This window comes from Electrophorus electricus, chromosome 5 (genome assembly GCF_041902795.1).
Source record: "Electrophorus electricus isolate QZ-2024a chromosome 5, ASM4190279v1, whole genome shotgun sequence".
NCBI lineage: Eukaryota > Metazoa > Chordata > Actinopteri > Gymnotiformes > Gymnotidae > Electrophorus > Electrophorus electricus.
Window position 1 is genome coordinate 27046899 of NC_137501.1, and position 141382 is coordinate 27188280.

Genomic DNA, 141382 nt, shown 5'->3' on the forward strand with positions numbered 1-141382 from the left:
CACCTTCATAATGTTGTTTGCATGTGCCATCTACTAATTGGATGTCGCAATCAATGATGCGATGACAAAGCTAAAGACCTCGGCCAGGTCAAAAGGATTCAGAAACCTGGGCAACGGGGCATGGCTCGGGTTCTTAATGGAGGAAGACAGGAGGGGTAAGATTACTGGTGCAAGACAATGGGAGTTACAAAAGCAGGATCATATAACTATGTATAACTATTTGGGGGTTGAACCATGAGATGAGCGGCTTGTGAATACAGAACCAGGGCAGTCTTAATAAGATTGGCTGTTCTCTGAGTGTGTATCAGTAGTCAGTAAGTGAATAAAGAGTGTCTGGTGAATGATAGTGCCTTCCCCCACAGGGCTCCCATCCAGAAGTTTTAGTCTCTGGTGCAGTAGGAATGAGAAGGCAGGCCAGGAGCTCGTCGCCAGACCTACCGCAATATAGGCAGAGGCGGATCCACACACACCTCCTTTTCTCACCAGGTGACAGGTGAGCATCTCCTAGCTGCATGGATTTGACCTGGGATTGATGGTTCACACACTGTTGGAGAGGTCGTACATACAGGGATCTTTCAATGGAGTTTCTCTTCCAGGAGTTTTGATAGAGGATGGAACGGTCTGTCCACCACCTGTCTTCTCTACAGGCTAGCTCTTCCTGGTGGTCCCACAAAGACCCTCCACAAACATGTCCACTAATGCATCTGCATTCCACCAAGTAGGAACAGTGGAATTCCAAAGCATATCCCACCGCTGTGCGGGAGCCCTTCCTGAGTTGCAGCAAGGCTCTATTGCAGGGTCTACTCTACTTTGGGGGGTAGAAGACTGCCCAGAGCAGCCACATGAAGTCGAGGTAGCTATGCCTCAGTGGTAAGTCGGTGGTCACTAGCTCATTGCCCCAGGTAGTCAAAATACAGTTTACGCGGTACTAGGAATCCTTTGCCGCTAACAAAATAGTCAAGCCAGGGAGCGTAAGACATAGACATATTTTATGCTGGTCAGTTGCATCAAAGTCCCTTGCTGCTAACTATGCCAACTGTCTAACACTTTTAGTGACTGTTAAACTTATGGGTGTTGATTATGGGAGTTCACAAAGGAATATTGGACAGTGAAAACTAAACTTGACTATTCTCACAACAGCAAATTGTTATGAGCCTTATTTTGTAGGTTAATAATTTCACTATCAACAAGCAAAATTTCATTTTAGGCATCACCACATATCTAAGTAAAATGCTAACATATACCCCGCTCTGGCCAAATGCCACTGCTATACCAAGAAGAATTTGTAGAATACTTGGGTAACATTAGATGATAAGTCTAAATGAAAAAATCTATATCTAATGACATGTCACCTTAAATTGCTAACTAGAATAAATCAATTATTTTTCTGGGGGAGAGCAGCACTGTAGCCCTCTTCTGTTGCATATAATTTATCTAGGCTTATCTAGGTTCTCTCGTAGAACACCCTGCTGAGTCACCTTTTTCAAAGGGGTGTGTGTACGTGTGTGTGTGTGTGTGTGCGTACATACGTGTGTGATACTGTGTGTATCAAGTGTGGCATTTGTACTGTAATGTGAACTTGGGTTTGAGAAAGACACTATATAAGTGTAATTATAATTATTATTAGTCTAGAGGTCATGTCACTTTATAAATTCTTTTGAATTTCAGTCACCTTTGAGATTTTATCACACCCATTTTTGTGGTATCTGTCTGGTCGTACTTCACTCTGGACCAGATCTTGGCTTCCCGCTGACAGAAGACTTTGGCAACTAGAACATTTCAAGTAGTGAGAGGGTTTTTATTGGGCTACTAAAAATGCATTTAACACAGTCGATCACAATACCTTTGACAGACTGGAAAACTGAATAGGGCTATCTGGAACGTTCCTTAGCTGGTTCAGATCACACTTTGACGGTAGTGGCTTCTTTATTGCAATTGGCAATCATGAGTCTAAACAAACATCCTTGTCCTGTTGTGTCCCACACTGATACATTTTTAGGCCCCTAACGTTCAATCCTGATACTCATCCTCTAGCCCAAATCCTTAAAAAAGGAAAAAGATAATCACAGCTATGCAGCCTTATCTAGCTTTATCCACAAATTATTACAGTTGTCTTGACTCTGTATCAGTACATAGAGCTAATAAACAACTGGAAAAGAGAAAACTTTCTACAGTTAAACAAAGAAACAGTTCCTTATGTTTGGCAAAGGCTATAGGTCAGAATTCAACTTCATACCAGAGCCTTAATGACTGAAGACCAAGTCAGAAATTTTGGCATAATTACGGATTCAAACAGGACCTTTAGCAGTCATATCAAAACATACTCCACATTCAGCCTTTTACCATACCAGGAATATATAAAAGTTGAAAAATTTGATGTATAAGCAGGATCTAGTAATGTTAACTCATGTCTTTATCTCTATCGGCCTCAACCACTGCAGTGATCTTTATACTGGCCTTCCCGATGCCTCAGTTAAATAGTTCCATGTGGCTGCTAAAATGGATACCAGAAGAAAGGGAACCTTACTCCAATTCTCAAATCCTTACACTCATCACATAACTTACTCCTAATAGTGTATAAATGTCTGAATGACCTAGGATGAATTGCTTCTCTGATCTGCTTGAAGAGTACAAATTTGATCAACTCTAATCACCAGTCAACTAGTAGCGAACAGAATCAGAACGAAAGAAGGTGAAGCAACTTTTAGTCATTACACTACCAAAAGGTGGAACGACCTTGCTTATGTGAGATATGCCCCAAATGTAGCTATTTTTAAGTCAAAATTGAAAACATTCCTGTTTGCTTGTGCTTTTATCTAGCACTACACTGCATTTTTTTTTCAATTCTTATTTGTAATTTTTATTTTACTTTTGGGGGTAAAAACAACTATTTTTTATTTTTCGTACAGACCTTCTGAGGTGGTAAATGCCAGTGTGTAATAGGCTTTATGATTTATTACTTTCTTACTTCCTTGTTTCTATATGGTTATGAAAATCACGCTAAATTGCTATTTTGTGTGAAAGGGGAGACTCAGTATGGTAAAACGGGTGCTCTGGCTGCTACTCCTGAGAGGTGGCTCTTTATTCTCTTTATTCTGAGCCTTAAGAGCCTAGACTTAATTTTACACTTAAAGGAGCAAAGACTTCACAAGTATGTTTGGAGAAGTTGAATGTGAATGAGATGTGACTGTTTCAGAGTGAACCACACCAAAGGCAAGTTTGTGGAAGAGCAGAGTGGCTTTCTGTGTGGGAGGGAGGACATGGCATTACTCTGCCCCTTGTCATTCACTGTGACACTAGCTAGTCATGGACATTTGAGTGTTTGTGCTTAATAACAAGGGCAGTTTTCTTCTGAGTTTGTCGGGTTGCCGTCTGTTGCAACACTGACAGCGGTTTAAAAAGATGTGGTCCATGGTGCCCCATGCCTTGGAAGAAGCATGTGATTTTCCAGACACCTGTATGGCTGATAGTTGTATGACAAGGAGAGATTCGCTAGTTGGTGGATGGGAAATGCCATAATGGCTAAATTCAGAGAATTAGACAATTGAGAAAACTATATATAAAAAACTGTCAAGTAGCAGAAAGTGTTTGTAGATGTATCATTCTAGACCAGTTACAGGTGTCAATCAGCTCATAACATAACTCATCACAACAGCTTTTTAAATATCATCAAACATTTTATTAAAGTACATTTGTAGTAAAAGAAATATGGGGGTGGGTGGTAAGGTGAAGATAGAACTGATTGTTGAAACAACGATAGGGTTGGTGCTGTTGAAAAAAATAACTTAATGTTAGTTTGGATTGTACTGAAGCCAGCCACTAGAGGGCACCAGAGACCTTATAACTTTAGTTTTCGGTTGTGACGCCATCAACTCTAGTCAGCTCTACAAAGAAAAAACATATCCCATCAAAATCAAACAAAAATATTCAAAAAAGAGAGAAACTTTAGTATTTACATATATTTACAAGCTCAAGAAAAGATCCAGCAATCATAAATTCTCCATTATCAATCAACTTCAAAACACCACTCTCTGGAATTTTCCATTTCCATTTGGAATGATATAAGGAAAAACAGGAAATTAGGTGATGTCACTTCTTGTCTTTTCAAGACAGGCTACAGTTTAATTTCCCCCCAAAACAACATGGAAGCCTCTCTACAATAATAATCACAGGTAAGTTAATTTTTCTCTTAGCCTATATTTGTTTTACCTAGTTAGTTCCCCACAGTAATGGCATTTGGCTGCTTCCTTACTGACTGTATTTAATGGTTTAGGTACAGTGGGTTAGGAATATCTAGACCAAAAGCTAGTTCTGCTATTGGCATCACCAAAACCCCCCATCACCCCCTACAATCTTATATGTGGAGTTCTGTCCATGGCTGAAGTAGCAGGAACCTTGACACTCCTGGCAGAGATGAAGAATTCAGACATCTGCGCTGCCTCCTCTGCTGTCTTGGGGTAACGGTCTTTAATCCACACCTCCAGTTCTGAGTTCACTTTACATATCTCCTTCCCTGACTTTTGCACATGTCTCACCCACTTGTAGAATAATTCCTTCAGACAGACATATAGCTCACGTGGGGTTTGAGTGATGCATCCGACGCGTGTGCTGCTCCACTGGGACTGGAATCCTTTCCTAAAGCTGTCTGCCATTCCCATGCTTCTCAGGATCATATCCCACCTTTTCCAATGCAGAGTCCATATGGACACACTGTGGTGGAGGGTAGCTCCATCACACCTCTTCTCCAGGTGCGATGAGCTTTCCTAAACGGTATAATTGCACTGAAGGTGGCTGCCTTTACTGTCTCTAGGTGTCATATACCCTCACTCTTCCCAATTGGTGGATACCATGGAAAATATTCACAGTGGGTGGGAACTGATGACAACTAACATTTGGGACAAAGTTTTGAGATGACACTTCAAAAGGCCTTAATCAGCAGTGCAAGCAAAGTGATTTTTTTTTATATATATACATTTTAAGTAGTGGCTCTAGACAATCTTTGTTTGTTTTTCGCTATGTGGCTTGGTGGTTAACAAGTCCTGCATAAATCTATCTATCCACTCCTGTATAGTTTACCTAATAGATTTGTTAACCTTTTAAAAATAGTTTAATTATTTCTTTAAATCAATAACTAAAATTCTTTAGTTACATTTTTGTGGTTTATCAATGTTCGTAATTTAGGAATTCGATATTTTTGAAAGGGGAAAGGGTTTTAGTTGACTGGATTCGGACATGGAGCTTAACCTGTTTGTCCACTTTATTTCACAAGAGGAATTTTACCATAAAAGTATAAATATTTAAATATAAATATTACCTCTTAGATCTTAATGTCTCTAGGATGAAAGAAATCTTCGCTATAGTTTTTGGCACCAAATATTTTATTGTTACTTTTACATTTCCAACTATTAAGGTATCTTTTATTTCAGCACATTTACCTACAAGCATTGTAACAAACATACAAAAAGTATATACAAATTGTCTGTGAACAAAAATTAAAACTAATAAATCTATTCCTTACTTTTGACAGTGACCTCAGATTCAAGAACAGCATCAGTAACATTTGCAAAACAGTATGCTGTCTCCTTGGCAGTATCTCAAAGGAATGTGCCATTTGCTATATTTTGGACAGTCAGAAACATTCTCTTCTGGCCTATCCAAGAGCTCTACTAGTAGTTTACAACATATTCAGAATGCCAGTTCCAGAAGGGGGCGATGATCCCCCTTTGTCCAAGTGCAGCACTACCTAATGGCATCTCCCCACCAGAAATGCCCATTCATCCCAAAGTCTTAACAACAGTACTTAGCATTGTTAAAAGATTATACTACTGAAGTTTGGGCTCAACCTTTTTACACATCACTTCAGTCTGCAAAGACTGCAAAATTTTAAAAATAATATAATTTAAAGATACTTATTTACAATATCTTTAGAGTACCGTTGCCACCGCCATTGGTGATTCATCTGAAACCTGAGCTGTTAACTACTGTAAATGTAATAATAATAAAAAGTCATCAAATAGCAATTTGCTGGTTCCCAATAAAACAAGATTCATTATAAGTTAATTGTTTAATTAATAAGTTAATTATCTGTATTTTCATGTTTATCTTTTCTATCTTTTTGTCTTTTTATATTTACATGTTCATTCATTTATTTTGTTTATTCATGTTTCTTCATTTTATTTCTTACTGTTTTATTTAATTTGATCTTAATATAGTGTATTTGTCTCCTTTGATTCGACAGCAATACCAGGTGCTCCTGGTTTGTAGCATCACTGCCACCATCAACCATGTTCTGATTGTCCGGTGTCTCCCATGTGATTATAGTAAGGCACGTTTTATGCTGATTAATACCAATAGCCTCAGTTTGGAACAGAGAAGAATAGATCACAATTCTCCATAAGCCTCATTAAACCTATTTATTTGCAGAGACTGACAACTGCAATAAAGGATATTGTGTACATTTGTAAGAAAAAATGAAATGCATGTAGGAGTGGGAAATGACCATCTTGCAGCATATCTTGCTGTAATGCTCCAGTTCTTTAACTTCAATCTCATTGAGTATACTATACGGCAAGAGTACTTGTGCCCCTTCTGGTGTACATGCTTTCTATACCTGCAGGGTATTCTGAGTACTCTGTGCTCTAACTCAATTCCAGCAGCATGCTGGTTGTATTTTCCTCCCAAATCAAAGTTATGATCATCACGGCACGGCACAGCCCGGCCCCCTCCTGCTAGACTTCACATGTTTGTGTGTCTTTGTCTCCATTGCCAGTCCCTTCTCATGTATCACACCTTTTCCTTGTTTTCCACTGTTAATGTGTGTATTTAAGGTCCTATTTAGTCATTAGTCTTTGTCTGACCCTAGTGATATGTGCTGTAGCTGTAATTATCATTGAGATGTTTGGTGTTTCTCAAGTTCAGTGTTTTAGTTTTGTGTATAATAAAGTTTCATCTCATCATGCTGCCATTGGACAAGAGTCAGCCTTAGCGCTTTTTTTACATGACACTTTTATCCAAAGCAACTTGAGGATCAAGGGCTTTGCTCAGGGACCTAACAGTGGCAACTTGGCAGTGGTGGGGCTTGAACCAGAAACATTCTGATTATTAGTCAAATACATTAACCACTAAACTACCACTGCCTTATGGCCTCATCATCCTTAGCTTTGCTCCGGTTGTCAGTCGCATTGCCCTTGGCAATCCATGTCCAGTCATAAGGGCACTGGGTTAAACGATGGTGGGGTTGGCTCCACACGGTTTATGAAAGGTGCAATTTGAGGCTCATTTGAGAAAAGCGACATTCACACCCAACACTGATATGGAGACTGTGTACCTTTTAAGGTAATTCTTCATGCAAAGAAGAATTATCTTTAAGGCAATTCATAAGAGTTCCCACTTTCACTAATATTGACTACATATTTGCACCTCTTGCCCAAACTAACAAGAAGGATCTGGGCACAGATCTCAGCTCTGAGGCCTAACTCTATCATGGAATGGCTATTACCTTTACTGCCAGTTAATATTCTTCGGTAGTAGGATGAGTGGGAGTGGTAATTTGTACTGTGATTTTATGTGTGTTGCATTAAGAGAAGTATATATGGTATGGCACCTTTATTAGAATAACTTTGAAAACCCTATGTGAGATAAGAATTTTAGTTGACGGCAAGTTTCAAAGATAAATTGGAATTTATTTCATATTATAATGCACTGTAGTTCTCAAATATTTTGACTTTGAGTGTTATTAGACTGATATGCAAATTGTGATATAGAAATATAGGAGGTTTACAAAGCTTTATGTTTCCAGCTATAACGTTAACATTAAATCTGAAAGCTGTAAGGGTTCCCCCTTGTCAGCATTACCCTTCATGCATTGAAGATTACGATGTGGCTCTGTGCTGTTTTAGTCTCTCCTGTCTTGCTGTGCTCCATGTGCTCTTTAACACATGTAGTAGTTGTAATATAACCCACAGTACAGAAACAGATTTGTTATTGTACTATGCTTGAATTATCAGATGGTATGAAATCTACAATTTAAGCATAAAACTATTTATTTCATTTCAAATCATTATGATTGCTAAATAGCCTCACAACAATGAGTGCAATCTAAAAACCTCCCAGACAATTGATAACTATACACAGTGTATCTGTTACCAATACCAGTGTATCATAAGACAGGTCTCGGGTGGACTGAGAGATGACATTTACAGCAAGTTGAAACTAACACATCATCCAGTGCACTGCACTCAAAAGGGGTGCATAAGTCTTCTTTGAAGTCATGTTGCCATTAATGTTTGTAGCCTTGTATGTGAAGGCTTATGTGTATTGAAAAGACATTAAGGAGGATGTGGAGTCTGACAGATGGGTAGCTAGATAGCATATTGGAATTGACATTCAATTTACTCATATTCCATTTTAGGGGGGAAAAAAGTATAAGGTGCCAGACTTTTTTTTAACCATACAGATTTCTAGGTCCACCTTAGGTTTAGTCTGAAAATTTACCGGATAGATATTGCAAATGTCATAACCCAAAGGTGGGTTACCAAAAGGCTTTATATTAATATGATCAGATTAACTGTAGGGTGAACCCAAACTGATATTATCTCCACTGCCAAATGAGACTCACACTAATCTGAAAATCAGGACAACTGCCACCAAACTAGTGACCAAATTGCTGCTTTTGGGAAGACTTTATGTAGAAAGCTAAACATGAAGAATTGTAGCCTAAGCAAACTAATTAGGACATGAAAGACTCATAGACTCATATGAAAGACTTTGTTTGGAAAGCAGCAAAACCCTGGAATTTTTTCCAGATGAAATAACATGCCAAAGTGTATATTAATAAATAGGCTGAAGTGTATAATAACTAGAATATAGCAAATGAAAGAATACAAATCTAAGTGAAGGTTAAGGTTTAAATGCCTTTAAGGTAATTCTTATGAAGTTTATTGACCGTACGCAAGCAAACATATAAATAGAGATGTTTAATGGAAAATATTACCTGAACATTATTAGATAGAGAGGTAGCCAAGAGACAGGGAGTGATAGAGGGACAATATACATAGAGATAAACATAGAGATTTCTCCACATCTGAGTCTCAGCAAGGCTTAGCATTCCTTCAGTCGTATCTCAACCATCACTGATTAAACAGTGTTTACTTGCCACAGACCACATAGGTAACAACAAGGTAGAAGCATTCCCCTTACATGAAACAAAGACATCCTCAGGTATCATAACTGCAGGAACTCATATCTGATAGAATAAGCCAAAAATATACAGACAGAGGGAATAACTATCCTTAACCTTGCATTTGCTTTTTGTCCCTGAGGGTAAGGTCTTATGGAACAGTGTTCAGCCTGAATAAGAGTTGCGCTTAGGAATTATTTATTCCTCAGGATATGTGTAAAGATTTATACAAGTTAAAAGAGGATATAAATATGACTCTTTGAGGACAAAAATTACTTGGAGCAAGTTCATGGTTTGAGCTACATATTAAACTTAACACCTTTAGTCAGCTACATTTCAGTCTTCTAGGTTTTAATGATACAATTACAATTACTATTAGTAACAGTTAAAGTTAGGACATTAGTTTCAATGTGTTCTTAAAAATTCTTTAACATATACTTTGATGCCTACATGAGGAGATATTTTACTTAAAGCCAATGTGAGAAGAAAGAGGGATTGCCTTTTAGCTGCTGATCATGTAACACCATACTGTAATTGTCCTTAGCATCCTGATTTTTTGTAGAGCCACTGCATGCTTCATATTTTTTTTACAGAAATCTACATCCTAATTTATGATTTATGGCATTATAATATTAACAGGCTGGTACCAGACTGTCAGGCTGAAGAAGGTACATGCTTCTTCAGTTGGCTCAATTTAATTTGTAAGGGATGCTGACTTTGCATTAGTATATTTAGTTTTATGCTTTAATAAAATAAACAATTTAAATGCACCATTGGCTTTGTAATCCTTTTTTAGAAGATATTTGTGTAACGTCCGAAATTGTGTAGATTATGTTAATATAATATATGATAATAGAGTTGTCAGAATGATGAACAATGCTGAACAGGTTTTTGGAGAACTACTGGAATTCTGGCCAACTGTTTCTAGGGGAAGAAAAAAAAGGAAAAAATTGATAATCCAGTACATAACTGGTCTTGAAATTCTATAATGATAGAAAAAAGCATGAACTTACCAACATAAATGGTACCATTTATAAGAGGCAATGTAGTTAAATGATTCATCCAGGCCTTAAGCATGGCATCTGTTATGTCGGTATTGGTAGGCAGTGTAGCGTTGGAAAAGATAAGTGTTGAATTCACGACAATGGATCCTGGCCTGTTGGTAAAATATAGAGTTGGAGCATTTGTTGGTTAAAAAAAACACAGTTTTTGTGTAGGTATATGTATTATACTCACAAAAGGCTGGTGACTATGCTTCTGTGGTATGTCAGTGGAAATTGATTTCCCATAATAATATTAATCTGATTGAAAAAATAAAAATTCATGCATGTTTATTTCAAAGAAAAATATACAATTCAAAATTTTTACACACCTCCACCCAAACCAAGGATAAATAAATACAAATTACCTGAATTTCAATCTGAATGGCCAAGGTTTTGAAAGCAACTGACAAGACATTCAAAAGTTCAGGATAGAAAGTCATATTAAGACTGAATATGAGAATCACTGGCTGTTCATATGGGTTTGGAGGGTCAGTAGGCACAGCTGTACTCATTGTTTCAGTAGTAGTAGTAGTAGCAGTCGTAGTAGTAGTAGTTGCTTTTGTGGTTTTTGGTGGTGTTGGTATTATTAATGGTGGTGGTGGTGGTTTAATAATTGTTGTTGTTGTTGAAGTAGTAGTAGTAGTAGTAGTAGTAGTAGTAGCAGTCATAGTAGTAGTAGTTGCTTTTGTGGTTTTTGGTGGTGTTGGTATTATTAATGGTGGTGGTTTAATAATTGTTGTTGTTGTTGTTGTTGTAGAAGCAGTGGTAGTAGTAGTTCCTATTAAATAAAGCAATTTGAGAAGAAAGGGGTTAAAACTTTAATCTTCTCAGACATTCCATCATTCCATTGCTTTTTCTACACTAGCTATCTTATCAATCGCCTTCTGCATGTCTCCATTGTGGTCTGCGCCATTGTGGTCTGGGTTTAGGTGAAATATTGGCTAACTGTATTATTTTTTTTGGGGGGGGGGGTTGCTGAACTTCTTTTAATATATGTTTTAATATATTACCTCAAGTTATAATCAGAAAGCAAATATGGATTGAGAATTGTTATGTCATATCACAACCTCTTACATAAAGCTTAGTCCAATACAGCTCTTACAGTAATGGCATGATTACAAGCTAGTTATTATTAGCAAAATCTCTTGGATAAATGATAAAGGAAGCTCCCTACTGATCTATTTAATTAAAATAAGAAGTTATTTCTCAACTATCAATCTGCAGCTCAAATGTCAAAATAAATGAAATGCAGTGATTTAAACATTATAAAATGCTTAAAGAAATAATATAACTTCATATAAAATAATAAATAATAAAACTTAAACAATACAAAATGTTGCAGGTACTTAAGATGTCACATATACTTCCATATATACTTAATATACCTATTACTCTGTTAGGTTCAGCACAATGAATGGAGTTAGTGTGATACACCTCTGTATGTAACAGAAAATCTGTGTTCATTCTCAGTTTTCAAAATGATTTATGCTCAAATAATTAGAGTTAATAATCTTAAATGGTTCAAGGTAATGTTTTCTCAAACCATCTGAATTGGGTTTGCCATGTACTTATGTGCCTGAATTTTAGCCACATCAATCCACAAATGACAAAAATGATTTAACATAGGACTGTTATGGAAAATGTATGTATGTAGTAGTGTGTCTATGTAGTAGTGTGTCTCTGTGCACATTCAAGGTTCGCTGCTGGGATTTCCCCATTCGAGACTCCCCTCTACTCCCCGCCAGTTTTTCATGCCAGCTGGTCTGCCTATTTAATGGTCCCGCCCAAGAGAGTGTCACAATTGGCCCTCCCTAGCATCCTGTCTACCTGGTTACCCTGTCTCATGTGTTTGGTTTGCTTTGGTTCCGTTCATTCTCCAGTCCATGTTTTGGTTTTCGCTGTTCTGTTCGTTATCACCTGTCAATTGTTAATCCATGCCTTGTTTGTGTTTGCTCTTTGTAGTGGTTTGATCTAGCCTCTGTGTTTTCACATTGCCTGTAATTTTGTACCTAGCCTGTTTTCTATTGTGTTACCTTTTCTCTCTTCTGTTATTGTGTGCTTTTTGTTTCTTGTTTGCCATGTATCCCAGAACTCTTCCTATTGGTAATTTGACCCTGGACCATGTGACTGCGACTCTGATTATGGATTTGCCCCTAATAAATCTTGCTCTTCACAGCAAATGCTTTGCTAAAGACAACAATGATGTGCTAAAAGCTGTCAGTGAACTGAATCAACTTGGAACAGTAACTAATCCTCTGCACATAAGCACCATCAAGCTAAAATGTGAAAATTGGATTTTTTTGTAGGTAAGAAAATATCTACAAAATAAAAGGAAGATATAAAACATACCTAGTATAGTAAAGGTAAAAACTCATGACTGTTTTTTTCTGTTTCATGAGATAATGGTGCATAAGAATGCATATTAACTTTAGCACAGTTAAAACAAAGTAGTGAGAAAAGATCAATTACTCTAGTTGTAGTTGTGGTTGAACTATGCTTCTAATGTAACACCTGTGGTCTGGTTCATTAAGGTTCAGAATAGTTTAATAGTAATATGGCAAACCTGATGTAGTTGTTGTACCAGGTGTTGATGCTTTTGTGGTTTTGGTGCTGTTAATTTTGTGTTCTGTGGGCAGAACTACTGTATTAATTCCAGATGTAGACCCAGAGACAGTACTTCCAGTTCCTAAATGGGGGAAGAACAAATAGTTGCTCAATACATTAGTATTACCTTGTCCTGATACAACCTGTAAATTCATTAAGCCTTGTCAAATATGGAAACTTTTTCTTTTGATATATGTTTTTCTATTTTCTAATATATAAAACACAAAACGGGGAGAAAATCAATATTATTCAGGGTAGCTGGAAAAAAACTGAACTATGCTTCTAATGCAATACCTGTATGTTCTGCTTGATTAAGGTTCAGAATAGTTTAACAATAGTAATATGGCAAACCTGATGTAGTTGTTGTACCAGTTGTTGATGCTTTTGTGTTTTTGGTGCTGTTAATTGTGTGTTCTGTGGGCAGAACTACTGTATTAATTCCAGATGTAGACCCAGAGACAGTACTTCCAGTTCCTAAATGGGGGAAGAATAAATAGTTGCTCAATACATTAGTATTTCCTTGTCCTGATACAACCTGTAAATTCATTAAGCCTTGTCAAATATGGAAACTTTTTCTTTTGATATATGTTTTTCTATTTTCTAATATATAAAACACAAAACGGGGAGAAAATCAATATTATTCAGGGTAGCTGGAAAAAAACTGAACTATGCTTCTAATGCAATACCTGTATGTTCTGCTTGATTAAGGTTCAGAACAGTTTAACAATAGTAATATGGCAAACCTGATGTAGTTGTTGTACCAGTTGTTGATGCTTTTGTGTTTTTGGTGCTGTTAATTGTGTGTTCTGTAGGCAGAACTACTGTATTAATTCCAGATGTAGACCCAGAGACAGTACTTCCAGTTCCTAAATGGGGGAAGAATAAATAGTTGCTCAATACATTAGTATTTCCTTGTCCTGATACAATCTGTAAATTCATTAGGCCTTGTCAAATATGGAAACTTTTTCTTTTGATATATGTTTTTCTATTTTCTAATATATAAAACACAAAATGGGGAGAAAATCAATATTATTCAGGGTAGCTGGAAAAAAACTGAACTATGCTTCTAATGCAATACCTGTATGTTCTATTTGATTAAGGTTCAGAATAGTTTAACAATAGTAATATGGCAAACCTGATGTAGTTGTTGTACCAGTTGTTGATGCTTTTGTGTTTTTGGTGCTGTTAATTGTGTGTTCTGTGGGCAGAACTACTGTATTAATTCCAGATGTAGACCCAGAGACAGTACTTCCAGTTCCTAAATGGGGGAAGAATAAATAGTTGCTCAATACATTAGTATTTCCTTGTCCTGATACAACCTGTAAATTCATTAAGCCTTGTCAAATATGGAAACTTATTCTTTTGATATATGTTTTTCTATTTTCTAATATATAAAACACAAAACGGGGAGAAAATCAATATTATTCAGGGTAGCTGGAAAAAAACTGAACTATGCTTCTAATGCAATACCTGTATGTTCTACTTGATTAAGGTTCAGAATAGTTTAACAATAGTAATATGGCAAACCTGATGTAGTTGTTGTACCAGTTGTTGATGCTTTTGTGTTTTTGGTGCTGTTAATTGTGTGTTCTGTGGGCAGAACTACTGTATTAATTCCAGATGTAGACCCAGAGACAGTACTTCCAGTTCCTAAATGGGGGAAGAATAAATAGTTGCTCAATACATTAGTATTTCCTTGTCCTGATACAACCTGTAAATTCATTAGGCCTTGTCAAATATGGAAACTTTTTCTTTTGATATATGTTTTGCTATTTTCTAATATATAAAACACAAAATGGGGAGAAAATCAATATTATTCAGGGTAGCTGGAAAAAAAACTGAACTATGCTTCTAATGCAATAATGTTCTGCCTGATTAAGGTTCAGAATAGTTTAACAATAGTAATATGGCAAACCTGATGTAGTTGCTGTACCAGTAGATGTAGACCCAGAGACAGTACTTCCAGTTCCTAAATGGGGGAAGAAAAAAATAAAATATTTGCTATTTTCTAATATATAAAACACAAAATGGGGAGAAAATCAATATTATTCAGGGTAGCTGGAAAAAAAACTGAACTATGCTTCTAATGCAATAATGTTCTGCCTGATTAAGGTTCAGAATAGTTTAACAATAGTAATATGGCAAACCTGATGTAGTTGCTGTACCAGTAGATGTAGACCCAGAGACAGTACTTCCAGTTCCTAAATGGGGGAAGAAAAAAATAAAATATTTGCTATTTTCTAATATATAAAACACAAAATGGGGAGAAAATCAATATTATTCAGTGTAGTTGGTAAAAACTGAACTATGCTTCTAATGCAATACCTTTATTTTCTGGTTAATTAAGGTTTAGAAGTGTTTGACATTAGTAATTTGGGAAACCTGTTGATGAGGACATTGTTCCTCTCATTACTCATGTAGTTCCTGAGGTTGCTTGAGTCAAATTTGTAGCTTTAGGTGGTGTTGCTGTTTTTGTTAGAGTAGCACGTGTAGTAATGTTTGCAAGTAGTGTTCTTGTACAAAGCAGTTGATGTTGTTCTTGATTTTGTGGTAATGGTAGTGTGTTCTCTGGGAGGAAGTACTGTGTTTTTGGCTGTAGTAATTCCAGATACAATATGAAATACATGATAATAATAATAATAATTTAACCCATCCATGTTATGGTTAATTAAGGTTCAGGGTCCCATTTCAGTGTTGCAGTGTTAAGATTAAATGAAAGAGATTGTTCAGTGAAATACTCCCGCTACCATTTAAAGTTGATCTCTGTTTTATGATTATTTTGGGAAAGAAGGTTAGTTTGATAAATTTGATTTGGCAAACCTGTTGATGAGATTGTTCCTGTCACTGCTGATGTACGTCTTGTTTCTTGTGTCAGATTTGTAACTTTAGTTGATGATATTGTGTTTGAGGTATATACTGGTGTTTTGGGTGTAGTAATTACAGGGGTAATGTTGTCAGGAATATTGACTCCTAAATGAAGTAGAGGGAGATTAGTTGCTCAGTACATTAGCATAGTGCATACATACAGACTGTATATAATTTTTTAATGCAAAATCCATTTGAAATATGAACTGTTCATTCGAATGTAAATTCAAAAAAATTTTTATAAGTTGTACAGTAGTTTTAATTTAGCTACCAATTTAAAGGTAAATACAGCATACACAAATACAGCAAAATGGCTTACTTAAAACAATATATGGATACCAGTATCTCCGCACAACTACTTCTGATCCATTCCTAATATAAAAGAAACAAAAAATCATATATGTGCTTGTCACCTAACAATAATTAATCTATCAGGCTGCACTTTACCGAATATATTTCAGCGGTATGTTGACAATAAAGACTTCTTAATTAACAACAATAAAATGCTTAATCTTACCTAAAACCTATGACATTTGTTATATTGGTTGCAGGCCACAACTCTAACGTAGAGTTCTAGAGAAACATGGAGATATTCAGATACTGGATACATTTCTATGTCTCTACACATTCATACGTTAAACTGGTAACAGCATGCACAGTATATATTGAAGGTTTGATATCTTGTGAAATGTTTAAAGTCCACAACATATATGTTGTAACTATTTGGTACAATCTCAGTGCAACCAAATTATTTTAAACTTTGTCATTTTGTTAAACCATTTTTAAGGCATTTTGATGTCATCTTAAATGACATCATTTATGATGATTAAAATGCCAGTACGTTTGTTTTGATGGCTATGCTGGTATCTCGTGAGGATGAGTTCTGAGAGGAACCTGTGGGTGGGGAAGGTAAAAAAAAAAATAATAAAAAAACCACATTAAATCAAAACCTACAATATTTACATTGATATATTGTATATATTGTTGATAATCGGATTTTTGAGCAATATTTTTGCTGGTGAACTGTATGATTCTGTTGGTCCGGTGCAATTTTATAACACTTGGCTAAGATCTTTTTCAGCACCACTTCCTAAGAGCTTTTTCATTACCAGTACCTATGGTCTCTATGCTTGTTGCATTTCCATTTCCACGGAAGATCACTTGATTACTATCAGATGCCGTCCCTAGTAGTCCTGGAAAACATGGAAATAAATCGTTTTCTTCAGTATTTTTAGTATGGTTTTTAGTGACTAAAATAGATTTTATAATTAATTTGACTGAGTAGCATTTCGTTTTCAGCAGTGGTTAACTAACTGAATAAATGAAGGCTATGTACCTATTAGAACTGATAGGACTATCAGGATGGCCATCTTCATTGTGTACACACTCAGTAAACTCTGGGGGGGGGGAAAAAAGGAATTCTTTTACATTGTGTTACATGAATTTTTTTTACTCCTACTTCAAATAGCAACTATAACGCCCTTGCACAGCCTTCTGTATTCTTTCAGCTGCCTGGTGAGCCAGCAGTGTCATCAAATTCATTGTTTCATACTTTTTTAAAACTACTGGCCCCCTCTGGCAGGGAATTCCTGATAAAAAATAAATAAATATGAATTGCTAATACTTTGCTGAAGTGCCATGGATGTAGCTTTAGAACAACTTTAATCCAAATTTAATGGTAACAGGTGGTCCCAGCTATCCCACTTCAATTTCTCTTTGTTTTTCTTTAAACTGATTAAACAATTTGAATTTAAAAGTTATTCACTGTTAGCCAAGTTCAGTAGGGACACTTGTGAAACAATCATGATTTTTGAATGGTCACTGGGGGGGTTATTGGTGAAAGCATGCAAGAAAACTGTACCCCTTGAAGGACACGTTTTAAAACAACTGTCATGGGAACCCCATCCCCCACCTCACGAGTCACGTGGCAGGGGGTTCACATGTGTATGTAGCCACGCCATCCATAATGGCACACACCTGCATGGGGTTCGATGTTCTGTCTATTTAAACCCCCGTCTATGTGTGCCTCTTCGTTGGTCATTGTTAATGTTGTTTGCATTAGGTGGTTTTCACTCTCCAATAAGACTTTCTAGCATTGAAAATTGTCAAATAAAATGGCTAAATTATGTATATCCTTCTGTGCCTTTGATTGCATTATTGTATGCCTTTGTCTTTGCATTTGGCAGCTAGTATCACCTGACGAGTAGTTTGTCAGGAAAATGTATGTGAGCAGCATGTAGCATTTTAACATTCTAGTACCCCCCCTCCACCCCCCCCAAAAAAATTATTAATTTAAGTTATTATAATCTAATATTTGGCAAAAGTTGTGTGTATGCTTTTTCCCTAGCTAGTATAATAGGCCATGAAGTGAAAATCATACATATCATTGTTCAGATTTTCTGTTAATATTCTAACAGACTTACATTACAGAACCCTTCAAAATATCACAAAAGGGACACATAGGCTCATAGACAGCAGTGCAGACATACTAATGAGCAGTTTTAGGTCTACTCTCGGATAGTGATGTGCTAGATGGTGCTCTGGGCAATACAAGAAGCCCTTGCTCCTTACCCACTCTCAGCCCCGAATGAACACATTTGCTTGGCAAAATGATCTTGTACTTTAATATTAATAAATATGAAAATATATGAAAAGGACCAGACATAACCTAAGCGCACACAAAAATAGCACATGAAAGTACAAAGACAATTATGCATGAACGCATGTGCAAATATGCGTGCACACATACATACACACACCCAAAATGAATGCATATGCGAAGCCATACTTTTTGCTTGGTATTTGGCTTTACATGTTTGTCGTGATTTGGCTTTACATGTTTGTCGTGTTGGGTTTTCAGTGCTGCCACTTTTTTTTTTTTTCGTAGAGTAGACGCTCCTGGCTCTGTCTGTTACCCAGGCCACCAATCCATGAAAGCCATGAAAGCCAAAAATATGTGAAAATTCAGTAGATTAGTGCCATGTTCTGAATCCTCTGAATGTCTTTGTCCTTCTTGTTTCCATATTTTCTATATTTCCAATTTTACTGTAAAAAGATTTCTGACGCTTTTACTGCTTCTCATACCTTTTGAGTTATAGCACAGTACCAAAACCTATTGAAACAATCTGGACCTATCAGTCACCTTCAAAGCTTTGGTCATCATTAGCCACATGGCACAAGTAACTCCAACACAGCTGATCAATGTGCTTTGCAATAGTAAAATAAGCTTCAATGATTTGGTATCAATGTTCCACCACTACTTTGTGGCAAGGTTGTTTGTACCAGACAGGCTTGTTTGTTGCTTGTGCATTACATGTTTTGCTTTGTTTTTCTGCATGGTCTGAAATAGTCATGGTGACACTGCTAGAGAAATGCATTTTGGCACCAATCAAAAATATAAACCAAACCAAAGATTCAAGGAGCTATTTCCAGTTTGCTCTTCTCCCATCCTTCTCTAAATATGATGAACACAAATGCAATGCACATCGGTGTATTTCCCTGAAAGCCTATGCATTGTTTTTCCTAAAAACATCATGGTCCTATAATAAGACGCGATACTTCTTCCTTGACATGTAATACACCTGGTTGCTGTGTTGATCTTCCATAATGTGAGTCCTTTTAAGATGGTGTAAGTGTGCTACAAACAGGAGAATTCACACGCGATTTCTACTAATAACACTAATAATAAAAACATTTGGAATATTACTACACACACAGACACACATTTAGTAGTATAGCATAACAATAATATAAAAGCTGTTGTAGGCATGGCACACGTAATAAAGGTAATAAGAGAACAAAATAAATCAAAAAGAGCCTGATGGATCTTAAAAGTGAACTGAGCCATGGCAGGAGCCATCCCAAAAAAAAAGGGGAAAACCAAGGAAATTTGTACTTTTAAAAGGAAAGCTGGCATAGTGCATGTTAGAGCTGAATAGATAGCGTCATAACTGCTAGGCTACAGGAAGAGCTTCCTAATAACTGAAAGATCACATCTATTAAGCTTAGGATAATCTGCTCATTTTGTAGCTGTAAAATGATGCAAAGTAACCTTTGGTGTGTTTGGTTTCACTTCTGTGCGTGAGTCGCTATGATCCTAGTCTGCAGTCAGACTCAGTTGGAGAGGCCTATGTGTGTGCCTGTTCTCCTTTTGTTTTTTATTTCTGTATTACAGCCTTACCTAATACTTTTTTTTAAATAAAAAAAACTCTGGCACTGCAGCAGAGTCCTTGGCCTGGGGCTTAGGGACTCTGCAGCATTGCCAGAGTTTTTTAATAAAATCTGTTTCTTTTATTGGGAAAAAAAAAGTATTAGTTGATGCAGTGATTTTGTAGTTTCTTTTTTGTTTTAATTAACTAGCTTAATGTAGGTGTCATTGCTTCACACTGGGAAAAGAATATGGATACATTTTTTAAACTTTACACAGTCCTGTTACAGCACCCTCTGGCAGTGTAGAAATCAGAGAGCAGTCTGTACAGTGACAAGTATATTAAACATAGATTTGCTTTTACTGGAGCTATCTCATCACCTGCTCCCTGGTCTGTGGGGAGAAACGGTCCAATCATGTCATGGTTCCTTAAATGTCATCTTAAGACTAAACCTTCCTCACTTAGCATGGGCTCTGTTTGTGCATCCCAAAGAGCAAACTGAAAAACACCCAAATTTTATTTGCACCTTTTCTTTATAGGCACAAGAGCAGCTATTTTGCATGACACGTTCATCGTGACTGGAACATGAAATTCAGTGAACTTTCTTTGGACCATTTTTGGCAGACTACTAAGACGGTCTAGCCATCACACACACTGCACTCTCAGTGTTGCTGCTGACCTTCTTCTTGCATGACTTACATTAAAGCGCAAAAAAAGAGAAAGTCTAAGCTGACCAAGAGCTCACTGTGTGTCTGTCAACAATCCCAGTCAGGAAAACAACTCTACGTTTATCTGAACAAGTCCAAGTTTCACAATGCAAGCATGCTTGCTATTTTTACTAAGCCATACACACTGTTGAACATTTATGATATGAGTTTTTGGTGGGTAGGGGTAGTCGTGTTCTGTGGGACTTTTTCTTTAATTAAAATGTGAAGTGACAGAAAAAAGTTTGGAAAATATTGTATTAAGTCAGTATCCTAACGGGATATCGCTATCATGTCTAATCAAAATGTCAAGTTCCAGGACTGAGAGTGGATGGTTTATTAAATTTTGGTCCATAGGTTTTTAAGAGAACCAAAACATTGCCACAAACACTGATGGAAAAATAGAAATGTCTATGTGTACATGTCTAAATGTTTCAAATGCAAACTATCGCTTTTTAGGTATTGGGGTTTTTTGGTTTTGGGTTTTTTTTGCATTTTTAATTTTTATTTTTCTTACTCTGCTTCTTAAACCCTTACACTCAAAGCATGTCGCTCCTCACTCTTGTAACTCCATACCATTTCATATTAGGTTCATTTAGTTTCAGATACTGAATAGTGTGCTTTAAAATGTAAGAAAGTTTACTATTGTATTTGTAGGTTTCAGTACTGTACTGTTTGCCATGTGAGAGCGATGTGTATGAGGACTGCATATTGGGGGAGCTACACTAACAAACTGACAAAAACTGTAGATGAGCAGTGCATAGCTTTGCCTGAAAGACTGGACGCAGCTAAGAACAATTATTATGTAAGCAAAACTTTCATCATATATATTCAAATGAACAAATACTGTTGGCAAAGAAAATAGTGCAATGGCTACTAATACTAATATTACTACTACTATTATTACTACTACTACTACTACATACATAAGCACATCAGCCAGTTACTGATATTAGTCCTAAACCTACATGAAAGACTGCAACTGCTGAAACAACACAAATATTACAAGAACATCTTAATACATGTCCAGTGATCCTGCCCATACACTTCCATCTTAATTGATTTGTTTTGTTTCATTTTGTTGTTTTTAATTCAAGAGAGATGGCCAATGAATACACCAATACTGAAATCAGATGAATGACCAACAAAAAAAAACAAAAAAAAACAGATGCCCCTGAAATCATATAAACAATCAAAAACCAACTCAAATCAGATAAACAAAAAGTGAAAGAAGCTGACAATGTGAAATCAGACACCAAATAGCACCAGGATATCTCAAAAGGTACAGAGAAAATGATGAAGCGAAGAAAGAAAATGTAAAAAAAATCATTGGGTTACTTCATGTGTTAAAATGCTCTGTCCATCTTTTTAAACAGTTATTCTGCCTGTTGATTTGCTGTGAAAGTGATTAAAAGAATGCACCTTTCTCAAGTTCAAAACCAGCAGTCCTGAAGAAACAAACTTATCAAAAGAAACTCTTATTTCTGAAAGCAGATACCAAACAGCACCGGGATTTCATGCAAGCTGCATTCTCCAGCCACTAGAAAAACTACGTTAATGCTGAAGTCTATAGTTGATCTTTTGCTATGCGCACCATTTGCTGTCCTCTAGTGGAACGTAATCATGATACCAATCATTATCAGCTAATTATATTTTTGTTTTGTTTTTTAATTGAAGAGAAATGACCAAGAATAAACAGCCACTCCTAAAATAAAAAAAGAACAGCTAACTAAAAATCTGAAAAAAATCTGAATATCTGAAATCAGATACCAAATAGGGGTTAGAAACTGACCAGTGATGAACGGAGTATAGGGTGGCTGACAAATGGTGAACAACAACAGATGAGTTACAGTTTGCAATTGTTCAGTTATAAACACAATACTACAAGACACGTCTACATAAATAAAGTTGTCAGTGAGAGTAGGTGAGTAGTGGGTATTTCTAATATGAGAGATAATGACGCAGATAGTAATTTATTGCTGCTTGGCAGAAGCTGTCAGTAACGCTTAACCACAAAAGGTTGGAGCGTGCACATTTGCCTTTGTTGGTTTCATAGCCTACCAGATATATAGTGTTTTAAAACACTGTACATTCTGACTATATACTAAAAAGAGATTTGTTCTTTATTCTATATTCTGTATTACCCCTGGGTGTAATGCAGGGAGCACTGGTCTGTGTACTGTGTAATCTTTTTATTCATTTATTATTCTTATTATTAATTCCCTTTACATAAGGCACAATTTCACAAAGACTAATTTATGGCCAGTAATGTACTTCCAGTTCTGTGTCTCATTTGTATAATTTCATATACGTTCTGTAAAATATGCAGTAGCTATTAAAACATTCAACATATAACATATTCGGTCTCTAGCGTTAAATATTTTTCTTCCTTTTCCATGCTTAACACTGATACAAGATGAATCACGGGATTCTATCTACATTTAAATAAATCTAGAAGGACAAAATAAATCAGATGATTAATAATATCGTTTGCATAAATTATCCAAAGCAGATTCTTACCTTTTGGTAATCTCCTTTATTCGTTCAAAAGTCCTAGCATTTATGCTAACCCCCAAGCAAGATACTGAATTATGGTAAGCCAGAAGCTGCTTCCTTCTGTGTACAGACTGAATGAATCATCAGCAATAGTCAGTGACCGCGATATGAAGAGAATTGTAGGAGGGTTGATGAACAGGAGATACTTGTTTCTGAAGTCCCTGTGACAGGCCAACTAAAGTCAGTTTAGATACAGGGATGAAGAAATACAATAGAGAAGCATTCCTGAAATGTCATACATTTTAACAGTACATCTTCACTTGGAAAATTACCACACCTCATCAAAACATGTATTTTTCATAATCTGTCTTAGGTTTAATTGTCACCATACATGTCCAAAACAGTACTAAACTAGTAATAAACAGTAATAATCAGTTGGAAACCAATATAACATTGCATAGATGCATGCCATTTTGTATTTATTTACTGGGAATCCATAAGTGATTTTGAAAAGGAAAATGTAGGTTGGTTGTAAATAGTCTTTGAGTTTGAATTTAGATCTACTTTAGATTTACAAAATCAGACAGAAATTTTGTGCTTAAGATGCTGATTTCAAAAGAGTTGCATGTCAAAAACAGTATTTCAAAAACATATTTCATATAGATCACATAGCTAAATTATATTTCTAATTAGATGCTTTTCATTAACACATTTATTGAAACAAACTATGTTTTCATTTGAGGGTTAAACTATTAGGCTTTTTTCCCCTGGCAGATAATTTGCAATGGGCCATTTCCTGCTATGACTACACTATGAAATCACCCTCTTTAAAAGGAAGAAACACTTGGGGTTGGGTTGGTAGAGAAAGATTTTGTGATCTAAAAGAGAGAAATTGTAAGCCTATGCATTCAGTAAAATCTGGGAGAGAGTCCAACCGAAAGAGCCAACTGTGACAAATGTTTTTTAGCATTAGCAAAAAACAAGAGAGCTAGCTCTGACTTTTGCACAGTACTGTAGATCAGTGGAAATTTGGTTGGGACCCCCATCGCCCCTTCCTTGGAAAAGCAGTGAATTGTCCCCCTTAATACACTATTGTAAACATACCTATATAATTTTATGTAATAAACTAATGTGCATTGAAAGAAATTATATGTGCAAAACAATTTGTTTATGTTTTAAAGATTCCCCCCTTCATATGCCTCACAGGTGTTTGGTCCATCACCCAAACTCCTTCACACATTAGCCCTCGGTACCAGTGTCTGAAGAGCAAGAAAGTGTCTCAGTGGTTGACCTCCGGTAAGTAGCTACTTTGCTAAGGTTAACTTAAAGCAAAGGCTATGTCAAACATGATTCTTTACTTTCACCACTCAACAAAATAAAATACCTTTCAATTGCAACAAGTGCATTTTGTTTGCTCCATTACCTCATGGTTAAATCTTTTCAACAGTACTTCTGGTGGCACCATTGGTGTCACCTTCAGGAATTGCTTGAGAACCTTTTCAGTTTATTGTCCCCACCTGACAGTGAAATTAAATATCATTAAGTTGGTTAAGTGTGTTTTTATATAACAGAAGTGATGTAACTACTCAGCCTTAAGAGTGACACGTGATACGTGTCTAGATATAGCTCATGATGATAAATGAACTTAAATGAACTTAAATTTCATATTTCACTGGATTTTAATGAGGTTCATTACTCACATTATGGGACAGCTATTGATTGGCATAAGAACCACTGAGGAAGAGGCTCATATCATATCATGCACTAAGTCCTCCCTGTCTCCTATAAGGACATACCACATTATACTTCACCCAACCAGTTTCCTACTCAGCTTATCTCCTATTGTCATGCAATGCTCACTCTAAAGTGTCAAGTCATATTCTCTAATACTTTATTTGATACAACAAATGTCCTCTTGAATTTACTCAAAATGTGGGTCCCAAATGCACAGTCCAAAATAACTGCATCTGTAGTTTTCTGAATTAACATTAGGAACTTGAATTAATTACTATAATTTAATTTTTAATTTAATATCGCATGGAAATAAAAATTTTTAGTCACCCTTAAATCAAATCAAAATCAAAATGTATTTAGCGCTTTTTACAACAGAAGTCACAAAGAAATTTTACAAATGTCCAAGTCCAAGCCCCCAGTAAGCAAGCCAAAGGCGACAGTGGCAAGGAAAAACTCCCTAGAGCATGAGGAAGAAACCTTGAGAGGAACCAAGACTGAAAGGAGGGGGGGCATCCTCCTCTGGCTGACAATGGTCCTCCACAATAAAAACTATTTAAAGAGAAAAATTAATTGAAAAATGAAAAAATAACAAGTTGTAATTGGCTAGGGTGGCGGTGTGGTGGGCTAGACCCTTGTCACCCTAATTAGTAAGACCATCAGTAACACCAGTAGCTTTTTTGCCAGGTATGCATTTTTTCAATTTCACAACAGGAATGTTCATAATAAAAGAAACCATCTAGACTAGTTGATCAAGATTGAAACTAACATTATGTTCTCAAGCAACCACGTGTAAGATTATTTTTAGCACAATGTCTGACAGGTTTGTGGAAATCAAAGGTTGTTATAGTCGTCACAGTGATGCTCATACATAACAAATGTATGGGGGGGGGGGTAGTATTTACATTTTCCTTTCATTGTCTTGTTTTTTTTTTAAACCTACCATCTGGCTATTTATTAAAATGAGAGAGATATTAAAGGTCATGTTTACATAATGGATTTAAACACAGCAGGACAATATCAATCCAATTTTTTTACCAAAGAAAAACAAATGAAGCAACACTCAAGTAAAGCCAAGAGACTAAAACAGGAAAATAAATGGAAATAGGCTAATATAATATACATCACTTTTAGTGTTTGAGGATGAGAATCAACTGCCTATAAAGTAAAAGGAAGCAGTTTTATTAATTGCTGGAATGTTTATATTGTTCCTTCTACAAACAAAGCATTTGGTTTGGTAGCAAAAGACATGGTATTAGTTGATATTTTTTAAAAATGAATCCAGTGGCCTGGTTATGCTCTCTGTTACTGCGAGTGTCGTGCTTCTAATTTCTGCAGGCATTCCTGCAGTGATAGTTACAGGAAGTGTTGCACTGAGAGCTACAGTTCCTGCAACACTGGATTCTGCAGATGATTCTGAAGTTTCAGAATTACAGTAGGGGTTGGAGTATATGTTGCAGTATATGCTTCCCTGACAATATTGGCAGAATTAGTAGTTTCAATAATAGATGCAGTAGGGCCTGTAGGGGTATATCTGTTGCAGTCTAACCAAAATGCTGTGGTAGTTGTATGTATTCAGTTTGTCATTAAAAGTAGGAATGTTTTATCATGTGTCTGCATTACAGTTTATTGGTAAATGCTGTATTATAGTGCATATGAATGTACATTGCACTTTCTAGCACATCAGAAACAGCAGTTGTGAAACTTGCTCTTTAAAACCAAAATCTTCAAAAACTTACATTTCCTAAAAACTACATAATGTGCTGATTGGTTGCTGTGTTACCTCATTAAACCTCTATCTGTTTTCTTGCAAGAAAGGTCTTCCTCAATGTAGTGCAGGCTCGAGGCTATCTGGTGGAGTAGATTTACTAGGGTTTGTTTGTTTTGATTTCTTTCTCTACTGTATTGAGCTGTTCTCTTATATATTTTCTCTCTTTTTTATCTCTATCTCACTTTGATATTTCATTGTCATTGTTTTCGCTTGTCCTGTAATTTCATGTTATGATTCTTGCCGTAAATAAGTTGGCCATCTTTAGGAATATCTGACACATATTTATGAAAGAGCTGAGATTACATTTATGGTAGTAGCTGCTACTAAGTTATGATTCTTTGGTCTTGGTTTAAAAAAACAAAGAAAAGTGTGGGGTAGGCTTTTTTTAAGGCTTAAATTCTCACTACCATAGTAGCATTTTAGTCACTCTGAAATGTATAGAATGTATTACAAAATTGAAAAGTAGAGTTTTATCACTAGCTATGAAAGTGATTTCTCATGTAGATACATTGAAATGACACTGGTTTGTATGTTTGTTTATTCATTATTACTACAAAATCATTTGCAAAGACATATAGTTTGACACATAGTGTGATTTTCAACATGTGTAGCCAAAGCTATTCAAGCTAACACTGTTGAGGTAAAAGCAACTTTGATCTAACTGTGCAGATCAATATGAAATTGCAACACTACAAGGACCAAATAAAACTACTGGTGGATTTCATGTAAATTCGTCTCCACTGATATGAATTACAAAATATGTTGATGGGTATTAAAAAGACTTTCATATATTTTGTTGGCAAAAAGAAACCTGTAGAATTCTTATTACAGGCCAAAATTCAGCATAACATGTGAAATATAGTTATGCACAAATTAGTAAACATGTTGCTGAAATGCAACATTTCAAATATAAATGTAATAGATATAATTATGTATAACTCATTAAATATGTTGCAAAACAGCTCTGACAAATTCACATGATGCTTACATTAATAAGACTAACAAATTGTAATATGTCAAGTTTATATTATGGCAATATATCAATTAACCTTAGCATGATGACTTCAAATCCAGCTAATAAATGCAGTGCAGTACCAGTCACTGTTTCAGAATCCTAGTGTTATGCATCAATCTACTTTTCTGTAAACTATTCATATTTGATAATTAAAACAATGTAGAAAAGAGACTTAGGTTTGAAAACAGAGAATCAAGCATTAAACAAGAACGTGAAAATTTAATAGCCTCAAAACGATTTTAATCGCAAAAACTAATATTTCAAAGATGAACGTTCACTCTATATGAATTCAAGGTGCATCTTCTATTTCATGAAAAAGCAGGATCCCGTGTATGAGATCCCAGGTAAGCGCCGAAAGTCTACCTATCTTGACCAATGCTGCAGGGGGAAGCAGCCTGCAGTGCAAAGCATGAGTAGGTGCAGTGAATGCACAGACCATCCATGGCTAGGTATTCCCTGTGCACTAACGTGCAACCGCGAGCTCCTTATCGCTCGCTTGAGCCTCGGGAGCCGCCGAGAGGGTTCTGTGTCTGTCCCAGTGGTTGCTCCTCGAAGCCCTCCTGCTGCCTCCGCCCCTGGATTCCTACCCATCCCACTCCAACCTGTGTCTTCTGCTGCCTCTTCCCCTGGGTCCCCGTCCGTATTACCTCGGCCTGTGTCTCCTGTTTCCCGTATGCCTCCTGTTCCTCCGTTGTTGCCTGCTCTACCTGTTGTTTTTCCCTTCTCCGTTGCCTGGTTTGGTTTTGGTTCCTGTTGTGTTCTCGGTCCCTGTGCCTGTTTCTGTGCCCATTCCGGTTCCTGTGTCTCCCTTTGTTTCTGTCCCCGTGCCCATCCGGGTGTCCGTTCCGGTGGCCGTGTCTGTTTTTGTTCCTGTTCCTTTGTCCCTGGCCTGATCTATTTTGCGTTTTTGTTTTCTTCCTTCTTTCGTACCTCATCATTTCTCCTCGGCCTCCCTCCCGGCACCTTTTTCGTCCTGTGGTGGAAAAATGAGAGCACATCAAACACAGACAGCCTTATGCACTGAGTAGTAAGAAGTTTGTTGAGTTCTGTCCCCTGTATAACAGAGAAAGAGACCTGCCTCGCAGTACAAGTCCCCCTCCCCTTATACACAGAGAAGAAAAGAAAGAAAAAGAAAAAACAGCTCCTACAAGTTATCTGAACTTTGTTTTGGTTAGCCTGAGCGCAGGTGGCGTCTCCTATCTCTACGGTTAGAGCAGTAAAGGGAAAGTAAAGTAAAGTAGAAAGTAAAGGGAAGCAAAGTAAATTTCCACAAGATTTCCCCCTTTGATTCTATATCACACACTATCACACATTTCCTCAGAGAAGAGCACTACAATGTCCTTCGAGCGGGCCACCAACACCACCCGTCTCGGGGGGGCGGAACGTCCTCGCAGACGTGGGGTCGGTCAGCGGCAAGGTCGCTGAGAGCCGGCATGGTGAACACACTAGAGACACGTCTAACACACAATCGCTTATCGCTTGTTGCTCTAGCTTTAAGGCACCTATAGCTGCTGAGGTGTCATTAACTACTTGCAGTAGCTGATAGGCTAAGTCATTGATCTTTTGCAGGGCTACTACTGTGACACCGCCCAGGAAAAGGGACCAACCAATGGTTTCACCCGGAGTGGTCCATGGGTCCCTCAGAATTCTACCACGATAGTCTGTGCTGGTTATGTCTCTCCTCACCCTGTGCTGCTTGGCATGGGGAAGTGTAAACACCTGCATCCTTGGGCACACTACAGCTGGATAACAACAACCAGTCCAAATATGTGGTAATTCACAGTAGGCTACCGAACCGCAGACCCACATCACGTCTTCTTCTATCTCTATGGGTAGAACAGCATGTGAGCCGCTGATGTCCTTGCCTCTCACGCCTATCTACGGACTGTTATGCTGTGACTATAGAAACACAAAGCAAAGTAAAGCGAAGCAAAGTAAATTTCCACAACAGTCCTCAGTCAGTTTCTGTTGTGGGATCTGTTTCTGCTCCCGCTTCCGCGTCCGCTCCTGCCGCTACTTCTGTTTCGTCTCCTGTTCGTTCGGTTCCCGCGTTTGCTCCTGGTTCTTGTCCTGTTCGGTCTTCTCCTGCTGTCCCAGTTCCTGTGTCTACTGCTGCTTTTGCTCCTGGTTCTTGTCCTGTTCGGTCTTCTCCTGTTGCCCCGGTTCCTGTGTCTGATCCTCTGTCTCGTCTGGGTACTGTCATGATCAGTCCGTCCCAGGTTCCGTGTCCCGTGTTTTCCCTGTCTTTTGTGTTCTTTACTTCCGTTCCTTAATTTCATTTTCTCCACCCCTCATTTGATTGCTTGCACCTGCCCCTCGTTTCCACCTTTGGTTCTTGTATTTAAACCCTGTTTTGATCTTCCTTAAAGATCTTCCTTAAGAGTTTCAGTACCGCAAATCAAGGAAATTATATTTGCTGAAATATATATTATTATTATTATTATTATTATTATATTATTATTATTAAATAATATTTAATATAATATTATTATATATATATATATATATATATATATATATATATATATATATATATATATATATATATATATAATATTTGTGTTGAAATATAGCCCAAACCCAAAGATTGATGATAAATGCTTATCCTAAACCTGCACTATAACAAAGGAATATATGTCAAGAATTCAAAACAACCATGCCCAGTTGGTTAAGTGCGGTTATTTTGAAAGTCATCGGTATTCATTACAGAGGCATTCTCAGCATATCATGAGCATGAAATATGAACTACAGAACCATGTAACACACCATTTGTATCCAGAAATGCATAATATATATAGCCCTGCCTCCAGAAGCCCGTTTCAAACTGTCCTCGCTGTGCAATTCACCACAGCTACTGCATGCCATTCTTTTTGTAGGTCACTTGACGTCATCTTACGGTTGTTAAGTGACATTCGAATGAGGTGGTGATCATCACGGTCAGTAGAGAGTCGTTTACGACCTCTGCCAGTCTGTAGCTGTTGTTGTCCCATGTGTTTACTACTTGACTTTGTTCTTATGAACCGTAATTTTTGAAATTTCCAAGATAGAAGCAACCTGACGGTCACTGTATCCCTCTGCCAGTAAAGCTACAATTGAACTCTTCTTTTCCTCATTAAGAACCTTTATTTTCAACTCTTTCGGCGTGGTCTGTAGTTGTATTTTGACTACACTTATTTTTTGGGTAGTCCTAGCACTGCTTTTCCCACCCAGCTGGTTCTATAACAACAGAATGGCAATGACAGCAGCAGTGGTTTTTATACTGTTGCTTGTTAGAATAGGATTTTGTTATTCAGTATCTCATTAAGTAGAATGAGCTGTGAAGGCATTCAACAAACACATGAATGAAATGGCTGCTGTACATGAGGAGATGCTGATTTAAGAAAAAATTGGAGTGGTCTCTTATTTTTTTCCGGAGCTGTATATATGTATGTATATATGTGTATGTGTATATGTGTATGTGTGTGTGTATATATAATATATATACACACACACACACACACACAAACACACACACACATATTTTTTTACCCCTAAGAAGACCTTAGAAGACCTAATTAAATGTGGTAATATTTCATAAAATATTTTATTTTATCACTGCAAGTAATCTGTCCTGCACTATTGTAGCTTTTTCATACTCTGATTGTCTTTATTTTTATTTGGGAAGATTTTTGGTAGGACATTAAAAAACCGGTTCCGCTATTGAACTTCCTCCATACTCTTCTATTTTCTTCTTTATTATAATCGACACAGATGATTCTAGGACAATATAATGTGTATTTTTTTCTAATAAACGTTATAAGCCTAGTTTTAGACAAAAAAATAGATATATTTTCCGAATAGCATTTTTAACAGGTTATTTTAGAACAGCTTATCACCACCAAAACATGTCAGGCATTGTCACACCTACCGCAACATCACCATCTACCAAGGACTATGCTACCCATAAACCCCCTGTTCATTTCCAGTCTCTGGAATATTAATATCACCTGTGTCTTGTTACTCCGATGTGTCTTTGTATATATATATTTCCTCTGTGTTCATTCAATCTTTACAAAGTCTTGTTTGCCTGTGTCACGGGATGCCCCCCCCCCCCCCCCCCCCCACGTGTCACGTGGTATGGCCTGCCGCGTGCAGGGGGGTTCACTTGTGTATGTAGCCACGCCCTCCGTGATGGCACACACCTGCACGAGATTTAGTCTATTTAAACCCCCATCTGTGTGTGCCTCTTCATTGGTCATTGTTGATGTCGTTTGCTTATGTCGTTGTTAGTGTAGGTGTTAGTGTCGATGTAAACTGTTTGTGTGTTCATGTTGATGTTCCATTTAAGCATTTTCGTGTTTAACGTTGTTCCTAAGTGGGAGTGCCACCATTGTCTTTCATGTTATTGGTTAATAAATGTTTCACCACATCAAGGGAGTCTGTGCGTACTGTTCCATGCCCTGCAGCACTCCGCTGTTACAGAAAGGCCAACCATCACAGTATGCCAGCTCCCTCGGCAAAGGATAGACTTCCTAGTAGGAAGTGCATAGGCACCTCCGGCACTGCTGCCTGGATCCCAGGTTATTGGGGAGAGGACCGCGATTGGCGTCTGCGTTCACTCCGGAGGTGGAGGGGAACACCCCCAGGAATTTCTAGGGGGGGCCTGATGCTACCGGGCCTGGGCCATGGAGTACCGATGTGCCCCACAAGGACCGTAAAGAGGGCGGTTTGGTGGAGCCAGCAGGATCTCTGGCGGGCAGGGCTGAAGTCTGAGTTCCTACCCTTCTGTGGACTCGCCAGCAAGACTGGAGGGGTCCTCTTAAAGCCATGGAAGCAAACCACCTCTGGGGTGCTCCTAGAGCAGCTGGAAGAAGGAGGACTGTTCGGGGGAGGAGCCAGCCAGAACCAGGGCAGATGTGCACCCCGCGTGTCTGTTGGGGCCAGGGACGCATTTACAGTGCCTGTGTGTTTACAGGCACAACTGTGTGTTTACAGTGTGTTTACAGGCACAACATCACATTACGAAGTGCATACCGGACTGCCCTGAAGGAGGCAGAGACCTGCCTTTCTCCCTCCTGTTGAGAGGTCTTCCGAGCTTGGCGGTTCCTAGCCCGTCCTGTGTTGGGTGGGCACTGGGCATTGCTGTGCAGTGTTTGTGTTTGTACACGGCGGCCTGGGGCTCACAGTCCTGGGAAGGACGCGTTGGGAGCCGCGCCCATTGGGAGGGGGTTCTGTCATGGGTGGTACTGTTTGAAATATATACCTGATTTATGAATTACAAGTTTATCAACATGTTCGGCACCCAAGAAATGCAATGCCACCTTGTGTGCGACAGGTTAGTTTCCTTTAAATCTTGAAGAAACTACATAGTGTCACGGTACAGCGCCTCCCCCCTCAAATGTATTTGTGCTTGTGTGTGTGTGTCTGTATTGCCACACCCTCTTGTGTCGTTCACCTGATCCTTGTTGTGTGTATCTGTCATGCGTGTATATAAGCCTCGTGTCGTATGGTTGAAATTGTCAGTGTTTGACCAAAGTAGTGTGTTTGTGTGGAGTCGTGAATGTTAAATATACATCAAAACGTATGTTTTTGTTTAATGTGCCTCATCCCCGCATCCTGTTTAACCCTTCAGCGTTACACATAGCAGTTTTTAGTTTGTTTTTTATGCATGTCAATAGTGATTCTCCAAATAAATTGTCTAATAACAGGAATGTATGTCTTTTCGTGGCCAAGCACATCATTGTATTTATTTTTTTTCACTATTGGAATTATTCTGATTTGAAAAGCATAGTGAACAATAACACTTACACAAAAATATTCGTATATTTCAGTCCCTAATTGACTGTTGATAGGACCAAATTTCTAAAATTATACATTCCAAATCTATAAATTACTATACAAACTTATAGACTGCTAATCCCATCCATAGTTTACAGTGATGGCCAAAGGTTTTGAGACACAAATTTTGGTTTGCACCAAATTTACTGCCTCAGTATTTTTAGATCCTTTTGTCAGTTGTTTGTATATTATAGTGAAGTACAATGATCAGCATTTCATAAGGTTTTTTTTTTTACGTTTTATTGACAAATGCATCCAGTTTCAGCAAAGACTTAATATTTACAGTGTTGACACTTATTTAAAACTTCAGCAACTCGCCTTGGCATGCTGGATATCAGCTTCTGGGAAAATCTTGAATGATGGCAATCCATTCTTGCCTAATCAGTGCTTGGGGTTGATCACAGTTTCTGTGTTTGTTTGTCTACCTTTTTTGAGGATTGACTGCAGGTTCTCAATGGCATCAAGATCTGGGGAGTTTCTTGGCCATGGACCCAAAATTTCAATGTTTTGCTCACCGAGCCACTTGGTTATCACTTTTGCCTTGTGACATGGTGCTCTGTCATGCTGGAAAAGGCATTGTTCTCCCAATGATCCAGGAGCAATTTGGTGATGAAGTTGTTCTTAGAGGATGTTTTGATACCATTCCTTATTCATGGCAGTGTTCTTTTCAACGTTTTGAGCAAACCCAGCTCTTTGGATGAGAAGCAACCCCAAACATGGTCTCAGGATGCTTCACTGTTGGCATGAGACAAGACTCATGGTAGCACTCAACTTTTCTTCTCTGGACAATCATTTGTTCAGATGTCCCAAACAGTCTGAAAGGGGCTTCATCAGAGAAAATAACTTTACCCCAGTCCTCTGCAGTCCAATCCCTATACTTCCTGTAGTACGTCAGTCTGTCCTTGATGTTTTTCTTGGAGAGAAATGGCTTCTTTGCTGTCTTTCTTGACACCAAGCCATCCTCCAAAAGCTTTTATTTCACTGTGCATGCAGATGCACTCACACCTGCCCTCTGTCATTCCTCAGCAAGCTCTGCACTGGTGATGACCCTATCCCATAGCTCCATCTTTAGTAGATTGTCCTGGTGCTTGCTTGACTCTCTTGGGCACCCTGATGCCTTCTGCACTGCAATTGAACCACTCTCCTTGAAGTTCTTGATGATTCGATAAATGGTTGATTTATGTGCTTACAACCAGCAATGTTCTATCCTGTAAAGCCCTTATGATGCAATGCAATGATGACTGCATGTGTTTCCTTGGAGGTAACCATGGTTAACAGAAGAAAACTTGAAGCACCACCACCTTTTTAAAGCAACCAGTCTGCTCTTCTAATCAGCATGACAGAGTGATATCAGCTGCCTTGTCCTCATTAACACTTTCTCCTGAGCTAACGAGAAGATCACTGAAATTATGTTAGCAAGCCATTTTGTGGCAGGGCTGAAACATAGTGGCTGGAATGCAGTCATTTTTGTGATTAAGTGAATTTTCATGGCAAGGAACGACTTTGCAATTCATTGCAATTCATCAGATCACTCTTCACAATCTATAGTTAATGCAAATTTCCACCATAAAAACTGCAAACTTTGTGAAAACCCAAATTTGTGCTACTTTCAAAACCTTTGGCCATGACTGTACACTGTGTGCACAATTATTGGGCAAGAGAGTATTTTGATACCATATCATCATTTTATGCATATTTCCCAACTCCAAGCTTATTGGATTTAAACATATCAGGTGATGTGTATTTGTGTAATGAGGGAGGGTGTGGCCTAAGGAGATCAAGGTGTGCATAATTATTAGGCAGCTTCTTTTTCTCTGAAAAGTCAAAAATTGTCATTCAGAGGGATGCAGCACTAAGATATTGGGGTGACATCATAGAGCCAACAAAAGTTTTGCTGCAAATAGTCAACAGGGTTGCAAGAAATGTGTTATGAGAATAATCAAACATGAAGCGACCAGGAACCCATTATCCTCCAGTCCTGATATATTCCAGCAACTTGCCTGGAGTGCCCAGAGGTACAAGGTGTTCAGTACTTACAGACATGGCCAAGGTAAGGAAGGCTAAAACCCAACCACCACTGAACAAGATGCATGAGCTAAAACGTCAAGACTGGGCCACAAAATATCTGAAGACAGATTTTTCAGAGGTTTTATGGACTGATGCGACAACAGTGGACCAGATTAATGGGCCTGTGGCTGGATCAGTACTTGACTTGTAATTGGAAGGTTGTGGGTTCAAGCCCCACCACTGCCAAGTTGCCACTGTTGGGCCCCTGAGCAAGGCTCTCAACCCTCAAGTTGTACTCAGTCATCATTGTAAGTCGCTTTGGATAAAAGCGTCAGCTAAATGTAAAATGTAACGGGTACAGAGCTCCACTTTGACTCAGACACCGTGAAGGTGGGGTACTCCTATGTGCTGGTATTATTAAAGGTGAACTAAATGGACCTTTTGGGGTTGAAGATGGAGTCAAAATCAACTCCTAAAAACTGGCAGTACATTTGGAAGACACTTTCGTCAAGCAGTGGTACAGGAAAAAGTCTGCATCTTCCAGGAAGACCATGATTTTTATGCAGGACAATGCTCAGTCGCATGCATCAAAGTACTCCACTGTGTGGCTAGCCAGTAAAGGCCTTAAAGATGAAAGAATAATGACATGGGCCCCCTTCCTCACGTAACCTAAACCCTATTGAGAACATTTCTTAAATGGGAGATTTACGGTGAAAGAAAACAGTACAGCTCTTTGAACAGTGTCTGGGAGCCTGTGGTTGCTGCTGCACAAAAAATTGATTGTCAACAGATTAAGATACTGACAGACTCCATGAATGGAAGACTTAGAACTGTTATTGAAAAGAAAAAAAGGGTGGCTATATTGGTCACTGATTTATTTATTTATTTATTAATGTTAGAAATGTTCATTTGTAATTTGAGTTTTTTGTTTATTGTTCTCACTTTAACAGATGAAAATAAACAGATGAAAATAAATAGTGAGATGACAATTTCCATTTTTATTTGGTTGCATAATAATTCTGCGCACTAATAGTTGCCCAAGAATTATACACACAGATATTTTCCTAAGAAACCCAAAACCTCACTTTTACTTTAAATATTCAGGTTTGAGGCTTATTAATATTTTGAATTGACTGAGAGCACTGTAGTTGTTCAATAATAAAATTAATTATACAAAATTAATTATAAAAAATACAAAATTATTAAAATTAATTATAAAAATACAACTTGCCTTATAATTGTGCACATGGTGAATAGAGTATTTAAATAATACATGAAGGGATGCAAAAGATGGACAGATTAACAGAATCTGCTTTTTATTTTATCTTAAATACCTCAGTCAAGAAACAACAAAATTTGTAACAGCAACTTGACACGGAAGTACATTTAGTGCTCTTTCTTGTGGAATGTGTCTCAGCTTTGACCTCCACTGAGCACACCAATGCGGAGCCTGTGATATTTCGCTGACACTTTTATCCAAAGTGACTGACAATTATAACTGAGTACAATTTGAGCAACTGAGGGTTAAGGGCCTTGCTCAGGGGCAACATGGCAGTGGTGGGGCTTGAACCCACAACCTTCCAATTACAAGACAAGTATTGATCCACTGAGCTACCACTGCCACGTTGGCAAAGCCTGTGTAAGCACTGGGAGACCAGTGTATGTGCTGGTATGTCTTTTTTTGACAGCTCGGGTTTCTTTCCATTTATTTACCGCACAAAGCCTGGATGTAGTCCAACTACAACTGCACATCAGCCCCACCCCATTTCTCCATATGCATTCCAGCTCGAGCCGGTTTGACTGAAGTAAAGTGTTCCTTCAAAAGAGGCACTGCAGTACACATCCTTGTTACTTGAGAAATGCTGTCTGTTTAATAAAACTGATCAAACTTAGAATTCTAGTCCTTTACTTATAATTTACACATTACATTTTGCATTTGGTTAAGTTGCATCTACAAACATCCATAATTTGCAAAGGATCATACCATATTTATTAATGACTAAATGGCCTTGACCCCTAAATGACAAAAAAATTAAGCCTGTAAAACAGGCTTACAACTGGTCCAGAATGTACTAACTTCAAGTACAGTTCAGCTGGCTTCAAATCTCATGGAAGACAAACATCAAGACTATTCTCTGTCCTGGCTCCCAGGTGGTGTATATTGTTTGCTATTGCACTTATCTTTATCTCTGATGCAGAGCTTATACTTGTCTCACACTTCTAGGTATCAATATTACAGCCTAAAGCATTTCTTCAAGCCGTATTTATGAAAACAGTTGGTTTTCCTTGCCTAACACTCTGAACATTCCATTGCAACAATTACAGTAACCATCAGGCATACTGTGAAAAATGTTTAAATGTCAGGTCCTCAGTGTTGAACACTGATGAACAAGCTATAAATATCCACATATTCGTATACATAAGTATACATATTCAGTACTGTTTATATGTGAAGTATGTTAGCTACACTTCTACAACAGGGACCTCACCAAAATTCTGATCCTGGTATGGCCTTGCATCAACCACTTTTCTTATAGCCTTTGTATTTGAAACAAACTGTGTCTGCGTAATGCTAAATATTTAAATGAATTTATTGTCCTGGTTATAGTGGTATTAATACATCACCTCAGCAAATACCTGAGATTGTACTGCTAAATTTAATCTTGGGAAAGTAAGCAAATCTTTATTTATATATGTAATGTTGGAGAGGTGTGACGCGAACTGACTTGCGAAGTGTCGGCGCCTTGGACATGAGACGGATCCGAACTAAATAGGGAAAGCCATAACAGAATGGAAGGATGGAATAGAATAACTAAATAATACGTTTAATAACAGACACAGACTAACAATATAAAATAGAACAAAGAACAAAACAGACTAATATAAGATTAACAGGCTAACAAGGTGAGGGTGAGAACTAGGGAACAAGGGAATTAAACATTAAGGAAAGACTAACGGAGAACAATGAAGAAGTATAAAACTAGGACATGCAGAGAGAACACCAAACCGGACTACGTACGATAGACAAACAACAACAAAGACCAAAACACAAGTAATCATATCTCAAAAGAAAAACCAGATAACACTTGCGTATATAAAAAGGGGGAAACAAACAGAAGCGAAGCGACAAGAGAAAACCTGACGAGCGGTATCGACCCCTATACTCAAATCCTACAGTAAAAGCGCTTCAATGTCATATTGTGAATATGTTGGAAAGTGTTCTCCAAACATATGGAGGAGTGAACTTTTGTGCAATTTTAAAATATATTCTAGTGAACTGATTAGCCATTTACACAATATTTCTGCAACATTTTCAATCTTCTCACAGTAAAAACATAAGGAAATCTTATCAGGAGTAGCTAAGAAATTGATCTTCATAAACATAGCGGATTTAAATGAAAAGATATAGATTTTAACTTGGAAGGTTTGAATTTCCAATAAAAGACTTTTCTCTTCCCACGTATGTTTTACCACATTTTCTTTCGAAGCGTTAGACCTCAGTAAATATGTTTAATTAAGTTGAAGAAAACATTTATTTGAGATTTTCAATGTCTCCGTTTTCCCCTACGTCGTTTAACAAACTAGCTACCCTAATATAACATGTAGGCGCTATCGTGTGACCGCGGTGTTTCAAAGTTGTACAGAATGTAGCCTTAAATAATCCTAATAAAAATCCAGTTTAACACGACTAAGATTGTTTAATATCTAGTTGGCTATCTAGCTTCATTCAGAGTGTTACTAATTTTCAGCACGTTTAATTCAAGTTTGATAGTTTATAGTAATACACTATGAATGTAGCTAGCTAGTTCTTCACTGGCAGTGTCAGTTTGTTTAAACTTGCGTTAAATGGGATTTTGATTGGGATTAAATTGGGATTTTTGCGTTAAATGGGATTTTCGGCTTTCTTTAAGGCGGTTCTTTACAACCTAACAGTAGCAACACACCCAAGAATGGGAAGCAGAAATAAGACAGCTGTTCATTCTGTACCATATACCAGTGACAAAAGTGGTACTCGCAAATATAATTTTCTTTTCACTGTTCGGTTGTCCATACCCTTTCCGCGTCCCCCGGAAACAGCATTTCTGTTGTGTTGTGACTAAATATGCAGCGTTTCTGAAGTTGTGTTTTCTTAATCTGCACCGCGTTTCCGAAATGTAGCGCTTGTGTTATCATCCTGAATAGTGTTTTCTGAAATTGTATTGCATTTGCACCGCGTTTCTGACATCTTGCGCATGTGTCAGCATTTTGACGTATTGTTTTGTGTAGTTGCGATTGTTGCATTTTCATATTCCCACTTGTGGATTTAAAATGTCATTGTAGCATACACCCTCTAGTAGAATGTTTAATCATTGTCAAAGCATTCAAACAAGTAAACAAAATCTATAGTTCAGGCTTTTGCCTAAACAATAAGAGATTTACAATTTACATTACAATAAGAGATTTACATTACAATAAGAGATTTCTCATGGAATGTGCTGGCAATGCTGAACGGTATGTCAAAATGAATATATGATCCACAGAAGACTATGCATTACATAACCTATTAGTAATGGCAAAATAGCTAATGGAAAATAGTTTTAAAAAAATCTCCCCATTAGTTTGCATTAGTGTTTGTTGGTAGCCTTTTTTTTATTAGTGACTTAGCTGAAAAGTGTTCAAATATGATATTGTGATTACTGAGTTGATAAAAGTCCTGTGTACAAATCAAATATAATGCAGTTATTTGTTAAATAACTTTATAATGGAGGATTTGTGAAGGATTTTGGTCCAATACTTAACAGTATCTTACATGTATATCTTCGGATCTGCTCTGTTTTCTTATCAGTGCAGTAGTGCTTTCTGGCTTTAATGAAAACCCCAGAACAAATCTAAAAAAAATATTTGCTTTAAAGGCAAATACTCTTTTGCTCCTCAGTTCTTAGAAAAGACCCTAAGTAAAAGGTTTTCATCCCACCTAAAGACTAAAGAGTATACCTTCTCTGGGCTTGAATTATGATTTCAGAAGATGAGGGGGTATATACCTGAAACTTCACTTTATGTGACTTTTGCAGGAACAGTAGAAACCCTGGTCCCAGGCAGCTTTGCATCTCATGTTTTTAAACATGCAACAGTTCTGAGTTCTGATCTGAACATGCAACAGCCCTCTGGTCCTCAGCTGGAGGCTTCAGTACTGCTGCTCTTACTACTGAGTTGCTACAGTGCATTCTAACTCCATTCCCAGTGATCTGTTGTAATGCATTATATTGAAGTCCATATCTTTTTTTTATGTCCAACATCAAGACTAGCTGGCTGAAGCGTGGATCGAACGCAGTGCTGAGCTTTAAGCTGAAAAGCCATGTTGTGCAAATTGCTAGAAATAGTGTGAGAAGCAGTTAGCAGTGAGAGTAGATTCTGAAGCGCTGTGGTCATTTCCTTATTCCAGTCTGGGTTTGGTCAAATATGCATCAAAGGGAGGCCTCTGGTTAGATCTTCTTTCGGTCACTGGCTTCCGAGGCAATATTTTTCTCTGTCCCCAAGCAATGCACTCCCTCCAGCAACATGGGTGTCCCATGATGGCGGTCTGGGAAATACAGGTGAAGACAGTCACAGCATGGTGAAGCTGACACACTTGTGTTTTCTGCACACAGCGCTGTATGTAACTCATGAACAATCTTCACTGCCTCACTTCTACCTTAAAACATAGGCCACCAGTTATGAAATGTATTCAGTGTATTCAAACTATCTCTGCGGTGACCTTATTTTTTGGCTAAGGAATTCCTAAATTTCAGCTTTATCTTTAAGAGCTTTGATTCATGCAGACAGTGCATCTAGTCAGAGATACCCTAATATTTTAGTAATAGATACTACTACTACTAGATGTCATAGCAAGGACGGAAGATATTCCACAATTGGACCAGTTCCTGCATGAACCACTAGGAGGAGGTATTGTCTCATTCATTCAGTCACTCCAGGTACAGTGTACCGCCAGTTGTGGCTGAAGCCCAAATGTGAATCAGGATTGTTAACAGCTTTGTCAGATGAATAACCAGCCATTGAATCCCAGCTAGCACACACATGTGTGTGCGGTGTGTGTGTCTTACCCATCACTCGGGCCTGCAGTCTAACTCTAACACTACTGTCCCGTCTGCTACGGTTGACCAGTGTGAGCTCCTCCTGTACCACTCCTTCCTGTTGTGCACTGTACTCACACACAACCTTCATGCCCCCTAAAGAGTGAACAAGGGGACAGGCAAAAGGGTACAGAACCTGATTAATGAATGGCATTTAACTTCTTAAAGGCTAAGCATCAACTAATATGAAAGTGTCAAACACATAAATACTAACTTGCGATTATCGATAGTTAGAAAACCTTTTTTAAAACAAACTTAAGGAATACGGCTTTAAAATTTGTTTTGCCTCGCCCGCTGTCTTCGGAATATGTCATAAACATCCGTGTGACATAAATGATGTTCAGCAACTCAAGAAGTTGAATTACAGAAAGGTGTGTTATCTTGTGTTATCTCGCTGCAATATTTCAATGTACAGTTGGACACATGTGCACAAATGGCCAAAAGATCCCAAAATATCCAGAAATTGAAAAAATTTGTCAACTTTAAAAGGGCACATTGGGAAGGACCATGCGCTTGCTCCGTCATCTGTACGGGATGGGCTCACATGACTGGACCTTCAGACTTGCTTTTCCAACAATATGGGCATATAAAGAAACTAACATTAGCTAGCCTTGCTAAAGTAGCTAGCTATGTTAGCAGCTAGCTGACTTGCTAGGTTTGGTGCCATACTAGGATAAAACCACGTGCTTGTATTACGGAGACTTATAACTAACCTAGAGTATCTTGTGAATGCTAATTTGATATAGATCGCTTTTACAACAATGACGATGACTGAACATCTGCGTTTGGCTAGCTAGCTATAGTCATTAATAGCTCAGCAAGGTTTCTAATGTTCGTTATGTAAGCTACGTTTCCCATGATTCAGCTTATTTCCAAACACTTGAATGGTTAACTTTGTCAGTTTAAGTTTTTTCAATGTACGATGTCAGCACTAGAAATTCACTGTAGTCAGCCACGCAGCAATGAAAGTAATTTTAATAGATACATTTTAAGGCTACACACATATGATTAACCTACCAAAAAGACGTATTATCTATCTTAGCTAACCTAAGACATTGGTTATTAGCAAGAGGGAGCACTGCTAACTAACCTAGTTAATCTAGTTCACCTAGCGATATACGTAACAAGCTAGTAAAATGCTATAATTGTTAATAGATAAGATTAGTAAAACTTTTTTGCTTTTAGGATCACTTTTCAGTAATGGATAACTTAAAAGCTTTTTACCAGTCAGAATTCCCATTTCTGACTACTGGGTCAGGTTGTTCTCTGGAGCATCTTCTCTTTCTGGCTCAAATCTAAATGCTTGAATTTCACTTATAATATACAGTCACCCCCCACTGTCACAGTAGATTCTCAATCTTCATCAAATTCAAAATTTCTTCAGAGTCTGAAGAGTCTGGCGCTGTTCACTGTTGCCCATCAATGGCATCACTTGGCAACTTTCTGGAGCTACATCGAATTTTTCCATCAATTTACAGGAATTCGTCATTTTCAAAGAAATTAACATGTTATTTTCATTTTAATTCACATATACATTTTTGCAGTAGCTAAGATAATTTGACATTTTCAGGGAGGTCCATTAGTGCTTAGGTTTTAAACTCTAAGGTTGTTATTTCGCTCTTTTTTTAAGCCACTTTAGTGGCTAATGGCTATTTAGGAACTGCATTAAGAAAATCTATGTATGTATTAGGGTAAATGAGATCTAGAACCCACTGGCAGCTCCTTGAAATGTTAGGGGTTAAATAAAATTAATCTCTTTTTAAAAATTACTGCCAGGTGGAAAATTAACAGTAGAACACCAGGACACAGGAGCAATAACTGTCATACATTGACAGTTTTGCTGAAGGAAGACTCGATGAAAGAGTGAAAGAAGAGTGGGACTACTGGTCGTTCCCTATCATCTACCACTCAGCTGGTTGTCTGGACTATTCCAAGAAGAGACAAGAAGAGTATTTAAGTTAATGTGACACTGGTGTCAAAATAAGTGCCCATGTATTGACACCTAGACATGCATAAACAAAAGATTAATCAAAGAATTTTAAGATTGAATTAATGAGTAGTGGCCATTTGAAAAGAAAAGGAATGAAGAAATTAAAAACTGAAAAAACCACCTTGTGTCAAAACAAAATTCACTGACACCTAAAAACATTTTTAAATAAATATAAGGGCATTGATGTTTAGAGAAATATTTAGGTGTTGAAAACTGGGTAAAAAAAAATTATTATTATTATTATTATTATTATTTACATTTATATAGCACCTTTCTCAGAATCATGGACGCTTTACAGACATATCTTTTACAAACACACTGATGAAATCACTACAGGTTAAATCACTACATATTTTGAATCAGATTGTGCTAATTTCTCATTTTATCTTTGCTGTGCTTATGGCTTTAAACTGCTTTCTGTCATTGTGTCAGTTCTGAGACTGATTTTTTTCAAATCTACGATTAGTGGTACAATTTGTCTAGTATGGCTTTAACAGTTCTACACTTTGAATTAGGAAAGAAGGAATGTTTGGTAACTGACAATCGTAGCCTATAAAACGGGACATCCTTGTTTTAGTTGAGAGTTGGCAGAAGTTTGGTATTGTAGTTAGTGTTGGACGGCATTTGTTTGTTTGTTTGTTTTGTTTATGTGCCGTTCCTTCAGTAACAGCTCATTTCAGAACCTGGGCCAGCATGGTAAGGTGTACCTTCAGGGCGTGGTATGATGCGGGTGGCTCGTAGGCGGGGCTTGGGTGTGGTCCGCAATGCTGGCGAGAGGGAGGTGTCTTTGCCCAGAGTGGGGATTTGTGGGAGGGAGAAGATAATCTTGTATTTATGATGGCTTCTGAGGAATCCTGCCTACACACATGGAATTTGAGTCACTGCCACGCACCATCATCAAAGTCATGGAATTCACCTATAACTAATATTACACTCAAATAGTATTTCACTAAAATCTCACTTAAACAGATTCTTGTACGAAGTGTTTGGTGTTAAACTCTCCATGTTTTTGTGCCGACATAAAGACATGTAGTTGATGTAAAAAGGAAGACTGGTTAGAGGTTTGTGGAAATGCTAGAATGTGTTTGCCTCCTCCCTCACTTTGACCATGTAAGCTCCATCTGGTTCTGCTACAGCAACGATGACCTTGTCCTGCTGTGTGTCTTCACAGGTCTCACTGAGAGCATCCGCCTCTGTATCATCAGGGAAATGCACACCTCCTCCCTTTGATGTCGAGCCTTTTGGATTGAGGGAGGGTGGGAGGGAGAGCAGAAAGAGAGAGAGAGGAAGGAACAATCACAGAGAGAGAGAGAGAGAGAGAGAGAGAGGTTAATAATAATGAAGGGTTAACAAACTCTAGTACTTATTGTTTCCTGCATGTGTGATTGTATAAGATGGACCTTATGTATTTTGTACTTGTAGGCATCAGCATTGATCCCTGTGTTTCTACAGTATTCTAGTTCATTGGTATATTGGACTCTAACCTACTTTACTGGCTAGGATGTATTCTATGAGGAAATGAAAAAGCACTTTTGTAAGTTGCTCTGGATGAGAGTGTGTGCTAAATGCCATAAATGTGTGTGTGTGTGTGTGTGTGTGTGTGTGTGTGTGTGTGTGTGTGTGTGTGTGTGCACGCACATATGTATAGTTTACTATTGTGACAACAGGTTTAAGCCCGATACAGCATCTAGACTACACATGCAGTTTAGAAGTAAAAGAAGCAGTCTGTACTGTATTAGTCTAAAAAAAAATATATTCACTCAGCTAGAAACTAACACACTGGCACAAACACATAGTGAAAAATGATAGTGACTTCCCTTTCCCTAGGTTTACACATACAGGTGAGGTGCCACTCATTTATGCATGCACACATTCAATCACTGCCACACTGACTTTTCCTTCTGGTTGCCATGTCAACAGGGCAGGGTGCAACCTCAGTGGGAGAGCATCTCTGGCCTGCTGCTTACTGTGCCTCCCCTGCCAGGAGAGAAAGAGAGAGTTATTTTCCACCCCCAAGACCAACCCACTGGAAAGTGCAGCACAAAGCAGGCATGCTAGTCAGGACAGAACACAGCTGCAAAACTAGCAGCTGCTTTGAATGTCCAAGATCAGACGCTAGACCTTTCCACTGTGCTCAGACAACAGGAGCATATACGGAGATGTTCCGAGCTGAGAAGCAAAGCTCAGAGTGCTGTGGCTATAGGTACTTTAGAATTATCACAACTGAGTGGAGCAGTGAATGTTAAACTGCTATCCAAGCAGCACTGAAGAGAAAGATGCTATGATCAGCATAATCTGGAAATAACTGGGATAGGAATGTCGTGTGGCAGGTTTGCTAATTATTTATAAAATGTGTTTGAATCCCACTGAGGAGTCGTTTAGAATGACATTTTGTAGCATCGGCCAATCTAAATTATTCACACAACACAGTGAAGCTGAGTCAGTGTGTTTAGCTGAATCTGCGTAGACCGTTTGGGCTTTGGGGTTTAGACGTGTTGTAAAGATAGCTCAGCTGTACCTGCTTAGCCACAGTACGGCTTACGTCCGAATCACGGAGCTTGTTTACACGTTGCATTAACATGCGTGATCGGATCAGGTTCGCATTTCACCTGACCATATGAAAAAATGAAAAGTGTAAACACACCCAGGTCGCACTGAGATCGGATCACAAACCACAGTCGGAGATGTTAAAGATAGATCTTGGCCACATTTTATGTAAACGTAAGCGGAAATAACTTTTTCATTCATCTCGGCTCTGACATGCTGGAGGAATGAATAAGGTTTACACAACTCTACTGATAGTTTAAGATCTAACGTCGGGCGTCCCAACAGTGCAGCTAACGTGAAAGCACGTAGGCCTAGAACATCAAGCGTCTTCATGAATAAGTTACATAATTTAGGAAATGTAAGCGTATAAAAGAAAATGTAAATGTATAACAAACTTCAGTTTTATTATTATTATTATTATTATTATTATTATTATTATCAAATTAAGGCGTATTTGTGGCTGCAAAAATTAAACGGGTTGTCATGAAACCTCAGCGTCCCACAAAGCGCCGTCCTACAGACAGACTAAGGAGAACAGCGGGACATCAAAAAACTGTTGGCGTGCCAGTATGGTCATAACCAGTAGTGTCATGTTTTTAAATTTCAATACTGAATATTTCCGCGCATATTTGTATGTGATGGGTGTTAAAGAAACAATTTTGACTTGCTAAACGCCATTGTAGATTCAAATAATTTAAAACGACAGCTGACCCGAGCAACGTTTGTCGCAACACCGTTATTAAACCTTCAAAAACAAAACAAAAACGCGTTTGTCGCAACACTATCTGCATATTTTATAAAAGACGCAGAGAAAGATTCTCCTATCCCGTATTCATACACATTTATTACGGATAACAAAATGTGTGTTAGGCAAGCAAGTGGCTTTATAGACCAAATGGTCAAGGATGCATGTCACTTACTTTGATCGATCGGTAAAAAGCAGGAGTGTGCTTGATTCCAGGCGCTCCGTTGGTGTCGGTATCTCTGTCCTCCTGCGCGCAGGTTATACAGCATCTCTGACGCGTTGCATCAGTTTCGGAGATGAGACTCAACCATTGGTCGTGGGGGTCCTGTAGACGCTCACATAAATCATCTCGGGTCACACCCTTAATTTGAAGGATTGGTTTCTCAACAAGATACGTGTATACGAATGCACAGTCTGCAGCAGGAAAATGTTTAGTGCATGAATGTATGTTGGTAATAAACGCCACCAAGGTTTTTAATCCACTGAACCACCAAATGTTACCAAATCTTCATTAAACGCTTTCTTTAAATATTTCTAACCAACTCCATATGAATGTCTGTTTCGAACCAACAGCAAAAAGCAGAAGCACCAGTATTAATGCCTAAAGTGAACAATCAAGAACTGTAAAATTACACTGGTTTCAAATCAGCATGGATGCGTAAGTAAGCCCAACCGGTTTTTGTTAAGTGTGATCGTGATTATTGTGGTTGTAAGATCACTGAACATTTAAGTCTTTTGATTTTTTCCAAAGCAATCTTAAGAAATGAAAATGTAAAAAAAAATATGATAATTTGATTTTGTTTTTAGTGCAATTTGTATTATTTATTTTTACTAAAAAATCAAATTTTGGAGACCCTCACTAACTTGTGCAGTAAAAAATAATTCCACAAATTAAGTTATAATTATTGCAGCATACATTCCATTTCATTGTAACAAATTTGCTTTACCTACTGTATTAAATAGAATTTAACTGAAAAGCATTAAATATTTTGTAGGCAAGAGTCCTAAAATGCCACATAAATCCATAAATCCTTCGGATACACACTGGAGATTTTACCCAGCAGACAAGGGTATTTTGCTCCATTATTGGCCTATATCTCATACCAAGTACTTCAAACAACTGCATTTTACCTTTCATATATGACATGCTTTGGCACTTCATATACTTTATCACAATTCATTGTCATCTTCTGGTAAATGGTTGTGCAGTAAGATGTAAGTGTTTGAACATATTTAAATTGTTCTTTGAATAACACGCACACACACACACACACACACACACACACACACACACATCACATGTACACACACATGCACAATACACATTACAGGGATAGGCAGTAGTAAGATGCCAGGGCTAAAATCAAACCCCAGTATACAGCTATACAGGAAATAAAAGTTTTTCACATTGTAAGAAATTAAAACACAGCCAAAAAGTTCCCAAGATGCTTTCAATTAATGAGACAACCATTTGTCTTGCAGTTTTTTTCAGAATTGCTTCAGTAAGCTTGATTCACAGGGCATATGATGAGGGGGTCATAGTTTTTACCTGATTTGTTAGTACAGGGGCTGAAGAAAGGGTACAAAACATCAGTAAAGGAGTCCGTGTAGGTGAAAATATCTGTGTTGTTATCTGCATTATAAAAAGACACTTGGCCGCTCTCATAGTCAACATAGATGGCAATCTTCTGAGGTTTGAGGTTTATAGATATCGGTGTAGGTGGGTCAGTGCGGAAAACATATTCATGTTTGTCACGTAAACTCAGAAACCAGTAGCCATTGGCTGGGCAAACGGAGATCTTCCCTTTCCGGTTGATGGAGCGACTGGCAACCCCCAAATCCCAGTCCGTTTTCTCGCCCACTTGGACCTCCCAATAGTGGCGGCCCGAGCTGAAACCCTGTTGACCGAGTACACACACCACACGGTCAAAGCGCTCGGGTATATCTGCCACAGCATAGTAACGGTCGCTACAGTGCACCTTCTTGCAGTCTTCTGAGATCAGCAGCCGTGGGTGGGCAGAGTCTCGATCTAGAGTCACATCCACTAAGAAAAGAATGAACAGGGGGTTAGACATGTTGCTCAGAGAAATCAGGAAACCTTTACATTTTTGGTGGTAAAAATATCTGGAAAATGTTTCATTAAAAAAAAAAAAAGATGTATAGAAATTAATAGAATTAACTCTTACGTGCATATTCTTGCAATTTCTGCATCTCTACAGGCAAAAAAACAGATATGTCTTTAAATGTTAACATGCTTCACCTCTAGTGATTGCTGCGATCATGAAAATGTGCTATAACACTGCAAACCTGCATAAAGTTACCTGTGAAGGTCTATTTCACACATATGCAGAGTTAAATACTCAGGTTAACTGACTTGATTTCTGCTTTAAACAACAGAGTTCCTCGCTTCACTGTCCTATACACTTCACCCATTAGATCTGTACTATCCTATGCACATCACCCATCAGATATGTACTATCCTGTACCCATCACCTATCAGATCTGTACTATCCTGTACACAGTACCCATCATCGAGTAGAAAATGGGTGAAACATACGTAGCTGCTGTAGTCCAGGTGAGTTCATGGCCGAGTCCAAACCTGCAGATAGGAACAAGCACATACAGTGTTACATGAATTGTTAGGCCAGGGGCGCATCTGTGAGCATGCTATTCTTTTGGAAGGGATGAAGTCGAGCAATTAGGACAGCACAGAAACACATGACATGCATGAAACACATTACACACATGAAGCACAGGACACACTTGCACCACAGAGTGGGAGCAATCAAAACCAAAGCTTCATTTATGCCACATATTACATTTAGAAATTAGTTACATTTCTCCTTTTGCTGAAGTAATTCTGAGTCAGTTATAATAAGACGAATAGGTGTTGCAAGCTCACATATGTTTTTATGCTAGCAAATACAAGCCTAGCCACAGATCCTTTCATACTGACATAAAATGAGATAAGATCAAGGAATATAATGAGGTTTGTAGCAGTCAAACGGTAGTTATCAGTGAGGTCCGAGTGATGCACTGCTGATGCATATATGCAGAGGACGTAGGAGGAGCTGCTCTAAATAAACATAAACAATCTATCAATCCTTCCTTTGCACGCCTAATTTTAGAAAATGTTGCTTACATTTTACAGTTTTTTTCCAGTATGGTAAGTGGAGATTAATAAATATCAAGGGCATCTCAAAGAGCCTATAGGTTTCTGTGGTAGGGAAACTGACCAGTTAGAATCAAGATATAAATTCTGGAACACTGCTCATGTCTCGTAAAAAAAAATAATAATAATTTAAAATAAAAAAATAATAATAATTTAAAAAGCTAAAAAAAAAAACACAAAGGAAGGAAAACTAAAATCTGCCTCCTTCTGTACTGATAACCAGCCATATTCAGCTATAAAAACAGCTACAGTTATATTCTGGAATCTTTTAGTGTGTGTAGGTCTATCGATGTTTGGTAAGTACAGCTTTACTATCTGGCTGGTTAGGTAAGAAAACTAGTTTCAGTTAGTATGGATTCACCCATCGTTCACACCAGACATTTATCAAATGGACAGCCACTGTGCATATATTAACAGGCTTACTGTCAGTTTACCCAGCTCCTAACCATTAGCTGTGTTCATTGTGGTTGGGGCTTTATTTGCACTAGGAAGACAAGACTGTGGCAGTGCATAAGGTAAAAGCCAAACAGTTAGTGAAGCATGACATAATATAAACTACTGTCTACATCACTGTACTTGGAGAAAAATGGCTCATCACTAAATGGATTGTTAACTTCACTACTAATGAACATCTTGCCTCTTTCTGCCAGAGAGCCTCTCATTCATGTTTTTCTTTATGTGAAAATAGTTTAGAACACTTCTGTCTCACAGGTCTGCCGGAGGCCTTTAAGCACTTCCTGGAGGCTGTCAACCATTTGAGTGACATTCCTCAGCACTGCTCCTGCTGTGGGGTCAGGGGTCAAGGTCACTGATTTCCAGGTCTTCATCTGAGGAACACTACAAAGGGATGGATAGGTCTGCAGAGAGACAGTGGGGCAGAGAGAAGGAGAAGAAGTGAAGATAGAGTGAAAGAGAGATTAAACAAAAAGAGATATGATAACCCCTAGAGGAGGAGATGAGTATATTAATCAATTAATTAAATTAATCAAAAGTGTTGGAAAATGCACCAATTTAGACTTTTTAAGCCTAATTGATAATAAGTATATATACTTCGCAGGAAGAAGAGAAAAACAAGACTTCTCTTCACTGTGTGACTCAGAGCAGGACGATGTGGAAAGCATGTCGTGTTGTTTGGGAGATTGCAATTTCCCTCTCTTGATTGTGGTTGTTCTTCTTAGCAAAGGCACTGACCCTGAAGAAGTTGAAGTGGTCGTTGGAGCGAGCAAGCTGTGCTATGGTGTCACTCCTCTTCCTCAGCTCATCAATCTCCAGCTGCAGGTCCTTGATGAGGGCCTGGGAGCGGAGCTCTGCAGCCACACGCCCCACCTCCACCACCTCCAGCATCTCCGCCTGAGTCCGGTCCACCGCACTGACGAGAATTCGGAACATGCTCAGTGTTACCTCCACCTCCTGCTGTGCGTTTGCCTGATGGTGGGGGGGGGGAGAAGGAGAGAGAAAGAATGAGAGAGACAGAAAGACAGAGAGAGAAAGCAAGAGAGATACAGTGTTCAATTTGTTGCTGCAGTATTCTTTACTATTCATGCTCTATGACCCAAGCTTTGGCAATACAAATGCACCACTGTTTGTCATGGCAGTAAAGCACTTTGAAATGAATTGAATTGAACTGAATTGAGAGAGAGAAAGAGAGAGAAAGAGAGAGAGAGAGAGAGAGAGAGAGAGAGAGAGAGAGAGAGAGAGAGAAAAGCAAGACAGAAAGAAAATGTGTTTGAGGAAATTTAGAAAGAAATTAAGATGAGAAATTAGGAAATGAGAAACCATGGTTGAAACAAAATGTAGACAAATAATTTCAGAGCTACTAAAAAAGCATTGTCTTCTAGTTTGGCTGTTGCCTCATGATGTCGAGATACACACCTGAATGTCGGTCATTGTATTTTGAATTTCCTCAATCTTCTTTTCTCTGGCTGCAATTAATCCCTGCACCTCTGCTTCTACAATCCCCAGTTGAGACTGAGAGACAGAGATTATGACAGATTATGACTCATTCACCTACACAGCACCCACTGTCCGCCACCACGCAAACTCTGCTGGAATATCACAGCTATCCGCAACCTCCACCACGCACACCTGTGCTTGGATGACACGTGCCACTCACCTTTTTAATGTTCATCTCTCGTGACGCCGGCACCACACTGTGTCCATAATGCTCATGTTCCAGGCACACAGCGCACACACATGTCTGATCAGTCCTGCAGAACATGTCCAGGACCAGTCCGTGCGAGGCGCACTGTGGACCAGCTGAGCCCCCGGCACTGAACGCACTGGGGCTGCACCTCCTCTGGAGGGCGCTGTATGGTGGAGGCTGTGGCGGGAGTGGTGACGATTCCAGAAGGTTCTCGCTGGATGACCCTCTCTGGAATCGGTTCTTCATCTCGGTCAGCAGTCTGCCCGGCAGCTCGCCAGGCCTGGCTAGGCCTCGTGGCCTCTTCTCTGGGCTGGAAGGGGACTGCAGGGGGCCAGCGGCACCGCCCGCAGCTCCTGAGCTCCCAGCCATGCGCTTGAACTGCTCTGTGATCTCCTTGAGCGTGTGGTTGACGTGGAGCTCGGGTCGCTTGCGGAAGGTCTCCTTGCAGAGCGGACAGAGCCACGCCTTGCTCCGTGAATCCCAGTACGATGTGATGCAAGCCAGGCAGAAGCTGTGTCCGCATGGCGTTGACACCGGGTTGGCAAAGATGTCCAGGCAGATGGAGCAGGAGAACTGCACCTCCGACAGGGATTCCACAGGAACAGCCGTCATGGTGCACGTGGGAGCGAACTGAGGGATTGTGGGATAGAAGAAGCACAAAAATAAGTAGAAGCGTACACAGAACAAAAAACAACAACAACAAATAAGTGCAAGAATCAACATCCAGGGTTGAAATCACTTTAACTGTGTTCATTTTGGCCCAGCTGGATTTATATATTCATGAGTGTTACTGTAATTCAACATTGGGGATTTTGCTGAGTCAGATTAGCTACATTATGGTTAATTTACGGTTGTTGCTGAATTCATAACAAGATTCAAGGCAGCAATCTTGTTTTGAAAACTTTCCATATTCAGGAGGTTCACACACTTTACCCAAAAAACTCTCCCTGTGACATTGAATGTGTTCGTGGAGACCCTGGCTTTATTTCAGAACTGCATGAGCACCTCTCTGCAGGGCCTGTGCAGAGCTCAGGCTTTACCTTAGAACCTCAGAACCATCACCAGTGAGCTCTCTGCACGCACCAGAAGCCAAGCTTCCGCCAGAAGGGTCAGACCTGCCCTGTGGTTCAGGTGACAGTACTTTTATTTTCACAAAACACGTTTTTTGGGGGATTATATGCAGTAAGCAACCAGGGCCAAGCTGAATGAAGAGTGTTGAAATTTGACATGTTCCTTGTAGTCACGTCACAGTATTAAGACTCACAAGATACAGAAAACAGTTTTCAAGATTGCATAAATGTCTGAAACTCTGGAATGTAGCCAGACCTGCCACGAACCCTGCATACAATACCTCTAAGGACTGACATAGCACCAGCCCCCCCCACCAACTTATCAGAATCTATATTTAAAAAGATGCAAGTGCAAAACTGATTTCAGATCAAGTGGTGAACACTTAAACTTTTTTCAAAGTGAAACAGTCAAACTGCAAAAATGCAAAGTCATACCCACTATAGCTGAGTCTGGCTACAACAGGTCTCAATTCATCTAATAGGCAACTGTAAAACTAGTACAAAAAGTGAAAGGATAAGCTTACCAGTATGTGTGTTCACTTCCAACAGGCCAACGAAAATACGGTTTATATTCTCCCACACTCTTATGACTATCTTTTACCGTCTTCTGACTCTCTCTCTCTCTCTCTCTCTCTCTCTCTCTCTCTCTCTCTCTCTCTCTCACTTTAGGTCTCTCTGTCCCTTTGTCACTCTCTTTTTTTAAAAAGAGTTGATAAATGCTACCCAGCATTCGTGTCTGTCCCCTTCACTTGTTTTCTTCCCAACCTTTGAAAGTATTCTCTCTCTCTCTCTCTCTCTCTCTCTCTCTCTCTCTCTCTCTCTCTCTCTCTCTCTGTGTGTGTGTGAAGCTACCAGCTAGATTCTCCTTCACTGCCGTCCGGAAGCTCTGTTCTGGAAGTGCTTGGCTTGTTTTTAAGAAAGCTTAGGGAAGATCTTGTGAAAGAGGGTGTGTCAACATACCTCCGCACACAGTGTGGGAACACGCACACACAGCTGGTTGCCCATCCAACGCCCATCAACGAGTCAGACAGGTATAACCATTCATACTGATCTCCTTTTTATCTCTTTGTGTATGTCTCTCTCTCTCTCTCTCTCTCTCTCTCTCTCTCTCTCTCTCTCTCTCTCTCTCTCTCTCTTGCTTTTTAGTTTTTTATTGTTCTTCTTGCTATTTGTGTATTTAAAATACTAGGCATCATTATTCTTTTATATGTGGTAAAGCCCTGTGGGTCAAAATACATTGGTCTAAAAGTGTTGGATTTCAATTGTCTAGTCATTAGGTGTTTCTGGTTTCACCTTTTTCTGCCATTTTTGATCATTCCAAGCACCTTGGTGGACAGTGAAGTTAGTCATTATATGAGTGTATGGTGACATAATATGGATGTATGGTAAATATGGATGTATGGTAAATAAGACACATTAGAAGGAACACATGAGCTTTACCTTGAAGTAAAAAAACACTAAATACTTTAGGAAATTTTGTGTTATAATTAGTTGTGCAAGAAATAATAACATTTGAGTAAAACTGAAAGATTTACACTGGAGCTGTGCGAAAACATAATGGCCCGAGTGCTGCAGGGCGAGGAATAGGACACACAGGCTCTTTCGATGCAAACAGACGTTTATTAAACACGCACAAATAGCACTGGCACTCACAGGAAACAGGTAAACTGAACACAAGTAACAGCTTACAAACATAACATGCAAACAATAACGCGAACATAAACGGGAACAAGAATAATGACCGACAAAGACGCACACTCCCACAGAGGTTTAAATACACAAAGACATCACAAGAATAACCCGGTGCTGGTATGAGCTAACAAAAAGGGTGTGGTTCAAACAAGATGATGAACTCCCCCCCCCGCGTCCTTCCCGGAACTGCGAACTCCAGGCTGCCATGTACACATATACACAAAAATACACATAACACTTGGCAAAGCCTAGTGCCCAGCCAATACCAAGCAGGCTAGGAGCTGCCAACAAAGGAGGCTTCTCAGTACTTGAGGAGGAAAGGCAAAGTCCATACCTCTCCCAGGGTAGTCCGATAACGCTCTGTGGTGGGACCACCGGCTCCGATGTGCAGCAGCGACCACCTCCTCAGAGGGACCCAGCCTGAACACAAGACATCTCATACACAAATGCACCGTGGGTGCGCACAACGAGTAGATGTGCCTGTAAACAAACAAAAGGCATGGGTGCGCACAACAACAAATAGATGCACCTGTAGACAAACATAAAGGCACTTAGACATATTGCCCATTGGAAGGGCAGGCACTGGAGGCGTGCCCTTGGCTCTACCGGACACACAGAGGGGCACGTCCACTCCTCCTCCCATCTAGAACAAGGTCAATCATAATAATGATTCTCATGTCATGTCTTGACTTACACCAGGTAAGAAACACCACACAGTTGTTAAATATAGAGTGTTCAAGTTATTGAGTTTATTTCCCCCTCACTTACCATTTTGTAAGACTAACAACACAGAAATGCAAAACTGGCTAAAACACTGCTAACAAAACTCCTGCAGAAACCCTGAGTTCAGCTGCATGACAAACCTGACTTGGAAAATTAACCACCTTTTTGAATATCATCCTTGTTTTATTTTAATCCATCTCCAAAATACTGATGTCACTTAGCTTAGTCATAACCTAAGGTTTGCTGCCATTCTTAACACAATGTGTGCGGTATGTTGGATCAGGTATCAGCGCATCGAACAACAGATGGCGTTCCAGACATGTGGAGGTGGTGGAAGCCCTGAATGGAATAGCCAAATGTGAAGGTGATAACAGCTGAGTGATATATATAGCACTCTTATAACCCTCAGTGTATGTTATAACAAACAGAGATTCACAACCAGCTTTAGCTTTAAAGATAACCAGTACAGAAACACATAGTGACCATGGGGAAACAGCATATACAGTAGCTACTGAGAAAGTAACTTTTATTTCATATATAGTAACTCATGTACTGATGTTTAAATTCTAAATAATGCATATGCTTACTAACAAGTCATGGGTGTCATGTCTACTTCAAGTGCATAATTGCATGTGTGCGTCATCAGTGAGCTTCCTTCCTCTTTTTGCCAAGCTAATGTTCATATCTGGCCTCTGATGGATTCCCAACTGTTTTGCAAACCTGTTGTGGAGGAGAAGTGCTGCTTCTGCTGCTGTTACAAACTTTTGCAAACGTTTCTTGTCTGTGTTTACAGATGGTTCCAGGGATTTAAGAGCTTACAGTGTAAGTGTACCCCCCCCCCCCCCATTTGCATATTGTATGTTTCCTGAATTTAATCCATCTGTAAATTCAATATGAGTTTTGCTACATGGACTAAAGAAGGAGAAGTGATGGCTCAGTGGTCAACATACTTTACTACTAATTAGAGATTTGCTGATTCAAGCCCCACCACTACAAATCTGCCGCTATTGGACCCCTGAGCAAGACCCTTAATCCTCAGTTGCTCACGTTTTATTCAGTCATAATTGCAAGTCACTTTGGATAAAAGCATCAGCTAAATGCTGTAAATGTAGAAAGAACATTTATTTTGGACTCACTTTCCATTAAACACAATCAGTGACACAGAATTTAACAGGAATAGCCTACTTTATTAAGTACTAATATATTGCGTTAATTGCTAATATACTGAATTAACACAAATATTAGTATGTTAACCCTTTTTAAAAGGGCAGTTAAATACTAACACTGTGCCCCTCTACACAGTCTGACATTTACAATGTTGAGAACAAACTGAGAACTGTAACCATGTATTTACCATCACCCAAATATGGGTTAGTAAGAACATCTATAGCTACATAACAAACAAAAATGTAACAACACTTAGGCTACATGCATATTAACTACATTGCATCGATTGCCTATTTTCCTGAGGTTGAATGTAGGTGTTACAGACAAAAAGTGGGACCCAGTTCTACACATTGGCTTTGAAATATTCATTGCTTTAGAGGGAATTGGTGAAGTAGCTAAAGCCTCCCCATCCTGCGTAGGTATAGCATGGGCTGAACGAAGGTGCCCAGGAAGCACATGTTTGTGACTGCGATCAGCAGGTTTCTCTTGAGTACTGGGTCAGGGATCAGTTGTTTGATAGAAGAAACTACAAACAAAGGCATGTAATTCAGCAGCAGTTTGGCTTGAAGCAGGGAGATGATAACAAATGCTCTTTTCTTTATACTGCTGCCCTGTTCCCTCTCAATATCCTTGCCTCCCTGGCTGTCTCCTGGCCTGGGACGTTTCAGCACGCTGAGGACAGAGATGTTACAGAACAACTGCAAGCACACAACGGTAAGCAGGACTGCCACGAGTGGGAAAGAGCTGTTCAGGAAGAACTCTGCAATCCGACAGGCCAGGGATACCAGCCACAGCAGGAGCAAGCAAGCCTGCTTATATCTTTGAGGGTGGAGCTTCAGTAAGACAACGGGTCGCACCACTGCCAGGTAGTGATCGAAGCATATGCAGCACTGGAACAGTGGCTGAGTGTAGAGATTAAGCTTGCATATGAAGAAAAGAACATTGTTCCAAACATTGTTTGAAGGTAACGCTAAACAATGAAAACATGTGAAGAGGCTTATGAATACACTGGCCTGGTCTGTGCAGTAAAGATTCAGTGTAAATAATTTGTTCTCCAGGGAGGTGCAAGAGCCATATGTCAGCAGCCATACAGCCCATAACCCAGTGGGTAGTGTCAGCATCCAGTTTAATGTCCCCAGCACAAGCATCAGTATGACCCAGAAACTCCACGGGCATGTTGAACACAGGCTGCTGGTAGTGTTGAAGGATGTGATGTTCTCTGTCATTCTGGCCTGCAGTGGACACATTGCTGAGGGGTATATCATAAGTAAACAGTTTCATTAAATGATGTGAGCAGTTTATAACACTTTTAATGAGAATGAATGAACGTCAACTATTGTTCAATATGACATGTGATACATTTACAGGTCTGCTTGTTCGCTGAAATTTCCTTTCATGAAATTAAAAAAAAAGATAAAATAGCCTCACCTGCTACAGAATGCTTCTCTCTAATTAAGCAGAGTGTGTCCCTCCAGAGAAGTTTAGCCTTCCCTATGCTTCTTCTGTTACAGATGATGAGAAAGTGATATCAGCAGAGAAAATATAAAACATTGTCCTTTCAAGACTATGTTTAATCAGTGTATAAATATCCTAGATTCTTTAGTCACTATGGTGTATGTTAGCTCTTATACCCAGACTGTTCTTTTAAAGCTATTTTTTACTTTGTATTGTATGCAAGCATGTATTCTTGAGAACAACAAAAACTAAAATAGTCTTACTTAGCTCTGTCAAACATACTTTACCATGTGGAATAGAACAGAAAAACATCTATTGCACATATTAAATCTGTACTCTGTGTGGGTTTGTCCACTGGAGCTTCCTCCTCAGTACTGGAAAGACAAAAGGACCCGTATACCATGCATAGATAAAACCCGCAAAAAATGCCAAAATAACCTTCCTACAGAAAAGCAAAAATGCTGACAAAAGTAAATAAAACCATATAACACTAAAATAATACTACATAAATCAAAAATAATACTACATAACACCAATATAATACTATACAACAACAAAATAATACTACACAACACCAAATCCAAAGGTTATAAACTGAAGTGCCAAGTGCATAAAAGCAGAAAGACAAAAACAGCCACTGTTAGGGTCTTATGGACCCATCTACAGATTATTACAGTATCAGATGTTTCTCATTTTATAACCAATCAAGTCATCTTGAAAAGACTTTACTTGCCAGACACAAACCTAAAGAAAAATGACTCCTCTCCCGTTTAATACATCCTCTCTTCTGCATGTTCAGCTGTGCATTTGAGGCTGGTGCCTATTTCTGAGTTCATTCACCTCTCTACTGGCGACACCACCTGCGTTATCTTTTACAGTCATGGCAATCGCTCTATAGAATGTGGTCGTTTATGCAAATCTGGAGCATTATATAAGCCTTTTTGGTGAAGACAACAACAACAACAACTTTATTTGTATACCACATTTAAATACAGAAGGTGGTAACCCCTGCACAATTTGATCAATTATATTAGATGTGGATTTAAACAAATAAAATGGATTACTAAAAGCAAATGCTAACAAAGACCTAAAGATATGTCATATACAATAAACTAGAATAATCTAAAAGAAGATAAAGGTATAAAACTGTACAATAAAATAGAATAATCTAAAATAAGATAAAGACCTAATGCTGTACAATAAAATAGAATAATCTAAAGTAAACTAAAATTAATCAACTAGGAGAATAAAATAATTAAAATAAGGAACAACAGAAGACACAATGCAACTGACAATGAGACAGAAAGAACCGAGGCAGACCATCTGACGGAAAGCATGATCTTTAAAGGTACTCAAATGCCTGCGGAAATAAACTTTGTTCTTAGATTGGATTTACACCTGTTTGTTGTGGGGGATAGTTTGACGAAGAACAGGACACTGTTCCTAAGTTCTCGAGCACCACAGACAAAGCTCGCTGACCTTTGAACCTCAACATATGACATTGAAGAACTAGAATAATTTGATGAGTAGATTGCAGGGTAGCCAACTTGTAGCCAGTGCAAGGATGCCACTAAAAAGCTCTCCCTTTTCTTGGTGCCTGTAAGAAGACTCACAGCTGCATTTTGAAGCAACTTCATATGTGACAGGCTTGACTGAGGTGTTTCCAGGTAGAGGGAAGCTCAACTGAAGTGTTTCCAGCTAGAGAGAATTGCAGTAGTCTATGAGAGAAGACATGAGGTCATGAATAACCATTTATTTCCAGGTCCTTAAAACATAATGAGGTGGTGATGTGGACTATCTTTCTAGCTTAATTATAGATGCAGAAAGTGTGATATTTACAAATTAAAACAGAAGAGTTGCAACAATGCAGTTAAACTAATCTTTTGAAGAAAATACTCAACATTGCCAGTCTGTATTACTGCTGATTCAACACTGTAGGTGTTAACTGTGTTCTGAAGATTCTTCTGTGCACACATCCTGCTTGGATATTCTATTTATTTAAAATCCAATATCATTGCAGGACTTTTTATAAAGATTTGAATTAAAAAGCTGTAAAATAGGATAAGAAACACAGAACCACATTATTATACACTTTAAAAGCAATCTATTTTGCAAACTAAAAAATCCCAAAAGTCTATTTTGCTGTCTATATTCCATTTTCATTCAACAGTCCACACATATAGGGTATTCACGATTTTTTATCTTTCTATTTCACATCTTGAGGTGTCCTGTTTGCTTGAGTCTCTTAGTTGGTGCCCTGTGACAGCCTGACTAACAGATGATACACAGATACTTGGCAATATCCAAGCACAACTGTATACATTTCTCAACAAGAGTCAACAGCTAGAGTATACGGCATGTTATGTACCTCTGGCCCAGGAGAGGAAGTTGTTCTATTCTGTTCTCTTGAGCATTTGTAAGTGAGCTATGCCAAACATATGCTGTGTTTTCCAGCATATGCCTTACTTTGCCTTTAAATTAAATAAAATAAAAAAGCCAATTCCTTATCATTGACTTAAATTCCTTAAAGCAATGCAAGACAAACAATTTCAGTTTTACTGAGTGTACCATGGGGTACAGTCCCAGTGAAAATCATCCTAAATACCGATTCCCAAAACCTTTGTTGTCCATTTCTTTTGTTATTCTATGTTGTACTTAATCAAAATTATTGTACATTTCTGTTAACTTAACTGATAAAGTCACATACATGCATAAATCTGAATTTACTGAGGGGACTGCAGTCACAGACAGACACCAGCAACAATCCTTGGTGCATAACAAACTTTTTTTTAAATAAGTTTTCCACTTTTCTTATGACTCGGTTTCTTAGCTCAAGTTATAACATATACAGCAGGTGACTAGGGGGTCACCAAAGATACACACCAAATATAAAATCAAACCAACTCCATTAAAAGTCTGTTTGTACCAGTAGTATGTTTAAAGGCCTGTGAGCAGATTTAACTGGCCTGTGAACAATTCCTGTGTACTGAAGATGAAATCCATAGAGTTCTGAGGTAGTGTGTAAGCCTTTTAAGAACCAGGACACACCACACTGTCAAGGCGCTGTCTGCTTACCCGGTGTAATATTATCCCACAGGTCAATGGATGGTTTGAAATATGCTTTGAGGGAGTTTTTCAGGCTGAGTATGTTCTTAGATTCCCAGTGGTCTGCATTATAAAAAGAGCATTGCTGGCAGAACAAAATAGCCACCTGTCAATCAGTTACTATTAATCATTTTCTCTAGAAAAAGCAGCGTCCTAATACAATAGAAATGCACTTCACTACAGTGTTATGATTGAACTTAATTAACTGAATTAATTAACCATTCAAAGGACATTTTCAAAATATAGCTGATTAAATATAGTTGAGCACTGAAATATGAGATGTTACATCTAAAATAGTAGACTGTAAAAAAGCTCTGCTAGCAAAAAGTGGTGCATTTATGAGAAGGATTTTATGCACAACTGTGGTGCCCTGTCAGAGAGACAATCATTCACATTCATAACATTATAACAATCTTGCAAAGCACAGTGGCATAGTGACAAAGTAAATGGAAACTCTTTCAGTGATGGATTTTGACTACACCAACAATTAGTTATATAATACAAACAAGCTGTGAGTCATTGGGAAAGGGTTCACTTTGGTAAAAGATGGAATAACTATGCCTGTACCTAAATACACAAACATTGAACCATTTGTTTGACGCGGTTTGAAAACTCTCCCTCACACCTGCACACCAGCTGTGATATATGGAAAGAGTGACATCATAGAACCCTGGGAGAATACATCTTTGTTTGTTTGCTTGTTTGCCTGTTTTCTTGTTTTTAATGTTGGTGAAGCATTATTGTTAAAATGTGTGGTTAAATGTACCTTTCAGTGATGGTTTATCACCTCCTGCATATTTTGTACCTCCATTGTCTTGTATACAAAAGGGGGCTGGTTGTAGCAACCCAGCAGCACTATTGTGATCTACACATGTGCTGAATATGATACTAAAAACATTAGGAGGCAGTGCTTTTTCAGAAAGCATCACTGCAGCTACTGATACTGTCTGGATTAAAAATATCGGCAGATTGCAAAAAACGACTTTCAAAGCCTTCTGCTTGGCAGCTCTCTTCTCAGAGGAAGAGCCTGGTTTTGGCCTTGTCAGAACTCTCAGAATTGAGAAAAACAAATATGGAAAAATATATGCACAAAATAACGTGACTGCTGAAACAATGTAAGGTGCATTTAAAAATGACTTGATGAACAAAATGCCATCGTTTAGCGAATATAGGTATACCACGAGCGATCTGACTAACTGATCGGTCATAGAATTGTACTTCATGCCACAGGGTGAACCTCAGCCGGGTTGCGCTCCAAACACACGCAAAACGGAAAGTAGAAGTGACAAGTCATGCAGAAGCCCATGAGAAAGGCTAAAGCTTGTACCAGTCAAAGCTTCATCATGGTCACGTGACACATGTTGAACAGAGCCGTAGAGAGCAAGGAGAACTTCAGCCATCGCCAGACTCAGGGTGAAGACCACAGGCCTGTCCAGTCCCCCTGCTTGAATGACGTGGATGGCAGTATTATAGAGGTTTGGTAATACAATGGTGACTATAGTCAACATACATTCTATAAGAAATTACATACATAAGCATATCTTTTCTTATATTTGTAGCAGGTTTCAATCAAATCTCAAATATGTAATGACTTCATGAAATTATTACACATATAATTACACACAAATTATTACTCATGAAGCCTAATGAACTAGTCTTTAGGCTAGCAACTACATTTGAAAAGGGTTTTGTGATCAAAACAAATGTGTCCTCATAAAAGGTATTAGTAATATTTGAGATAAGCAGTTGAAAAAAAATGACTGGATCATTCACAATAAACACTGCACAAACAAAGCACTATATAAGAGACTGGGGAATGCAGAGCTCTGCAAACACCACAGTCTGCTGGAAGATTAAAAACACATGCATCTCATTAAAGATGTCATGATTTATGAAACAAATAGGAAAATTCCCTTTGTGCTGCACACCTTCCTAGAGAGAACGGGCACGTGCTACAGAGCTACTGTAGATTAAATTCAGCACTTATAATTTGGTATTGTTTGTTATTGCACTTATCATTTTCTGATATAGATCTTATTTTGCACTTCTAGATATCTGCACTGGTTCCTGTATTTCAGCAGTTCTATGGGATCTTGGACTCTAACCTACTGTACTGGTTAGGATACATTCTATAAGTAGATGAGCACTTTTGTAAGTCACTCTGGATGAGAGCATCTCCAAAAAATGTCAAAAAATGTAAATGTAAAATGTAAGTGCGGTATGTAAGGGAAAACATAAGTAAAAAACAGTGTCCTGCTAGAATAACACAGCACATTCAGTTGAGTGGGTGATTTTAGATAATTTAAATCATTTAAATAATTTAAATACATGGATTATTGTCATGAGTGAATGGTCTGAATACTTATGCAAATGGAAATTTCAGTTTTTTTTATTTTTGAGGAATGCGCAAAACATTCCAAAAACCAATTTATGTTGTCATTGTGGAGTATTTATATATATATAACATATAGTCTGATGAGATGGAAAAATTTTATGATGCATTAGAAAATATTTTAAAGATACAATTCCAATATGTGGAAAACCTGAAAGGGTTTTAAAATATTGTTTGCACTGCAGTATTAAATATTTTAACAGATGCTTTACAGAAAGAAATCAGCTTTTACAATTAAATCACTCACACAAATACACTTGTATATACACTGTCTATTGCACAGTGCCCACTTTCACATCATCTATAACAGAATGAACTATGTCTTTTTTATTGAGCATATTGTACAATGTATATTGTTTAGTGTCTCTCGTACATCTATTTTCGAGAGTCTACTGTGGAGTCTATTGTATTTTACACATCTTTTTTTATTCCTTGTATATTTTGTATATTGTGCTCTGTGTGTTAACTACACTGCAGTATGGACCTCGTATTTAAATGTTCCTCTCATATGCACACCATGTATTTATTTGACAATAAAAGCAATTTGATTTTATTTGAAACCTGATACTAAGTTCTTTTGATGTTTATCTGAAGACCAATATGGGTATGAGTTGGTTATATATTTACTTGATATAATAGTTTTTATTATATTTTGTTTTTGAAAAATGTTTACCTGCCCTGGGTCTGCAAAAGGAAATTAGCTTATTAGCTAACTCAGATGCAAAGCATCTTTTCTCTTTTGAAATCAATCTATTTTGCACATGGTCCCTTATAAAATAAAGAAAAACTTTAAAAAATAAATAAACTAAACTGAGAGGGTAAATCACACAATAAAAGCTTTGATATGTTCCTGTTTTGGTGATGAAGACAACAGTTTGAAAATCTGCTTAGACTGAGTCTGGATTTAATTCAGATGACCATGTGTTGTGAACCGCAGAATTAAATAAGATATAATAAGAGTAATTAGCATTTGTAAGTACATTTTAACTAAATGTATTGTGTAATAAGCTTTTAACATTTATATTTATAAAGCAGACATCTGGATTTTACAGAAATGCACTTTAACTAGAAGTATTTCATTACTATAGGTATGGTACTAAAGGTAGGTATGAGTGAAAAATAAATTAAATAAAAACATTTTTTTTTAAGTACCACAAGTTTCATTAAGTAGTATTCACATGTAAACAATAAAATATATATCAAACAAATATTTGCATACATGTATGTTTTTAAATTAATTCATTCATTTAATGAGACACCTCATTCCCATTCCTTTGCACACTGTAAGAGTGAGACTAAAAAAAATACTTTCCTTTTTCTCGTATTTTCCAAATATTTCCATATCTGCTGATACATATAAAGAAAATGCCACTGCATTGTAAGCATTATCCACTGGTTTGCTTTGGGTCTAAAAGAATAAGAACTGAAAACATAATACACACAGCAACAGTTTGTGACTTTTATTGTTACACACAAAGACAAATACACAATTGGATAAATGCTGAAAGATGGTGAAGAGTCTTAACTACAGCTCAGACTACTGAAACTGAATTGATGGAATTAAATGAAGTACATGAAGTGAAAAATATTGTAGTTTAACAATATACACATATATTTTCAGAAGGCACTAAAATACACAAAAGAGAAACTAAATAACCAAGTACCCAAAAAAAGGGAATGCAGCAAACATAACAATGTGATTTTAAAATACACACAACTAACCAAATAGGATTTAAACACATGCAAATATGCATCTGCAATATTATTTTCAGACCCTTTCATGTACAGCTTTCAAAGCATGAAAAACAAGGATGTGGAGTAAAGATCAAAATGTTGAACTGTTATAAATAAAACTGGGACCTGATGAATCCATACATGTGCATGGAAATGAATTAATAAGTTCATAAATACAGTAACTGTTGTGTTATGTACAGAAAAGCGTCACTGATACATTATGATGAATAATAATTCATTTTAGTTAGGATGTTTTGTTTGATTGGTTGGCTGGGTTTTTTGTGTTTGTTTGTTTGTTTGTTTGTTTGTTTTTAATTCATAATGATTTGATTAGAAGGGTTCTGTGCAGAGGAATTCACTTAAACTGTCACTATGGAATTTAGCTCAGCATGAATGCGAAATTCTCAAAGCCAAAGGCATATTGTTAAACACAGAAAGTTATTGGACCTGCATTTGATTTAATTCCTGTTTGAGTCCTGCAAGCATATTTCCATGTGGACTATTCAGAGGCTGTCCATCGAAGTTTCCCTGTCCGGTGAAGGAAAAGGAAAGGCTGTACAAAGCTACCCATCACACAGAAGGAGAAGCTCAGTGGCCTGTACACACACAGGAAAATACCAGAGGGAATTAAATTGGCTATGACTGCAGCAATCAAAACAGGAAGGTAATTAAACATCACCGAGACCTGAATGATTAACACAGATTGTGACGCTCGCTTTTTCATCAGACTGCCTTCATTAGTCTTCCTCCTTCCTGTCCCTGGAGCAGGCTGCCTGAGCACTTTGATAATTGACACCGTGCAGAATGTATCGATCACTAAAATGACTGTGAAAACGGCGCAGAGTTTGTAGAACTCTATCTTTAAGAAAATGTATATGGACATGAAAATAGTAAAGAGCCAAACAGTGATCACAAATGTTACCCTGTATCCCAGTCGTCGGTATTTAAAAAACACCGCGGGGTGAACCACAGCCATGTAGCGCTCCACACTCATTCCACACTGGAATAAAGACCGCCCGACGAAGTTGAAAATATAGAGAAACCAGCTGTAATTGTTGATAAATGCTATTTTTAACACGAGGTAGTTGAGGACCAGCATCTGTGACAACAAACAGTGAATGATCTCGATCATAGCCAGGTTGAGGGCAAAGATCTCCTGGGCTGCCAGCAGTCTCCAGTCCTGGAGAATTAGCACCAAAACCCAGAGGTTGGAGAACAAGCCCAGGACACTGTTGCTGACTTCACATGTGATATATACGAAGAAGGCAGGAGTCCTGCAGTCGAACCAGCGGAAGTCGCTGCTGTTGTCATGTGAACTAAAACTTGCAATATCCATGGTGGACCTTCAAGATGAAGAGTTCACTTCTGTTTTGAGGTAAACCAACATGCAGAACTCTGTAAATAACACGCAAGAAGGTTTCTGAACCTTGTGTGAGAGAACACACTGTATTCAAATAACTAAACTTTTTTAAATATCTGTTAAAGATGTGTGAAGCACCAGAGATAAGGATTGTGGTGGGTTTTTTTTAAGATACATATAGCAAGTGTTTGTTTTCTTGAGGCATACAGGTCATCTACCGGAATTCCACAATCACATCTCTTCTAAATTCTATATAATTTCAGTCTTTGTTTTTCCCCAAGGAAAAGGGGGGAATCTATTTGGAAATGATTTGCATTATGGCTCTATGCTATCTGCCTGGTTATGTGATTCTTTGGGAGGAAGTGAAAGATATTAATAAACCTCCTATGCACACTTAACATACAATAAGTGTTGTGTTCAAGTGGTCTATGGGTATATAAATATCCTGCTTGAAATTAAATTACAAATTGGATGCCTGAAACATATTAAGTGATTTTTCCTGCATTAAATGCAATCTCTCTTCTTTTATCTAAACAGTATGATTTCATGCACATCATTGAAGAATCCCAGCTCCAAAGACGTTTTTTTTATATCTTGTTAGTTAAGGTGATATTGGTGGTCATATTGTGCTCTGTTCATCAGTATCATCATTTTTAAAACTAGATTTGTTTTCTTCAGTAATTTTCAATCAAATTCAATGACCTTTCCACACTTCTTAGAAATCTTCAGATTTTTCTGATTTTTGGATTTCCACAATCCAATTAATTTTCGTTTAATGTATTATCCTGATTCACTTATAAATACATCAGGTTAAGAAAGGAAAATGTTATGTTACTGTAGCAGGCCAAGGAGGAAACAACCACGCTGTTAAACTACGTAGGATTTGAAGCTTTGCCTAAATCTTGGTAATACAAGTTAGGTCATCTGTGTAGTCAAATATATAACATATCAGAAAACTCTAAAAACCAACAAAGAAAACTTCCTGGCTATTTAGCAGAATCATAGGAACTTGATACAAGTTTCACTGTGAAACAGAAGCCTTACATGGCCAGACCTCTTATTTGTCTTAACTTGAGAGATGATACCATAAAAGCCTGTCAAACATCATCAACAAAAGCTTTTGACTGTAATATCTAACATAGCCTGTCAGAGTTACCTTGCCTTGCTACAGTCGCCGTCTGGAAGAGAGCTTCGCTGATGCGATGTAGTAGTGTGGGTCATCCAGTGATGCACATCTGACAGCGGATAAGAAGATTTTTAGAATCAACATTCTTCAATGCTGTCACAGCCTGGTCATTTGCATTTGGAAAGCCTTGTTGATATTGTCATCTAAACTGTGATCATCATGGAAAAGACTAGGCAAATGTTCAGCCACCACAGAAGCATGGTGTTTTGTACTTATCTCTGTTTACATTACTTCAATCAAATGTATACTCTCTACTGCCATCAACTAGACACTAGTCCAGTTAAACAGTTAATCACACTGTTATCAAATATACTAATGAGTTGGTAATAATTGCACAAAGGAAAAAAGTATAAATATGGTGACATATCCATGTAAATCCATGTAAAAAAGTGAATGCATGGATTAATGCAATACAACATGTATAAACAAACAAAAAACCTTTATTTATGGAGGTGCAAATGAGTCTTTGAGGACAAAGGAACAAATCAAACATAGAAGTCCCACAAGAAGAAACTTTTAAATGGAAGAAAATAATACAGGTTTATTCTACCACAGTCTCTTGGCTTAGCAGGCAAAAGGATGTTGTTAATATCCAGTGGTGGATAGTAATGACGCCTTGTTTCTATTTGCTTTGACATGAGACTCACAAACCAAGCAAGTTTGAAAAAGAAAACAACTCAAAAATAACACAATAATCTGTCACCTTCCTCAAAACAAAATAATCACAGACGATCCATCACCTTTCTCATGGGTCTGAACCTATAGTGTTAAACTGGCAGACCTAAATTAAGCAAATTAGTTAGGAGGGGTTTTTGTATTTTTATATTAAAATATGAACATTTATGAAAAAGATTTTTCCTCCCTTCATTTGATGCCAAGATTAAATATAATTTCATATATTATCAAAACACTTCATAAAGCTCAGGCTTCCCTGTTCAGCTGCAAACAAATGACTCCAGACAACCCTTTCTCTTAAAATGAGTAGACAACGGAAGGCGCTCCAAAAACTATTTTAAATACTGCTGAAATAGTAGAATAGTATTAAAATATTTTATAATTTTTATTATAGAGTATTGTGATATGACCTATTGGAATTTAAACCATGGCATCTGTTTTATTTGTGTTTTTATTTTAGTGAATAAAGTTTTGTATTTTGAATGGCTGTACCTTCTTATAACAGAAGGTTTATTTTTATTTTTGATGAAACATGGGCCTGCGGTTATGCAAATCTAGAAATTTGCAAATTTGCGAATTATGTAAATCCATTCTGCAGTTTATGCATATCAGGTAAACATTGAATACGTTTTCCTTTTGGTTACTTAGGAAAACTTTGGTTGTTCAGCGTAGTACAAATTGTTTGTAGCTGAAAAAAAAATGTTGGGTTTAATACCTGACTTCTGCTGCATATCGGCAGCCTGTAAAAGCCTTTCCTGCTACGCAGATAGCGACATTCCTTTGTACATTTAGACTAAACCAATTACTGAGCCAACTCTGATCCAAAAATAACAAGACCGCAGAATTCAGAACTCAGAACCAGGGCCCAGTGTGACAAACGTTTGGACACAGCAACAGATAAAATTTAATATTGTAATGTTCTCGATTAGTGGATAGATTTCTCAAGCAGCCGCAATTCCTCGGTACTGTTTGCAATGGTGAATGGGAACGTGTTTGGTTCGCCTCTGGTTAATTCAGCGTGTTAAAAACGTTACCCTTTGGAGTGAAGCTTCAGTGGGTGGTGTATACCCATGGCCAACTACACAGAACATATAACATATCGGTTTAGGCTTTAAGAAATGTTATACATTAGTTTTAGACATTTTTATTTCAATTTTCGTTTGTTTTTCGCTTGCACCCATGTACTGAAAATACAATCCCCGCCCCTGTTAGTAACGTAAATAATACAAACATGTAACATTCAACCCAGCACAGGTGTGTGCTATCGTAGGTGGGCGTCATTACAATAACAACTGTGAATCCCTTGCTGGAGGCGGGCCGTGCCACGTGACTCGTGGGGGGAGGAGCGTTCCGTGAGACAGAGTGACGGTTACAGGATGTTGACCTTACACCAGCTCACCAGTTCTTGCACCTCCTCCCTGTATGCTGACTCATTGTCTTTGTTGATGAGACCCACCACCACTGTCGTGTCATCAGCAAACTTGATGATGTGATTCGAACTCTGCATCGCTGCACAGTCATGAGTCAGCAGTGTGAACAGCAGAGGGCTGAGTACGCTGCCCTGGGGAGCACCAGTACTCAGTGTGGTGGTGTTGGAAGTGTTGCTCCCAATCAGGACTGACTGAGGTCTACCAGTCAAGAAATCCAGGATCCAGTTGCAGAGGGAGGTGTTTAAGCCCAGTAAGATGGATGCTGGATGCTGAGGAACAATGGTGTTGAATGCTGAACTGAAGTGTATGAACAGCATTCTTATGTAGGTGCCCTTTTTATCCAGATGTGTGAGTGCCAGATGAAGTGTGGTAGAGATGGCATCATGTGTAGAGTGGTTGGAGCGGTACGCGAACTGCAGGGTGCAGAGAAGGGGGAAGCTGGGTCTTGATGCGTCTCATGACGAGTCTCTCGAAGCACTTTATGATGATGGATGTGAGTGTGATGGGACAGCAGTCGCTGAGACATAACACCGTGGGCTTCTTAGGCACGGGGACAATGGTGGTGGTCTTGAAGCATGTTGGGACCACAGCGCAGCTCAGAGAGATATTGAAGATGTCTGTCAGGACATCTGCAAGCTGGTCAGCACATTCTCTGAGCATACGACCTGGGATGTTGTCTGGTCCAGCAGCTTTCCGTGGGTTAACTCCATGCAGAGTATGCCTCACATCAGCCGCCGTCAGGCACAGCACCTGGTCATTTTGCGGAGGGATGGACTTTTCTGCTGCAACGTTGTTCTGTGCTTCAAACCGTGCATAGAAGTCATTCAGTGCATCTGGGAGGATGGCATCACTGTCACAGGAAGGTGATGTTTTCCTGTAGTTAGTAATGGCCTGAATGCCCTCCCACATGCAACGTGTGTCACCAGTGTCTTTGAAGTGTCCATGGTTCCTCTGTGCGTGTCCACGCTTTGCTTCCCTGATCGCACGTGACAGTTTGGCTCGTTTTCCTGAGAGCCTCTCAAAGACTTCAGACAGCACAATTTGTCTGACTTTCTTTCATCTCTTTCACACATGGTAATGCACTTAAATGTATATTCATTTATTCATTTGTCAAGTTAGCCCAGATATTAGGCCTACAGATAAAATTTTTAACATTATTAGTGATAGATGTAGATTAGAGGTTAACCGTTTTTATAATGTTTTTAATAGCAACAGATATAGCCTACTACAGATAATAAAGGTATCATTCATGTTGGGCTCTCTTCCTATGGTACATTGAAAACTGCAGTTGTAAAGGTCCTAGTATGTTACAGAAGTCACTACAACCCACTAATATTTTGTCAATTGCTTAACTGACAGTGTATCTGCTTAATAAGATCGCTAATTCTATCTTTAATCATTATCTTTGCTTTTACTAGATTTTAATAATTTTATCCCTCTATATTTAATAGATATGCATTTCAGTAAAACTTGTATTTTTATTAACTTTACGTTTTCTATTTAAATCAGTTGTTTTTATACTTTCGTTTTATTTGTCAAGCACTTAGAATTGACTTGTGTATAAAATTTACTATAAACTTGACTTACCTTAAATGCCTTGTCTAACAAAGATCATTCAGATGGACCTTGCCAAATGAATTTTAAATAAGCAAAAATATAACAGGCGTACACATTCTAAAATAAAAAAGAAAACAATTATAAACAATATAAACATATATTTTAATTCAATTGATCTTAAAGTTTTAGTTTATGATACATTTTGATTTTCTATGCAGCGGGTCGCTTTCGTTATACTTCTTATGCATCGGTTATTGTTCGTACAGGCAAATTAAAACAAAACATGAAAGGCGCCTGATAATCTGTGTTTAACACTAATTTAAAAGTTAAAGGTGTCTGTTCCGTTTTGACACCAAACGCTCATAAAGCTAGCCAACAGTTGGTAGGGGTTTCATTTGATCTGTACTTCACAAGCTGTGCTGGAGTTGCACGTTCCTTTGTTCTCTTCGCGATGTGTATATTCAGAGTTATTTTTCTTTTAATCTGGTTAATAATAATTGAAAGATTTGGGCTCGCTTTTGCAGATCGTCTTATTAGGGAATTTAAAGAGTTTCAAAGCAGACGTACAGCGCACGAAACCAGGACGGAGGGCCGTAACAGCACCTATCAGCTAATGCCTGCGCCGGAAAACGGTGACCGCAAACACTCGTCTTAGGTTTTCTCTGACAGAAAAATATCTTTTGGTACTAACAGTAAGACATCTACCCTTCCAGTGAAGCCAACTTACCAGCCTGCGTCTAGAGATGCCAAACTACTGTGGAATCACTTCATGTTTCGAAGAAAGTCAGAATTCCAAACAATTATGTCAATCAGGAACAACGAGGTGCATCAAGAAAAATGCCGCACCCTCTCATTTACACAGGTAGGTTAAAACTATTTTTATTTAAACAAGATTTATAGGCTACAAGCAAATGCACCTTAAATTAACCCTTGTCCTGTGGATTGGATTCATTTGTTAAACAGTGTAGCTAACTATGATAGGTAGTAAAACAGCGACTGCAACTGTTGGCTTTAGTCTGTAATTGTACACTGCTCCAGAGTTTTTACCTTGCAGGCGGCTTTTTCTTTCTTTCGTTTTCGCACGCCTTTCGCACATATAACTAGGCTCCTGACCTACAGTTTTCCAGTTTACGTTCAGTCGATATGACTTGCATTCCCACAGAGAGTTTCCCATGAAAACTGTGAGACGCTGGTGCTGAAGAACAACGTGTGCTTCGGCAAATGCCACCACGCAGGAGCCGAGGCGGACCCAGCCTCGTGCCACATCTGCTCCCCGCGTAAATCCTCGCGCGAGACCGTGCAGCTAGAATGTGGGAACAATACACGCGTCACCAGCATTGTGACGGTGGTGGAAGACTGCGCGTGCCAGATTCGGAAAGGCTGGCAGTCACGTCACCATGGCGGACCGTTTCTTGTCGACCCAAGCATTGGACTACAGCAAGCTTGAATACCCTTTTAACTTATGTCTTAAAATTATGAGCCTACTTAAAACGGAAACAAACACAAATTCCCAAAACAGATTGTTCTGTCAACATCTAAAAAAAAGCGGATGACGGGTTGAGGGAATTTTTCTCTGCTTTGTGGCATGTAATTTACGTTAGGCCCATTTCAAGGAACCCAACCTAATCTTACATACATCTTGCACACGAAGAAAATCATTATGAAACAATAGTCCCTTTAATAGGCCTAAATATTGCCCTGACCATTTCAGCCAAACAAGCTGAAACTCAAGACACTTCCAGAATGAGAAAACAAAAGGCAAATGAAAAGTCTTTATTTTTAAATTAACTGAAAATATGGTAAGTGTAAATATAGTTCACCTGTCTTATTCAGTTACACATCTCAAAGACTTTTACATTGTCCAAGACAGCTTCTTCACAAGACTGCTTCTTCCACAAGAATTTCAACCCACATGCCCAAAATGATTCAGATGGGATCAATGTTATGCATCAGCACAGGTTTAAATGATCAGTCCATAATTCAATCAGCATGACTGCAAAATGTCTGAGATGGTGTCTGAGATGAATATTATTCCTACTCTGTATCAATTTTGTAAGTCACTCTGGATAAGAGCATCTGCTAAATTCCGTAAATGTATCCACATAATCAGAGAATCAGTACATCGCAATCAAGTGTTTGGGTGTGGTTTTATGATGTGTATACACTACATTGTTGTGTTGCTTCTGCATAATTTGCATTGACCTGTTATACCTTTGCATTGCATTAAATAATGTGGTAATATTTTTGGCTCTCTGTGTTTAAACTGTATAAAATATGAATCATTTCATTTATGGCTATTTAAACTATACAACAGGACTGAAATTCATTGTACATTCAGCCTTTCAAAAATCAGTTACTAACTATCAGAAAATGACTTGGTTTTCATATAATAAAAACACTTTTATTAAAAATGCTTTCTGTAGGGTTAACAAATCTATATATTAAGATAATAATACAGGCCTTGTATAGCATTATAGTTAGTAGCACATGCAGTGTAACAGTGGTTCTTAAGAAATCATCATCCAGTAAACTCTGACATGAACTGGCTTTGCATCAGCTAAAACCCAATAAGCCTCATTTAATAGCAATAATTTGTGAACTAATTTATTAGGGATAAGTGTTTCTCTTTGAATATCACCATACAGTACATCACAAATTAAAATAAAATTAGGATTGCTATAAGAGAAGTGAAGTGGAGCTAGACTGAACTGATTATTTCATCAGTGCTTGAAAATAAAAAACATTTATATTGTGTTATTGTGTTATGTTGTGTAAAACTGATAGTTGAAAAATATGGTTGGGCTTTTACAATAATTATGCATTTAATGCATGTCTCAAAATGCTGCTGTTGAGGAGAAGGTTGTGTGTCGGCCAAGCCTCTGCTACTAAGAAGGAGTCTGTCTGAGGTAGAGTCTGCCTGCTTGTGCTTAAGTAATAACCTTCTTATGTCACTTTGTGCTTAGCAAATAGCCTTCTTATGTCACCTAATGTCATCTTTATTTTATCCTTATCCTGTACATATCCTCCTGACTTCAAGGTGTGACTTTATATCATCATGCTATGTTATATCAGCATCTTGATGCCAGTTTATATTCTGTTGACATTATCAAAAAACGTGCCATATTGGTGCCATGTTCTGACCCTCTATGTCACCTTGACACAGGGCTTCCGCCGGCTGTGGAGCAGCGTGACATAGGGGACCCCGATGAAGGCCCACCGTTCGCTGGGCCAGAAAAGGATGACAGGTCCTCTCTCTGGAGCTTCTGTGGCTGCATCAAAATAGGCGAAACACACGCAGCCCAGGTAAGAGGCCAGACAGATGAGTATGTGCCTGAAAAGGAGGGGAAAAAACATCACAGACATTACAGACAGGGAGAAGGGAGGAGAGTGTTGGATCAAATGACTTACAATCTTGAAAAATGTCATGTAGAAGGTTTTTCTGCACACACTGAACAAAAACACTCACCAAGCAGAGTGGAGGTACGGGAAGTTGACAGTGGACCACATGTCACAGAAGAGCCGGTCACTGACCCAGCACAGAAGAGCAAGAACCCACCAGACAGCAGAAATTACACCAAGTTTACATACACGTGGGTTCTCACACCTGGACATAGAAAACACATATACACACACATTTTAGCATTTGTTAAATATATGTGATTAAAGAGAAAATATACAACAAAGGTTTGGTTTGGGGGGGGGTTTGATTATTGCTATTACCAGGGATGATACATTAATTACACTGGATGCCCCCCCTCCTTTGAGTCTTGGTTCCTCTCAAGGTTTCTTCCTCATGCTCTAGGGAGGTTTTCCTTGCTACTGTTGCTCTTGGCTTGCTCACTGGGGGGCTTCCACTAAGATATTTGTAAAGCTGCTTTGTGACAACATCTGTTGCTAGAAAGTGCTATATAAATAATTTTTTTAAATTGTTTTGCAAACTAAAATAGATGAAACCTTAAAGTACTTTTTACACTGAATTTCAATCTGTTTTTAGAATATTTCTATCATGTGTTTTTTAAGTGACAGTGCAATTACATTTTACTTTAGTTATATATTACTCATTCATAAATAATGCTATAATTACATTTAAAATATGAATAAGGATACTTCTAAAATGTGAAATGTATGATTTTTGCCTATATTTGGCCTCAGGAATATCCCTCTACAGTGTCCAGCAATAGTCTGCCAACATAGAGGCATAGATCCACTTTCTTGGGTACCTAAAAAAAAAAACTTTAAAAAGCTTTTAACTTAAAAAATGTGGGTGATAAAGACATTCTGAATACATATTTAGATTCAGCGTGCTAAAATACATAATAAACTGAGGGGGGTGGGGGGGGGTTGGCATGAAGCGCAATCAATGTTAACCACTTTACTGTCTTGATTTGCTGCAGTGCACAGTTTGCCCACTTGGTGGCAAAATACACAATGCGATACACAACTGCAAAATCAGTTGCGTTATCATTATGCATAGGCTTTGGATCACAGGAAAATTGTTTGAATTCTACCATAAAAGAACGTGAGGGTGATTTTGCATCAACTAATTTATATGTAACCATTTTTCAGGTTATAATTAGCTAATTTAACTTACATTAAAAAAAATCATTAAAAAGGCAATATACGAATACAGTAACTCTAACACACCCTCCAGAATAATGAAAACAAAGTAACAATAGCAATATCTACAACAGCAGCAGCAACAGTTGAAAATCCAAAACAAACCAAACAATAGTAGCATGAGTCAGTCGATCCTGCTGACTGTTAAGGAGTAGAGTGAGGAGGGGGCGGAGGTGCTTGATGAATATTGAATAGGGCAGTGTGAAGGGGGCGGAGCAGCTTGATGAATATTGCGGGAAGTGTGGAGGGGCGGAGCAGCATGTTGACTGTTAAGGAGTAGAGTGAGGAGGCGGCGGGGCAGCTTGATGAATATTGAATAGGGGAGTGTGGCGGGGCGGAGCAGCATGTTGACTGTTAAGGAGCAGAGTGAGGAGGCGGCGGGGCAGCTTGATGAATATTGAATAGGTGAGTGTGGCGGGGCAGAGCAGCATGTTGACTGTTAAGGAGCAGAGTGAGGAGGGGGCGGAGCAGCTTGATGAATATTGAATAGGGGAGTGTGGCGGGGCGGAGCAGCATGTTGACTGTTAAGGAGCAGAGTGAGGAGGGGGCGGAGCAGCTTGATGAATATTGAATAGGGGAGTGTGGCGGGGCGGAGCAGCATGTTGACTGTTAAGGAGCAGAGTGAGGAGGGGGCGGAGCAGCTTGATGAATATTGAATAGGGGAGTGTGGCGGGGCGGAGCAGCATGTTGACTGTTAAGGAGCAGAGTGAGGAGGGGGCGGAGCAGCTTGATGAATATTGAATAGGGGAGTGTGGCGGGGCAGAGCAGCATGTTGACTGTTAAGGAGCAGAGTGAGGAGGGGGCGGAGCAGCTTGATGAATATTGAATAGGGGAGTTTGGAGGGGCGGAGCAGCATGTTGACTGTTAAGGAGCAGAGTGAGGAGGGGGCGGAGCAGCTTGATGAATATTGAATAGGGGAGTTTGGAGGGGCGGAGCAGCATGTTGACTGTTAAGGAATTTGAGTTGGAACAGTAGCAGAACATCTTTTGTTAAACCATAACGAAAAGAAAACATCTGATAGAATAGTTTAAAAATATATGTTGTGGCTAGGTCATTCTTTGTTGATTAGTTGCAGTTTATCTACCTCATAGTTGGAGAATAATATATCTAAAAAATCTAAAACTAATCTAGAACAAGGTTCACAAATAGATCAATCTGTGTAAGACAAAAGTAGTTTAATTACTATTTACAGGTAGACACTGCTGTATAGAAAAACACTGCCTGCTGTGAGATATAATGGGTAAATATTTCACACTGCAAAGACAGACAAAAATAGTCAAGTGTTAATGGGCAGACACATGCTGACAGTTAAAGGTAAAGGGATTAGCATTTATCACTAATTACACACAAAGAAATATACAATCACCATGGCAAAATGCACACACAAAAATGCACACGTCAATAGTTGCAGAAGGGAGTGGAGCCATAAGGTCTGATAAGGTCAGCTTTTAATTGCAAAGCTTATCGATTTGACGGCTCTGAGGAGATGAAGCACATCCATCGCAGCGGGATCACCACTAACACTACCTCAGCGCACAGGGATCTGTACAGCCCACCACTAACACTACCCCAGGACACAGGGATCTGTACAGCCCACCACTAACACTACCCCAGGACACAGGGATCTGTACAGCCCACCACTAACACTACCCCAGGACACAGGGATCTGTACAGCCCACCATTAACACTACCCCAGCACACAGGGATCTGTACATTCCACCACTAACATTACCTCCGCACACAGAGATCTGTACAGCCCACCACTAACACTACCCCAGTGCACAGGGATCTACACAGCCCTAACACTAACCTAGAAAAAGTAGGGCACCTCAGGTAAATAAAGACTGTATGAAATTCACTGAGAGATCGTCTTACATTCTTTTTGTGCACTGATGTTTAAGAAGAGGTAAATCATTTTATGCGGATGTATAGTATCACTACTTTATTGCTACTCTGCCTGGAGCTAAGAGGTAGACCACTGCTAGAAGATAAAATTAATGAATAAAAAATGAACCCCAGTTCATAATGATTGAGTGTGTTATCTAAACCAACAGTATCGTCTTTGAATCATCATTTATCATGTAGCTTTGGAATCAGCATACTTCATGTCATTTGGGGTCCTATTCCAGTGTGCTGTACCAGGGTGGGTTTCTCTAACCTCCGGAGTTCAGTGAAGAGCAGAGCTGTGCAGGGGATACCCAGGGTCATCAGAGAGATGGAGTTCAACACAGGCTTCACAAAGGCCAAGCATGTGGTGGTGCCGGACAGTGCACCGACCACCACCTTAAACCGAGACCTGTTACACAACCCAGGAGACAACATTTAGGATGGTGACATTTAACAGTAATACACACTGTGAAACAATCTATATTCTTTTGCCATTTTCCAGCATTGGCCATCTTGACGTTTTTGATGGGTTTGTTCTCCCTGTTTGAAACAATATGCAATACAGCCCCTGAATGGGTCAGTGATCTAAGTGCTAGTTCTGTCACTGGGTGATTTCTGGTTCAGTTCTAGTGAATGCCAAACTTACTCCTGGCCACAAAAGCATAACTGGCCTTCTTGCTGAGGCAGGGGTAGCTCAATGGTTAAGGTACTGGACTAATATTTAGAATGTTGCTGTTTCAAGCCCCACCATTGCCACTGAACAAGGGCCTTAACCCTCAAATGTACTCAGTTGTAAGTTTTCTTAATGCTGTAAATCTATACCCATTCATTGTCTCGTCTGCTGACTATGTTCACATTTGTTAGTCATTTCACTACAGTTTACTGCACTCACAGTTCTTCACATTTACCAATCCATTACTCCACTTTTTGTTTTACGGGTCAACCTAGACTGGGTCAAAACAGCATGAATTACTATAAACAGCTGTCAAAAACAAAAACAATTCAATATGATTTAATCCAAAGTCTACAAACAAACAATTTCTGGCAGATGCATAGCTTTGTTAATACCTTGTTGCAAAATGTAATTGCCTGTATGTAGAAGCAACACATATTTAACAGTCACAGATGCCTTGGAACTTGAGTTCAACATTGGTGTCAAATATCCACTAGGCTACAGGTCAGAGTCTTCTGAGCATATCTCAGAAATAGACATAAAATAATCAAATCGGTCTCTTCTGAATTTGCAGTGGGACAGTTTTATCCTAAAAGCAGCCCTGATGACCTGTGTGTACAGTTCCAGGCATAGTTCCCCTACCGGAAAACTTAACGGCAGAAGCCATACACTGATCTTGGGTCAGCCGCAAAGGGCAACTTTGGAGGAATGTGAAAGGGAGGATTGTCCTATGGCTTGCCCAAGCACTGGCTATCTGCCTGACATGTCTAGTATTCTTGGACTCAGGAGTGGACCAAAAGCTACACAACCAAGAGTTCAGCAGAAGAACTGCTGGCAACTGGCTGAATGAACCCTGTACATGTAATGGGAAACTTCTTTAGACTCAAGCTATCAGATGACAACAGTTAGAAGGAGATGGCTGATTCTGACATACCAGCTAAACCTGTACACCTGCCTGAAACACACTGACAGCCTAATATTAAGCTGTTACCAGTGTGTTATATAATTCCAAATAAAACAGTTCAGTCTTTCATTATCATTTAGGATATAGGTCTAAATATATTAAGCTTAGTCAATACTGCTAAAAATGTATCATGTACATTTTTGCATTTTTGAAATTGCATCACATTACCATATATAATTATGATTAACCATAATATGGGACGATAATTTTGGAGGAGTAATACATTTCTTCTCTAATTTAAACAAAACTCTTTTTAGTCTGTAGAACCATTTATTTTAGAAAATCACATATTACTTATTATATTGTTATAATGTTATTAAGTTACATATGATTTTATAAAATAAATGCTTCTATGGACTAAAGAGGATTTTGTTCAAATTAGAAAAGAAATGTAGGACTCCTCCCACATTAAATGCACATTACATTGTTAGTCTTAAGTGTGTTTAGTACACTTTTTTTTACCTGTCTTTCTGGAACATTCTAGGCAGGTATCTCTTAGGAAACCACATTGCAATAGCACACGTCAGCACCCAGAGAATGGCCAGTTCATCCAGCATCTGTCCAAGTAAGCTCAGCGTGGCATGGAAATAGGTTGAGCCAATGCCTACAGCACAAAGCAACAACACTGATATTGGGCTTATAATTAACTATAATTACAATATAATTATCATTAAACATGAGCATTATAGTCTACATTAAAACATAAGGAGCTTTACTCATATAGCAGTGAAGCGGTTGAATTTCCCTAAGGGAAAAATAGCTGTCAATGATTAATAGACTCCTATACAAAACATGCCGCCGTAAGAGTGAACTGCTGGCTCCTGCTTCCTTGTTGACTGAAACCTATCTGATGGCGGACAGGATGTTTGAGGCTTAATTATGTTGGGAGGAATTTCATCAGGAACTTCAGTCTAACAGAGCAACATCGGATGAGCCATATATCTTTTGATATTTATTTGGGAAATGCATTTAGAAACAGAATAACATCTATCATCCATAAGTAAGAATAACTGCAAGGGGTTAAATAGCACAAAAAATTCCAAAACATTTTTTTTTTCTAGGTAACAAGGTTAGCATTGTTTTTGGTCAAATAATGAGCAACGGCACTTGCTTTTCTTTTCTTTTTTTAATCAAACAAGTATTTTTTGGTAATTCAGAATGTCTTGCAGATAAACACCAGTGTACTAAAGGCCCTCCTTACAGAGGTACACTGGCAACAACCTGACCTAGACCACTTGGAGCTTAGGTGACACAGGAAGTGAAGCCTATTTTGTACGTCCTCATTATTAGCAGGACTGAGAAGAGCCATCATTTGAAGTCCAACCTAATTCCTGGCTAAACAAGCTTAAGACTGAATAAGCAATGCCTCAGTTTACATACTTCTTAAACCTGTTTGATTCTCATCTCCCAGTAACGGAGTACAGACCTGAAGTAACAAATCACCATCCTTTGTTGATGCTGACTCAGTAAGAAGAACAAAAACATACTTGAATTTTAGCCACAAGGCATTGTGTACTGTTTGTCAAGTGTTTCCCCTCACCCTCCTGTTGCTTGCTATGTCATACACTAGCATCACAACACTATCAGACAAAGCAGACGTATAGTGACACTAATTTGCTAACTGTCAAGGAAAGTGGAGGGCTGCGGTATCTCTAAGGAAAATGTCTCCAACAGTTACCATGTTATCTTCACACACATTCGTGCCAGCGCCATAAGATTTCTGTTCAAAGCAAAATTATTATTTTCAAAGAACATTTACTAAAAAGAACAAATGATAATAACAAAAAAATGGAACTAAAAGGCAAGTGTGAAAAGACGCAAGAGAAAATGAATACTGATCGTGCTGAAACGATTCAATCTGGCCCCGAACACTTACCGACAACAACGAGCAGCGCCCATATTAGATAAATTCCACGGTTGTAATGTGTTGCATATTGGCGGAATAAGCACATCAGTATAGGTGGCAAAATGAAAAACAACACATTGCTTATCTGAAATGACAGAAATCACATAAAAGAAGATGTCATTAACAAATTAGGATAATAAAATATACGGAATGATGCAAAATTGGAATAAAATGAAAATAAAAGAATATTAACTAGAATATTAAATGTTGAGCTAAATACGATTCTATAAAGATGGGGGGGGGAAAAAATCGATTCTAGGTGCAGCCTCTCTTAGGCTAGAAGCGTCCGCACGTGCTGCTTTGACTCTTCACAGTAAGGCTTTGTAATCCAGTCATTCCCCAACACAGATGCTACAGGCTCGTAGAGCGAGTCTCTCTGCGAGCGAAAATTCGATTATTAGGCTCTTGATCGATAACTGTTTACCACACAGCCTATTGATCGACAAATCATATTGCACATATGGATAGATATTGCTAATTTCTAGCACACATACTGTTTTTGTTTGTTGTTTTTTGGGGGGTTTTTTGCTCTAAATAATAATAGACTGATTCAAAATTGACCGACCGTGTTGTAAAACTCCGCTATGTTCGGGGAGATTAGATAGTTGCCCTCACACCAGTCCACCTCGGAGCTTCCAGCTCGGAGCTGCTCCCAGAATTTCAGACTATTCATACTTTTCATAGGTCAACTTTCCCTAAACTTGGCTACAGCAGTTCCTTTTCCTCGGCACGACTGTTTGGCAGCTGTGCATATTATTAGTCTGAGCACAAAATGATTGAACGCGATGACAAAAAAATGAAATGACGCGCCTCAGTATTTACACGGTTCACTGTACAGACCACTCGCAGCCTCCCCATTTAACCGGGTTTGTTCTCGCTGAATCCAAATGAAGCGCCCGCCACAACGACGGCGTTTTAATAGTCATGTGATTGTGCGTGTCTCCATTAAAACTATGCTGTCAAACATTTTATTTGCCACAGCAATGGGACATTAATCATTACAGCGACCATGGGCTGTTAATAAACTGTCTAATTGTTTATAGCATTAATAGTATTATAACATATTGTTTATATATTGTTTTTAAAAATCTGACAGCCAATGTAAATAGACTAACAAGCGTAATTACTGAACCATGGTTATATGTTATTAACATACCTTCAACTAAAAAATAGGGTACAGAATTTTATGTAGATTTCAATGCAGTACCCTACTTAAATTTATTAAATCAACTTTTCATAAAAGCGTTGTGCGAATCCTCGCGATACTTTATGGCTCTATGTGAGAGTTCGGGGCGGATATCCGGTCTCTTTTCGGTGGTGGGCTCTTGTTGAGACAGTCCTCCACAATGAAGGTGAGGGTTTCCAAGTTGATAATTTCATAGTTCTTGACTTATCAGTTCAACAAATTTCAACATAACCACTATGTGTGCGCTTTAAACATGTAAATGAACTCTTGTAAAGTACCACGAGTAGTGTCTTTGAAGTAGATGAGCATTGATTGCATCAGGCTTTAAGGTCCTCCGCTCTGAGCGGCTAATTATCTAGCAACATGGCGGCGCCCGAAATGAACGTGCACTCTCGATTTTGCTGAACAGCCATGAATGGATCTACTTGGGAGTATTTCTTGTTTTGTCGCTCGACCCTACTATAAAGGGGATGATGCGATTTGGGCCATAACTGGATTGTGTAGTTACACTTGAGGCCAAATCGTCAGGGGTTTGCTAAGCTAGCTTTACGGGTACCCGCTATGTTCTAACTGGGTAACGTGGAACACCATTTGCAGACAACCCGTTTCTAGCGAAAAAGTAAGTTAATAAAGTTTACACTTGAGTAATGTTAGAAATCCTAGTTAGCTAGCTACAAGCGTTTCTTGTATTTGGCTAAAGGGGAGTCTAGTTAGCTAAACTAATTGGGTTAGTTTAGCCATTTGAGGTTCTATGTGAAATGTTCTGTTTATGCTGAGAAAAGACTGCGGCGCGTTAATTATAATTCTCTTAGCATTGTTCACTTACACACTATTTCTTTCTGTTTTAATAGCTCAATATTTCGTTCCCCGCCACTGGCTGCCAGAAGCTTATAGAAGTTGACGATGAGCGCAAGCTGAGGACCTTCTATGAGAAGCGCATGGCCACAGAGGTGTCTGCCGACCCTCTAGGTGACGAGTGGAAGGTGAACGTCCAGAAGCGTGATTCCACAACATTCACCCTGCTTTAGTTAATTGATGAGCCTTGTTTGATGGTGGTGGTCTTTTTTTTTTTTTGGCACAGGGCTACGTTGTGCGCATTAGCGGCGGCAATGACAAGCAGGGCTTCCCCATGAAGCAGGGCGTGCTCACGCACGGCCGCGTGCGGCTGCTCCTCAGCAAGGGTCACTCGTGCTACAGGCCCCGCCGTACTGGCGAGCGCAAGCGCAAGTCCGTGCGAGGCTGCATCGTTGACGCCAACCTCAGCGTGCTGAACTTGGTCATTGTCAGGAAGGGTAAGCGAAGTATCTTAACGGTTGAAAGGATTTTGGATTTCCTGGACAGTTTAATGTTAAGTGCTTTGAGGTGGGATCAGAAACACAAGGCTTCTGATTTCAGATGTAAGGATGCTCTTGGCAAAAGTATGCATCTTGGTGGATTTGTAGCAATCAAAGAAGAAATACCTGTTTATCCTTGTCCATTTGAGATGTTATGCAGGAAAGTGCTATGCCTGTCAGAGACGTTTTGCAGTAATGTCTGGGCGCACCCCTCACTTGGCTCTAGTACCAAATGGAGTTTAAACATGATGAGATTGGGCTGAAGATGTAGACCTTTATTGGTCATATTTGTGTGTGCAGTGCAATTAAATGCTTCTTTCTGCATATCAGTTATCCACTGCTTGGCAGAGCAATGCAATGTAACCCAAATTTCTACCCCCTATGCTACCACTGCCCTGTATGAGATGCTGCCCTTTTATTACTGGAGTGAATGCATCTCCCAGTCTCCTCTTAGCATCCACTTGGAAAACTATACTGTTCAGACTAGCCTATGAGTGGGGTCTATTAACTTTGACCAGATTAATGTGCTGCAAAATATAAGATGAATTAGCAAAACATTTTAATGTTTACACAAGCCTCTTGGACTCGAGAGGCATTTGCTGTGGCATGTTGTATTTGATTGCCCAGAGAAAACCACCATCTAATCACCCTGTTTCGCCTCACTCCTCTGCCCAGGTGAGAAGGACATCCCTGGGCTGACTGACAGCACCGTGCCACGCCGCCTGGGCCCCAAGAGAGCCAGCAAGATCCGCAAGCTCTTCAACCTGTCCAAGGAGGATGACGTCAGGCAGTACGTGGTCAGGAGACCCCTCACCAAGGAAGGTGATGCTTTGCTCAACATTTTGTGTAATTACTGTCTGAAGGCAGCTGCAGGCTACAGACCTTTTGTTACACTCCTTGGAGAGTTACACAGGTTCAGACATTGTGACTGTGATGATCAATTTGATCTGTTAGATTTGTCTAGTATCTTCACTGATTTATATTGTTTCTGGACTGCGTAAATGCTGGGATTCCCTCCTTGCACTGGACTATCTGGAATGTCTGAGATGAGTTGGGATGCTCACATCAAGCGTTTCTTACTTGGAGGCCTCATTTGCATGTTAATGGGCTAATGGTCAACACAGCTGTATTTGTGTGGCTTGCTATGTTATGGAGTAACATCTGAGCTTCAGTTCAGAAAGCTTGAACAGAGCCTCACAGCACACTTGTAGACCCTTTCTGGCTGGCCAGTAGCCTCTAAGGGGGGACAGAGTGGTGCCAGAGCAACAGTGGAGCTGCTAACCGGATAACGGCCAGACCTCTGCCTTGTGGCTGGTCGGACTGCATTGCTCTGCCAAGCATCACATGGCAGCTTTTATGGCTCCCACCGTACTGCAAGACGCTGCTATCTGTATTAATCTGTGTCTAAGCACACACATTGCTTAATGGAATAAGTAATGGATCCTTTTAAACCAGTGGTGGAATTTGTAACTTTGAACTGGTTTGTTTCATGTCTGACCATTTCTTTAAGAGAGATCTTTGTTGATCACGATGTGTTCTGCAGCTGAGCTTGGAATGTCACTTGTTTCTGCTCAAGTTCGACGTTCTCATGTCTCCATTTGCTGCACAGTTAAATGTATTCCTAGGAGTGGAGCAGGATGTTTGTTGCTGTTGTCCAAGCAAACTTGCGTCTCTCCTGCTGCATAGGTAAGAAGCCCAGGACCAAGGCACCTAAGATCCAGCGCCTGGTGACGCCCCGGGTCCTGCAGCACAAGCGCCGACGCATCGCCCTCAAGAGGCAGCGCACACAGAAGAACAAAGAGGAGGCAGCGGAGTACGCCAAGACTCTGGCCAAGAGGATGAAGGTATGCTCTCATTGACCACTGCAGCACCACAGTTATCCTCTCAAACTCCAAGCTCACTGTGTTTGGTCATGGGCAACGATTACATACGGCATTGGGACAGGTTGGGTGTGGGGGCAGTCAGATCTCATGTTGATGTGGGTGTGTGTGAAAGGAACAACTCTCATGTGCACACTCGTGTCCTGTAGGAGGCCAAAGAGAAGCGGCAGGAGAAGATCGCCAAGAGACGCCGCCTCTCCTCCCTGAGGGCCTCTCAGTCCAAATCCGAGTCCAGCCAGAAGTGAAACCTGCACCTTGTACATTGCAAATAAACAAGAAAAATGGTTTAGCTCGATGCTCGTCTTCCTTTCTTTTTGACTTTTCGGGAGCAGTGGGCCTGTGTCTCTTGAACTGATTTCTGTGAGGATTGCGGTTGGCTGTGGACCACGGGCATGGTTAAAGTGTTCTAGTGTGCAAGGGACAGGGAAAGGAAGGGAAAACACTAGAAACTTGCCTTGCAATAATAAACTTTAATTGTACTTTAGGTTTGGATGTTGTCATCTGTACCTTAAGAGGAAGCCATCTCCGTATATTACAACATTGTAAGTTGAAGTTGGAATATTGTGAGCACCAGAGGGGAAAAGATCTGATATTAATAAATGCTCCATTTATAAAGGAGGCTCAATAAAAATAAATAAATAAAAACCGCAAACGTCCTTTGATTGGAGAACTGTATTTGAAACTGTACAATTGGTTGAATAACATTTGGGCCACAAGGTGGCGGTATAATTGGATGCAACGTAATGAGCAAGTCATCACTGATTAAATCTTAGTTACGATAAGCGTAATTTTAAATTATATACATTATATATACATAGATTATGTTTTATCCTTTTATTTTGAGTCGAAGTAGAATACAGAACATAATTAACTTGGCTGATTGCTATACAACTTTACACAATTGCCTTCTAGCGGGACAGTATGGTTAAACAGCAAGTTTGGTGTAGAAAGAAATCTAGTAACAGTTTAACCTCAGAAAAAAAAAATTAACTAGTGCTTTTTTATGGATGTTGGAAATTTTAAAGCAAAGAATATTATTACAGAGTTTACCAGGTCAAGGATGCTGTCCGTGATGCTAATCTGGTCTTGAACTAACTGAGTTGCCATGAAATTGTCCATCATCCAATTACAGATGTTGTATTCCATCTGTCGTTCTACCAGAGAATGCTGCCCACCCTGCCTAGTCGCAGTTTATCTGTAATTCCAAATGCATCATAAAGTTATGATGCATACGTTGGGGAAAAAAGGCATGGGCCGAATGGCACCTCTGCCTTTGTAAGGTCTGTTCTTGCAGGTAAGAAAAGCTACACGATGTGCCCACATTTCAGCAAAAACATTCTTCTTTTAACTATACATAGTGTGTTTGTTTCACCTGTTCGCCATTTTCTAGAAGCCACACAAACTGCAAAATAAATGTGAAAATATTGAGCTTCACAGAAACTAGAGGTAATTAAATGCATAATGTGGATTTACAGACAAATTGTTGTGTCTAGAGGCTATATAAACAATAAATGTAGAGCTAGTTTATGGGATCTCTCTCCCTCTCTCTCACACACACACCCTCCTTTCCTCGTTTGCACAGGTGACAATGGGGTCCACACACCTCCACCTGTCATTCAAAGCTCCCACATTCTTGAAACGGTGTGTACTATCAGAATACAAGGATAAATTTGCAGATTATGGCAGTGTTGCGTTACAGAATTCAATCTTGGCTGACCAAGAGTTTGTGCCAATGGAGGGTCAGATAACCAACACCAACACATTCTGGCAATTTACATTCTCACTAAGGGCAGCACCCCCCCCCCCCCCCCCCCCCCGCCACACACACACACACCAAATGGGGATACAGAACACTGGGGCTTGCTGGTGAGGTTACTCTGGAGATCATGCTTTAAATGCCCACATAAGCAATATTAAGTAAGTAAAACAAAATGTCACTAAATGTTTTCCCTGCAGTGAGGCTGCATATATGTAAACCAGGAATTCCATGTTCTAGATCCAACTATGTTCCACACTCTGTGATTCGGAAACCAACCAAGCCTGTGAGGATCTATTCTCCACCCATTTGCAAAAATCCATATATGCAGGACTATCGGCAATATTCTTTTAAAACATCTACAGTGAACCGAACAATACAGGCCTCCAACAATACAGAACAATTACAGTGAAAACCGAACAATAAAGGCCGCCTACAGGATAGATGGCTCTAGTCTGCTGACAATGGTAGGCATGAGCTGCCCGTTCTTGTGGGTTTGATTAGATTAGCTGAAACAGTATGCATTAGGAAATGTGACAATAATGGCTGTTTCACATTCCATCAGATTAGTTGTGTACAATATTATTATCTTGAACCTTGCATCTTGTGAGGGTCAGTATGTGTCACACCATCTGTCTGCTTCAGAGTAGTACCAAGCGACACTCCAAAACAACAGCCCTTCAAGATAACAGACAACCTGAAACTGTGTCCTGGTGAGTCTGATGCCACAGCGCAGGATGACTGCCACCATCTGAAACAAATTCCAGCCCACTGCACTGCCAGCAAGGTCCTTCCTATTTGAGGGGAAGACCAACCACAAGCTCACGTATATATCCCATCCCATTCCACACAAACAGGCCAAAGCCAAGGTCCCCTACAAACCCACCAATGTACTCCTTGATGGGGTGTCAGTACATCACAATGACTATTTTATTTTATTAACCTTTATTTCACCAGAATAAATTCTCACTGAGATTAAAAATCTCTTTTCCAAGAGTGTCTTGGCCAAGACAGGCAGCAGCAGGGTTACAAGGTTACAGACAGATTGGAAACAAACAATAGAAAATAAATTACATATTCATAGGATATGAAAATATTCAATAAAATAACACCATAAATCAGCGTTCAATCAGAAGTATTAAAAATTACTGAAAACACCTACAACCTGATTTAGTTTCCTCCGAATCATTAAGAATTATCTTAAACTCTTTTATGGAGACTAGGTCCTGGAGGTTTTGGCAATTTTGTATCTGATTCCAGGAGGTAGGTGCAGCATACTTAAATGCCCTCTTCCCCAGGTCAGTACAGACTTTTGGGACAGATAGCAGGAGTAGCTCTTGAGAGTGAAGACAGCAACCTCCCCTAATGTTCTGAAGGATGTAGATCTGTAAATAAGATGGAAGCAGCCCAAAAATAGACTTTTAGATAAACATGTGCCAATGTTTTAGCTGACAAGTGGACAGAGACCAACAAACCTGAGCATACATAGAGCATTGGTGGGTAAGGGCTTTAGAGCTTGTAATAAACCAATGTGCTCCATAGTAGACAGTGCATAATGAATGTAGGCATTGCACACGCGCACACACACACACACACACACACACACACACACACACACACACAATATATATATATATATATATATATATATATATATATATATATATATATATATATATATATATATATAACAAACTTCATTATAATCATTAATTAATCATCCCTAAATAGTAGTACTGAGGTACAGACTATCACATAACCTTGAAAAGTAGTAATGATAGGAAGATTCAGGGTATTATATTTTGAATCAGTCTGCCTCTCATTATAATTAACGTGAAGAGCCATTCTAGTGACTATAGCGTAGAGCAGGTTACAGGCTTTGTGTCTTACATGCTTTGTGAAGTCCCACCCACATGCAATAAATTTAACACCGTAAGGGGGCGACGAGAACGTTCCCCAGGGAACGTGCGATACATTCCAGTTAAAATGCTGGTTATGTTTCTAATGTACATTACATTGCAATGTAAACGCATTAGTGACTGTCAAGGGAAAAACGGAACTACGTGGGCTGGGATCCTTCTTGGAATTCAGCACTTGGACAGCGACCCCATGGCAACTTGCAGTTTGGCTTTCGCACTTTTAGTTTGTCAGAAAAGTGTGCTAAAATATTTTGGCTGCTCTTAATAATAATAATAATAATAATAATAATAATAATAATAATAATAATAATAACAGTAATGTTATTATTGTTATTATTATTATTATTTTGCACTGAATGAATACAATGTGTTAATTCTTTGTTTTTAAAATCAGATTTTGTGTACTGGACACCTGTTAGCAACTCGGGAAGTGGGTATTATTTGCCTTGGTCGCTTGCGTCATACACCCACCCCCTTCAAAACTGCACCGTTTAGAGAGCGATGGGGACCTAGACGCCTCTCAGTCAAACTGAACACAACACCACGTGTACTGGGCGGTCACGGCCACATCGTGTTCACGTGGTAGCGGATCAGCACAAGGCGAGCGCCGCTGGTAAATCTGGGCACAGGCTGCCTGGCTGCCAGACTCTTCCAGCCATGGACCTGGAGGTGGAATCCGCCGAGTAAGTAACACCTACCGATAATAGCGCAGGCACTGCCCACGCCGTCCGTGTCTCAGATATGCCACACGTTTAGCTTTACAATAGGTCAACATTTTAAAAATCGTTTTGTGTGTGTGTGAGTGACGGTTCGAAGGCAAGATAGGTTATTTAGATATGTTTCAAAAATATTTTACAGGTCAGTCAGTAAGGCTAGTGTAGTGCCTTCTTCTGAACACATTTGCACTGAACAATTTCTGCAATGTCCATTTTTTTATATTGCAAACAGCTACTGCCGCAGAGTCATTAAGAGTCATTAGATTTAATATATCCGTGTTAAAAGTTGCTTGTAGAATTAAATCATTCGAATGCAAATTCTCTCGCTTCATGTCTCTTATTTGTGAGACAGACTGAATAGCTTACTTAAATTGCAGGCGTTTCATTTAAAATGTAGACTGCTGTGTCGGCTATTAATTGCGTCACTTGGCATCCATAAAACAGTTTTTTTAACGCCCACACAGTTACGTCGATTGCAAATTACTCACTTAACTGACAAGATGTGTTGATTCATCGCAGCGTAATTCGTCTGATCATGCAATATCTCAAGGAGAACAACTTGCATCGCACGCTGGCGACGCTGCAAGAGGAGACGACGGTGTCGCTTCACACCGTTGACAGCATCGAGAGCTTCATCGCGGACGTTAACAACGGGCACTGGGATATCGTGCTGCTTGCTATCCAGTATCTCAAACTTCCTGATAAGCTACTCATTGATCTCTATGAACAGGTAGATAACTTCCTACAATACTCCGTGTTAGGAGTACATTTACATTTACGGCATTTAGCAGACGCTCTTATCCAGAGCGACTTACAAAAGAGTACAGGTAGGAGATTCGTATAATACTGCATGTGTGATACTGTTAGAAATACAATAACATTGCTTTGGTAAATGCATGATTGTCAGGTATTAAGCTGGATATTGACTAGATATGTAATTTAATTTGTAACAGTACCTAGCAACTTGTGTGATGAATTCATCGGGTTTGCAGCCAGTTTTGATGCAAACTGTTCAAATTCAGAAATAACCATTTTTAAAAAGTGTTTTAAGTGTCTTATTTGTTACTTTCCAAAAGCCAGAGATGCATCTTATTCATTGAAAAGCAGTGAAATAAGGCTAATCATCCAAGGTGCTATCCCAGCACCTGCAGGAATGCGCTAGTCGCACCAACTCACATCCAGAGGGGTGGTGTTTGTGTGCATCGGCAGGTGGTCCTGGAGCTGATTGAGCTGAAGGAGACGGGAGCTGCCCACTGTCTGCTGGCTCAGACGGACCCTCTGATCATGCTGAAACACACCCAGCCTGAGCGATATGCCAGGCTGGAAGCCCTGCTCACAGGCCCCAACTTTGACCCGAAGCAGGCCAGTTTCGCTGCTCTGATAACAAACTCGGAGAGTTATGATTAAATGACATGGATGCATATAGGATCTTTAAGGATCACCTCTGAATCACAGTTTAAATACAAATACACAGATACAAATATGTTTGGTCCGCTTTACATACTTGTGTAAGACCAAAAATAGAGTCGATAGATAGATTAGACATAAGACTTAAATAAAACAACGGTAGGAATCCAGAGAAAACAGCACAAGTAATGGATTCACTGACAGCTCATTATTATGAAACACTGATTTAGCAAAAATGTTCAAGGAATGTTTGGAGGCACAGAGAAATCTGTTACAGACACAAAAAAAAAAAAAAGCTAAAAGAAAAATAAAATTTCCTAAAAATATACTAATATGCCACACCTTAAAAATGCTGTAATAAGACAATCACAATGTCTGAAAGCTCTATGCACAGGTAATCCCAGTCATTACATCATTTCCTTCTGGTCACTATGGCTTTCCAGGCTTACCCAGAGGGCAGCAGCAAAGAGAAACGCAGGTTGGCTATTGCTCAGGCATTGGCTGGTGAGGTCACTGTGGTCCCACCCTCTCGCCTCATGGCTCTGCTGGGACAGGTAGGTTTGACTGGATTTGTTATATCCGTCATTTGTTTCCAAACTGTTTTAATCAAATCTTTGATCTTATTGGTTGCATTTAGATGATTTTTAAAAGGCGAAACATAATTTATTTGTCTAAAGAATCTGAAAAGATTTAGCTTGGAATAGCCTTAATGAGCTGTTCAGTCACACAGTTGCATATTGTCTTTATATCATCTTGAATCCTGGGAATGAAGCTAAGTTAAGCTGCTGTCTTTCCTGCATAGGGTCGTCTATGTGAGGGCGCCCTCTACAGGTTACAGGAGACCAAAGCGCTAAGGCAGTTTGGATCATTAGCCGTGTTGGTATGTGGATCTAGAACATGCAGATTTATTTCATCATATGCTTCAAGACTAGTATCTACTCTTACTGGTACAACTTAACAGGAGCTCTTCAACTCCCCCTGTCCATTCTTTTACCATGGGATCTAAATGGGATCTAATGCAGGTGTTTTCAATTCAAGCCTCATGGGCCCCCAGACAGTCCACATTTTTATTTGTGATCTCCTATCGCTCCTGAGCCAAGTATTCAACATTGTACAGCCCTTGAGTACCTGCCTGAGGTGCGTTGGAAGTTGGTAGACATTGAAAACAGACTGGATTGAAAATCCCTGCTCTAACACCACTTTCTAAAAAATGCATGGGTGCAGTCCCCTCTCTTCTAATGCCAGTCATTTCTCCCAATACCTTTTTATTCTGTTCTCCCTTTTCTGTTTCTTCCTGCTCTCTCCACAACTTTCTCTCTCTCTCCCTACCTCCCTCTCTCTCCCCATCCTCCTCCAGTCTCTGAAGTGGCAGCAGCACCAGGGTCTTCTGCCTCCGGGAATGTCCATCGACCTATTCAGAGGCAAGGCTGTGATGAAGGACCTGGAGGGCGAGCGTTTCCCTACTCAGCTCAGCCATCTCATTAAGGTACCGCCACAGTGACTGGCGTAATCGGGCCCTGGTGCCGGAGGGGTCCAGCTGGGACAAACCTTTCCCAATCCAAAGTTCTCGCAGTGCCTGGCCATGAGTACTTGTGCCTCCAGACTCCTCTAATCCTTATGGGCTGCATCACCCAAAAAATGCCAAGATGCCTTACATGGAATGGTGCCAACATACCCATACAGTGTATGGTCCGCAAGTCTTTCCTCCTCATCGTTTTGCTTGGACAGGCTGGTCCTTTGTAATATGATTGCAAACTTGTATTATAACTGGTGAGCATATCGACAAACTAAACGCAGTTCATTTCAGCAAAGTTATCAGTCATCATGTTTGAAATATTTAAAAAGTCCATTGTTTTACAATAAATATTGTTGAGTGAATCATGAGGGTATGTAGAACTGTGTGCAGGATGGTAATGAAAGATTAACTGATTGAATAATTCATCTCGTCTCAGTGATGAAGAATCACAGGCCTTCAGCAATGTGGTAGTGAAAACAGCTTTCATTTAAAGTTTTACATAGTGCATAATTGCAGACAAAGCCCAAGGGGAGATATTTTTATGATCAACAGTATGTCAATTCTTGCTATGTTATACTGAATCCTTGCAACGATGCATACTGCCCACAGGAATTAAGTATTTGGGAAGCCCAAATAAAGCATATTTAGCATTTTATGTGATTTCAGGTTGTACAAAATTTAAAAACTAAAATAACTGATTACACAAAAGGGACATGGCTGGTATGGTTTTTCGATGCAAGGGCTCAGCTGACTTAATAAATGTCCTCACCGACTGTTCTAGGACTAGTTTAAGACGTAAAACCTACACAGTTGACAACTGTTCCTATTCAGAAAACAGGACAGTGCAAAGCATGTGGTTCCCATGTGTGATGAGCCATGAGGCAGAGACATGTCATACAGGGTGCGGAAGATGGCTTGCTTAGCACACTGCATGCACGTACACAAACACACACACACACACACACACACACACACACACACACACACACACAGCCGTGCGTGTAATTGCTTTGAACACCCAAGGCCCCCTCTCTCATGCCCCCTGCTCCCAGGCCCGCACCAACATGCTGCGTGTCCTAATTGATGTCGGCACGGCAGTGGGTCTGGCTCAGGGTATGACAAATCCGTCTTGTTTTGTCTCCCAATACCCTGCCCGGTCCCCTCGCAGACAGGACTAACCTTTAGAACATGCTGCGGCGTTGCATATGGAGGTCGTACATAAATGCACTGCGTATGGTGGCTGGTGTTTGCGCAGTATCGTTCGATTTCTTGCCCACACACTTCCGGACCGTTAATGTCGGAAGCCGTGCTGTAGTTTCCCTAATGATGCACAGTTGCTAAATTTGATCCTTAGGCTTGTATATCCATAAAGCCCACAGTGAAGTAGTGGTTCTTCAGTCAATAAATATGCAGATTGTCATTACTTTCAACATATTACACCATGGACTATTTATGAAGTGTAATCACGTTGATGCTGCTGTCTACTGGGACTTACCTTTGGAAGATCATTAAAGAGGTAAGTTCATAAATAGGTCATATCTTGTCATTGTGTGTGTGCCTGTGTTACAGTTTGGTCCAAAGTCCCATGTTGAGTGTGCACGGTTTACACCAGACGGCCAGTACCTGATTACGGGCTCTGTAGATGGCTACATCGAGGCGTGGGACTTCGAGACGGGTAAAATTTGTAAGGTGCGTCTGTGGTGCCTGGCCTTGAGTGTGCTGGGGATCGCTAGGTGTTCCTCATATAAGCACTAATCTGCCTGTGGCACAGCTGGTCTCAATAGTGGAGATTTAGTTTCTAAATTGAATCAGGTGTACAGGCCAGTATTTCTCAAGAACTTCACAGGAAGCACATACAAACTTGAGCAGGGACTGCTCTAATTCACCTGGAAAACACAAATATGGTAACATTTATAAGCATATATCACACTGGATGAGGTGTCTGCCAAACATTGAAAGCATAAATTCAGGGGGGAAAAAACTCCTTTGCATTTATTTGGTATGACTGGATGTACCAATATCACAAAAATTTGAATTTGAAATCAGCATATCTGAGAGAAAATTACGGATTTCGCAAACAACTATGCAATGTGTAATTTGCATATAAAAACTCATCCCATTAACATGGCCATGTGTTTGGGCCCTTCTGATATCTGCTAATTAACATGACCTCCTAGTCCTGAGGAGGGAGAGCTTGTGTGGGTGAACTGCACCCATTGTTGAGTAGGAAAAACAAGTTTCCTCATTTAGTAGTAGCTAATGTTTTTTCTCAGGAGTGTGCATGCTTAAAGTCAAACCCTATGAGATGTAGAATATGGGTCACCTCTGCTCTCTGTGACGTCCAGAGCTGCACATCAGCACCCACTGGCATCCAAAAATAACGTTGCCCGACTTCTACAATGTAGCTTTTACAGTATAATGCCCATGAAAACACTCTCAGTTTGATGTGGTGTATTTAAAGAGATAAGTAGTTTATTGTCACTGCATGGTATGAGGTACTATACAGGTAAAGGTATTTTTAAAGTTTAAAAGGCGTAGCTAGTCAGAACCCTAGTTGCACCACTGGATTTGTCAGGATTACTAAAATGTGTTTAAATATTTACTCACCCAAAGCAGACGGTAAAAATATGGCATGTTATTCTCAGATTCAGCCATTTGGGTCATATATTTTCTGATTCAAATACAGTGATTTTTTTTTTGTATTGTTCATGCATGTCTTTTTGGCAGCATGAATTTGCTTCTTCATGTATGCCTTTTTTGAAATTTTTGTACCAAAAGACTGGCAATATAGTTGAGATCCAGGAAGTATCAAGTCAGATGAATCCATTTGCTGACATGACACTGTGTGATGCTGGAATTGTCCATATGTGAGGATACACTAACTATGAAAGCATGAATTTGAGCAGCTGGGATGTCCGCGTAAACCCTGCTATTCAAATGTTTCAGTGAGTATCCGGGTCAAAATGTCCCCCCCCCCCCCCCCCCCCAAAATCACACTACTGCTGACATGCACTGCTGACACCCAACAGGATGGCTCACTGGCCTCCATGGATGCCAAAGGAACAATGATTCATTCAACTGTGGAACTTTTTCTATTTCCCAGTGGTCCAGTTTTAATGCCTGATTATTTAGATTATTTCTGTTCACTGACCACTAGTGGTTTTAGTTTTTTCTTTATTGGTACCCACTTGGAACTGTTGTACATGAAAGTCCCAGGATGACAGCCATTTGAGAACAACTAAAACTGTCAACTTTCATGCCATGTTCAAAGTCACTAAGGCCACGTTTTATGCATTCCCACACCTAAGTGATGGTGGGAACTCTGATCTGCCTGATTTATTTTTTCTTTTCTTTTTTTGTACCACATTGTGTAATTACATAGTGTATGACTTGTAGCAGTGTGCAATTTGTGTGATGATAGGAGGTACATCTAATAATCTGGCAGCTTCTAGTATTCCTGTTACTTGACTCATGTTCCAGCATAAGTCAAAAAGTAACCACCCATGCTGGCTCGTGTGGTAGTGGTATGCAATTGTGTGTGTGTGTGTGTGTGTGTGTGTGTCTGGCTTCTAGGATCTGAAGTACCAGGCTGAGGATAACTTCATGAAGATGGACGAGGCAGTGCTTTGTCTGGCAATGAGTCATGACTCAGAGATGGTGGCCTCTGGAGCCCAGGATGGAAAAATCCAGGTGTGGATCCAAACCAAATCCAGACCAAAGCTTGCAGACCAACCTAGGCTGCAAACACCTCCATAACAAAATACTCAAAGGCACTAAATTACCCTACCACATTGGCTTTTCTCCTGGTGTCATTTAAGCACTAATAAAGACAGCAGAACGAACACTACGCCTTTGTAGCAGTCAGACACAGTCTGCTAGAGTGACACAGTCTGCTACAGTCAGACACAGTCTGCTACAGTCAGACACAGTCTGCTACAGTCAGACACAGTCTGCTACAGTCAGACACAGTCTGCTACAGTCAGACACAGTCTGCAGAGCCCAGTACTGCTTACCACGCATCAAAAATCAGCACCAGCCAAGCCAAGGTTGGCTGGTGCTCGCGCTAGCAAACAGAGCTCTAATCACTCGTCACAGGGGGAATGAAGTGTGTGCAGGCTACTTTTAATTACTGCTGACAAATAAATGATTTTTTTTTTAATCTGGTTAATCATGCAGCATTTAATTACATGTGTGGGTTGACTCCTTCTACCAGCACTGTACCTGAAGGTAGTGAAACATCATGCCTAGTGTTAAAGTAGGTACAGCCGGTATGGCTAAACGTGGTTTCTCCTCTGTACAATCTAGATTTAGCTGAATGTTTAGAAAAGGCAAAAGATCAGTATGGGTCTGTTATATTGACGTATTACATGCGATTAAAACACCGCAGCCTGTTTCACAGCACAAGTGTAGAATGAAGTAAAAGGAAACACCAAGAGAGGGTCGGGGCTCTGTCAGAAGATGCCTGCTCACTGTGAGCTCTCAGCCAGCTTCTTGCTCTCCTCCAGCTGTGGAGGATCCACAACGGTCAGTGCCTGCGCAAATTCGAGCGTGCCCACAGCAAGGCCGTTACCTCCCTCTCCTTCAGCAGGGACAACAGTCAGCTCCTGAGTGCCTCCTTCGACCACACCATCAGGTTTTGCACCCACACACTTCCATGCTCACCGCTCAGACTTAACAGCACAGGTCTGCATCTTGCCATGAGCTGGGCTTCATCCATCCTAATGGCCTGCTTCTCTCTGCTCTCTGCGTGGCGCTTGTGTGAACGCCACATTTACTCGTTTTCGGAGGTCTGGCTGCTCGGCACAGGTTTTGCTGCAAGGTGCGTCGGCAAGCATAGCAGCTGGTGGTAGAGCGTGTTGTGGTGCCTTATGTGGGGCTGGTTTCCACATCACTCGCTCAGTCATAAAGGCAAAGCACTCAAGTCGTATTCGCCTTCGTTAAGTTAGTCCACCTCTGACATTTCTGCATTGCGCATTTAGGTCTCAAAGAAACGCTGTTGTGTGGACATTAACAAAAAGAAAGGCATGTGACAGGTTCCAGTTTCAGTTTAAAGAGCAGAAACAAAATTTGCCATGATTGTAGCATCAGTTTTATTTAAACAAAAATCATTTTTGGAATAAAGAGAATTCATTATTAGTCATTATAGAATTGACAGAGAGAAATACCTAGTTGGGGTCTTGCATCAGTGGCCTGACGGCACCTGACTGGAGGAAGTGCCCAAGACCGATGTGTGTCCATGTCAAATAGATCAGAAATGCAGTGGGAGTTAAGATGGATCAGCCCCTCGGCGTGAAGCATCATTAGGGAGATTCAAGCATGTTTGCACCTAGTGTTTCCCACACCTCTCTCCCTCCCTCCACGTTCCTTCTCCCTGCCTAACCACTCTGACTGCGGCGCTTCTGCAGTGTGAGTGCTGGGCTCACAGACTGCACTTGTGTGGGTGTAGGATGGCATGATTTTCCACATGCAGAGAGAGAGAGAGAGAGAGAGAGAGAGAGAGAGAGAGAGAGAGAGGGGCGCTGAATAAGGTAAATTGAGAAGCCCATAAAGTGTTTCTATTCCTATCTCAAGTATCCAGGCAAACATGAGGTGATGGATGCAGATGTCTTGCCACTTGCTTGGAGAGAGAGAATGAGAAGAGGGGTAATTGGCAGGCAGAACTGTGTGTGATTTAGACTCTTATTGTCAAACAAAAACTCCCCCTCACTTGCATTGGATTGGCTTTTCGCTTCAGACAGCACAGGAGGGGAGGAGAGGAGACACTAGTGCCAGACAGGCAGCACATGCTAATGTATGGGTGTCAGTTCAGTCTCATTATGCATCATGTGTCCAGCAATATGTTTATGTATACATAATAGAATGTCTTTCTCATATATGTTTAGGGGTTTTCCTTTGATCATGCTATGGTGTTTACCAAGGGCAGGTGTATGTATGCTATATAGTATCGGCTGTACATTCTAGGGTTGTGCATTCCAGTGCTGTACATTCTAGGGTTGTGCATGTTGGAAAAAATATTCCTAGTAATTGGTGCTTTCAATAAACCTCAGAAAAAGGTGAGCCTTTTTGGATTTTGCAGTTTTAAGATTTCCTAATCACTATTACACCATGTTTCATTTACAGTATTTAATAATGAAGAATGAATAATTGCATAATTAGCATTGCAACTTTTAAAGCTGGAAAGTTGTACGGTACTCAGGGCTGACTTACTATGATTTTGCCCCTTAAGAGTCATTAAAAGAGTGGAATTCTATGAGAGACGTACGGATAGTATGCCTTCTAACCACTAAAATTTCTTAGACTCCATGGATTAAAATCAGGAAAGATGTTGAAGGAGTTTCAAGGCCACATCTCTTGTATAAATGACATCATCTTTTCACACAATGGCCAATATGTCATCAGCGCCTCAGCAGATGGTACTGTCAAGGTAAACCTGCATTTTATTTCCATATCTGTCATGATTTACTGACTAAACATGTAGTCTGTCATACTGTTTGCACTACTCACTAATAACATGCCTCATTCTCAGATCTGGAGCATGAAGACTGTGGAATGCATCCGCACCATCAAAACACCAGACATCCCTGAAGGCTTAGACATCACGGTTAACAATGTCGTTCTTGTGCCCAAGAACCCTGAACACTTTGTGGTGTGTAACAGGACTAACACAGTGGTCGTTATGAATATCCACGGCCAGGTAACAACTCAACAATAACCATCTACCATCCATTTTTCACTATACATATTTCAATATTCCATATAAAGTTCAGCAGTTTATGCTGTTAAAGCCATTGATTTTCATAAGGAACTCTCCTCTGCCAAGCCAACTACAGATGCCAGGTGCTGATGTGAATAATTGGAACTAATTATATAATACTTCTGGATGGATTCTGGCATTCACAAATGCAAATAGTTAATACTGAAAATAATCACAGTAAACCCAAAATTCTATCAAGTTATAGAGCTGTAATTCAGAAAGTTAACATTTTTAGAGAATGGTCTAAAGTTGCGAAGGTTCAGCTTTTGTTTGGCTAGAAGCTTTCTGGTCTAAACCCTGGACACGTAGACATTTGTCTCTCCCACTCCCTTCCTTTTCCCGCTTGCTGGCTGACTCATTCGCTCTCTTAACCCTCCTCCTCCTCCTCAATCTTCCTCTCCATCTGCTCTTTTGCTCCCTCTTTGTATATTCCTCTCTCCCTCCCTCCACCAAACCCTCCGAGGTGCTGAGGAGCTTTAGCTCAGGCACGAGGGAGGGAGGAGACTTTGTATGCAGCACCCTGTCTCCTCGTGGGGAGTGGATTTACTGCGTGGGAGAGGACTACGTTCTCTACTCGTTCAGCACCATCACTGGCAAGCTGGAGAGGTCTCTGATGGTACGGCCTGCCTACAGATGTCTGCCATATTCCCAGGTTTAAGCTTTCATAATCACTCTAAAGGGATGATTCGGAAAGCTTTGTTTCTTTAGCTTCTGCCTCTCTGGTCGTCTTTTAGTCTTTAGGTTTTTTTTAGATTTAGGTATTATTAGGTTTCTCTTTTTCTGAAAAGATACTGTATTTTAAAATTTTGACTTATTCAGTTGAAATTTTATTGCAGATGTTAAGAGACACCGTTTCTGACATAACCAGAATCTATTGAAAATCTTCTAAGAGGTTAGCCTTAATCGGTGTAGCCACATCGAGATTCCACTTCAGATTATACATGAAAATCACCGAGATGTCAGTTATATAATGAAATGAATTTATTACATACACTTAAACTAAAACCTAACCTGAAACAACTCATTAGCATATTAAAGATGTGCAGTCCTGAAATTCTGTTGTCCTGTGTCCCTTTCTGCAGGTGCATGAGAAAGATGTGATTGGCATAACTCATCATCCTCACCAGAACCTTATCGCCACCTACAGTGAGGACGGTCTACTGAAGCTCTGGAAACCTTGAAGCTTTTCTGTTCAGAGGTGTTTGCTCAGTGCACTATATAGTCTATATATGTGTAGTGGTTCCAAGTCCTGATCCTGGGGCACCCCTGTACATACAGGTCTCTGCAGCTAATGCGTCAGTGCTTAGTGTGACATGAAAGTCTTCCATTCAGTAACAATGAAGGTCAATTATATATTTTACCAACAAACCCTCCTACACTAAAAGAAAGGAAGTTAAAGACGTGATGAAATTCACCACTTAGTTCCCATTGAAGTGTGTTACTGAAAAGTATAAAGTAATTTGGATATGATAGAACTGCGCTGTGACACTCGATTACAGCTTGACAGTTTAATCTAGGCTACAGATTCCTTGAGGCTTCACACAACCTTGCTACTAAAGCAAAGGTCCTAAGCCAAGGACGGACAGCAAAGAGATGATGAGATCTCGGCATCAGATGGATTTGACTTTGGAAAGATGTAATCTAAGGTGTTCTCTTAGGAAAAACTGCATGAGCATAGTGACCTATTCTTTGTGAAGGGATCTCTAGTGTCGTCCATATAGGAACCTGCATGCCAGTAGCCTTATGACACTACACATTTACTCTGTGTATTGGTTTCTCTAGTCAACAGTGGTTTCGTTCATATAAAGTGAAGAAACATATAGTGTGCTTCTACCTGGATTATATGAAAGAACTGGGGTTGTTCAACCAGTGAGGTCTCCAATTGTAGCTCCCCAGTAAGGGTTCACAACATAGAACCAAACAACCAAATGAATTATGAAAATGATAAGAGAATGATCTTTTTTGTGCAGAGTTTACCACAAAGCCTAAGACTGGAGAGGTTACTATGAATTTTATGTCGGCTAATGAACATTCTGATGTGTCCATGTAGTCAAATCTATTTCTATTTTAGTATAATTCTGGTGTGATGGCTTGGTGTGTTTTAACACTTGACCCAACACATGCATGCAACCTTGGTTATGTGACAATGGGAATATACTGTGTGTGTAATTTGTTTTGGTGTTCAAATATCATAGACACTGTCAAGGATGTTCTCACTTATGGACAGTGGGTTAAGGTGACTTTACTATGTAAATTCAAGTGAAATAAAGCATTGGTAAATGCAGTGATATTGCTGTCCTGCTGTTAGTGAAAATGGGTTTGTTTTCAATTCATTATAAAGCACTTTTTTACATTGTTTTATTTGGATTATTGTCATGGCTATTGACAGAACAAGCATAAAAACATCTGAAGTACAATGAAATAAAATTCCCTGCATGTTATGTGAAAAACTGCCAACACACCACTGAGCTGTCCAGTTGATCTAGTCGTAACTGAACTCTAACCACATTTTGAAACTACAGTGTAGTGTTTTGCATTTTCGGTGCAACATGTACATGGTGGAATTTTAAATTGAGCTGCTTGAGGCCTGGTTCATTCTCAGGTTGCCATGGTTTCTCAGTTCGATTCCTCTATGGTTCAATAAAGGCCTGCTATTCCTACTCACTTTTCCCATGCCATTTGTTTTGTTTGCCTCAAAAATAGCTGGGTAACTAGCCCTGGCTACTTGTGTGGTTACTAAAATATTCAGATCTACAAAGTTAAATACTGAGCTCCACATAATTTCACACCTGTTCAAATGAGTCCAAGAGACCCTGGAAAATGCAGGTAAAGGAGAGTTTAATTCATAAATTAAAAGTACAACATCTACATTATTGGGCCAAATAAAACTGATTCTAATATAGCACTTAGACAACAACCATACTTTTCACAGATTCAGAAAAGTACTTTTGCCCTTCAGCTCTCCAACACGATGAAAAAAGCAATTGTTTTCCTGAGACCCAGGGCATAGTGAAGACCAAAAAAGCCAGCATCCCACTGAGTCTGAATGTGTGTCCTTTGCTGCAAAACACCGAGCTAGGACTGCCTTTACACATATTTAGTAAGGCCTCACAGGTGAAGAATTTGTAATCAATATTTGGAGACAAAACAAGACCTTAAAGACTTCAGATAAAAATTAATGAAAAAAGAGCATGTCATTATGAAAGGTAAAATTATTTTGTCTCATTGTTGCATAAATTTGCTATATTGTGATAAAATTAATCATGTTTTAGAAGATAGGATTATATTCATCAGTTAAACATCATAGAAAAATTATACTAATAAATAACTCATTTTATAATTATTGTGCAAATGCATCTACACATGTAAAAATAACTCAATGTATCCAAAAACTTTTCCATTTCAGTTAACAGGTTATAGTCATAACGTAAATGTAATTTAGAGGTCATAATTCAAAAATACTGACAACCAAGCAAATACTGGGCACTTAACAGAACACATAAAATGCACACAATTTTTCACTTATACCAAATGTACTCCATCAGCCTGTTTCATGTATGACCTTTTTTTTTTTTTTTTAAACAAACAAACAAAAAAAAACACACTGGAGCTGAAAGGTTAATCTAGCTAGCAAGTACTGCGAGCTACTAAAATCTTTTCCATAAATACATGCCCAAATCTTCAGACATTTGTCTTAAACTGCATTTCGTTTTGACCAATGTTACATAGACTTTCTGTTGTTGTTTAGGACATGTGGCTAGTATGACTTACCGTAATTTATAAAAATGAACAAAACTACACTGTGTAGCTAAGCACTGCCAATATTTGGCATCTCAGATGACTGGGATCACTTTCTTTTGAAGGCCAAATTTTACTGGGATGTTGCAAGTTATTCAAATAACAATATGATTCTTCTTTGGGCATACACTTATTAAGATCACTGCTACAAAATTGCTTATTTAAACAAGTATGCATCTTGACATTCTTTAAAGCAGTAAAAATAAGACTTTTACCCAAAAACAATTGGGGTAAAATGAGCCTCACAAGACACTAATACTAAGACACATGTGGTTCAATGAACTACTTTTGGGGTATGGGGGAAATTAATTTTTTGCTGAATTTTGCTGTAACCAAAATACAAAAGTATACAGCATTTATTGAAAATAGAAGCAATGTCCTAGAACTACCCCTGTATCAAAGAGGACATGCAAAACACCCATAACAACATGTTTTCATAGCAACAACTTTTGCACAGTGCTCCAGCAGCCATCACGTGCATCTTTCTAGGGTGTTTTTCTAGCTGCTTCTGGCACCTATTTACACACAATTTTCCCCAAAACCCAACAACAAAAAACTACCCTTTTTGATAGATTAAAAGGGTAAAACATCTGTTAATTTAATTTTAAAGGGTGGTTCGTGGGACTTTAGACAGCTAGATACATTTCGCAAGCAACAAACAGCAGGGGTACAATAAGCAGCAGAATAAAAATTATCAAGAAATAAAAACTACAGTAAATAGTGTGCATTACCATTGTTTTCATACTTCATGTTAACTCTACTACAAATGTGGTCTTGGAATACACGCACCACAGTGCTGACCCTGTTCTGAATATGCATGTTGCACCCTTTTCGTTTTCATTCTATTCAGTGTGCTGTTCAAAACAGCAATAAGGCTTTTACTGATGATTTTTGTCTAATAAACAATCAAAATTAGGTTACTTTTTGACCACTGCCTATTGCTGAGGCCTCTTAACAGTTAACAATATGTATACACAGCTGAAATTTTTTTTGCTGTTGTATATTTTAAAGTAGCATGGCTCCCATGTCACCAGTGTATGATCTTTACATTCGGCATTAAAATGGCACATTGCAGAGCACATACACAAACAGTGGTGCAGGTGTTGGCAAAATGGCAAGAACAGAACACGGCTTAAGGTTTTGCAGTGGCTGTCGTCGTAAGATCACGTGTTGAAGAGTCAGCTATTTGCTTTCACTTACGGCAACTGCGATGGGATACTCCACAGACATTTGAACACAGCATAAAACATCGTACACTTTACACCAAGCATCCATATTAGAGATTTTATCAACTCTGTACCACAGCCACTGTGAACACCTCACAGATCCTGTCAATAATTACCTTTCTAAAAGACTTTGGATCGTAAACTTGTTCATGAGTGTTCATTTTAAGAAATCGGCTTCTTCCAGTCACAAAAGTTAAAAAGAGTCTAATAATTCAGCCAGAGGCTTTTCAGGAGAAAGTTAACTGACTGAGAAAATGGGATTTGGCATCCTTCTCAACACTTTCTCTTCCACAATTATCGACTATGCAGCAGGAGCAAAGAATGGCGGGTGGAGGTGGAGAGAAATGTGGTTAGAGCCATGGAAGCCCTATGAGGTTTGGCACTGTACCCCTCCACCTGGGTGGAAGTCATCCTCTTCCTCTATGTAGTGATAATGGCGTCGTTCACGCGCAGGGTCACAATCCTCAAGGTCTGCGTAAATATAGAGGTCATCGTCCATGCTGTCCGGTTCACCTTTCTCACGTGTGTCAGGGAAGTACTGTTCCAGTTGCTTCAGTTTGTTTAAAGGGAGGAAGTCTGCCTCAGGGAAGACAACCTGATGATTAAAATAATCAAGAACAGAGCATACAGGTATTACTCTATACAGTGCACATTTAATTTGTACTCTACTTACAGTACACAAAGTGTTAGAATTTCCTATAATGCAACTCCCTTTTCTGCAGTGTTTTCTATCCAGCCGTATCAAAGTTCCGTCCTCTGTCATGTTAGCATGTCTATTCTTATGTGAAAAACTGTCAAATATGGTTTGAGCTAGTGGACAGACGGCTGTCTCATTTTGATTCTACATATTCCATCATGTCTGCACATGTGAAAATAGGGAATATTTCTTTACACAGGGATTGCAACTTTATAAGTAACGTGAGTTATAGGATTTCTATAACAAAAAAATAAACACCCCAAACAAAAAAAATTTAACTATTTAAAAAAACACAGCAAAAAAATATTTTGTAATGATGAATATGTATGTGTACACCACAACATTTCAACATGCTGACGTTTTGGCATCACACAGAAAAATTGGTGGCAACACTCCATCATCTTTACACTCACGCTGAAGAGGAGGATGAGTCTGCCTCTCTCAAATGGTCGACGATACATGGGCATTCCCTCATTCAGCACACACTTCTTATCTCCAGGTTTGATTAACTCGCCTGCTCAACAAAAACATGAATGAAGTATATTCCTGCTACGGCAAGCCAACAAACGCATGCTGAAGTGTAACATATTTGCTTTATTCACTATCAAAAGTCATTTGTTCATCTGTAAAATGTACACACTAGAATGCAACAATATTAATGTTCACCTGGATGAGAAGTAATAAGGAGAGTTCTGTTATCTAGTGTCTTGATGGGTTTCTGGAAACCACATAATGACTCAACAAGCTGAAGTTCCATGGTCATGTACAGGTCCTCTGCTTGTCTGCATGAAATGCACAAGCTGGTTATGATGATATATGAACTCTAGCTCTCGTGTCATCCATGAATAAATAAAAAATGCACAGCAGCCATTACCCACACTTTAAATCATAGAGGATTAAAACACAATAAATGCCTAAGACTATTTCAACGAGCCCTAATGGCCTGCTGAAATAACTGAAGGCCTGTGCATTTTCCTACAGAGAAGTTTACTAAAAGCTACCATATACCACACACGTTTTAACCCCAAACCGACCTCGTGAATACGGGATGTGCCCTCTGGTCTAAGACGATAATGATGTCGCCAGGTTCTAGACCAGGCTCCTGGTCCCCTTCTCCATGGAAAACAATCTTCTGTCCATCTTTCATCCCTGTTAGACAAACATAATCTAGCCAGTTAAAGACAACCTCCTTTCATTTAGTAAAACTGTCCTCACTAAACTCACTAACCACAATTCTGTTTATGTGCCTTAAATATCTACATGACATGTTTGGAACTGGTTTACCCCATGCTATAAACAAGGCAGAGAAATTACAATGTACAGATCATCCCTGCTAAATTATTCCACTTACATCAACAAAATTTTAACTTGAACAGTAAAATAAGAACCAATCCGTTTCTGTCTGCTGCCTGACCCCTTCCCCTCCTAACCTTTATCGATGTGCACTTCAAGGATCTTTTTCTGACGCAAGATCTTGCGTCCAGCACAGGTTTTGCAGCGGTCGCGGGGATTGAGGCGCTGACCCTGGCCCTGGCAGCTGCCACAGATGGTGGAGATCTGCTGCACCATGCCTGGGGCGAGCTGGTGTAGCCTGACTTGGACACCCGAGCCCCGGCATGATGTGCACAGCTCTATGGCCCCTTTACGGCTGCCACGTCCTGGGAGGGGGGGTGGGGGTGGGAGAGCAGTAAGAGTGTCCCGTTAATACACATGTACATCAGACCATTCACATACACAAGCTGGCTTGAAACAACATGGACACACACCTATGGCATTCTGAGGTTGACTGATAATATCAAATGCATACAATGAAGTGGTCAGAACATGACTTGCATTATGCACTTGCTAAAAAGGATAGTCCACTCACGACAACGAAATCCTACCAACAAGCTAGGACTAAATTTACTAATTTACTAAAAAAGGTAAGAGAAACCATGTAGCAAATGAAACTGCAAAACGTTCCCTCCCCATCTCATCTCCCTCCAACAAAAAGACATTTTTACTATTTTTTTATTCCATTACCTTCACACCTCTCACAGATAACATTTTTCTGAACAGATAGTTTCCTGGTGGCCCCATTGTAAAGGTCTTCCAAAGTCACTGTCAGCTGATGCACAACATTTTTCCCTGTGAAAACAAAATCATTACATCATATTTCTTAATTACTGAGTTAATAAGTAGGGCACCAGAGTTGTGGTAATATTTTCCATAGCTAAATCATATACACTTTGAATACCATAACAGAATATTATGTGATGGATAATATGGAAGCCAAATTTAAAGTCCTGTCACCTGAAAATGATGATACACACAGCCCCTTATAATCACATGCATCCTTCTAGTATGGCAGCCTTAGTGTGTGATATAAACTTCTGCTGTGTCTTGCATGATGGACACTTAACTAAATTAGCTGTACTCAACCCCCACCTAAAGAACAACCCTTCTACAAAAAGTCACGTACCTCTCCTCTCTCTGTGCATGCGACCTCCTCCTCCAAAGAACATATCAAAAATGTCCATAGGTGAGCTAAAGCCACATCCTCCATCTCCATTCCCACCTTCCTTAATGGCCTTCTCTCCTCCTCGATCATACACTTCCCTCTTTTTTGCATCGGACAGCACCTCATAGGCTTGAGAGATCTGTTTAAACTGTAGGTACATGAACAGACACACGCACCAACCAAGATGAGCGGGATCATCACATGACTGACACGATCTGAAACGCCATACAAATACCCTAAAACATTTAAGTCACGTGGCTAATATTCCTCCTGTCTCACATTATCTCATATCGAAACCAATGACACGTGACAGGAATGTGTTATGGAGACACATCTAGGGCATCAGGCACTTACCTTCTCCCCCTCGGTGGGATTTTTGTCAGGGTGGTATTTCAATGCCAGCTTGCGATAGGCTTTCTTTAGCTCCTCAGGGCTAACGCTAGGCTTTACGCCCAGTGTGTCGTAAAAGCCAGTCTCTTTCACCATGGTGGCCAACCAGCAGATTAAACTGTAAACAATATTCGTATATTTTTAAAAAAGCTATTGACTGAAACAAAATCAATGTATTTATTTGTATAAACTACGGATACGACACCTGGTGTTCGACTTATCTGAAGCGCCTTGCCAAACATTTAACCTATAGGTTAATTTAGCTAACCTAACTTAGCTAAGCTAATGAGTATCAACTAACCACATGCTATCTTAAGAAGGGTACAACTATGCAAAAATTAATTAAAATATTGCAGCTACCTAACTTTCCTAACTAGCTAAAGAGTAAATTAAATGTTAACCGTTTTGTGAAAAAAGAGGTTGCCGGCTAGCATATCGCCACAAGTCATATGTTCATCTAGCTATCATTCCGAAAAATGGTAGCTAGCTAGCCAATGTTGGCTAATTGTATAAACCCAAAGCTTATTTCTAGGAAATTAACCAGAAGTGTTAAAATCAGTGACACGGTTTACACCGTATGAAGCTAACTAGCTAGCACTTGTTTATTTAGCTACAGTGCTTGCAAACATGACCCAGCCAACTTATATTAGCTTAGCTTGGCTACACTTGTTAGCTAGCTAAGCTAGCTTGCGAGGTCCTCTAAAACAAAACGTAGCAAGCTTGTCTACACGGGCTGAGCTGGTCTTTCTGCTTTAAGTAGTCAACGTATTGTAGATACAACTGAATTGAAGCTTCGCCCCCCCCCCAATACACCTCTTACTGGTTTTACTGTGGAATACAGGGTTGAGCCCTCTCTTCTCATCGAGTAGTGTACTCCTGTACAACCAACGGACGGAACTTCCAGAATCTTCCAGCCCGGACTTCCCGTTCTGAATGCGGAACGACGTGGGCCAGCCGAAAACATGCGCAGTTGGAATTTAAAGCGGCGCACACCATTTTCTGTAAATCTTTAATTATACGTGGTCATATATATTTAAATTAATAAGAACATGAAGTGTCATGTGTGCAAGGCTGTAAAAGCAAAGATGATCGACCTTATTTGGAAAAGGACGACTCCGGTGGGACTCGAACCCACAACCTTTGAATCACTCCTTCCATGATTAACTAGAAGTCCAATGCGCTATCCATTGCGCCACGGAGCCACCTGTTGATATGTTTAACAAAGGCTTTCTTGAGGTAGATATTCCCATTACTCTATATGGTATAAATGATTTGGAATTTCTATTTGGGATGAAGCGTTGCTGTTTTCTGGAAAGATCGCGGCTCATTTACGACATTCTCTGACCATTTGCAAATGCCAAAGCACCCGTTTATGAAAATGTGCACGTTGGAATGAAAGAAAAAACAATCAGTACATCAAGTTGATAATATAAATAATCCAGCTGTCTAAATAATTAGTTATATTCTATATCCAAAATTCAGCGGTGCCCATTAGTTATAAGGAGAATGCTTTATTCGGGGAGGTAACTAGCTAGCCTAAGTAACCTAGGTTAGCAAAGCTACCTTCCCTAAATTGGACCTTGTCTTTCGTTTTATCGGTATAAGTCAGCTAATATAACGCTATCTTAGCTAGTTGGACCACTTGTCTGAATATTTGACATCGCTGATGATTAGGCGTGAGACTTTTTGCCTCTACTAGACTTACATTCAGAAATAGGTAGTTATTTGTTTTATCTGTGCAAGTTATTGAATTATGTATTTAATTTTATTAATAGTACAACATTATTGTTGTTTAGTATTTTATTATTGTAGTTACATGATTTTTTTTTCTCAGTAACCAACATACCAAATAACGGTCAATTTGTGGTGTAGGCTAACAGGGATCCTCAGAGCCCGGATAGCTCAGTCGGTAGAGCATCAGACTTTTAATCTGAGGGTCCAGGGTTCAAGTCCCTGTTCGGGCGTACAATTTTTCACACAAACTACCGCATTAAAAGTGTGAACCCACATTGCATGTGTCATTATGCAATGACTTAACGCACACAGAAATACTCAACTATTCTAAATTAAATTAGCCGCACACTAACGAATGAACAGGTGATATTAACATTGTGTTATCTTAAGCAAAAGGACGAGACACAGCGTGGTTGAAAAGCAAAATGCATTTTTTAACAAACTAACACTTCTTTGCAAAAGTTGATTTGCATGATCTAAGTAGCTAGGTGGTTCATTTTATACTGTACAATTCATGCACTGAAAATACCAAAAAAGATATGATATATGGCATATGGTTCACCCATAAAATATGGGAATTTATTTACTCTAATGGATGCTAATTATTTTAAAGTAAAATAAAATATATTTTCAACTCAACCCCAGATTACGTCTGTAAAACTGCTTCCTGAAACTGACCATAACGGCATATTTTATAATAGATATTACTTATATAGGCAATGTCATGATTCCACCCATCTTGAGTTTTGTGAAGGTATCCAGATTGACATGTTTACTATCGAAACTGCGCAGGATCCAAATGTTATTAAAGACCTACTGCTCTTGAATAACTGAAGGTGAAAACCCTTCAATCTGAAGGAAATATTTGAATTTTAGTTATAAACATGTTAAATTCATATACATCTATTATCTCCACTGTGAAACACTTGAATAACATTTAAGGCCCGTCCCTGTGATCTGCTGCTGCATGTTTCTGAATGATGTCAGTTGGCTACATGCTACAGTGGATCTACCCCTCAAGACTCATTACATGCCTGTTGTGATGAGCTATGTTTAATATGCATCTTTCTCACAGTCTCTGAGTGATGTATTTTACATTTACTGCATTTGGCAGACACTCTTATCCAGAACGAACTTAACAAGTGCTTTATCATTTACTCATAGAATGTATCCAAGCCAGTAAGGTAGGTTAGAGTTCAAGATACCATTGAACTAGAATACTGTTGAAATACAGGGATCAATGCTGATGCCTAGAAGTGCAAAACATGTACAAGATCTAAGATATATCTTGGACAACAATAAGTGCAACAACAAACAATACCCTACAACAAGTCCTAGTTTCACGCTGAGCCGTACTTGAGGTACGGCTAGGGCGAGGGAAGGATATTTTGAGCTTGTTTCTGTGCTTGCAAATCTTTAACAAGCTCTGCTTCTATCTGCTTCAAAATACACTATGCAATCCAACAACTCAGTCATTTATGACATGAGCTACTGGTTTGCTTAGTTGACATGACAATCTCAGGCCCACTATCCTTCTCACTGACCTATTAGATACGAAACACTAAAACACCACATTAGAATTTGTTTTATACAATAGAAATACTTTTAATTTTCTGTTTTATCACGGGCATCAGTGTTAACAAGATCATTAAAAATGAAGATTAATTAATTTTCTTGGTTTCAACCACAATCTAACATTCTCTCTGTAACACACACACACACACAAAGTAATAACAAGGCAGAAAATAAGAAAGTGAGTTTTCTGCTGGATTAAAATAATAATCATAGCCCTAATTACCTCTCCCACACCCCCCCCCACACACACACACACACCCATGTGTATACATAAATTCATGTATACATCCTCATGAATATTAACAGTCTCTCTTCAACAGCAGCTTGATGTGGGAAGTAACTTCTACCTGGACAAGGCAGTGATCCTGGAGGGAAAGAAAACAAAAATGAAGAGAACTTAAGTTAGGAACAGACAAGCCCACAGAAATCCCTAGCTGGGAATCTGGACCTGATTGCATCCATCCACACAAAAACAAGATTTTTTTTTTGTGGGTTTTGTTTATTACAAAAGTCCAAAGTACATCAATCAGATGGTCATTTTCTGCAAAAAAACCTGCCATGGCAAACCTGTAACTATACTGTTTCCTAATCCTACACTAAATCCAGAAATGATCATTAGCAAGCGATATACCTGGTATTTGGTCATGTGTTTCTCTACACTTCCCTTCTGACACAGGCCAGCCTGCCATTAATGCAGTAAACGGTCTAGTGGGAGAGCAGGAGCGTTCCGGAACCAGCATTCCAGATCTGTGGAATTACCCCCCCTACTGCACTGCTCTATATTCTTCCAAGGAAAGGCAAGCGTGTTTTACTTTTTCTGCACTCAGTGACAAACAGAATTACTTTTTAGTTAAAAAAACTTAAATATCATTTTATACAAGAGTACCATACTTACAGTAACAATTGAGCAAGTTGTATCCTCAATTTATACATATTTCCAGAATCTCTGATCATTCTATATTCTGTAAAACATCGTGTTTTATGTAAGGTACTGTATAAATAAATAATTATTATTATTGTCTGCATTTAAGCAATGATGTGTCATACATGATTAAGATTTTTTTTGTAGCATTTTGCATCTTTGATGTAATGTATTAGATAAACCCATCTCACAGGTTTATATTATACAGTTGCTGACTGCGGTCCATGCACTGTCATGCATAATTTATGCTCCCTGTAGTCCTTCATCAGGGGTCAACATATACAGCCCACAGCAGTGCTGTGGTCACAGACTGACTTGTGATGATGAGATATAGGATGTCCAACACATTGTACATGGCAGTGAATGGCCTAGCGATTGTTAACTGTAAACCTATAAAGGAAGCATTTCTAATGACACAGCTGGTGAGAGCATATCTACCTGGTTAAAATACAGGCAGTGTCTGTGTGCAAACTATAGGTTTTTGCAGACCAGAAGTGTGGGCGTGACAAAAGGTGATGTGGGTGTGCCAAAAGCTTACTCCCATTGGCCAAAAATGCTCTGTTAGACAGTGAGACAAAAAAGGTTGTGCTGTGCTGACTCCACAGATTCCGACGCCACAGCAGAATCTTACATTCACTTTCAGTACAAAACATTTTTACGAAAGCTCCCAAGGACATGACCATTACCTTTAATTAGCAAATGGAACATAACTTCATACAGTATTTCAATGCAGTTACAATTTATAAGTATTGTATTGGTCTCACACTGTTTTGAAATTACATCAGTAAACAATGCAAATATGCACCATCTGACTGGGAAAATAGCAGCATTTTAGCCCACTCAGTTGGGGTGTGTGTGTGTGTGTGTGTGTGTGTGTGTGTGTGTGTGTGTGTGTGTGTATCAGCTCAGTAGTAACATGCTAGCTAATACAATCAAGAGGGAGTTGTGACTTGCAGCATTAAATATGTACTTGTAAGAACTTGCTTTGGGTAAGCTACTCATTAGCTGCCTAATAGCACAACACTTGTCAGAGTACTGGATCCGCAATGGTCCTGTAAGGATGATGTCTGAGGGGATACTTCCAGAAATCACAAAGGAAGAACCACGTACATGACACTGTCTTCCAGTCAAGACCTTTTGACACACCCACTGTCCTTTCGAAACACCCACTACTCCGACCTGCAGAGACTCACGTCACTCTGTGTGGGTGTCTGTTAGTCCATAAATTATAGAAAAAGCTCACTGTAGCTTCTCTTGTAGCAGCTCTAGTCTCTGCCGGTCCACATATCGAGAGAAGAGGGACAGAAGATTGGGAGGAGTGAAGAGAGGAGGCGAAAGCGAGGAGGACGGGACCTTCAACAGCTCCCTCGTCACCGAAAACACCAACTCTGTCCTGGGAGGAGTGAGAGGGAAGCTCCTTACTGACCCCAATACTCATCACAGAGACAGAGAGAGACAGAAAAAGGTAGAAGTTTGATGCACAGTTAGACGGGCATGTGGGCACTCACCAGCGATTGTCATCCATGAGCTGGCATTTGGGATCAGAGCTCTGCATTCTTTCCCCCTCACTCAGGATCAGGTAAAGCAGCGTCACACCAAACTGAGAAAGGCGAGTGGAAACATACTGGCGTGAATGTGCTAAAGTCAAGCAGAAGCCACTCTGTAGGATGTCTTCTCAGACTCACACCTCATTAACTGTGACAGTGGTTACCTTATTTTGCAGCACGCGGGGAAACTGGCCCTCGCTGCCCTGTAGCTCTTGCAGTAGATCAGTGAGGGCAGAGCTAGACATGGATTGGATTACTACAGCGACCGGCTCCACCAACCAGCAAAGGACCTATGGGGGAAGCGGTCGGTACTTTAAATCACATAGAAAAACTACCACCAACACTGGCTCATAGCAAATGGTGTTTATGTAGTCATCAGGATCGGTTTGGGAAGGGCACGCGAGTCATGTCTGGACTGAATGAGTTCCAGAGGAAACCATCCTCGAGCCCTCTTTTTATACAGAACACTAGGAGCACCACTGTGACTACAAGTCAGACTATGAGTGTCTCATTTCCACTTGGCCTACAGACAGTGGTACCTGATCTTGCTTGTCCTTCTTGGCCAAGGCTGGAAGGTTACGCGCAATTCCCATGACAACAGCAGCAGCTTGGGGTGACGGCAAGAAGGGGAGGAGCCTAGAGATGAGCCGTTTCCCCTTACGCACCGACATAATCATCAGACACTGCTCATCACTTACTCTGTATACACACACAAAGTTAGAAACTCGTTACAATTAAAGCTTAGGTCTATAAACTCATACGATACATTACTGCGCCGTGGCTTTGACTTATTTGTTGTCTCATCATCTGGTTGCTCTAATCCATCATTCTATATCATTTCTCGCTCAGTTCTTCACGTATTCATCCCTGACTCTCCTTGTGCTCCTTCCCTCCATGTCCCCTGTCCCTACCGGTTGTCCCACTCTTTCTCCCGCAGTGAGCTGTAGAGCTGCAGCGTGTGGGTCTTGTGTAGCTCTAGTAGTGCCTCTCTCTGCTCCTCAGGGGTCTGTAGGAATTTCTTCTCAAAGTCCTGCACCTCTAGTAGCAGAGTGTACATCTGGAAGACATTGATATTTTATACCCTATAACTCAGCAGTATGTCAGAAGAACACAACATATATGCATGTCTGATCTCAAAACCGTTCGTTTCTTTATGGTTGGTTTGTAATTTCCTCTCACCTTCTCCACAGTGTAAAGGATTTGTCGTCTCTTGTTCCACACCTGTTTCTCCCTCTTCTCCTGTGCACGTAAATAAAAGCACAAACAATCGAGATCATGTAACAAAAGAAGCGTCACAATGGCGACTTATGACCCAAACACTTAAACTGACACGGCCAGATGTAAAACATGGACCATTTTGGATGGGAGAAAGTGGGCCAACTGAAATATCTGATTCAGATGAGGCAAAAACAAACAAACAAAGAGAACAGCCAACCTCATCATCAGTGCGAGTAGTAACCACTGCATCAATCATTTTCCTAGGGTTGTTCACACTGGAGACGGTGAGTTTACCCAGGGAACCAGCAAACTGGACTGCAATACGGACACAAGTACCAAGAACAATTAAGTTTGTTCAACACACACATATTCATCAGTGATTTTGATCATTTCTTCCATTTACAGCATTTGGTAGATGCTCTTACCCAGAGGGAATAACATATTAATGATATAACGGTATGTGCACTGCCTGGGAACCCAAGACCTTGGTGTGGCTAAAATCTTTTTCTAGCCACTCTACTAGATGAGCTACAGAACCACTGGGTAATACTTCTCTCTTGCCAACTAATGCCAGCTCATTTAAGATGGAATGTGCTGCTAACGTCACACACACTGATAAGCTGGAAACAAGGACATATGTTGAGGGTGTTGTGGGAATAGGGACAGCGCTGAAGTAGACTGGGCTGCGGGTAGGCTCGGCCGTTTACCTGGTCGGTAGGTGTGCTCTACTTTGGCCACCTGAGGGGTGATGAGTTTGGTGGTGTGCTCTTTCCTGCTGCGGTCTCGGTCCTGCTCTTGACGTTTCTCCATCTTCTCATAATAATTCTTAAAAAAAAAAAAAAAAAAAAAAAGCATGGAATGATTACATTTTCCCACTGTGGTCGAATGCCACTCACGTCACTCCCAAGATCATGCGTTTGTGTGCCCATAGTTCTACTAGTCAATGAGAGAATGCTGACTAGGTGGTTCCAGTAAAGGGAGTGTGTGGGAGTATTGGTGTGTGTACCTGGTAGTAATAGTCATCCAGGTAAGGGTCTGTGCTCTGCAGTTGCATCATTTGAATGCGAGCCACCCAGTCCTTCTCTTTCTGAGTCATAAGGTTACTGTAGGGGTCTCTGCTTCTCCTGTCCCCTGACACTCTGACCCCACTACGTTCCCTGTGGACCAGCAGAGAAACAGCCAGTCAGAGGCAAACACAGGATTTCGACTGTGTTCCATAACACCTACAGCTTTAGTTTCACAACACACGAGAACAAAAGTACAAAGCTAAGCCATCTTAAATTAATAGCACAAACCTAAAAAGTAATTTAACACATTTTTATGCAAATCTCACACACAACACAACACACACCCTCGGCTCTGCATCCTCTGGGTAAGCATCCTGCGGTGCTGAGGGTGGAGATGGGTTGTGTTGTGGCGAATGGGGGTGTGGTTAGGAGGTGGGACATGTGGCACATGGGGGCCCACTCTAGGGGGAGGCTGCCCAAAAAATGGCCTAAAACCCGCACCACTGCCTGCCAACATCGGGGGTGCCGGACCAGGACCTCTCGAGAAAGGACCCACCTGGGAAAGCAAAAAGGGGGGTACTGACTCATCCTGAAACTGTAATTTATTACATTTTAAAAAGCTATTGTTCGTAGCATATTTTTCCATATATGTCAACAACTTCCCACTTCACAAGACAGGAGAGTTAATTTGAGGATACCTTTTGTGAGTAAGTTAGGCAAAAAATAAGAAATAAAATCTTACCTGAGAGTTGAGCAACTGGGCTCTCTGTATCTGAGACAGAACTGGCCCAACACCAGCAGGAAATGGAGGACGACACAGCGGAGAGTTCTGAGGGAGGCGGAGGGATACAAACCCTCTATTTATAAATATAAGCCCTGTATTTATACACAGCCTAGGTGGTATGAATACAACAAATCACTAAGCTCAGTTAAATTGAAAGGGGGTAAGAAGGTATGAACAGAGAGAGACGTGCAGTATGCTACAGGGTCACTTACAGCGATGTTGAGGAGAGTGTTGGGGGAGAGGCGTTCAGGGAAAGGAGGGGGGTAACGGTGCTGTACAGGAGCCCTCACATGCACAGCAACAGGATGGGGGATCTGAGAAGAAAGCACACCACACGCACGTCTATACTCAGCCCTGCACTGCCACAAAATCCTGGAAGGCACTTACAGCAGCTCCGGGATAAATCACTAGCACGCTCAAAATACTGCATGTGATCATGAACATAGCCTGCATTCAAGGTATTGCATCCAGCTTATAAATAAAACGGCACAATATTCCAACACAGCAGAGCTGCTGGCTGGCGAGCAAGAAATGGGTCCAAAAAAAATATCCCAATTAAATGCGGTCAGAGGGCAACATCATCAGCTATAATACAGACTAATGATGAATCCTGAAACATCCACTGAAATCCAAGTGTGGCCTACCTGCTGATTTATGGCATGGCCCATGGGCTGTTTGGGAGGGGTTCCAATGGGTACCGCCCTTACAGGTGGACTTCCAATAACAGGTGAGGAGGAACGAGGAGGTGGAACTCTTTCAGACAAGTCCCGGCCCTCCTCCCTGCTGACTGGAGGTGTCCGTTTTGGAAGCCCTACCTCTTTGATAATGGATAGCAGAGGAGAGTCCTACGATAGAAGAGGAAAGCATCATTAAGAAAAGGAACCAGGGGAACTAGGAGATAAAGAGGCTGTAATCGACTATAGGCTGTAATTGACTATAGGTGTTGATGAACAAAACATCCTTAGTAAGTGAAAATATGTACAGACATCAACAGTAATTAACAGTAATTTACTAATGTACTATGTTTGTGCTCCTACTTTATGAAAACGGTGAACACATACATATGGCATTCTTTTTATTTACATTATATAACAGTTATAGATGTTCTGTATAAAATTTGTGAATTTCAACCATACCACACAACCTCACCCAACAAAAGATGATGAGTTCAGCAGTTTTATGGGTGTTTTACCTCCATGTGAGTAACCAGTCCAGGGGTAACACTAACAGGACCAAAGCCTACACTGCTGTCCCAAATACTGTGAGAACTCATCTGATTAAGAAAGAATGAAAGGAGTTACATTTCTCTTCTAACAGGGCTTTACATGTAATTTAACCATGTTGTCACCAGGAAAAGAGCTCACACAAATTTCAAAGAAGTCATGACACAGCTGCAACATGCTCTTATGAATTTATGACCTCCAAGGTGGATATTTCTGCAAAAATCACTGCACATTGACAAACAAATGCGATTACATGAAATGTATATTTTGGAGATCTGTCATCTGATTATTTTCAATAAACTAATAAATAAGGTATAAAATGCTAAATAAGACAGTATGAATTCTTAATAATAATAATAATAATAACAACAACAACAGATAAACAGTATTATTATTAATAAAAATACAGCCAAACAATACAGTACTTAATAATAATAACAACAACAACAACAACAACAAGACAGCTAACAAGGTTAACTCACCTTCTGTAGTGGTGCTGTCCCTCTATGCAGCAGATGTTGCTGTTGCTGGTAGCTTAGCAGCGAGGGGGGCATGCCAATCAATGCTGGGTGCAGCGTCTGACTGGGAGGCACTGCAGGGAGGCGAGTCCTGTCTGGCTCAGGAGCGCCCACTCCAGCAATCGCAGGATCAGAGTCCAGAATTAGGCGAGCCAGCGACTCCACCAGATCGCCGCCAGCCTTCTCCTCTAAAGCTGGTGGAGGAGGCGAGGAAGAAGAGGGCGGGGGGAGCGAGGAAGGGAGAGGAACGTTTTCCACCGGAGGGGGGCAGGCAGTGGAAGAGGAGCCATCAGCCACGCCCAGCAGCCCGTCACGCCCTCGCTCGTCCAGCTCTGCCAGCCGAGCATGCTCCTCCTGCCAGTCATCATCTATGCACAAGGGAGTCACCTTTATAGTGCTGATCATTAGGGAGAAATGCATGACCAGCTTCTATATTAATTTAAAGACAATATAACCATTATTGCAATACCAGTCACAGCCTGAAGAGGAATAACTAATCTCGATGATCTTCCAAACAGTGTTGTGCTGGCCTATAGCATGCCATACTAATTTGGGTGCTGGTAATACTACCCAATATACTGTCACTGCGGCATCTGGTAATATATCCTTGAAAATTTGTTAGCTGAAAGTCAACAGGGTATCCATAACAGTATTTACAACTATTAATTACTAATAACAAATTAAAAATTAATGCTTTTGTGGGTCAATCATCCACTTAAACAAGAGCTCCAGACAGTCTGAACAAGCCATCTCATGTGTAGTTCAATATCACTCGAAGTGCATGCCATGCAACACTTTAGACACATGACCAACCACTTCAGAGCAGTAAGAGCGCTGCAGACTTACCGATCGCTCCAGCCCCAAAAGTATCATCGTTAAACTGATCGATTTCATCTTCCTCCTCTACCAGCCCCTCCTCCTCCAGGGTGCAGTCATCATCAAAGGACTGGAGCCAAGCAGAAACGTAAAGAGGTGAAGAATGGAGTACGAGTAGCCACAAAGATGATCAGTGAACGAAAAAAAAGTCGAGCCTTAATAACGATGCGTCAAAGTAGGTCAAGCAGAAAGCGCTCCGCTTTTGCCCACCCCATCCAGTACTGCTAAGATAGCCAGCTAAATGTGCAGGCGCAGTGTGAACCCTAACCAACTACTTTCTGTTAAGTAACCTTATATGAAAAGTGGTCTTCAAAGAAAACGAATACAACAGTATTCTATTCCTCGTGTCTCTGGTAACGACCAAATCCAGTAGCTCTCTACGTACAGTTCACGTTGGGCAACGGACAGGTCCGTTAAAGCGGTGAATAGCAATATGCCGCAAGAGCAAATGATCTTAGGAATTATGCCTTGACCTCATACGGACACTGAAGAAATTTCCAAAAGCGCGAAGACGAAAGAAACGCCACATTAGCTAGCTAGGTATCTAGCTACCCACTAAGTTGGTTGGCTAACTGGATAGCCATCTGGCCAGCAACTACATACTCAGTTGGTTAGCTAACTAGCTAGCAGATAGCTATAAAACTAACGTTGCACTACACATACAAAGCTAGCCAGCGTCAGGAACCAAGCAAATTTATCTTAATGGCTAACTGGCTATTTGACACCTGATCTAACATATTCTACAATTTCAAAAGCTGGAATGAAGTCCCCTTCTATTATACGTTGGGTATAGCGACATGCTGCCCCCCACTTTCGTCAAGTAACAGAAGCAAAGGCCGGTGCTTCACTAGGCCTCACAGCAAATCCGGCTATCGTTAGCGAGCTAGCTGGCTGTCGATAAACAAATGTCCAAATATGCGCGAAAATAATCGCGCACGGCTTGGAACACTCCACAACACTATCTAATACAACGTAGGCAATCTGAGGGTGCGAACCAACACAGAAATATATTTACCTGAAAACGGAACATGTATCGTCAATAAGAAATATTAGCTAGCTCAATTTTCCACTGTGCCACAACTGCGCGAGGGACCGCGCACGTTACACAGATCGTGCTTGTCGTGAACGCGCATATAGTCATTCAGTTGTTTATGGAACGAACGCGCTTTATCTTCCGATTTATATAGTTATGTTCCGTGTATTTTTAAAAAAAATAAAATGTTATGCACTGATAAATTTGCGGATATATTTTCTTTGAGGTTTAGCAACTAAGCAGTACATTTATAGCAATTGCTTGAATATGAAATGTTGACATTCTTATTTGGAAGTAAGGCATAAAAGAGAAAATAAAATACTATTAACAGGATTTTACGAGATAATAAGTAAGATGAAACAAAATAAGATGTAAAGTGTAGACACATCTAACAGTCATCGGGACCACGGAGGAGGTTGGAAAGGTTGAAAAATATGTTGATTCTGAGAGCATCTACAGCAGGACAATCAGAATCCATGTCACACTGAAGTCAATGAAAACTTATATCTGAATACATCAGCACAAATACCAGGTAAAGATGCTTTCTTCAAAAACATGGCTTAATGGTAAAAAAAAACCCACACAACACACTTTCATTAGTACTTCTTTTCATACGTGAAATGAAAGGGTAATGGAAAATGTATAGCTCACCAACTGGTTTAAAATGGCACAAGAATCTCTTTAAGAGTTATGACATTGATTGTACTTTCATAATTCCTTACTATGAACTAACTAATTCTTCTTTATGAACTTATCAGGGAAAAAAAAGTAAATGAGCTAGTATTGAGCTAGAATTGTACATTTATATATATGCACACTCCTGGGCAAAAATGTGCCAGTTATTTTTTCTGTTGAGACATTAAAGTTTAACATTATTCAATTTTGGATTTGGCTCATTTTATTTTGCCCAGGACCACACTTGAACCCCACTGACTTGATTGACAAAATCAATTAACATTGGACTCTACTAACCAGACTCCGATTAACAGGGATAGTGCCACTTGAAGGCTTAATTAAGAGACATCACTTTTACGTTCTTTGTAATAAATAATTTAATTATGCCAAAAAGCAAAGAAATGAGTCTGGTCCTCAAAAAGAAGGTAGTGGATGCTTATCTTAAACAGGGCTCTACTGCCATTTCCAAGTGGCAGAATGGCTGTACATTGCATCATTGCAATGTACAAGTAGGCACATTTTTTTTTAGAAACAAACCAGGGTATAGTCACAAGTGCAAAATATCAAAGCCTTTGATATGAAAATCTTCGGCTATGTCACCAAGAACCTCCAGGTCTCTGTGAAGATGATTTTTGCCACTTGTGGAGAGGTTATGAGGGCTCTTCATTATGGTGGGCTTTGAGGTCATCACCCAAAGAAAATTGCTCACATAACAGCACAACAAAACAAGACTAATATTTGCCCGTGACTATTTGAGCTGAGTGAACACATGAATATTGCTTTTGTTTGGAGAAGGAAGGACAAGGCCTCCAACACAGTCCCAACACAGTTAAACATTCCCACAGTTAAACATTGTGGTGGCAGCATAATGCTGTGGGGAGGTTTTGCTGCGTCAGGCACAGTGATTCTTGTTTGGGTGCATGGGGTCATGAAGAATGAAGATTATGTTGAGATTTTGAAGGATAATGTGGAGAAATGCTAGCAGTCTGATCTGAAGTCACCTGAAGCACACATCCATGTTGGTCTAAAACCTTTTGAAAGACACCAAAATAAAGGTCCTGTAGTGGCCCACTCAAAGTCTGGATATCAATCCTATTGAGAATTTATTGATGGAACTTGGGTTTAAGATCCATGCTTAAAAACTATGTAATTTGAATGATCTGGAACAATTTGCCATGAAGGAATGGGCTAAGATCCCTCAAAAACCATGTGCCTATCAAGTTTGGTCTTGTTATTATTGTTTTATTTATTTTTTGCTTCAACTCAATTCATCAGTAAGATATATTTTTGCTTTGTCATAGGTTCCCCCTCTGACATTGCGGTTCATTGCTGCCATGTGGTTTTTGTTTTGTGTTGATCCTTATCTCCACATTTTCCTGTTATGCTAAACCCTGCATTCTGTTGATTCACCTGTATCTCGTTTTGCCCCGATTGCCCAATGCATTTAATTTGCTTATCTTCTATTCCTGCTTGTTGGTTCATATCTTTGGTGTACTGGAAACAGTACGTGAGGCTGGGTGCGATGACGGAAAGGCACTTCTGATGTGGACATTCAGCACTGCCCAGGAATACGTTCTCTCCAACCTGCATGCATGAAGGTTAAGAGTTTTCTGTTACCCTGTCAACTAAAACCACATTCATGCATCAAGCACACAATCATTTATCATTAGATATGTAAGTGATGTTTCCTACAATGCTGGCAAGAGGTCTCAGAAAAGTATCACACACAAACTTGAGGACAAAGGTGATGGCCAGTATATGCATTATTCAGAAAAGCTGTAGCCCATAATACTGATATGTCTGATACGTTTTACTAAGTGCCTGACAAGCTGTTTTGTATGCATATTATGCAGGTATGAAAGCTGTATGTTGCTTACTTACATAAATGCCCTGTAACTGGTTAGATAACCACATTTCAGAAATTAAGTATATTATGTTGTAGCCCCCAGTGAACTACATCTACCATCTCACCCATGTTGATGTTTTTCACTTAAACATTATTGATATTAGAGTATTATTGAGAATGATAAACTCTTGTCAAATTCCAAAACCACTTTTATTCATTTTTAGGCATCAGTGTTAATTTTACTGATGTTTGCATTTGTCATTTTGCATAGTAAGATTTAAATAAGTAAGTAAATAAATAAATAGATAGATAAATATATATATATATATATATATATATATATATATATATATAATATAATATATATATATATATATATATATATATATATATATATATATATATATATATATATATATATATATATATATATATATATATATATATATATATATATATAATATAAATATAAATAAAATTTGTGGTCCTATGTGACAAATTACAAATTGTTTCTCATTCATTAAGAATGAATTTATACTTTTAGCTACATTTTAATAATTTAAAATCTCACTGAATAAAATTATTGTAGAAATGTAATGCTTTTTCAACACGGTAGATAAAAGTGCAACTGCAATTCTGAAATCTTCCACGAGGGGGTAGTCGTAAGGGCGCCGACACTGATACTGCTGGCTATACAGTATACAAATTAGGCACTTGCACAGCTCAACTTATGCTACAAGGGTAGTACTCCTGGTTATTAAATGTACTACTCGTTCTGTCAGGTGTATTATAGTCTTTTTGATTAATACAGTGACGGAAATACTGATTTGTGGCTGGATGATAAGTCACATATTAAATAAAACACGTTTTATTTGTTGATAGACGGGCTGGAATCGCAAATAAGATCGGTGCGTGTAATAAAATGCCCAGTAAGTGCACGTGGTTGTGAGCTCTAAAGGGGAAGGGAAGCACCGGTTCTGTAGGACACTGCTGCTAATCAAAGCCGGTTCCGATCAATGTTTTCTTCCTTAACGCTTGACCTTCCACGGACGCTGAAGTGTTATGTGAAACTTGTATTTAAATTGTAAATACTTTCAGATGCTAGCTACTATATATGACACGTACATTTTTTTCCTCAATAACCATTTTTCTGTCCTCTAACACCTTCACCCTATGAATATCTACTGTCTACAAACAAGGCGTGCCAATAACTTCTCCAATTTTGTTTCGCAGTGCACTGCGTAATTATGCGCAGTTTTGACCCACAGAATGGTAACGCCCGCTGTCACCGTCAGCGACTTCCAGCGTTGCAAGTTATTGTCCTTTACGAGCTCATTTTTCTCTTGTTTAACACCGTGAACGATATTTAACGAAGCAGTAGGTGTTACTCAAGATTGTTTTCTGGTAAGGACTGAAATGTTGTTTTTTTCTGCGAGGTGTAACGATATCATTTGAAGGACGTATAACAAAAATGATGCTATAACTGCTAACGTCAGCTGTTAGCTACAATTAGCTCGCGAGCTAACCGACGGACCCCGCGCGTGTCACAATAAGGGAGGTGGCTCGCGAGTTAGCTATGCTAGCCCGTCGGTTAATACGTTGTCCTTCAGTCACCTGCCACATAGTTGACGTTAGTTAACTAAAGTGTTTTTTTTCTCAAAATTTCAGAATTATTTCAACACGTCTAACTAGTTAGCCGTTTCATTGTAAGCAACGAAGATGATGCCGCATCTTTTATTAAGACTGCTGTGAAACTGGCAAGATAGGTTAGCTAAGAGGTTGTTAGGGAATAGAGGCTGGCTAACGCTAACATGGCTAAGTTTGTTGCAAGCTTGCTGCTTAGCTAGTAGGACGGGAGGGATAGCTAGATAAATATTAAAACCCTATGGTAGTGCACAATTCATACCCGTTTCAAAACCACATTTTAGCAAGCTACTTATTCTATTGTTATTTTGTTTGCCGAATGCCACTTATTAATACCTATCTTTCGTGTCCTAACGTACCAGTGTCATCGTACAGCAAAAAAGGACTAAAATCTATATCTATAACCTGCTTGTACTGTTACGGCTACTATATGTAGAAGTACTGTTACTTTGGGCAAGTGGTGTTCATTCCCAGTGGTGGAAGGTGACATAACAGTTTGGCGTTTCCTCTGTCAGCTAATTAGATATATCGGGTTTTTAATTTTTTTTAATGAGCAGTATAACCAAGCAGACCTGCTTAGGTGACTAACGACTAACTACAGTTAAATTTGTAATACACTTTTAGCACCACACTCCCATTCTGGATAAATTTTTTTTGTACCTACCCATTTTATGGCTGCAGTCCAGACCAGATGAGGGTAAATAGCACTGATGTCCAAGTTGAGGTTTGGGAACTATGGCTGAATTTTAGTTCATAGTGCTGGGCTGTCTACAGTACTTAACCTCCCTCTATGTCAAGCAGTTATTTAAGGGAATATTTAAGGGGTATTTTGGTTACTGAAGGTTATAAATCAGTTTCACACATTGTAACTCATGTCTGTGGCAAGGAGTTTAGGTACACAAGGGGTAAATGATTCACCCCCCCCCCCCCCCAATTCTTGTTTTTTTCAGTACAGTGAGTGAACGGTCTAATCTGTCAGACTGGCTTTCATTTTAGATGATCAGAGGCATATCCTCTATCATTAAATAGTAAAAAGGTCAATTATACCTAGTCAATGTTATCATTTCTGCCATTTGTCCTGCCTCGAAAGGTATGCTCTCTCCAGAAAAGTATGGCTAACTCACTGCAGCCGCATCACAAAGGCTTCGTTTGTGCTGCCCTCTGTACAACAAGCCAGATTTGCCTTTACGGAGGTCCATGTTCATTTGCTGCTTTTGCTGCAGCTGCCTGGAGAAAGCTGCCGTTGTGTTATCTGAAGGCAGCCAGGCTCCAGCGTTGCAGCAGTTAAAGGAGCCCTTCTCTAAAATTCAGTCTTATTCTTGTAGTCCCACCAGGCCCCTTACAACGAATGCTGCTGTGTATAAAGTTATGCCTCTGTGAGAGGTTTCAGTTGACATCACCCAGAAAGTCATCCTCTTTCTTTTCATGTTGTTGAAACTTTCAACAACTTTCAGTTTTCTTTCAGTGCTTGAAGGTGTGATGAGCAGGATTTGTTGATCTGGGCCTAGAGTTGTGTGTGTGTGTGTGTGTGTGTGTGTGTGTAATTAGACCCCATCCTGGTCATGCAGACAAAGCATGTGATGTGCTGCAAGCTGGTCTGTTCCTCAGGGTTGCAGCTTGTGTAGCTGTGATGACTGTAGTGGAGTGCCATTGGTGAAGGATAACTAGTTTGTTTTTGATCCTCGCACGCACAGACCTCTGCTCTTCCTATGTGCTTCAGATTTCATTCATATGTCTGAGAACCCTCCTTTTCCAAAGTTCTGTCAACAAATTAGTACTCAGTACTTAACCTTTAGGTGAGATGGGTAAGTTGGCATAACTTGCATAACTATTTATCCATTGACCCTGAGACCACAGAGTATTGTAACATGTTTAGTAGTCATCACGTTGTTCCTCTCTGACAATGAACTTTTCTCATCTTACAATGCCCTCATAGTCCTTTCTCTCTGGGCAGCATTAAAAAAATTTGTTTTAATATGTCTTTTCAGATGGTCAGAGTGTTGTCATTAAATCCATACTTGATCTGTGTCCGCTGTCTGGAAATCTGAGACAAGATGCGCAGAGATACTTTTACATTACCATTATCTCCTTGGAGCCTAATTGTGTTGCAGTAATTGGGTGTCACATTATCATTTTTTTACATGGTACTTTGTTTTGATTTCACTTTGGTTACTGGTTTTGGTCTGAGACTGTTGCTCTCATGCGCTCTCTCTCTCTCTCCCCCCCTTCCTTCTCTGTGTGTCTGTCTGTTAGTTGTCGAGTGGCGTGATTAGCAGGATGAGTTCTGAGGGGGGTGGTAAGCCGGTGCGAGTGGGCTCCCTGGTAGAGGTGATTGGTAAAGGACAATGCGGCACGGTAGCATACATTGGCGCAACACTCTTTGCCACGGGCAAGTGGGTTGGGGTCATCCTGGACGAGCCCAAGGGCAAGAATGACGGCACTGTCCAGGGCAAGTCCTACTTCACCTGCAAGGAGAATCATGGGATATTCGTCCGGCAGTCTCAGGTGAGGGGGAACATACAGGCACCCCCCCCTATACAAAAATAACTAATCCAGTAGTACAAAATAATACACATTATTCCTTCAACTTTATTTCCTACTTTCTCACAGCTAGTAGGGAATAATCAGTCTCAAACACTACACATTCTCATGCTTGCTGTCTCTCTCACGCGCACACACACACACACACACACACACACTGGTGTTGATCAGTTGAATATCTCTGCAATCTCAGATCCAGGTGATTGAAGACGGAGGAAGCTCTGCTACCTCTCCAGACACACCTGAGTCAGGTGCTTCCAGAGTGCCTCGCAAAGGTATGTGTCTTGCTTGTGACTTTGAAATGTGACTGAAGACTTAAGACTGCTCGGCCACCTCCCTCAGGCTGTCCTCAAAACCCATTAGCTATCAGTACAAAAAATCTAACATTTATGGAACTGAACAAAACCCCTTTAGTGTTTCCTTGAGCAACATGGAAAATATAATGTGTGTTGTATCATAAGCAGACCATTACATCTTGATTGGAGCTTTTAATTGATATCTGTACAAATTCTAAGTATTTTTTGTTGTTCTTTCTGATGTTAGAAATTGCAGAAAGCGCTGGGAAAGGAGTTAAGCAGGTACAATCATCTTTTTTCTGGTTGTGTTTTTTTTTCTTTGTTTTACCTATACTCTAAAGCTAGATTGATTACCTGTTTTTAAGTGATATATTGCAGCATAAAACCCTGTGATTTGTACCATTTCAAAGTGTAATAATTCAAATGGACGTCTTTTTAAAACTTCATTGTGGACATCAATAGCCTTCCTTGTAAACACTAATTGAAATTCTAAATCTAATTATTTGCCTTTGGATTCACTTTAATTATGAATCACGTTGGGTAACCCATTTGAAGGACGCGTGTTGCCATTTGCAGATTTCTACTGGGTGACGAGTCAGAATTCTTCCCATGCTTTAAACCCTGCAGTTCCTTTCTTTATTTACGCGTTATTCAGTGAGTGCAGTGTTACTTGCCTTCACTGTCCCTAAATGTTGCTTAGCATTTATAATCTCTTACTACCAGTGGTAGTACTGTTGATGATGGCATTTAATCAAGGCAAATTAACATCTTTTTTTTTTTTTTTTTTTTTTTACTATTAACATCACTATAAGCAGCTCAATATATAAACACCAGAGGTAGAATCTTTAGGTTAGAAATTTGTGAAAATCATGTTTGTGAAGTAATGTATAAAGTTGTGATCTGAGCAGGCAGTAATTGTTGGACTGTTTATATTTATTTAAACATTTTAACAAGTGGTTATTAATATATTACCTTTAGTGAAACAGTTTCAGTGAGTAGCATTTTCAGTATATTTTAACAGTAACATGACAATACCAAAAGCCGTTGTGTTAATGGATAACATGTTAGGTCATTCAGACTGAAGAGTTTAGTAAGGTACACTTTTTTTAAGATAGAGGCCGTATAGGTGTGGGTGGAGCTTGGAATAGTGAGAGTTTCAGTCTGTTTATGGGTTTTTGATAAGGCTGTTTTGTAGTTTCTTATTTGTACTGGCCTGTGTTGAGATTGAAGTGCTCAAGACTGACTTAGAATTTTTTTTCTGTGTGCCCCCCCTATGTGTTAACACAATATAAAAGACTCCAACTACGAAAAAGGTACAGCAGATACTCACTTATTTTGTGTCAGTGTATCACTTGGCCATCTTCATCTCACTTGGTTTGGTTGGGAAAGGCTCCACTATACATTCCTTTATTCATTTCAAAGTCTAGTACTTTTCTTCCATTTTCCATTTTTGGGTAAAACATTTGTGCTCCTTGACAAGCTACATGTCTGTCATGGTCATGTTTCACATTTTCTCTCATCTGTACTGTTAGATTCATGTTTCTATGACAACAACAAACTAAAGATAATATGCGTCAGTGAAATTTAGTCATTTTGTGATGACATAAGAAGACTATTGGGTGGTATTGATGTTAGCCAGTTCTTGTTTGTGTTTGTTTGTGGTGATGCTGAAAAAGGGATGATTCTGATATATGGTATATGCATGATACAGATGTTTAGTTGTATTTCTACCCCAAGAGTGTTATGCATCCACTGTTGGGCCCCTGAGCAAGTTGTACTCGGTCATAATTGTAAGTCGCTTTGTGTAAATGCATCAGCTAAATGCTGTAAAATGTAAATGGAACACACCTCTGTAGTCATGATGTCAAGTCACTAGTTTGCTGGTGCTACTAACCCATAATATTGTCTGTGTTTTTCTGCTTGTGAAATGCCTGTCTCTCTCTGTCTCTCTCTGTCTCTCTCTCTCTCTCTCTCTCTCTCTCTCTCTCTCTCTCTCTCTCGCGATCTTGCATTTAACTTTCTCTTGCTTTTGCCCTCTGTCTTTTACATGTTTTCCTCTTTCCTTTCTTCTTTCTTCCTTGCTCTTTCTCTCCGTGTCATGCCCCCTGACCCTGTGTTGTTCCTCTTGACTTCTCTCTGCAACCATCCCATCCTCCCTCAGTCTGCTGTGCGCCGTAGTACCAAGGTGAGCCTGAACGCAGCAGCCAAGGACAATGGGAAATGTAGTTCCAATCAAGAGCTGCAATATTTCTCTAATGCATGTCTTCCACTGCACTCTAGTCACTTTTAAAGCAGTTATACCGCCAGCCATTTCTGTGAATCATTCAGTACAGACTGCTGATTTCTTTAAAAGGTTCACTCCCACTTTTTAAGATTAGACTTAAAATACTTTTTAATTACTATACACCTTTAGGGCTTGCATGCTAAAACATCTCAGCACCTGAATATCAGCTCATAGGGTTATTATGAGGAGACATTTAGCCAGGCACTAGCCTCACCTAATGAAGAATCTGTTCATGTACAGTGGAACACTCCTGGTCGGCTCACCTATTCCAGCTCCTTCCCCTCCCTAGTCATGGTATGTCCCAGACAGAATCACCCCCTCCAGCACATTGGTGGTACAGCCCAGTCCTGGAGGTGCTGCAGAAAAAGACTTGAAGTTTCACAAAATACCAGCAGACTGTTACTGATTGAGTTACTCAGTACCAAAACATTAACTTGACTATTACAAGTGCTACAATACAACTGTTCCTAGATCAGTGCAGCTCAGTTCCTCCATCACTAAGATGGACGGGGTCAGCGTTGGTGACTACATACCTCTATGTGAGAGGCCACTGCCCACTGCACTGTGATAGACTTCCTGTGTTTTTGGCACTGGGGTTTTGGGCTACCACATGTATCTTAGAGGAATGATGGGAAGGTGAACACCATCACCATGTGTCTTCACTTATGAACTGGCAAAATTACTGAGTGACACTTTTTTTTTTCCTCTCACTTTATTTTTCTGTTTCCCTCTCATTTGCTTAATTTTTTGTTTGTTTGTCTCTCTCTCTCAATGTACTTTTCTCCATCTCTTTTCTATAGACTGGTCGTCCCTCTGCAACTGGTCCTGGTCTCTCAGCATCAGAGAGTGAGCCTGCTGTTCCTTCTCAGACCATCCTGGTAGCTCCCATGATGCCGCAGTCCAGCGCCACCCCTAGTAGCCCTGCCCAGTCCACCTCCAGTAAGGTGAGACAACACCGACTCTAAACGCAGGAAACTGTGCTGATGAGCATCTTTCTCCTGCCCTTTCACACTAATTCTCTTAATTCCTATAGCATGTGAATTTGCCTCCTTACCTACATTTACATATTTTTACTCAGTTTCATATATATAAGGTAGATAAGAATGTATGACTAAAGTACTGTTCAGACTAAGATTTTGCAGTAATTTTACTGCAAGACCTCTAATGTTTATAACCAATCGGCATTGAGAAATTTTGGTGTAAATTACAGAGAAGGGAGTGGCTACTCAATTTCCTATTGCCATTACACAAATAATTCATGAGTAATATGTAGTTTGCACAGGTCACATGTACACATTATTGTTGCATGAAATATTAATTAAACGTGATTTGTCCAGGGCTGTTATGAACCAGAAAGCTGGGATTTGCCCTAAATTCCTCACTCACTTGTCTGTAATTATTGCACATCATCTGTGCAAAATATTGTTGTTCAATTAATCTGCTTTTATTAACAATTAAATTGATTTAACATTTACCTAAAGCTTCCAGAAGTGTTGCTCCTCAGAGAAAGCCTAAGTACATTTTGTAAGTAAATACTTCTTTGAGTGCTTGCACATTTGAGAAAAAGTGCAAAGACTCCTTTTCAACTGATGTGACCATTCAGACATGATTAAAGTAACCAGGGGTTATTTCTACAAACCTCTTTATAGCAGGTAGAAGGCACCTGAATCTTTTCTGAACTGGTAATGCACAGTCGATTAAAAATGGCTGACATGATATATGTGGATATGGATGGGACTTTGTGATTTTACGCAGAGGAATGTAGGTAATAATGACGTTACCCCACTTCCCCATATAAAACGTGTCCCGCCTGCAGAGGGCTGTAATTGGTAATGTTGCTGGTTTCGAGACACATCTCCAAGCTTGGTCTTTTTTTTTTTCTCTTCTCCCCCCACTAACCTGCACAATCAACTCATGCGTTTATCTCTGTTCTTCAGAATGTGAAATAGACTACTGATGCATAACAGTGTTTTGGTACTGACCATAAAGATGACGACAGTTGCTGCCTTCATTCAGCGCCCTGTTCACTCACGTGGGCCTCATCCCTCTTTTCTCATGTGTGCTTTGTCCCTCTTTTCCGACTCTTCTGATCCATCGTTCCTTACCGGTCTCCTTTCTCTCTTCCACATCCTGTCCCACAGGCTGAGTCTAGCATCTCTAAAGAGGTGAATCAGTATGTAAGGAGGAAGCTCACTCTTGTCTGTCTTCTCTATTCAAAGATTGGATTGGAATGGCATTTAGTTGACTGAATCACACTTAATAACAGTTTACCAATTAAGGAGCATTGTGTATTTGTTTAGATTTGTTTTTCTTACGCCTGCATTAGTGACAGCAGCATGTGTGTACACCTGGTGACGTTCCGTTCTTCCAAATGTATGATTTCGTTCTTCTGCACACTAGTATACCTAATGCCTCTAGAAATCTTAATTTTTTCTTTAAAGGAGCAATGTAATTTTACCACCAAAAAGTAGCTAACAATATTTTAGGAAAGTGATTTTATTTATTTTTACATTTATTGATTTCTTAGTGATTATTTTTTGTATAAAGTGCAGCTCTCAAGATGAAGAAAAATCAAATTGCTTTGTGGTCCTCCAATAAACCAATTTATGCTCCATAGTGGTGAGTCTCTTACAGGTGGCCAAAGATTTAGTACAGTCTCAAACATCCAGGCTGCTAGGTGGGAGTATGTAATTGTCAGATCATAAGATGAAGAAGAATAGTTGGAAAAGTGACTTATGGCTCCTTTAATTCTCTTTGTTGAAGTGATATTTTTTTCTTTCTGTCTCTCTTTCAGGAGGAGGAGGCGTTGCGTGCACAAGTTAAAGACCTGGAGGAGAAGTTGGAGACTCTGCGGATGAAACGAACAGAGGACAAGGCCAAGCTGAAGGAACTGGAGAAGCACAAGATACAGCTGGAGCAGCTGCAGGAGTGGAAGAGCAAGATGCAGGAACAGCAGAACGAGCTCCAGAAACAGCTCAAAGAAGCCAAGAAGGAAGCGCGTGAAGCGCAGGAGGCTAAAGACCGCTACATGGAGGAGATGGCGGACACTGCGGATGCTATTGAGATGGCCACGCTGGACAAGGAGATGGCCGAGGAGAGAGCAGAATCCCTGCAACAGGAGGTGGACAGTCTGAAGGAGAAAGTGGAAGAGTTGACCATGGACCTGGAGATCCTCAAACATGAGATAGAGGAGAAAGGTGGGACAGGGACACACACACAGAGTCTGGTCTGTGTGGATTTAGCTTGTGAAATGTGCCTTAGCTCCTCTAAATTCTATGCCTTGCTTTTTCTTTCTCTCTCTCTTTGCAGGCTCAGATGGTGCTGCCTCCAGTTATCATGTGAAGCAGCTCGAGGAACAGAATGGTCGGCTGAAAGAGGCGCTGGTCAGGTGGGATGTTTTTCTGCCCTCCTGTGCTGTACCAAAAGCCCCCAGAACAGCTCAGATAATCCAGACCTCAGAACAGCTCAGATGAGCTATACCCCCTCTCTGACTTGCTTAGACTCACTGAGAATACTGATTTAGTTACTAAACTAACCTTACATGTTTGCTGATCATATGATCTAAGGGCAGAGTTTTCTATTTGCGACAGAAAATCCCTAGCGTAGAATGTAAAAGCAAATATTTTAAACTACAGTTTACCATTTGTCATTTTGTTTATTTATTAATGTTTCCTCATTTTTACTGGAGGAGTGTGCATCATGCAGGCTAGATATATGGTTAGCCTGTCTGGTTAGCATTGCCTCTAGCATGAGGCTGAGACATTTGAGCTTCTATGAGGCTCAGGATGCTTGTGTTTCAGTTGCCACCACTCAGCCATGTCTGCGTGTGTTCACTGTGCTGTTGCCTTTACCAGGTGTGTTAGTATCACGACGGCTTTACCCTGTTTTGGGTGTGTTGGTATCGTGATGGCTTTATTCCGTTGTCTGCGTGTGTTCAGGATGCGGGACTTGTCATCGTCGGAGAAGCAGGAACACGTGAAGCTGCAGAAGCAGATGGAGAAGAAGAACTCGGAGCTGGAGAGTCTGAGGGCGCAGAAGGAGAAACTGCAGCAGGAGATGAAGGAAGCTGAGGCCACCATAGGCGAACTAAAAGATCAGGTCAGTCACACACATTCTGATCCAGTATCGTGCAAGACATGCGCACATTCTCTTGAGAAAGGCACAACATCTGTCCAGTTTCCATGCAAGTGGAGGATAATACTGTTCACGCACAAACGCCTTTTACTTAAGCCTACCTTAAATTCTGACCTCACTTGCTCCCTTAGCCATATTGATTAGGTCCACATCACACCGCTCGTCTTGGTAACGGGTCCCATGTGCTCCAGGTGGATGCAGCTCTGGGTGCAGAGGAGATGGTGGAAACTCTTACTGAGAGAAATTTGGATCTGGAAGAGAAAGTGAGGGAACTGAAGGAGACCGTCAGTGACTTGGTAAGAGAGACACTTGTGCAGAAAACATTTAATTAAAAAATAACAAAGTTTAGTACATTTTACATTTTAGCAGAGGTGGGTAGAGTAGCAAAAAAAGTACTGTTACTTTAAAATAATTGGTCAAGTAGAAGTAAAAGTGATTTAAATTAATACTTGAGTAACGTTTTGTCTCTGCAAACTGTACTACAGTATCTCTTTGAATATCTCTTGCACTGTCTTTTTATTTAGTTTTATATATATATATATATATATATAAACCTTAACCTTTTTATAATCTTGAAAATATGCCTCAAAACATGCATGCCATGAGTTCAGCTTTTTCTGATGACTGTAATTTACAGCTATGAAGGTAGCTAGCCATTTTTTTCTCAGAATATCATTGATATTGACATTTTCTGTTTTGTTCTGTTTACCTCATGCACTTGCCTAGGTAAGCCTATTCATGAGTATAGCAGTATATTACGACTTTATAACAGCAGCTTCACAAAACCCACACAATTTTTGCCTTCCCATTTATATGCTGACCTTTTGACCCTGTAGGAAGCGATCAACGACATGAACGACGAGCTGCAGGAGAACGCGCGCGAGACGGAGCTGGAGCTGCGCGAGCAGCTGGACTTGGCCGGAGCACGCGTGCGGGAGGCCAACAAGCGTGCTGAGGGAGCCCAGGAGACCGTAGCCGACTACCAGCAGACCATCAACAAGTACAGGGAGCTCACCAGCCACCTACAGGTCAGTAATGGAACTGCAGGGCAGGGCTGGTGGAGACACAGGGACAGAGAGGGAGAGCTTGCCATTAGTGGACTAATCTCGGCAAGTGATTTACAAATCAGTAGACAGATGGACAGTAGTGGGTAGATGAGAGGTAAATAAACCTACTGTGGATGGGTGTATTGGATGGATTATTTTTAGTTTAGCTACTCAGGAAAACGTATTCTCTGAACATCTACATGGAGTAAGAGGATCAATACTATACTAAAACATGTGTCTCTATATCAGGATTGTCCTAAATCTCATCAATTACTAGAGTATTTTAGCATGTGGTCCAAAGACCGGGATTAATATGTGCATTAATAGACCCTCAGACGGGACAGAATGTGGCCTGTACCCAGAGCTGAAAGACTGATGACATAGAGAAGGTGACATATTTTTTCCTGGCCAAACAACAGGATGTTAATCGAGAACTGACCAGTCAGCAGAGTGCTACAGCTGAGCAGCTACAGCAGCCACCTGCCGACCTCTTCGACTTCAAGATCAAATTTGCTGAGACCAAAGCTTATGCCAAGGTACTGCTGTTGCTCTCCCAATCATCACCCTACTGATCTACTGCAGTCTTGATTGTAACCCTAGTCCTGGAGATCTACTGCAATCTTGATTGTAACCCTGGTCCTGGAGATCTACTGCCCTACAGAGCTAAGTCCTAACTGCTTTTGGATGTCTGCCACCCTGCAGAGTTTAGCTCTGTCGCTGCTCTAGAGATCCGACACACTGCAGAGCTCGGTTGAAAGTTTAGATTTAACCCTGACCCTCAAAATCTAGCACCCTGCACAATTTGCACAATTCCTGGAGATCAATCACCCTAAAGGTGTCTTTCCCCAGCTTGGGTACAAACCAAATCCAACACACCTGGTTAAAATATTGAAGAACTCCTAAAAATCTGGATTATCTGTGTTAACACAGCAAGAACACACATGGCTCATAGGCACACATTAAGTTAGAGCAGTCTCTCTTGAGCCTTTACTGAAATTAAATCGTGGCTTGATCAGATTATACTAGATGTATTATGCCTGATAGCCACCCTTGGACTGTCAGAATGTGGCATCAATAAAGACAGAGCATACTAAGAGATTACAATTTAAGGCCTCCATTTAGTTTTCATTTTGCAAAAACTAAACATTCTCTCAACTCTAGGTTTTATTTTCATATATTTTTATACATAAACCAACTTGTAACGTTAGCCAATACACAATTTATCAGGCAAGTGCCACAGATAACAGTAGCTTCACCTTTTTTTTTTTTCCCAGGAACTTGCACAAGTGTTCATATTTGTGTGCGTGCGTTTAGGCCATCGAGATGGAGCTCCGTAAGATGGAGGTGGCCCAGGTGAACAGGCACGTGTCTCTGCTCACCTCCTTCATGCCCGACTCCTTCCTGCGGCACGGCGGAGATCACGACTGCATCCTGGTGCTGCTGCTCATCCCAAGACTCATCTGCAAGGTGCAAGGGTGGGGCTTCAGGATGTTTGTGGGTGTGGGTTTATCCTGGATGGTTTTAGAATGCTCTTGGATGGTCTTAGAAGTGATTTGTAATCTGCATGTGTGATCTAACCAGTCAGCAGACATTACTAAGGTGTGGTTGACGGAGTGAGGTTTGTTAACAGTGGTGTCTCTCGACACTAGTCTTATCTAACCCTAAATCTTGGACTGACCTTATGTTGGTCAGAGAAACCAGTTTGAATCGACATATGTCGAACTGAAACGGATGCTGACTGAGGTGTGTTAATAAGAGTGTGTCTCTCTGCCCACAGGCCGAGCTGATAAGTAAGCAAGCCCAGGAGAAGTTCGATCTGAACGGCAACGTGGTGGAGCGCAGTGACCTGCGTGGACCAGTTGGGGAGCAGCTGAGCTTTGCCTCAGGCCTGGTTTACTCCCTCACCCTGCTGCAGGCTATTCTTCACAAATACGAGCAGTATGTAACACACACACATACACACGGTTAGCATGTTAGCTTTTGGATAAACAGCATTCCTGCTGTTAAATCTGATGATGCAGCACAAATTCAGTGAGCTCTTGGTAAAATGGCACTGTGTAGAGCCTGCATGCGTGCAGCCGCCTGGTTGCCATATTCTGGGGGGACTTTTACAATCCCCCAGTCCTCTTTGTGGACTGGGGAAGGGTCACCAGCCTGCTACAAGCCAGGAAGAAGTGGCTTGGTTGGGACAAACCATTTCCCCTTCCCTTGATTTTGTGTATGCGCGCGTGCGCAGTGGTATGGTCCTTGACTTGTAATCAGAAGGTTGCTGGTTCAAGCCCCACCACTGCCAAGTTGCCATTGTTGGGCCCATGAGCAAGGCCATTAACCCTCAATTGCTCAAGTTGTACTCAGTCAAAATTGTAAGTTGCTTTGGATAAAAGTGTCAGCTAAAATGCTGTGAATATATATGCACATATGTTTGTGTGCATGGGTTTTTGCAAAAGATGAGTTAGTGATGCTAATTATGGTTTTAGGCCCGTCTGTGTCTAAAGGTGAAATAATTATAAATGTTGTCTAGAGAGCTGTCATTGTATTAAAGAGCAGAACTGCTTAAATTACTCCAGTGTTTAGGACTGATCATGATAGAAAAAAGAGACATGTGAATACAGGTTAATAAAGCATTAGAATAGATGTGGTGTCATGCCTATCATCACCTTTTCCTGTCTTCATTTCTGTCTCTCATAGCATGTTGAGGTGCTCCATGTTTCTGTAGGTTTGGCTTTGTTCCGGGCTGAGGTATAATCTGTATAAAGCATATCGAATATTTCCATGACATCTATTTAAAAAAAAACAAACAAACCTTTTTTTCTTTTCTTTTCTTTTTTTTATTGTGTACAAAAATGTTTGTTTATTTTATATCCTGCTTCTGCTTTGAAAGTGTGTGTTTGTCGGGTACTGTTTCGACAGGGATGGTTTCATCAACCTTTTTTTTTGTACTTGACTAGACGCACTGATCTTTACTGACGCTGTTGTCTCTTTCCCTCTCTCTCTCTCTCTCTCTCAGGGCACTGAATCAGTGCAGTGTGGAGGTCTTTAAGCGGATGGGAACCCTGTATTCAGAGATGAGTGTGCATGAACGTTCTCTGGATTTCCTCATTGACCTCCTGCACAAAGACCAGCTGGATGAGACCGTTCAAGTGGAGCCCCTCACCAAGGCCATCAAGTATTACCAGGTACACATGTCAACATCCTGCTAAAGTTCTTTCATACACCACCATTTACAACACACACACAAACAAAGCATCACATACTTCATTTCCAGTGAATATTTCCTACTACAGCCAACACAAGTTCAGGGGCAACATCTCCCGGACATTCACACAGTATCTCATATTCATAAACACACATACACTTGACATTCAGACACACTACCCAGATAAATTCAGTGTGTATCAGTGCACACAGATTAATTTCTGGTACAGATATGAGGTGTCTAAGTGTCTCTGTGTGTGTGTGTGTGTGTGTGTGTAGCAACTGTACAGCATCCACCTGGCTGAGGGGGCGGAGGATTGCACCGTGCAGCTGGCCGATCACATTAAGGTGCCTTGCTCCCCATCACACACCTACACCCAGCCTTCCTTAAAAAAATAAGATTCAGTTCTCTCTGTGTGTCAGTCCATCTATGTTTTCATTCCTCCCCATCATGATAGATTTAACTTATATACTTTGTATGAACTGTTCCATGTGATAATTTAAGGGTGTTTAAGCCCCTCCCCCACTTTTGTTGTTTTTTGTGTGGGAGGGCATACAGTGTGTTTTGGATGTGTTTGGAGCAGGAGCAATCTTATATGGACTGGATATCCATGCACATGTTTGCACACTGTGTGTGTTTGTGCTTTTCTGTGTGTTCTATGCCTCATGAGAGGCAATGCATAGGTTGGATGACCTTGTCATGTTTAAGTGTGTGCCTGTCCACGTGTGTCTGCAGTTTACCCAGAGTGCCCTGGACTGCATGGGGGCAGAGGTGGGGCGTCTGCGTGCCTTCCTGCAGGCGGGACAGGAAGGGGCAGAGCTTACACTGCTGCTCAAAGACCTGGACACTTCCTGTGGTGACATAAGGCAGTTCTGTAAGAAGATCCGGAGGAGGATGCCTGGCACTGATGCCCCTGGCATACCCCCAGCTCTCTCCTTCCCTCCACAGGTGTGTGTGTGTGTGTGTGTGCGCACTCACGTGCACATGTGGATCTGTGTGTGTCTGTATTTGTGTATGTATATAAAGTTCTGTTTCTGTGTGCTTTACCACAATTTTGAATAACTTTACATTTCTTACTACATGTATGTATGTGACTGTGTGTTTTTTGACTGTGTGTATGTGTAGGTGAGCGAGGCTCTGGCTGAGAGCCGTAAGCAGCTGGGTCGCGTGGTGGCTGTGTTACAGGAGGTGGCAGCAGCAGGAGCTCAGAGCATCGCTCCTGTCGCTGAGCAAGAGGGACTCTCTGCCCTCAAACTGGAGGACATTGCCTTCAAGGTCCTGGAACAGGTAACACACACAGTGCAATCAGATTAGTGGTGTTAAACAGCTTTGCTTGTGCCATGAGTCACGTTAAGTTTTAGAAACTTAGTAAGTAAAACCAACCATCAGGCTCATGGCGTTTCCTTTAAGAGTACCTGGTGAAATGGAGTGTATATATCTATATCCATCTATATCCATCTATATCCATCTATATCCATCTATATCCATCTATATCCATCTATATCCATCTATATCCATCTATATCCATCTATGGATGGATGGATGGATGGATGGATGGATGGATGGATGGATGGATGGATGGATGGATGGATGGATGGATGGATGGATGGATGGATGGATGGATGGATGGATGGATGGATGGATGGATGGATGGATGGATGGATGGATGGATGGATGGATGGATGGATGGATGGATGGATGGATGGATGGATGGAATCTATCTCTATCCATCTATATATATATTAATTAGATGGATAGATGTATATCTATAGATATAAGATTTCTATATATAGATATAAGATTTCTATATCTATGATATCTATATATATGATATCTATATATATCTATATATATGATATCTATATATATCTATATATATGATATCTATATATATCTATATATATGATATCTATATATATCTATATATATGATATCTCTATCTCTATAGCTATATAGAGATATCTATATAGAGATAGAGATATCTATATAGATATATATATATAGAGATATAGATATCATTATCATATATATAGATATATATCATATAGATATAGAAATTTTTATAGATAGATGGATAGATACCTGTATAGATATCTATATAGGTATATATATATATAGATATATATTATCTAGATGGATGGATATAGATAGATATATAGATATATCGATATATAGATATATTTATTTATATATATAGATAGATATATTTGTTTATATATATAGACATTATATCTATATAGATATTATATTTAGATAGATGGATATTATATAGTGACGGCTAAAAGCATGATTTTATCGTGTGTGTGTTAGGTTTATGGTTCTCATGGTCTGAACCCTCATGATTCTCTGCGTGAGTCATGCAACACTGTCATAGCAACTATGAACAAAATGGCCACAGCCATGCAGGAGGGAGAGTATGATTCAGAGAAGCCTCAGCGCATGGTGAGACACGCACACACGTTCACATTAAACAGATCCTTGGCATGCAGGAGCATGCGTGACTGCACACATGCATACACTTGCTC

The 141382-nt window shown here is 39.7% G+C and overlaps 9 protein-coding genes, 1 long non-coding RNA gene and 2 other non-coding genes across 27 annotated transcripts in view; 6 read left to right on the top strand and 6 right to left on the bottom strand.

Moving 5' to 3' along the window:
- Window positions 1-8894: 8894 nt before the first annotated feature.
- On the bottom strand, window positions 8895-23178 carry LOC145657900 (uncharacterized). 3 transcript variants are annotated; one of them, XM_081714624.1, is made up of 18 exons: window positions 23063-23178; window positions 17027-17087; window positions 16806-16883; window positions 16532-16584; window positions 16208-16263; window positions 16010-16062; window positions 15646-15795; window positions 14973-15026; window positions 14741-14794; window positions 14353-14475; window positions 13961-14083; window positions 13569-13691; window positions 13177-13299; window positions 12785-12907; window positions 10587-10999; window positions 10415-10479; window positions 10192-10334; window positions 8895-10102 (listed from the first exon to the last, which is right to left on the bottom strand). In XM_081714624.1, exons 2-18 carry the CDS (start codon window positions 17064-17066, stop codon window positions 10008-10010), a joined length of 1869 nt encoding a protein of 622 aa, XP_081570750.1. In that variant the 5' UTR covers window positions 17067-17087; window positions 23063-23178; the 3' UTR covers window positions 8895-10007. The 3 variants fall into 3 exon arrangements, with proteins under 3 accessions (XP_081570750.1, XP_081570748.1, XP_081570751.1); XM_081714622.1 differs by having other exon boundaries at window positions 16800-16883; XM_081714625.1 differs by lacking the exon at window positions 14973-15026 and having other exon boundaries at window positions 16800-16883.
- Window positions 23179-39703: 16525 nt separating this feature from the next.
- On the bottom strand, window positions 39704-53950 carry btr01 (bloodthirsty-related gene family, member 1). 2 transcript variants are annotated; one of them, XM_027023637.3, is made up of 9 exons: window positions 53681-53950; window positions 52057-52716; window positions 51816-51911; window positions 51135-51368; window positions 50653-50800; window positions 49329-49370; window positions 48958-48984; window positions 46947-48815; window positions 45430-45456 (listed from the first exon to the last, which is right to left on the bottom strand). In XM_027023637.3, the coding sequence occupies exons 2-8, from the start codon at window positions 52696-52698 to the stop codon at window positions 48271-48273; spliced, it is 1734 nt and encodes a 577-aa protein (XP_026879438.2). In that variant the 5' UTR covers window positions 52699-52716; window positions 53681-53950; the 3' UTR covers window positions 45430-45456; window positions 46947-48270. The 2 variants fall into 2 exon arrangements, with proteins under 2 accessions (XP_026879441.1, XP_026879438.2); XM_027023640.3 differs by lacking the exons at window positions 48958-48984; window positions 49329-49370; window positions 50653-50800; ... (2 more) ...; window positions 52057-52716; window positions 53681-53950 and adding exons at window positions 39704-40939; window positions 41460-41585; window positions 44187-44337; window positions 44581-44717 and having other exon boundaries at window positions 45373-45456; window positions 46947-47125.
- Window positions 53951-54022: 72 nt separating this feature from the next.
- Window positions 54023-58200, top strand: LOC145657901 (uncharacterized). Its single transcript, XR_014123849.1, has 4 exons — window positions 54023-54187; window positions 55855-55935; window positions 56365-56393; window positions 57407-58200. It is a non-coding gene; the product is annotated as an uncharacterized LOC145657901 (long non-coding RNA).
- Window positions 58201-71935: 13735 nt separating this feature from the next.
- Window positions 71936-73260, top strand: LOC145657902 (cerberus-like). Its single transcript, XM_081714629.1, has 3 exons — window positions 71936-72264; window positions 72346-72494; window positions 72795-73260. Exons 1-3 carry the CDS (start codon window positions 72084-72086, stop codon window positions 73077-73079), a joined length of 615 nt encoding a protein of 204 aa, XP_081570755.1. The 5' UTR covers window positions 71936-72083; the 3' UTR covers window positions 73080-73260.
- A 767-nt stretch (window positions 73261-74027) lies between these two features.
- On the bottom strand, window positions 74028-82577 carry LOC113585877 (alkaline ceramidase 2-like). Of its 3 annotated transcripts, none has more exons than XM_081714626.1 (6): window positions 82490-82577; window positions 81650-81764; window positions 80236-80377; window positions 78408-78545; window positions 75099-75236; window positions 74028-74963 (listed from the first exon to the last, which is right to left on the bottom strand). In XM_081714626.1, the coding sequence occupies exons 1-6, from the start codon at window positions 82535-82537 to the stop codon at window positions 74777-74779; spliced, it is 768 nt and encodes a 255-aa protein (XP_081570752.1). In that variant the 5' UTR covers window positions 82538-82577; the 3' UTR covers window positions 74028-74776. The 3 variants fall into 3 exon arrangements, with proteins under 3 accessions (XP_081570752.1, XP_026879443.2, XP_081570753.1); XM_027023642.3 differs by having other exon boundaries at window positions 74032-74963; window positions 82245-82551; XM_081714627.1 differs by lacking the exon at window positions 82490-82577 and adding an exon at window positions 81873-81966 and having other exon boundaries at window positions 74032-74963.
- A 397-nt stretch (window positions 82578-82974) lies between these two features.
- rps6 (ribosomal protein S6) lies at window positions 82975-86374 on the top strand. Its single transcript, XM_027023641.2, has 6 exons — window positions 82975-83031; window positions 83717-83848; window positions 83947-84157; window positions 84875-85021; window positions 85886-86043; window positions 86229-86374. Exons 1-6 carry the CDS (start codon window positions 83026-83028, stop codon window positions 86322-86324), a joined length of 750 nt encoding a protein of 249 aa, XP_026879442.1. The 5' UTR covers window positions 82975-83025; the 3' UTR covers window positions 86325-86374.
- Window positions 86375-89879: 3505 nt separating this feature from the next.
- Window positions 89880-102431, top strand: smu1b (SMU1 DNA replication regulator and spliceosomal factor b). 6 transcript variants are annotated; one of them, XM_081714631.1, is made up of 14 exons: window positions 89880-90437; window positions 90990-91200; window positions 91680-91832; window positions 92321-92431; window positions 92680-92757; window positions 93235-93363; window positions 94963-95082; window positions 96967-97083; window positions 97899-98026; window positions 99691-99817; window positions 99920-100087; window positions 100611-100799; window positions 100984-101039; window positions 101230-102431. In XM_081714631.1, exons 1-13 carry the CDS (start codon window positions 90412-90414, stop codon window positions 101023-101025), a joined length of 1599 nt encoding a protein of 532 aa, XP_081570757.1. In that variant the 5' UTR covers window positions 89880-90411; the 3' UTR covers window positions 101026-101039; window positions 101230-102431. The 6 variants fall into 6 exon arrangements, with proteins under 6 accessions (XP_081570757.1, XP_081570760.1, XP_081570759.1 ...); XM_081714632.1 differs by having other exon boundaries at window positions 89882-90437; window positions 100611-100763; XM_081714634.1 differs by lacking the exon at window positions 100984-101039 and having other exon boundaries at window positions 89881-90437; window positions 91021-91200.
- A 537-nt stretch (window positions 102432-102968) lies between these two features.
- On the bottom strand, window positions 102969-109695 carry dnaja1 (DnaJ heat shock protein family (Hsp40) member A1). Of its 2 annotated transcripts, none has more exons than XM_027023634.3 (9): window positions 109579-109695; window positions 108723-108876; window positions 108330-108516; window positions 107891-107995; window positions 107299-107526; window positions 106903-107017; window positions 106535-106650; window positions 106282-106382; window positions 102969-105766 (listed from the first exon to the last, which is right to left on the bottom strand). In XM_027023634.3, exons 2-9 carry the CDS (start codon window positions 108852-108854, stop codon window positions 105539-105541), a joined length of 1212 nt encoding a protein of 403 aa, XP_026879435.1. In that variant the 5' UTR covers window positions 108855-108876; window positions 109579-109695; the 3' UTR covers window positions 102969-105538. The 2 variants fall into 2 exon arrangements, with proteins under 2 accessions (XP_026879435.1, XP_026879437.1); XM_027023636.2 differs by having other exon boundaries at window positions 109572-109677.
- Window positions 109696-109868: 173 nt separating this feature from the next.
- Window positions 109869-109960, bottom strand: trnar-ucu (transfer RNA arginine (anticodon UCU)). Its single transcript is given in 2 exon segments — window positions 109869-109904; window positions 109924-109960. It is a non-coding gene; the product is annotated as a tRNA-Arg (tRNA).
- A 689-nt stretch (window positions 109961-110649) lies between these two features.
- trnak-uuu (transfer RNA lysine (anticodon UUU)) lies at window positions 110650-110722 on the top strand. The gene has a single exon. It is a non-coding gene; the product is annotated as a tRNA-Lys (tRNA).
- Window positions 110723-112053: 1331 nt separating this feature from the next.
- patl1 (PAT1 homolog 1, processing body mRNA decay factor) lies at window positions 112054-121305 on the bottom strand. 2 transcript variants are annotated; one of them, XM_027023643.3, is made up of 18 exons: window positions 121178-121305; window positions 120133-120232; window positions 119251-119654; window positions 118738-118818; window positions 118190-118390; window positions 117758-117859; window positions 117504-117590; window positions 117106-117317; window positions 116761-116911; window positions 116462-116579; window positions 115972-116069; window positions 115716-115775; window positions 115448-115593; window positions 115076-115235; window positions 114701-114826; window positions 114498-114589; window positions 114233-114382; window positions 112054-112432 (listed from the first exon to the last, which is right to left on the bottom strand). In XM_027023643.3, exons 1-18 carry the CDS (start codon window positions 121190-121192, stop codon window positions 112411-112413), a joined length of 2325 nt encoding a protein of 774 aa, XP_026879444.2. In that variant the 5' UTR covers window positions 121193-121305; the 3' UTR covers window positions 112054-112410. The 2 variants fall into 2 exon arrangements, with proteins under 2 accessions (XP_026879444.2, XP_035385652.1); XM_035529759.2 differs by lacking the exon at window positions 112054-112432 and adding an exon at window positions 112963-113029.
- A 3683-nt stretch (window positions 121306-124988) lies between these two features.
- Window positions 124989-141382, top strand: part of dctn1a (dynactin 1a) — a 20138-nt gene continuing 3744 nt past the window's right edge. Inside the window, exons 1-20 of one of the 4 annotated variants that reach the window (XM_027023628.3) lie at window positions 124989-125120; window positions 127614-127865; window positions 128095-128176; window positions 128445-128479; window positions 129493-129510; window positions 130359-130382; window positions 131282-131425; window positions 133276-133678; window positions 133791-133869; window positions 134420-134579; window positions 134807-134911; window positions 135452-135643; window positions 136081-136197; window positions 136976-137128; window positions 137439-137599; window positions 138669-138837; window positions 139136-139204; window positions 139593-139805; window positions 139983-140144; window positions 141168-141299. In XM_027023628.3, coding sequence (XP_026879429.2) covers window positions 127638-127865; window positions 128095-128176; window positions 128445-128479; window positions 129493-129510; window positions 130359-130382; window positions 131282-131425; window positions 133276-133678; window positions 133791-133869; window positions 134420-134579; window positions 134807-134911; window positions 135452-135643; window positions 136081-136197; window positions 136976-137128; window positions 137439-137599; window positions 138669-138837; window positions 139136-139204; window positions 139593-139805; window positions 139983-140144; window positions 141168-141299 — 2646 coding nt within the window. In that variant the 5' untranslated portion in view covers window positions 124989-125120; window positions 127614-127637. The remainder of the gene's footprint in view (window positions 125121-127613; window positions 127866-128094; window positions 128177-128444; window positions 128480-129492; window positions 129511-130358; window positions 130383-131281; window positions 131426-133275; window positions 133679-133790; window positions 133870-134419; window positions 134580-134806; window positions 134912-135451; window positions 135644-136080; window positions 136198-136975; window positions 137129-137438; window positions 137600-138668; window positions 138838-139135; window positions 139205-139592; window positions 139806-139982; window positions 140145-141167; window positions 141300-141382) is intronic. The other 3 variants (XM_027023630.3, XM_027023629.3, XM_027023631.3) reach the window with 3 other exon arrangements.

Coding starts and splice junctions, on each gene's coding strand:
- smu1b (XM_081714630.1), top strand. CDS start 90,412: ATGGACCTGGAGGTGGAATCCGCCGA. Junction 92,432..92,679: donor TCATGGCTCTGCTGGGACAG/GTAGGTTTGACT, acceptor TTTCCTGCATAG/GGTCGTCTATGTGAGGGCGC. Junction 100,800..101,229: donor GATGTCTGCCATATTCCCAG/GTTTAAGCTTTC, acceptor CCCTTTCTGCAG/GTGCATGAGAAAGATGTGAT.
- btr01 (XM_027023637.3), bottom strand. CDS start 52,698: ATGACGGCTGTTCCTGTGGAATCCCTGTCGGAGGTGCAGTTCTCCTGC. Junction 51,912..52,056: donor GAGAGATGAACATTAAAAAG/GTGAGTGGCACG, acceptor TCTGTCTCTCAG/TCTCAACTGGGGATTGTAGA. Junction 48,816..48,957: donor GAAATTGCAAGAATATGCAC/GTAAGAGTTAAT, acceptor TTCTTTTCTTAG/TGGATGTGACTCTAGATCGA.
- dnaja1 (XM_027023634.3), bottom strand. CDS start 108,854: ATGGTGAAAGAGACTGGCTTTTACGACACACTGGGCGTAAAGCCTAGC. Junction 107,996..108,329: donor CATGCACAGAGAGAGGAGAG/GTACGTGACTTT, acceptor TTGTTTTCACAG/GGAAAAATGTTGTGCATCAG. Junction 107,527..107,890: donor TATCTGTGAGAGGTGTGAAG/GTAATGGAATAA, acceptor CCCCCCTCCCAG/GACGTGGCAGCCGTAAAGGG.
- patl1 (XM_027023643.3), bottom strand. Junction 114,590..114,700: donor CCCGCGTGCTGCAAAATAAG/GTAACCACTGTC, acceptor CGCCTTTCTCAG/TTTGGTGTGACGCTGCTTTA. Junction 112,433..114,232: donor CTGCTACAAGAGAAGCTACA/GTGAGCTTTTTC, acceptor CTTTCCCTCCAG/GATCACTGCCTTGTCCAGGT.
- LOC145657900 (XM_081714622.1), bottom strand. CDS start 17,066: ATGAAGATGGCCATCCTGATAGTCCTATCAGTTCTAATAG. Junction 16,884..17,026: donor AGTCCTATCAGTTCTAATAG/GTACATAGCCTT, acceptor CATGTTTTCCAG/GACTACTAGGGACGGCATCT. Junction 10,103..10,191: donor AAATGGTACCATTTATGTTG/GTAAGTTCATGC, acceptor TTCTTCCCCTAG/AAACAGTTGGCCAGAATTCC.
- LOC113585877 (XM_027023642.3), bottom strand. CDS start 82,361: ATGAAAAGTATGAATAGTCTGAAATTCTGGGAGCAGCTCCGAGCTGGA. Junction 80,378..81,649: donor GGCGCTGCTCGTTGTTGTCG/GTAAGTGTTCGG, acceptor TTTGTGCTGTAG/GCATTGGCTCAACCTATTTC. Junction 75,237..78,407: donor CTCTTCACTGAACTCCGGAG/GTTAGAGAAACC, acceptor TTCTATGTCCAG/GTGTGAGAACCCACGTGTAT.
- LOC145657902 (XM_081714629.1), top strand. CDS start 72,084: ATGTGTATATTCAGAGTTATTTTTCTTTTAATCTGGTTAATAATAATT. Junction 72,265..72,345: donor AATGCCTGCGCCGGAAAACG/GTGACCGCAAAC, acceptor CTACCCTTCCAG/TGAAGCCAACTTACCAGCCT. Junction 72,495..72,794: donor GCACCCTCTCATTTACACAG/GTAGGTTAAAAC, acceptor GCATTCCCACAG/AGAGTTTCCCATGAAAACTG.
- rps6 (XM_027023641.2), top strand. Junction 83,849..83,946: donor CTCTAGGTGACGAGTGGAAG/GTGAACGTCCAG, acceptor TTTTTGGCACAG/GGCTACGTTGTGCGCATTAG. Junction 84,158..84,874: donor CTTGGTCATTGTCAGGAAGG/GTAAGCGAAGTA, acceptor TCCTCTGCCCAG/GTGAGAAGGACATCCCTGGG.